The sequence below is a fragment of the Eleutherodactylus coqui genome, chromosome 9 (genome assembly GCF_035609145.1).
Source record: "Eleutherodactylus coqui strain aEleCoq1 chromosome 9, aEleCoq1.hap1, whole genome shotgun sequence".
NCBI lineage: Eukaryota > Metazoa > Chordata > Amphibia > Anura > Eleutherodactylidae > Eleutherodactylus > Eleutherodactylus coqui.
In genome coordinates, this window is record NC_089845.1 from 66,156,562 (window position 1) to 66,300,740 (window position 144,179).

Sequence of the window (144,179 nt, forward strand, 5' to 3'; positions counted from 1 at the left end):
TATATATGTGTGTGTGTGTGTGTCTGTCTGTGTATATATATATATATATATATATATGTGTGTGTGTGTGTCTGTCTGTGTATATATATATATATATGTGTGTGTGTGTCTGTCTGTGTATATATATATATATATGTGTGTGTGTGTGTGTCTGTCTGTGTATATATATATATATGTGTGTGTGTGTCTGTCTGTGTATATATATATATGTGTGTGTGTCTGTCTGTGTATATATATATATATGTGTGTGTGTGTGTCTGTGTATATATATATATATGTGTGTGTGTGTGTGTCTGTCTGTGTATATATATATATATATATGTGTGTGTGTGTGTGTGTCTGTCTGTGTATATATATATATATATGTCTGTGTGTGTGTCTGTCTGTGTATATATATATATATATATATATATATATATATCTGTGTGTGTGTCTGTCTGTGTATATATATATATATCTATCTGTCTGTATATATATATATATATATATATATATATGTCTGTCTGTCTGTCTGTGTGTATATATATATATATATATATCTCTGTCTGTCTGTCTATATATATGTCTGTCTGTGTGTGTGTGTCTGTCTGTGTGTGTGTCCCGGCGGCGGGAGGCTCGGGCAGCATCGGGGGCACGGCGGCAGGCTCGGGCAGCACGGCGGCGGGCTCGGGCAGCACGGCGGCGGGCTCGGGGGCAGGCGGTGACCTTCGGGGGCAGGCGGTGAGCTCCGGGGGCAGGCGGTGAGCTCCGGGGGCAGGCAGGCGGTGGGGTCCGGGGGCAGGCGGTGGGCTCCGGGGGCAGGCGGTGGGCTCCGGGGACAGGCGACTTACATGGGCGGCTTCTCGTCTCCGCTCGGCTGGGCTGCTGAACTTTCTGCACCTTTCTGCTCCAGCGCGCTCCCGAGAGGTTACAGCTCGTCTGCGCATGCGCAGAAGAGCTGTAGCGTCTAACACACTGAAGCGGCTCGCACTGAGCAGAAGACCGGACTGCGCAAGCGCGTCTAAAAAAGCAAGCTGCCAGCGAATTTAGACGGAACCATGGAGACGAGGACGCTAGCAACGGAGCAGGTAAGTGGAATAACTTCTGTATGGCTCATATTTAATGCACGATGTACATTACAAAGTGCATTAATATGGCCATACGGAACTGTATAACCCCACTTGGTTTCGCGAGACCACCCCTTTAAGCTTTCCTCTTGAACTGTTGTGTCAGCTTTTTACATTGTGATGATAAATGGTAATTAAGGAAAAATGAAAAAGAAAAGGTGCATTTTTTCATCTTGATGTACAACAAATACACCAGCTGTGAACAGTCAAGAAGACAAAGAATTTTTTTTTATACCCTGCAGGGCCGATATTTTGTTAACCCTCACTGATGACCAATGTTCCCTACATGTCACAAGGACAACTAAAGCAGCTTTACAATGTGAGGAGCTAGACCTGTTATATCACAGCTTCTTGGACTCTACGATTGTGGCGTGGCAGGGTGGGATATTGAAGTCATCTATAAACAAATCGGAAATTTTCTATTTTGAATGGGACATGAAAGTGTTAATTCACTGGAAACGACCCACTAGAAAATATAATAGTTTTACAATTAAAAAATAACTTTTATTTATCCTATTTAAAATAGACAAACATATATGACAACAAAAAATTTAATAATTCCTCCGGTATCAGTACTGTATTCGCAATAAATGACAGTTATTTTGATACTTGTTATTGCTTATGTGGAGGTATGAGCATATGATAGGGATCACCCTGAAAATGGTCTGTTACCTAGAGATCCAAAGGTCACAAAATAAACAGTTGGCCCAGATACGGCTTTGACTGTATAAAGGATTAGACCGTGGATCTTGTGTGATTATTCCACTCCGTTAGTGCAGTTTATTATAATTTATTAAAAATGATACACTTATAGTTATTCACAAAAAAAACGTGGATCTTTGGGAAAATATTGCATTTAACTCTCACTGAGTTATATAGTGGTTAGCTGACTTTCAATGAGCAATGTTATCTAGCTCATTCAGCTACCCCAGCTGGTTCATAGTGCTTGAATAATCTCACTGAGTTATATAGTGGTTAGCTGACTTTCAATGAGCAATGTTATCTAGCTCACTCAGCTACCCCAGCTGGTTCATAGCACTTGAATATTCTCATTGAGCTAGACAGTGGCTAGCTGATGATCAAGCTCATTCAGCTACCCCAGCTGATCCACAACGCCTGAACAATCTCATTGAGCTATATAGTGGCTAGCTGACTTCCTAATGAGCAATGTTATCCAGCTCATCCAGCTACCCCAGCTCTTCCATAGCGTTGGAATAACCTTATTGAACTATATGGTGGAAATATCTATACCTGCCTTCTTAGTGGCAAACACAACACGCATGACAGTACCGCAATGCACTACATGTCTCTATGATTGCGCCCTAAATTCATCAGACGTCATCATAGACTTAATTGTCCATTTGCATCTGAGTAAATATCCATCCTATCAGTAATATAGCCTCTAGTGTGGCAATCAAAGTGGGCTATAAAGCTGAACTGCTAGGAAAATCAATTGCTCTATATCGTAATTTGAGCACCCTCTTGCAATTTTGTAAACACCCAACTTTACTTTCCTGAGTGGATAATATCAAAACATGATACTCTGATCCTGATGAATCGGCTAAATAACTAGGAGCCGAGGAAACGCGTCTTCCCAAAGATCCACGTTTTTTTGTGAATAACTATGATGGTTTGAACAAATAGCAAGCGCATTAATCGCAATAATCATCAATTACTGCGCCCTAGAAATGCAATATTTTCCCAAAGATCCACGGTTTTTTGTGAATAACTATAAGTGTATCAGTTTCAATAAATTATAATAAACTGCACTAAAGGAGTGGAATAATCACACGAGATCCACGTCTAATCCTTTATACAGTCAAGGCCGTATCTGGGCCAACTGTTTATTTTGTGACCTTTGGATCTCTAGGTAACAGACCATTTTCAGGGTGATCCCTATCATATGCGCATACCTCCACATAAGCAATAACAAGTATCAAAATAACTGTCATTTATTGCGAATACAGTACTGATAACGGAGGTATTATTAATTTTTTTTGTCATATATGTTTGTCTATTTTAAATAGGATAAATAAAAGTTATTTTTTAATTGTAAAACAATTATATTTTCTAGTGGGTCCTTTCCAGTGAATTAATTTACATTAAACGAGAACCCTACTGTCTCAGTGAATAAATGGACATGAAAGTGTTCAATTAGTGGGCCCTATTTTAATTTAAAAAAAAAACTTTTTTCTTTTCCATTTGGCTATACATTGCCCTTTTGGATTTTGGGGGTAGCCAGTTTCCACCTAGCTCTCCCCCAAATTTATAAGTATCTATCATTTTCTTTGGAAGTCATATACCTATTAATTTATCACCACCCCATTGCGTGCTGTTTCCCATTTTTCTCTTATCCACAGTGTAGAACAGTTAGTTCAGCTGTTTCTGTAATCCCAGCCACAGGAAGTCGCGCTATACAGATGTGCATTCTCAGCTGCTGTAAGATTGGCTGGCACGAGAATACCCCGTTAATAAATATTTGGTACCACTGTGAATGATAATACAAGCTAAATATCACATTAGAAGGGCATGCTCGTTTCGTTGTTTAAGATAGTAATATTTTTACCTATTAATTAGGTTTTCAGTTAGTAATATTAGAATTTTTGCGATCTACAAGGCAGGTAGACTCGAACAGAGAACAACATTTTTGGGTTGTGATTCAAATACAATTATTAAATGAGCACCATCTCTGTTCTCTGTAATTTAGAATTAAATGGAAATCCGATTTCCCGTTTCTGGCCAACGACTCTCCGTATCAAATTTAAATTAAAAACAGCTTCTTGATGGTAAAGAGAATTATATTTACATTCTTTTTAAGCATCCGACATGCTGTTCAACCTGTTTTTCCTAGAAATGACTTCACATTGGGCATTTGTTTAGCGTTAATAGTGTCACAACAGGGAGGATAGATTTAAAGCATTTTATTTGTATGCCACAGCGTAAGCAGAATGGAAGCTTGTTATTAGAGTTTGGAAAACATTATTAGCTTTTTACTCCCTATTTTACTAGGCATATATGAAATCTAATACGGGCTGATTAATTGTCAGTGGGATTTGTCAAGATACATAATTGTAGAAGACAAAGTAATTTAAGAAAAAAGAGACAAGCAGCGTAACTTGTGTGGAAAATTGAAAAACCTAAAACTCTGAACAAAACATAAGTCCGACCTACAGCTGATGCACAAGGTCAATTGACTGAAATGGAATTATTCAGTTATACAAAATATTGCTTATCGTGCAAAAAATTCCTCACGGTAGGTTATTTTCAGAGTCTGACCATGATCTTGAAGAGGGCTAGAAAATATCCAAAAGTCTATAATAAATTTTATAGACAAACTCATGTTGACCCTGTAGATATTGCAACTGAATACATTTACTGAAAGCTTCTAGGACATCACTAAGCAGCTGTTTTATTTGACCAGTTCTATGCATTTCATTCTCTGCCTCTGAATCCCACTTACTATCATATAGATATAAGCAGACAAAGGGAAAAAAAAGTACTAATAGCGACCAGTCTTTGTCAGATATCATCATGTTGGCTTACACAGAACCGGCTGTATTCTAAATGGCTCATGGTCATGCAGCTACCGGGTTCCTAAAATAATGATTTTGGAGACTCATGTTAATCTCTAAGATAATAAATTTTTCATCCAAATCTTGGATGCCCGCACGTTTTCAGAATTAAATTTAAAAAAAGTTTTTATTAAATGTTAGTTCTCAGAGATGCCTCGAGACTAGAGATGAGCGAGCACACTCGCTAAGGACAATTACTCGATCGAGCATTGTCCTTAGCGAGTATCTTCCCGCTCGGGAGAAAAGGTTCGGCTGCCGGCGCGGGTGACAGGTGAATTGTGGCAGTCAGCAGGGGGGAGGGGGGGGGGGGGAAGAGGGATCTCCCCTCCGTTCCTCCCCACTCTCCCCCGCCGCTCCCCGCCCACAGCCCAATCTTTGCTCCCGAATGGGCAGGTACTCGCTAAGGGCAATGCTCGATCGAGCAATTGCCCTTAGCGAGTATACTCGCTCATCTCTACTCGAGACCCTTTTCAATGAGACAGGAAAGAGCTACAGTATTGTATATACCTCAATGAAGATTTAGTGTTTTTTTTTTACCTAGTTGGATCTACTTTGGTTTCTCTCCAGCAGCCCGCTTTCTACTACGATTAGTTATACGCTGCAACTGCAGTGCAACACTCCCATTGATTTCAATGGGGCCTCGGAGACCAGCGCTTGAACGCAGTGTTTGTAACACCGTGATTTTCAAGAGCTGTCTACTCTATGTTCGAGCATTTTAACGAAGCTCATCAGCCATCACAACGATAGGATGCGTTAAAAAAACGCTGTCAAATGCGTTTGAAAATGCTGCGGTTTCAGACGCGGTGTTTTGTGAACATGTGTTTGAGAGTGGCCTTTTTGTGGATTTTGCTACTACAGATTTCTTGCATCTGAACGGTCAGGCACATAGGCACCTGATAGTTTTCCCAATGACTATTGTCCCTGTGTTTTCACACAGGAGCGTTAGTCATTCAGTGAATGGAGGCAGAGGGTGCCAGAGATCTCTTCCGGCCGCCCTCCTTCCCTGGATTGGATTTGTTTTAGGTACTCTGACCCATCTGCAATAATCTGAAACATATCATGTGTTCCAACACGCTATTAGCATGGCCAGCATTAACTTGTTCAGCAATAAGTAGCACTTCTGTGGTCCTCACTCCCTACAGCAACAATGAGCTTTGGGTTCCCAATATCTTATTGCCAGTTCACCACTTGCCCTTCCTTGAACCACTTTTGGCAGGTACTAATCACTGCATACCAGGAATGCTCCACAGTATCAGCCATTTTTGAGATACCCTGATCCAGTCTAACAAACTTAGCTATTCTCTGTCGCCCAAGCATGTCCATTTTTCAATACAACAAATTCAAAAACTAATGTCGTCTGATATATGTCCTACACTTCGAAATGTACAATTTCAAATGAGATAATCAGTGACATTTACTTCACCCGTCAGTGGTTTTAACATTATGGCTGATTGGTGTCCTGTCTGGCATCATGCTCATCCCCATCCAACTACAGGGTATTAGGTGCAAGAGTAGACACAGACCACGTACAAAAGCAGACCCATTTTCTTCTAATAGACCAGGGGTGTCAAAACTAATTTTCACTGAGGACCACATCAGCATTCAGAGGGCCGATTATAATTGTAAGACTGTATAATCCCCCTATTTTGGCCCCAGTAGTAATAGTGAGCCCCCTACTGAACTTTGCTGCTACCGACTGGCTGAGTAGAGTGTCTGTTGGGCTGCTGCACAGCTGGCGAGCCATATAAAATGAGGCGGCGGGCCAGATTCGGCTTGTGGGCCTTGTGTTTGACATGTTAGTCCTAGACCATCCCTTTGCAGTGCAGAGCACCCTTCAACAAAAATTTTTGGCTTCTAGGTGCCAATCGCTTTATTCACATCTCCGCTGAGGATTCTGCTTTAATGCCTCTTCCATCCCTGGACAGAACAGAGCCGGGCGAACCTCATTGACAATGAGGTTTCCTGCTTTTGAACACAAGAAACAACGTTTCATGCAGCTTTTCCAGCTGGAATCTTCAGTCGCATCTGTGATGGAACTTCTGGCCGGAGGGTCCAACGCAGATGTGAAAACACACACACACACAGGGAGAATAACTACATAATGAATGAATTTAAAAAAAAAAAATCTCTGAAGCGGCCCTTTAAGGCTGGGATCACACAGGATGGAATTTCAGCGGAATTCTCGCAGAACGACCGCACTGAAATTCCGCCGGAAAAGCTCAGCTTCAAAACCTGCAGCATTTTGCCACGGGTTTTGTCGTTCCTCAGCGACTTTCTTTCCCTATAGAGAGGAGAGAGGGCGCTGTGGAAACAAGAAAAGAATTGACATGTCCGTTTCCACGTGGCTTGGCCGCAGCGTGTGGACAAAGTTTTTGCAAAACCTCGTCCACTATACTGACTAATGCCAGGATTAGGAGCCACGGCCGGAATTGCCGTACCGACATTCCGCACGGAAATTCTGCGGCAATTCCGTCCCGTGTGAACCCAGCCTAAAGGGTTCTAACAGAGAATATGTACAGCTAAATGGTTTGCATTTATCTATGGAGAGATGTACACAAATGCCATGCAAAGTTAGCCTGCGGTGCAGAATCCTGTTTTAATCTTAGGATCAGAAAATAGCACCCCGACAAAAGAACTAGAATTTCCATATCAAATTAAAGATGCATTGTACTTAAAACACATTACCGGGTATTGGTAAATAGAATCTGGTTGCGGAGAAGCAAAAATTCCCTTATCATTAAAAACCAGAAAAGACCTCAAAGCCATTTTTTGGGATAAAAACGTAAAGACCTCAACCATCCAACACCTATCACCACTAACATACCATCTCTTCCTCAGCTGGAGGAGATGCAGATTCAAGTTCGCACTGATGTCTAATCTTCCCCCTTTGCTACCCGTTATCCCCAATCAAGCGTTTGCATTAAGTTCTCAAGAAAACAGCCTCCTACGGTGGCGAACTAGAGGCCTAACTTCACTATTACATGCCACATGGCAAACTCCTTGCACTACAACATAAATACTCCATCCCAGGACATCTCTGGCTAGAACTGTTACAAATATATAGCTTCAGCCAAACCCTAATAAACAAATAAACAACATCCCCGCAGCAGGACCGACCAGCTTTGAGAGACTATCTATCTATATATAGTCCCCCATTCAGCCTGCTGGGATATCCTTCCTATATGCCAATATGAATCACCCGGCACTGGGTAATAAGGTCCCATTCATGCTACGCTGGGAATCAGATCTAAATATCTCCCTCTCCTTACCTTGATGGCATCACTGCTAAACTTTCATACCAATGGGCAGACATCAGGTAACACTCGCCAAAACATCATTAAAAATACTTCATAGAACACATTTGGGTCCCTAAATAATCCACTTCAAAGTACTTCACCAAATTGTTTCAGGAGGCTGTAACTCCCTGGGGATGCCAACTCCTCTCTGGTGGACATGGCCGGTGGTGAGGTCCCTCTGGAGGTGGGTGACCTTGCCTCACAATCAACAGCATACACTCTCACAGTTCATGTGTATGGCTGCTAGAATATACATTGTCTCTCAATGGCTCTCCCCCACTCTAATTAACCCAATTATAGTGAGGGTTTCAAGAATGATGCTATATGAAAAACGGTCGCCCATGATAGAAGATAAAATGGAGTTATTCCGAAAAACTTGGCAACCATTGTGTCTTTCCCTGGCTATACCTGGACTACCCAGAGTACTCAATATGGGATAGAAAACAAGCAGAAGAACTGTGTAAGACAGGACATATGTCAGATACTGAAGTCTTGACCCTAGTTCCCCCTACAGTCTTTAGTTTTAATAGTTCTACTCTTGATGATTTCACATTCTCCTCAAACGGAGAGAAAGAAGAACTAAAAGAGAGCAACAGAAATATCTAAGATTTCCTGTAAACGGGACCCTATATGGAAGTTAATTGATTAAAGGCCAGCTACATTATTGCACCCCTGCGATGGGAATTTTCTGGATGATCAGCATGTAATAATTTGCTTATCTTTTACTCAATAAAAATCAGTTGACATTAAAACCCAGAAAAGAATAAACAAAAAAATAACAAACCATTCTCTTTCTTTATTCTTCAGACCCGACCTTATGTAATAGACTGTGTACAAGGTAGCAGTTTATTAAAGTACAATGTATTCCAGTGCGCGATTAGGTTATTTTAATGTTCCGTTTTATCAAAAACATAAAAAGGACATTTGTGATTTAAAAAACAAAATCAATGTGTGCGTATTTGGCATAAGGTCTATTTTTGTGTTGTAGGCAGGAAGCCATGTATCGCTGGGTCAAGGAGTCTTCATATACCTTTCGAATAAAATAACTGTAGGATTCATCCGAGTTCCCTTCTTCTAAACAAACCAGTCACGATTCATTTGCATCTCATCCTGGGAATAGCATTTCCTGCCAAAGCAAGGATTTCAACACTCCGGAAAATGATATAAAAGATTGTTCATTTCAGCGGTATTTTCTTAAGCCATGTGGCGATTATCCTCCACAACAATAGTCCTGCGCGGAACAGTGTCCATTTCAATAATTATATACTGAAACGCAAACGCCTCGCCTTTTGAGTCCTGTAAAATAAGACGGAGACAAGTCTGTATGGACAAAAGGATGGCATGGGCTTTATGGGGCTGGACACAGTACAGATAGTACAACTTACCTCTCTTAGCTCCACATACACGGTACCTTGCAATCTTGGTTCTGAACCGGAAATGTAAAACTTCAACCGAATATACTCGGAGCCGTTTTTGAAGTACTTAGTGGAGCTAAATAGAAAGGAAAAGAAAAAAAATCTGAGACGGACCGTATATTTAACAATACAGAATATTAGCTTTTCACCATCAGCTTAGAAGGAGACGCTTTATTATCCACTTGGTGCTTTTCTCTTCAACTAAAAAAAAACGGACAGGGACGGAAACCAAGTGAACCGGAGAGCAGAAGTCTCCAGTTCACCTACTGAATCTATGGTTCTGCCCCAAATCCATTCCTATGTAGTCCTTGGCATGAAAGAGAAGTTGGGCAAGAACCTAGCTTTTTTTATTTTTTAATAAAGTGTGATATATGAAAGAAACCCATCAATTATGGCTGCCTGCAGACGGCCGGGTCAGTGCGGCTCTGGCTCTGTGATGTGCCGACACATGCGCAGAGCGGAGCCGGCCGGGCACTACTGAGATTTCTGTGCGGGCCTCTGCAAGACCCGCACAGAAATAGAACATGCCGCGATTTGCTTTCCACGCGTGTTTTCACGTGGACAAATCGCAGCTGTGTGCATAGGATTGCGTTTTGCAATGCAATCCTATGCAGGCGGGCACAGGCAGAAATTCTGCGGGAAATCCAGCAGCAGAATTTTCACCCGTGTGCAGGGGGCCTAAAGAAAAAAAATAAAGCTACTGTATTATATACAGTTTTTCTCAGAGTAAGGGCCTCTTCACACGAGTGTATGCGCATTTGTGAGTACCTGAACACTGTGTATTTGCAGAATGAACAAGGTTTTTTTCACCCAAACATCTGCATGTTTTTACTGTATGTTTTCCGTGTGCAAGGCATTTGCATGTGGTAAACAGACTAATCAAATCACCACCTGATACAGTCTAATGCACTCAAGCATGCTACAATGCCGCTCACATACACACACTGACACCACCAGCTGTTTAGGGAAGCTGGGACCCAGACTATGAATTATGAACACAATCTTCGGAGTTTATGGTTATTTTTAAAATGGACAAGGCTTAACTAATAAATTGCGGATTTATTCTAAAATAAAAAAGGACGAGCAGAGCAGAGATATAGATAATGGATATACAAAAGGGTTGTCACACGGGAGTATAAGGGTATACACAATAAAACAGTGTTTTAAAATAAAACAAGGAGAAAAGTAAAAGAAAGATACCAGATTTGGGATGTCTGGCCCAAGATTCTGATCGATGCAGTACTGAAGCAATGGGAACAGCCTTATGCCAAGGCGTATCTCTGAAGTCTGACAATAGGTCTGTGTATCCCCAAATTATGAAGTATCCCTCAGAACATACCTTCCCCGCCCCCTCTGTTGTCATTCAGGAGAGTTGGGGTGTATCCCTTGTGGGAAAATCATAATTCCCCATATCTTCGCAGAAGATCCTCCGATCGGGAATTTCTGCCTGGCATATTTCCGGCCATGATTTTTTCTACTCAGCAATACTAAGCACAACACATAAATTATGTCCAGGTACACGGATACACCATTTGGAATGTTCTGAGCTTCAGAACTGAATGTGTCTAGGTGCGTTTTGTTTAGCTGGCCCGCCTGATTCTGAAAATGTAGTTCATATCGGGCTGGGACCTCCACATGACCAAGAATCTGTATTAACAAATTCTCCTTTAATTTGACTGTCGGTGCCTAAATGTCTGGGGGAACTCAGCTCCTAAATGAATGAGCTTCCTGAGACTTCATTAACAGGTAAGCAATCAAACAATGTGGTGTCCTCATGCTAATTCTACAGACATTTGGAGCCAGGAGACTTGAGCAGAATGGAAGGATTTTTTGCATACAACTCCTTTAAAAGAAAATGTGCAATACCCTACATAATGCCACTGTTGCTAATACTTACGCAACATGCTGCCTTCTTCCACGTCTTGTGGCCTCTCCAAAGGCGCTGATAGGCTCACCAAAAGCTGCAATAACCTTTACATATGGATAAACAAACAATATTAAACTCATGAACAACTATAATTAACATGAACGTAATAAGACTTCAGAGTACATTTCTCCCACCGTACAGAGAATGGCTTCAACGGGAGTGGAGCCACAGAGGGGCACGAGTGCGTACAGTCTACTGCCAATTTCATTACTTTTGAAAATCACCAAGGAAACTACATTTTAGTTGCTAACTTTAAATACATAATGTTTTAATAAAAACCGACTTACTGTGCGCCGTGCCCTGCAGATCTTTCTTCCCACTGTTATTATAGCTAGGTTAGACTACACTATATTATCCCCTATGCACAAGAATAGAAGTTTAATGATTTACAAGAATCTACAGCAATCACTCCAACACGGCCGATAGTGAATCCAAGGGGCCTCAGGACAACATGCCAAGTTTAAAGGGGTTAAATGGGACATTTTAAAACAGAGCAGCCTAAAGGGTTAGCCGAAAAGAGGAAAGTAAGCAATACTTCCCTTAAAAATTCGCACCCCTCCGCCTCCGCTGCTGGTACTCCGGCCAGTTTACGTCAATGCCCTGCAGGGATGACACTGCAACTGCCTGCTGCAGCCAATCTATCTCGGCTTATTCTCTTACTTTAGGCTACTCTACTGCTCTCTGCTCCATCTTGTCCTGGACAACCCATTTGAGAATTAATTATGCCAAGTTCTGGGAGATCCCACAGGCGCTCTGACATTGCTTTTATCATAAGAATAGAATGTGTTTGGAGAATCACGTGAGACCACATAGTAGGGCTCATGTCCATGGGCGGATCGGATTCCGCATGAGGAAGCCCGCAGCGGAATCCGACCCAGTCTGCGGCCGAGGACACTGCGGATCTTCTACCTTCTCGTCCGGGTCTTAAGTTTCTTCACTGTGGATATTGTGAAAGCGCTGGCCAGCACGCTGCTGCACATGCATAGATTTATTTTTTTTTAAACCCCCACTTTCCAACGGAATCCGCAATTCAATTGCGGACAGGCCGTGGATCGGACAGCTTCCATTGACTTCAATGGAAGCCGTCCATGTGGGATCCGCACTAAAAAGGAGAGGTCCGCAAATCAAATCTGCATGCTTTATTTCATTTGTGGACGCCCAGGTTTCCCTATGGACAGCTTGATTTACGGGTGACACGTGTAGATACTGCAAATCAAACCCGCCCGTGGACATTGGGCCTTAAAGTAGTCACATTTTCATTTTTCAGCCAAGATCAGTTCTAGTAACATTCGGTCAGGGTTCTGCATCGCACTGCAAAATGTCTCACATGTGACACTATTACACATTGCTCCAATCTCTACAAGTGACATAATTAGCATAGCTCTTCTTACTACAGAGCTGGTCCCTGCTTCCCTGACACACAAAAATTTCATTTTCTTAGTTTTCAATGTTTTTGTCTCTTCTGTAAGGGACAAATCTATGAATTTCTTTAATGTATAGAAACCATGACTCAAACCATGTCTACGCCTTCTGTTTGCATTATGCTTGTATTCTTCCCCATTTGTAGATTCTACAAAGTACATAATACACCTAACTAGAATGAAAAAACAGTTTGCCACACAGTCATCTAATTTTTCATACAAGCTACAGAGGAGGGAAAACCTGTTAGACCAATATGACGGCCATTTTGAATGACGCCATCTTGGATTCAACTAATTTCTTTAATGGGAAGGTAGATGTACGATATATCAAACTGAATGAGAATTTCACCAGAAAAACAACTCTGTGCTTCTTTTTAAGATTACTTTTAACATTCTAATGCTAACAGTGATTTTCTTCACTACCGGTAACCTCTAGAACATGGAGGCTGCACAGAATAGTGGCCGTTTTTCTGCTTTTTTGAAATATTCTATAAGTTATATCCATAGAAACATTGATTGTGTTTTCTTAGTGCATCATGCCAACCAACCCAGAATCCCAGGAAGAATATTTGTCAACACACGAAGAGGAGCCCAAACCATTCACAGTAGGAAAGGATGAAGAACATGGAGGCAAGAAAAAAAGTGTAGATTGAAATTATAGGGGATTTCCACTATTTTATTACAGTTTTGGGTTTCCTGTGATTCTGACAGGTGACATCACCAGGCAGAACACCCGGTGATGTCCCTGTCTTGCCATCTATTGGCTGCAGCTATAATAAGGATAGCATCATACTCTATTGACAGGTATAAGAGTTGCAATAGTAGCCATTATAGCAGTAGCATACGAAAGTGATAAATATAAGTAGTAGTTATAACAAGAGGTTTCATCCAGAGTTAAAAGGACTGATTGCCTTTCTTCGGGATCAAGAATATTTTTTTTCCTTGGCTTGACTGAATGTGTTCACGGATTTCCCCCCCCCTTTTTCTGGATCAATAGCTTTATGAATAGGGACCTTAAATAATAACAGCATTACAGTAACTATAATATGTATTGCTAATAGTAATAGAAAACAATATGTGTATATTTATAGTAGTAATAACCATAATTGTAGGATTAGTAACACAGTATAAATATATTAATGGGATCACCCAAGGGGTAACACCCTACCGTCTCCAATTATTATGAAACTTTGCACATCTGTTCGTTACTAGAATGTATATAAAGAACTAAATTTCCAGACCCATCAGCTCCTCAGGTGGGTCAATATTCTAAAGCTCACCAAGAAAGATAATTTTTGATCATTTGTAGCTTGGAAACTGCTGGGTGTAGGAAGATATGAAGAGCATGACACCTTGCACAATATGTAGCTTTATAACATTATTGTTACGCAGAGATTGTGCAAAAGAGGATATAGGAATTTGACATAAAACAAAACAAATGCGCATTGTCTTAGAGGTATATCACAAGCTGACCTCTTGGGTAAAGCCCCTTTTATACAGCATGATTATCATACAAATTGCTCATTAGATCGAGCAGTTTGCACGATAATTGTATAGTGTGAACGCATGCAAAGAATGGTAGCGTTGGAAGGGACCAATCTCCTGCTCAGTACAGAATTCACTAAATCATCCCAGACAGATGTCTGTCCAGCCTTTGTTTGAACACTTCCATTGAAGGAGAACTCACCACCTCCCGTGGTAACCTGTTCCACTCATTGATCACTCTCACTGTCAGAAAGCTTTTTCTAATATCTAATCTGTGTCTCCTCCCTTTCAGTTTCATCCCATTGCTTCTAGGCTTTCCTTGTACAAATGAGAATAGGGCTGATCCCTCTGCACTGTGACAGCCCTTCAGATATTTGTAGACCACTATTAAGTCTCCTCTCAGCCTTCTCTTCTGCAAGCTAAATATTCCCAGATCCTTTAACCGTTCCTTATAGGACATGATTTGCAGACCGCTCACCATCTTGGTAACTCTTCTCTGAACTTGCTCCAGTTTGTCCATATCTTTTTTAAATTGGGCTGCCCAGAACTGGACACATCTTGCACATCTTCCTAGGTCTATGGTTCTCAGTGACCTTTGGAAAATTGACTCTATGAGCCTATGGGTCTGAAAATGTTGAATTTTATAGACATTCTAGCAACGAACAAATGTGCAAAATCCAGAGTTGGAAGGAGAGACAGTCGGGTTAGGCGTAGGCTGGCGAAGGATAGAAGGCTTGAAGCGAAGCAAGAGGGAGGAGGTAGAAGAGGAGAGCTAAGGAGTGGACTTCCTGTCAGAGCTGGGATCCTTTAAACTCAGTCCAAGTTGAGCTAAGCCTCCTTTGGAGAAAGCTGAGTATCAAGCTGTGGAATTACTTGGCGGAGAGTCTTTTACTTCCCTACTAGGTGAAACTTAGGTTAGGGTAGACCCCGCAGAAACTGGAGGAAGAGGGACCATTTTCAACTGCGAGTTATCTTGTCCCTGGTAGAGCAGAGGTCGGCAGAAGTTACAGGAGAGCCAAATCCAATCCCTCCATTTCTCCACAAAAAAAAACAAAAAAACGCTGAGATCATTTCCAATCCTGAAAGTAGATTCCCTGAGAGGGAGATCTTACACCTCGTACTGCGATTGTCTAGGGAGATGTAAAACTGGTTGCCAAGAATACGATGTTCACTGTATTGTCGGATTATTGGACTATTAATATTAAACTGTGTGCCTTCAGTTTACAATCATTTCTCTGTACTGGACTCTATTTCTGCACTACATCTTATTTCAAAAAGTCACTGATGTCACATGACATTTAGACGTCCCAACAGTGGAGCACCATTTTTACTGGCATCGTCCAGCCTGCTGCATGCGTCATGTATTTGTTTTTTTCCCCTCTGGCCAGAAAAGCCACTGTCGTGATCCCACAGGACAGAGCTCCCGCTCGGGCTCCTCGGGCCAAAACGGTGGAGCGCTGCAGGGACTGGGCGGTTGCACAATCAATAGCTTTGAACCAGGGTTTATTACAGACTGAATTTGCTTAGAGTGAAGAATAATTTATTTTTTTACTCCTGTGATGTAAATTGGCTGAATGTGCCCAGGGATTTTTGCCTTCTTCTGGATCAACAGCAATTTGATTTCATTTTCTGTGATTAATTTATAATGTTAATGCAGGGACTCGTAAGACAATGAGAACCCTTGACACTGGTCGTAAGCTTGCGCATTTTGGCCAAAATATCAACTAATACCTGATGTATTTGGCTGATCTCACAGCCCGCGTCGCGGTACAATGCTGCCATTGATTTTAATGGGGCTTTGCAGACTGGCGCTCCAATGCGGTGCTTCCAACACCGCGATTCTCAGGTGCCATCTGCTTTATATTTGCGTGTTCTAGCACTTTTTAAAGCACCTCATCACTCATACAGAACGCTTTAACAGGTCTTAAAAAACACAGCTTGAAATTAAAGTAAAATGCCAAGATTTTGAATGCAGTGCTTTGTGAACAGCCTTCGTATTATGCAGGGTGGGCCATGGAAAAGTAGCCCGCTTTTGACCTCAGGACCACACTCCCATGAATGAAATCTGTCTTAACCCCTAAGGACAGCTCTTTTTTTCCTCATTTTGGTTTTTCCCTTCCCACTTTCAAAAAAATCAACTCCTTGATTTATCCATCAAAGTGATGTCTGGGGGCTTCTTTTTGTGGGAAGAATTATATTTTTCAAATGGTACTATTTAAATGTACCATATAATGTACTGAAATACTTAAAAAAAAATTGAAAAATCACACAATTCCGCCAGCTGTACAGTGTACGTAAGGCATTACTTTGCTAGATTAGACTTATGGACACCGATACCAGATGTGTTTTTTTTTTTACTTTAGATTCTTCTATCATAAATATGGCAAAAGGGAGGTTTTTAAAGTTGTTTTTTTTTTTTAAATAAAACTTTAAACTGATTGTTACATGTTACATTTTTCTTTTTAGTCCCCATAGAATATGTAAACCTGTGATGGTTTGATGGCTCCTGCAGTATAAGGTAATACCATAGCATTACATTATAGCAAAATCTGACAAGCAATCAAGTCAAGCCACAAGCAAGGCTTAATAGGCAATTTGCAATGGCAGCCCTAGGGGCTTTCAGAAGGCCCCAGCTGCAATGGCAACCCACGATCTCATCTCGGGGGAGGGGGGTGTTATATGGGACCTCCGAAGATCGATTGGGGCATTTACAGGGTTAACAGCTCCGATCAGTGGCGTTGCTGATCAGAGCTGTTGTGGGCAGGTATCGGCTGTAAGAATCAGCCGGCACCCTCATTGTATGGAGCAAGATCGACCCTCGATCCCCATTCATACATGCCCCAAATTCACGGAACATAAATGTACGTCCTGTGTAGTTAAAGGGTTAAGGAAAAGCTGTCTTTATTGCTTATAGCAACCAACCACATCACAGCTTTAATATCACCTCAGTGGTACACGTTTCTCACACAGATACTGCACTCGTCCAAGTAAAACCAGCCTTATTATACTCAGTTGTTACAGCATTATATCTCTTCTTGGATCATTTCTTGTACAATAGCATTCATAAAAAGTTTTGACATGTGCGCCAAAACTGCAACTTTTGGACACAAAGCCCCACTGTTTCTTTTTTCACAAACATGAAAACTTGTAAAGTGTTTCTAAACAGTTTGTACATTGTTTGCAAACAGCTTACAAACATGTTGAAGAATCCACAGAAGAAACATTCTTGCCATTAGTTTCCAAAAACATTCCAAGTCTGGACTAAATCTTAAATCTAAAAATGTAGGAACTGAACAAGGTTTTTAGCTGCCAAAAGAAAGTCAACATTACTGCATGTAAAAATGACCTAAGACTGCGGCCTGAATGCCCTCAGCATTTACCCTACACGGTCCCTTTGGACTGATGGACAGGCTGATGCGTTTACAGGAAGTGGTGGGTGCTGCGTTCTGCCTACAGTTGCCACTAGAGGGAGAGCTGCCTACTCAATAGCACAGCTTGCAGTAATCTTCCACGCTCCCTCTACTGGCTGCGGCAGGGAGTCACAATGTTAGGTTTTACATACGATCTACATTGCGGGGCTCTAAGCTTAAGGCCTCATGCCCATGGCCAGGTCTGATTTCAACTGCGAAATCAGACCCGGTGCCCTGGCAGTGACCCCTAGAGACCCAAACTTACCTGTCCGGATCCGCCGCGAGGGTCTTGGACGGTGAGCATGCGCAGTGCAGAACATAACACTGCACCAATGACGCGGATCCCCAGTGACTCGCCTCGGGACGGACGGCTTCCATTGACTGCAATGGAAGCCGTCTGTGCGATTATCCACACCAAATATATTTAGTGCAGTCAGTTTTATCCCAGCTTGACCGCAACAGCTTCTCCACAGCGTGTGGACGAGATTTTTGCAAACCTCGCCCATTTTGCTGCTTTATCCCGGGATAAAAATTGCCGACGGAATTTCTGTGCATAAAGTCTGCACGGAAAGTTTGCGACAATTCCACCCCAATTGAACCCAGCCAAGATTTTTTAAAATCTGTAATAGCAATAAAAATAAGCTAATACATCACTTGGGTGCCGTTGATTCTCACATCTAAAAGGTTAGGAGCCGAATGATATATCTTCGTAGTCATCTGGAGCCCTGTTCTTAAAGGGATTGGAGGTACTTCTTATATTTGTAACCTTTTTGGGCTCTAGTAAGTGAAGTAGTTATTTCCTCTTATGCCTAGCTATATTAAAGGGATGGGGGTCTCATGAAGATAAAACCTTTGTAAATAAAACCTGTGGCATCTGATCAAACATCTTATAGGCTGTATATTTTACATGTGCAATTCAAGGACAGACCGCCCCCCCCCCCCCCCACACACACACACCTCCAGTATGGCAACTACCCCCTTTTTAATAGGACACATGTTAATGGATTGCCTTTATGAGACATCCCCTTTAATTAAGCCTTATGCTTACCTCAGGATGGCTTTGGCACTTCTCAAATGCCTTTCCATATATTTTATAGGGACTTGAAGAAGAAACTAGTTCTGTGTACAACATGTATATAAGTCCTCCTGCAGAGCAAAATAAGTCATATTAATGGGAACGTAAGAACAACTATTGCTGCAGAGAACAGAAAAAAGCGTGTCTTACCTGTAATCCCAATTCCAATAAGAGACACAACGAAATAGGCAGCGTCCGCTCCAGCTTGTTGCACTATAAGAAAGGACAGGTCGGCAGCCGTCAGGAGATAGATTGGCATTTCCCTTCTCTAGAATACTATAAGTAAAACTTTAGTTTCTCCCATGCAGGAGACTCCCAGGTGCCCAACCTACTCCCCATCCCCTTTCCGGCACTTGCTCCTGCTCCCAGGTGCCACCGCAGACAACACCCCGAGGCTGGGCTTGTGTGTTAGAGGGGTATTTCCATCTCAGGAATCCCATTTCAATGCGTTTGGAATAGCAGAACAATGGATTCACCCATAAGATGCTTATTTCCAAAATGCTCCGTTCTCCAGATATTGATTCCTCTGCCCTCTGGTTGTTTACTGCTCGTTGCCGGGGAAACAGACCACCTCTTCTATGGAAATCTGATGGCCGAGATCTCACAACAGCATGTGCACTAGCTTCCGGCCCGGCCACCAGCTACCGTTGTGCTCTGTTATTTCTTTCCATGGCATAGGTGGTCTGTTTCCATGGCAACGAGCAGTAAACAACCAGAGGGCAGAGGAATCAATATCTGGAGAATGGAGCATTTTGGAAATAAACATCTAATGGGTCAGTGCATTGTTTTGCAATTTCAAATCATATTGAAATAGAATTCCAGAGATGGGAATACTCCTTTCATGATATCTGCAGTGGTCGGGGTATTTGTGGTAGTATTGGTAGTGGCAGGGATAATAGTATTGGTAGTGGAGCAGCCTAGTAGCATTGGCGTGGCAGTAGTAAGGTTAGTAGCGCTGAGTTGTTGGTGGTAATGATAGTGTTGGTAGGTGTAATAGTTTTAGTGGCGATGGTGGTAACGCGGGTAGCTGAGGTCCAAGAATAAGTAGCGGTACCGGAGGTAGCATATGGTAGTCCTTATGTATACTAGCCCAGTGATGGCAAAAAGTATCTTTTGGCTGCCATTTGTAAATGGAGTCCTATGGATACATTTATTGGCTATACCAGGAGCCTCTCCTGGTGTGTAGGGCTCATATATGACATGCGGTGATACAGATCAGGCTGCTATATAATCCTCCCCGCTGTCAGAGGATTCTCTCTCTAGTAAGTTTGGTTTTGAATTCCCCCGGCTTCAGCAAGTGAGTGCGGTGATTGGATAGAGTGCCAGCCAATCACAGCCATTCAGTGATGTAATTCACTAAATGGCTGTGAATGATCGAGCGGTGGCTCTGATTGGCTGGCACTCTATCCAATCACAGCACTCACTTGCTGAAGCCGGGGAAATTCAAAGCCAAATTTACCAGAGAGAATCCTCTGACAGCGGGGAGGATTATACAGCAGCCTGATGTGTATCACCACTACATGCCATATATGAGCCTTACACACCAGGAGAGCGCCTGGGAGATCATCGCGGAGGAAACAAACGCCAGCTGCGAGGTCAGTATATGCCCACGAGAGCCGGGATCTGAGATTAGTTGGGAGAAGATTGGGAGCAGTTTTGTTGCACACGTGTTAACTGCAGTTTTCATGTGCAAAAAATGACAACATTGATCTTATATGCGGTAAATGTGGCATCATCACGGCATATTCGTGCGCTTCCAGTGACTGCAGTGGGCCATTTCGGTCCATTATTGGGACCAATATAGAACATGGTACCTTTTTAAAGTTTTTTTTACATGCGTGAAAAACGCAGGTCTGAATGCTGCAATGCAAACAATGGTATTCAGCCTTCCGTATTTTGCGCATAATATAATGCGTATTTATACCCGTGTGAACGAGCCCTTTGGGTGTAATGCTGCGGAATTGGGGGCGCAAAATCTACAGCATTTACAGTAGCAGCAAAGTGAATGCGGGAAGATTCTGCACAGAATTAAGAGGTGGTGCCGACTTTAAGGGGGCTTCCAGGACATTAAAAAAAAAGTGAAGCCGCCCTTAAAGGGGTTCTGTCACTAGAAAATAAAAAAAAATCTATATTTGCCTATTCCTCACCAGCAGACTCCTTAATGCATCTTCTCCTTGCCGATCTTCTCTTGTCTCCTGCAGTCCCTCCGGGTCACCTTACCTCCCCTCCAGCCCGACGATTCTTCTTCTTCCGGTGACTAAGCATCCATTGCTGGCCTTCTCCTTTCTGCAGGGCAATGTACGCTATGTCACTAGTGACGTAGCGTTCCCAGCCGAGCAGGGAGCGCCGAGCTACTGCAGAGACTGCGAATACACGCTGTGTGTCTGCAATAGTATATGAACCCTCACAGCGAGACACCGCTCATGTGCAGTCTGGGCAATAGTATATGAACCCTCACAGTGAGACACCGCTCATGTGCAGTCTCTACAATAGTATATGAACCCTCACAGCGAGACACTGCTCATGTGCAGTCTCTACAATAGTATATGAACCCTCACAGCGAGACACCCCTCATGTGCAGTCTGGGCAATAGTATATGAACCCTCACAGCGAGACACCGCTCATGTGCAGTCTGGGCAATAGTATATGAACCCTCACAGCGAGACACCGCTCATGTGCAGTCTCGGCAATAGTATATGAACCCTCACAGCGAGACACTGCTCATGTGCAGTCTCTACAATAGTATATGAACCCTCACAGCGAGACACTGCTCATGTGCAGTCTCTACAATAGTATATGAACCCTCACAGCGAGACACCGCTCATGTGCAGTCTGGGCAATAGTATATGAACCCTCACAGCGAGACACCGCTCATGTGCAGTCTGGGCAATAGTATATGAACCCTCACAGCGAGACACCGCTAATGTGCAGTCTGGGCAATAGTATATGAACCCTCACAGCGAGACACCGCTCATGTGCAGTCTGGGCAATAGTATATGAACCCTCACAGCGAGACACCGCTCATGTGCAGTCTGGGCAATAGTATATGAACCCTCACAGCGAGACACCGCTCATGTGCAGTCTGGGCAATAGTATATGAACCCTCACAGCGAGACACCGCTCATGTGCAGTCTGGGCAATAGTATATGAACCCTCACAGCGAGACACCGCTCATGTGCAGTCTCTACAATAGTATATGAACCCTCACAGCGAGACACTGCTCATGTGCAGTCTGGGCAATAGTATATGAACCCTCACAGCGAGACACCGCTCATGTGCAGTCTCTACAATAGTATATGAACCCTCACAGCGAGACACCGCTCATGTGCAGTCTGGGCAATAGTATATGAACCCTCACAGCGAGACACCGCTCATGTGCAGTCTATCTACAATAGTATATGAACCCTCACAGCGAGACACCGCTCATGTGCAGTCTATCTACAATAGTATATGAACCCTCACAGCGAGACACCGCTCATGTGCAGTCTATCTACAATAGTATATGAACCCTCACAGCGAGACACCGCTCATGTGCAGTCTATCTACAATAGTATATGAACCCTCACAGCGAGACACCGCTCATGTGCAGTCTATCTACAATAGTATATGAACCCTCACAGCGAGACACCGCTCATGTGCAGTCTATCTACAATAGTATATGAACCCTCACAGCGAGACACCGCTCATGTGCAGTCTATCTACAATAGTATATGAACCCTCACAGCGAGACACCGCTCATGTGCAGTCTATCTACAATAGTATATGAACCCTCACAGCGAGACACCGCTCATGTGCAGTCTATCTACAATAGTATATGAACCCTCACAGCGAGACACCGCTCATGTGCAGTCTATCTACAATAGTATATGAACCCTCACAGCGAGACACCGCTCATGTGCAGTCTATCTACAATAGTATATGAACCCTCACAGCGAGACACCGCTCATGTGCAGTCTATCTACAATAGTATATGAACCCTCACAGCGAGACACCGCTCATGTGCAGTCTATCTACAATAGTATATGAACCCTCACAGCGAGACACCGCTCATGTGCAGTCTATCTACAATAGTATATGAACCCTCACAGCGAGACACCGCTCATGTGCAGTCTATCTACAATAGTATATGAACCCTCACAGCGAGACACCGCTCATGTGCAGTCTATCTACAATAGTATATGAACCCTCACAGCGAGACACCGCTCATGTGCAGTCTATCTACAATAGTATATGAACCCTCACAGCGAGACACCGCTCATGTGCAGTCTCTCTACAATAGTATATGAACCCTCACAGCGAGACACCGCTCATGTGCAGTCTCTCTACAATAGTATATGAACCCTCACAGCGAGACACCGCTCATGTGCAGTCTCTACAATAGTATATGAACCCTCACAGCGAGACACCGCTCATGTGCAGTCTGGGCAATAGTATATGAACCCTCACAGCGAGACACCGCTCATGTGCAGTCTCTACAATAGTATATGAACCCTCACTGTGAGACACCGCTCATGTGCAGTCTCTACAATAGTATATGAACCCTCACAGCGAGACACCGCTCATGTGCAGTCTGGGCAATAGTATATGAACCCTCACAGCGAGACACCGCTCATGTGCAGTCTCTATAATAGTATATGAACCCTCACAGCGAGACACCGCTCATGTGCAGTCTGGGCAATAGTATATGAACCCTCACAGCGAGACACCGCTCATGTGCAGTCTCTACAATAGTATATGAACCCTCACAGCGAGACACCGCTCATGTGCAGTCTCTACAATAGTATATGAACCCTCACAGCGAGACAACGCTCATGTGCAGTCTCTACAATAGTATATGAACCCTCACAGCGAGACACCGCTCATGTGCAGTCTCTACAATAGTATATGAACCCTCACAGCGAGACACCGCTCATGTGCAGTCTCTACAATAGTATATGAACCCTCACAGCGAGACACCGCTCATGTGCAGTCTGGGCAATAGTATATGAACCCTCACAGCGAGACACCGCTCATGTGCAGTCTCTATAATAGTATATGAACCCTCACAGCGAGACACCGCTCATGTGCAGTCTGGGCAATAGTATATGAACCCTCACAGCGAGACACCGCTCATGTGCAGTCTCTACAATAGTATATGAACCCTCACAGCGAGACACCGCTCATGTGCAGTCTCTACAATAGTATATGAACCCTCACAGCGAGACAACGCTCATGTGCAGTCTCTACAATAGTATATGAACCCTCACAGCGAGACACCGCTCATGTGCAGTCTCTACAATAGTATATGAACCCTCACAGCGAGACACCGTTCATGTGCAGTCTGGGCAATAGTATATGAGCCCTCACAGCGAGACACCGCTCATGTGCAGTCTCTACAATAGTATATGAGCCCTCACAGCGAGACACCGCTCATGTGCAGTCTATCTACAATAGTATATGAACCCTCACAGCGAGACACCGCTCATGTGCAGTCTGGGCAATAGTATATGAACCCTCACAGCGAGACACCGCTCATGTGCAGTCTCTACAATAGTATATGAACCCTCACAGCGAGACACCGCTCATGTGCAGTCTCTACAATAGTATATGAACCCTCACAGCGAGACACCGCTCATGTGCAGTCTGGGCAATAGTATATGAACCCTCACAGCGAGACACCGCTCATGTGCAGTCTGGGCAATAGTATATGAACCCTCACAGCGAGACACCGCTCATGTGCAGTCTGGGCAATAGTATATGAACCCTCACAGCGAGACACCGCTCATGTGCAGTCTGGGCAATAGTATATGAACCCTCACAGCGAGACACCGCTCATGTGCAGTCTGGGCAATAGTATATGAACCCTCACAGCGAGACACCGCTCATGTGCAGTCTGGGCAATAGTATATGAACCCTCACAGCGAGACACCGCTCATGTGCAGTCTGGGCAATAGTATATGAACCCTCACAGCGAGACACCGCTCATGTGCAGTCTGGGCAATAGTATATGAACCCTCACAGCGAGACACCGCTCATGTGCAGTCTGGGCAATAGTATATGAACCCTCACAGCGAGACACCGCTCATGTGCAGTCTGGGCAATAGTATATGAACCCTCACAGCGAGACACCGCTCATGTGCAGTCTGGGCAATAGTATATGAACCCTCACAGCGAGACACCGCTCATGTGCAGTCTCTACAATAGTATATGAACCCTCACAGCGAGACACCGCTCATGTGCAGTCTCTACAATAGTATATGAACCCTCACAGCGAGACACTGCTCATGTGCAGTCTCTACAATAGTATATGAACCCTCACAGCGAGACACCGCTCATGTGCAGTCTCTACAATAGTATATGAACCCTCACAGCGAGACACCGCTCATGTGCAGTCTCTACAATAGTATATGAACCCTCACAGCGAGACACCGCTCATGTGCAGTCTATCTACAATAGTATATGAACCCTCAGAACGAGACACCGCTCATGTGCAGTCTATCTACAATAGTATATGAACCCTCACAGCGAGACACCGCTCATGTGCAGTCTCTACAATAGTATATGAACCCTCACAACGAGACACCGCTCATGTGCAGTCTCTACAATAGTATATGAACCCTCACAGCGAGACACCGCTCATGTGCAGTCTCTACAATAGTATATGAACCCTCACAACGAGACACTGCTCATGTGCAGTCTATCTACAATAGTATATGAACCCTCACAGCGAGACACCGCTCATGTGCAGTCTCTACAATAGTATATGAACCCTCACAGCGAGACACCGCTCATGTGCAGTCTGGGCAATAGTATATGAACCCTCACAGCGAGACACCGCTCATGTGCAGTCTCTACAATAGTATATGAACCCTCACAGCGAGACACCGCTCATGTGCAGTCTCTACAATAGTATATGAACCCTCACAGCGAGACACCGCTCATGTGCAGTCTGGGCAATAGTATATGAACCCTCACAGCGAGACACCGCTCATGTGCAGTCTGGGCAATAGTATATGAACCCTCACAGCGAGACACCGCTCATGTGCAGTCTGGGCAATAGTATATGAACCCTCACAGCGAGACACCGCTCATGTGCAGTGTGGGCAATAGTATATGAACCCTCACAGCGAGACACCGCTCATGTGCAGTCTGGGCAATAGTATATGAACCCTCACAGCGAGACACCGCTCATGTGCAGTCTGGGCAATAGTATATGAACCCTCACAGCGAGACATCGCTCATGTGCAGTCTGGGCAATAGTATATGAACCCTCACAGCGAGACACCGCTCATGTGCAGTCTGGGCAATAGTATATGAACCCTCACAGCGAGACACCGCTCATGTGCAGTCTGGGCAATAGTATATGAACCCTCACAGCGAGACACCGCTCATGTGCAGTCTGGGCAATAGTATATGAACCCTCACAGCGAGACACCGCTCATGTGCAGTCTGGGCAATAGTATATGAACCCTCACAGCGAGACACCGCTCATGTGCAGTCTGGGCAATAGTATATGAACCCTCACAGCGAGACACCGCTCATGTGCAGTCTGGGCAATAGTATATGAACCCTCACAGCGAGACACCGCTCATGTGCAGTCTGGGCAATAGTATATGAACCCTCACAGCGAGACACCGCTCATGTGCAGTCTCTACAATAGTATATGAACCCTCACAGCGAGACACCGCTCATGTGCAGTCTCTACAATAGTATATGAACCCTCACAGCGAGACACCGCTCATGTGCAGTCTCTACAATAGTATATGAACCCTTAGGGCTCATGTCCACGGGCAAAATATGATTTAAGATCCGCAGCGGATCTCCCGCATGCGGATCCGCATCCCATAGGGATGCATTGACCACCCGCGGGTAGATAAATACCCGCGGATCGTCAATAAAAGGGATTTTAAAAAAAATGGAGCATGGAAAAATCCGGACCATGCTCCATTTTCGTGCGGGTCTCCCGCGGGGACGGCTCCCGCGGGCTTCTATTGAAGCCTATGGAAGCCGTCCGGATCCGCGGGAGACCTAAAATAGGAATTTAAAGTATTTACCATCCGGCGCGGGCGGGGAAGATCAGCTGTTCCTCACGGCCGCATCTTCCTTGCTTCGGCTCGGCGGATGTGCCCGGCGCATGCGCGCGGCACGTCGGCGACGTGCCGGCGACGTGCCGCCGGCGTCAGGAATTCATCCGCCGGCCGAAAATGAAGATCCGGCCGTGAGGAACAGCTGATCTTCTCCGCCCGCGCCGGATGGTAAATACTTTTAAATTCTTATTTTCGGCGCTCATGTCCGCGGGGCAGGAGGGACCCGCTGCAGATTCTACATGTAGAATCTGCAGCGGATCTGATTTTCCCCGTGGACATGAGGCCTAACAGCGAGAAACCGCTCATATGCAGTCTCTACAATAGTATATGAACCCTCACAGCGAGACACCCCTCATGTGCAGTCTGGGCAATAGTATATGAACCCTCACAGCGAGACACCGCTCATGTGCAGTCTCTACAATAGTATATGAACCCTCACAGCGAGACACCGCTCATGTGCAGTCTGGGCAATAGTATATGAACCCTCACAGCGAGACACCGCTCATGTGCAGTCTCTACAATAGTATATGAACCCTCACAGCGAGACACCGCTCATGTGCAGTCTCTACAATAGTATATGAACCCTCACAGCGAGACACCGCTCATGTGCAGTCTGGGCAATAGTATATGAACCCTCACAGCGAGACACCGCTCATGTGCAGTCTGGGCAATAGTATATGAACCCTCACAGCGAGACACCGTTCATGTGCAGTCTATCTACAATAGTATATGAACCCTCACAGCGAGACACCGCTCATGTGCAGTCTGGGCAATAGTATATGAACCCTCACAGCGAGACACCGCTCATGTGCAGTCTCTACAATAGTATATGAACCCTCACAGCGAGACACCGCTCATGTGCAGTCTCTACAATAGTATATGAACCCTCACAGCGAGACACCGCTCATGTGCAGTCTCTACAATAGTATATGAACCCTCACAGCGAGACACCGCTCATGTGCAGTCTGGGCAATAGTATATGAACCCTCACAGCGAGACACCGCTCATGTGCAGTCTGGGCAATAGTATATGAACCCTCACAGCGAGACACCGCTCATGTGCAGTCTGGGCAATAGTATATGAACCCTCACAGCGAGACACCGCTCATGTGCAGTCTGGGCAATAGTATATGAACCCTCACAGTGAGACACCGCTCATGTGCAGTCTGGGCAATAGTATATGAACCCTCACAGCGAGACACCGCTCATGTGCAGTCTGGGCAATAGTATATGAACCCTCACAGCGAGACACCGCTCATGTGCAGTCTCTACAATAGTATATGAACCCTCACAGCGAGACACCGCTCATGTGCAGTCTGGGCAATAGTATATGAACCCTCACAGCGAGACACCGCTCATGTGCAGTCTCTACAATAGTATATGAACCCTCACAGCGAGACACCGCTCATGTGCAGTCTGTACAATAGTATATGAACCCTCACAGCGAGACACTGCTCATGTGCAGTCTCTACAATAGTATATGAACCCTCACAGCGAGACACCGCTCATGTGCAGTCTCTACAATAGTATATGAACCCTCACAGCGAGACACCGCTCATGTGCAGTCTCTACAATAGTATATGAACCCTCACAACGAGACACCGCTCATGTGCAGTCTCTACAATAGTATATGAACCCTCACAGCGAGACACCTCTCATGTGCAGTCTGGGCAATAGTATATGAACCCTCACAACGAGACACCGCTCATGTGCAGTCTATCTACAATAGTATATGAACCCTCACAGCGAGACACCGCTCATGTGCAGTCTGGGCAATAGTATATGAACCCTCACAGCGAGACACCGCTCATGTGCAGTCTGGGCAATAGTATATGAACCCTCACAGCGAGACACCGCTCATGTGCAGTCTGGGCAATAGTATATGAACCCTCACAGCGAGACACCGCTCATGTGCAGTCTCTACAATAGTATATGAACCCTCACAGCGAGACACCGCTCATGTGCAGTCTCTACAATAGTATATGAACCCTCACAGTGAGACACCGCTCATGTGCAGTCTGGGCAATAGTATATGAACCCTCACAGCGAGACACCGCTCATGTGCAGTCTGGGCAATAGTATATGAACCCTCACAGCGAGACACCGCTCATGTGCAGTCTGGGCAATAGTATATGAACCCTCACAGCGAGACACCGCTCATGTGCAGTCTGGGCAATAGTATATGAACCCTCACAGCGAGACACTGCTCATGTGCAGTCTGGGCAATAGTATATGAACCCTCACAGCGAGACACTGCTCATGTGCAGTCTGGGCAATAGTATATGAACCCTCACAGCGAGACACCGCTCATGTGCAGTCTCTACAATAGTATATGAACCCTCACAGCGAGACACCGCTCATGTGCAGTCTCTACAATAGTATATGAACCCTCACAGCGAGACACCGCTCATGTGCAGTCTGGGCAATAGTATATGAACCCTCACAGCGAGACACCGCTCATGTGCAGTCTGGGCAATAGTATATGAACCCTCACAGCGAGACACCGCTCATGTGCAGTCTGGGCAATAGTATATGAACCCTCACAGCGAGACACCGCTCATGTGCAGTCTGGGCAATAGTATATGAACCCTCACAGCGAGACACCGCTCATGTGCAGTCTGGGCAATAGTATATGAACCCTCACAGCGAGACACCGCTCATGTGCAGTCTGGGCAATAGTATATGAACCCTCACAGCGAGACACCGCTCATGTGCAGTCTGGGCAATAGTATATGAACCCTCACAGCGAGACACCGCTCATGTGCAGTCTGGGCAATAGTATATGAACCCTCACAGCGAGACACCGCTCATGTGCAGTCTGGGCAATAGTATATGAACCCTCACAGCGAGACACCGCTCATGTGCAGTCTGGGCAATAGTATATGAACCCTCACAGCGAGACACCGCTCATGTGCAGTCTCTACTATAGTATATGAACCCTCACAGCAAGACACCGCTCATGTGCAGTCTGGGCAATAGTATATGAACCCTCACAGCGAGACACCGCTCATGTGCAGTCTGGGCAATAGTATATGAACCCTCACAGCGAGACACCGCTCATGTGCAGTCTGGGCAATAGTATATGAACCCTCACAGCGAGACACCGCTAATGTGCAGTCTGGGCAATAGTATATGAACCCTCACAGCGAGACACCGCTCATGTGCAGTCTCTACAATAGTATATGAACCCTCACAGCGAGACACCGCTCATGTGCAGTCTCTACAATAGTATATGAACCCTCACAGCGAGACACCGCTCATGTGCAGTCTCTACAATAGTATATGAACCCTCACAGCGAGACACCGTTCATGTGCAGTCTCTACAATAGTATATGAACCCTCACAGCGAGACACCGCTCATGTGCAGTCTCTACAATAGTATATGAACCCTCACAGCGAGACACCGCTCATGTGCAGTCTATACAATAGTATATGAACCCTCACAGCGAGACACCGCTCATGTGCAGTCTCTACAATAGTATATGAACCCTCACAGCGAGACACCGCTCATGTGCAGTCTCGGCAATAGCTTGGCATTCCTTGCTAGGCAGTGAATGCCGTGACGTAACCTACACCGCTGGAAGAAGAATGCCAAGAATGGACACTACATAACAAGCAGAAGAGGATCCTGTCGGCCTGTGGTGAGGTGACCCCGGGGGACTGGAGAAGCTCAGCGAGGAGAAGATGCGGTAAGAAGACTGACGGGGGAGGAATAGGGAAGTATGGATTTATTTATTTGTAGATGTCAAAATCCCTTTCAAAGGGCTGCAGCCTGACGCTCACCATACGGACCCCGAGAAGCGGTGGCGGTCACGTGTCATACATGTAGCGTGTGATCGCTCAGCCACTCACAGGCTGCAGCGGCCATAGAAGAGTCATCGGGCACCAAGAGAAGCGAACATACAATTTTAACAAATTTTAGGCCCTTTTGACTTTTTTTTTTTTTTAAAGTCTCAGTAAACCCCTTTAAGGGTGCGTCATCACATAGCGGAGCTGCTGCAGAATATCGGGAGCATATGTGCAGCAAACACAGCCGTGCGGATTCAGACTCCAAATCAGCCTCGGCCCCCAAGGCCACGTCCGCGAGTAGAAGAAAATGGCGCAGATTTTCTACAGTGGAAAAACGGCACCAACCTCCCCCCCCCAAAATGTGGCAAAACCCGCATGGATTCCGAGACGGAGCCGATGCCAACGTCAGCCCTCCAGCTGGCAGGCGAGATCTGTGGTGGGTGCGCATCAACAACCAACTGGGCAAATTGTGGCACTTGGTCGCAGTTTGGGTACGGATTGCAGAATACCAGCACTACTTTCCGCTACGTGTGACGCCCCCTGAATCTGCAGCGGTCACCCCTGCAACCAGCGGTGGGCCTTGGGCAGCACATCCGTGTAACACGTGTGCACCAGAGCCAACACTGCGTGTGACAGCGTCCTCTAGGGGGCCCCAGAGAGATCTACACCTCCCTGTCACACTGCGCCCCCTGCAGTACAAGGCTGGCAGCACACAAGACCTTCCTACACCTGGCGCCCCCTTATATAACGCCCCCCACCTGCAGGTACCTTTCTGCGCCGCGGTCAGCGGAGGTTTCTGTTCAGACTTGGTTTGCAGAGACGAGCGCGGCTTTAGCTTCTGCGATAACCACCTGCCTGTGAAGAGAGGCTGAACCCAGCAGCGGCAGACAGAGGGCGCTCTCCCACCGCGGGGCTGTAGGAGCAGGCTGGGGGAGAGGTAGACGAGCGGCTGCCTGCTCCCCGCCGCCCTCCACACATACCGGCACAGGCTCATCACTACAGCAGGCAGCCTGAATGAACTTCACATGTCCTGGGCGCTGCAGGCCTCGCCGCTGCTCTGCGCACAGCCTTGTGGGAGTTGTAGTTCTGGATGCCTCGTATAGTGTGTGCGCGCTGAGAACAGGACTACAGTTCCCGGCATGCACCGCGGGAGCACTCATCTGCTCGTTCCTTCATATATCCCCAGCCGGTTGACTTCAGTACCCCAGTCCTTGCTGCAGCTGGCACGGCAACTTGTGTATGCTGTAGTCCCGGGGTAAATTGTACTTCCCGCACAGCGCAGGCAGGTGGCCTAATAAACCTCATGAAGTCTGCGGCGTCATAGGAAATAACAGGGCTTCCTTATACTGCATGCATTAGATAGGGGCTGTTGTACATAGACCGCAGCACTAGGGGGCAGTGGAGAGCCCGCGTACATACAGCCGCCATCTCCTCCAGGAGGGGCTGCGGGTCTCCAGGGTTACCAGCGCACACAGCACGCAACAGGTGAGGGAACATGGCAGCCGGCACAGGGGCTAGGACTACCGTCACAGGGCATGTTGTCAGGATATCCCATAGTAAGAGCACATGAGGACATCCTGACAACATGACCTGCTGGGGAGGAATTCAAATCCGCGACACGTCCATTGTGTCGCTGTGACCGCTGCCGTGTCTATGGAGAGAGATTTCCGCAGCGGAATAAAGCCACCTCAAATCCCGCACCAAATTTAAGCCATGGAATTCTTACGGAATTACCATGCTGTCCCGCTGTGGACACTCCGCAAGGTTTCTACCCAGCGTGAACCCAGCCTAAGCGTTACACGTGGCGGCGGTCAGACGTATGACCCTGACAACCATCCGGTGATGGTCGCTGCTCTCAGCGGATGAGGCGGAGCGCGCCGGAGATCACCTCCAGCCGCCTGTCCAAGACTGCAGTTTACGCTGAGCGAGAGGTTGCTTACGAATCGCTTAAGCGCCATTTACACGGGATGATTATCGCTCAAAGTGCTTTTGAACTAATGAAATTGAGCGCTAATCGCCCCGTGTGAACGCAAAAAGAAAGTTTACTATTCGTTATCTGTGACTTTCAGCATCGCTGGATCGCGGGCTTGTCGTGTAAACGCTCCCTGCGTCACATGGGAGGTGCAGCGCTGAGCGAGAGGCCCGCAGTCCAGCGCTTTTCTGCCTGTCTAAGGGCTCTGTAGGAGCGCTGATAACCTAGCGGTGACGTCGCCGCTCCTGCTGGCGTTGGGCGACTCCTGTCCCGTCTAAATACGTTTCAGCGAGTAGAAACGAAGCGAATAGCAAGCACTGAGTGATTCCTCGCTCTGCCCGCTCGCTGACCGTGTACGCGGGGCAGTTATCTCCGCTGGTCACAGGTACCTCGGTTGGATTTTGGTCGGAAACGACTTTTCCACTGTTGACATCGGTGTTAGACTCCTGCGATTTGGTGGTCCTGGCAGCATTTCTTTGTCACGTGACTTTTACGCCACTTGCTGCTGCGCGATGCGTGTCGCCTCGGAGTCCTTGTGTGTAAACCAGTGCCACCAATGAAAGGAGCAGACCAGCCAACCAGGGGGTTCGTTAGCTTCCCAACTGACACGGTGGGATGTGGTTGCTTGCTCTCCTGCTGTCTGCCTACTTGTGTGTTATGGCACAGTCATATGAATAAGGGCAGTAAGGCCGGCTTCACATCTGCGTTGGACTCGCCGGTCGGAGGTTTCGTCGCAGATCCAGCTCAAAATAAAGAAAAAGCGCTGCATATAATAGTTTTTGCGTTCAAAAACTGGTCAGCTGGGCGGAAGCAGACAAAGCGCATTATAGTCAACGGCGTCCGTTCAGTGCTGTTTAAGTTCCATTCGGCCGCGGGGGCTCCTCTTTCGTGGTCCCTGAACAAAGCAGAAAAGCGGAACCCCGAGCGCAGATGTGAAGGCAGCCCAATACTGCGGTACGGTTACCTCGAACCGCCTCCCACCGCAGATCTTCCTCTTCATCCGCAGCAGAAATCCAAGGCTGAGTTTTGGGTTTCTACGGTGGATTTGAGCTTTTAGTCACACAGATTTAGGCCAATTCAATAGGACAAATCCGCGTGCCTCCACCCGACGTCATGTCTGCGCAGCGGGACCGCATGGAAATTCCACAAGATTTCGGAAAGGCAGCTTCAAAACCCGTGCCGTTTGGTGTGGATTTGAAGCGCCTTGTCCGCCTGTATTCCGGGAATCTCTCCCCGTAGAGCCGGCAGCCGAAACGGCGATACAATTGACATGTCGCAGGTTTCAATTCCGTGCCGCATGTCATTTTCCGCATGGCTTGTCCGCACCGTGGGGACGAGATTTTTACAAACTCTTCCACTTTGCTGCTTAGGCTTTAGAATGCAGGCGGAATGTCCGTGGTAAAAGTCCATGTGAACCCAGCATAAGAAAGAGCAAAAAGTGATCAAAAAGTGATCTGAACTCCAAAATGGCACCGATAGAAACTGCAAGACGCATTAATGGAAAAGTGGCTGTCAGAAGTCGGTGGCAGAAAATAATTTTTTTATTTTTTAAAAATGTGGTCTCCCAATTGTGCTGCCCCTCAGACCACAGTCATCACCTCATTTTGGTTGCAGTGTGTACGCCATAAAAAGGCCGGCACACAAAGATGGTTAAATTGCGTTTTTTTTTTCATTTCACTCCACTTAGAAATGTTTAAAAGCTTTTCAGTACATTAAATAGTATTTTTGAAAAACACAACTTCACCCACAAAAAACCTCAGATGGCTACTTCGATGAAAAAATGAGACAGTTGTGATTTTTTTATTTTTTATTTTTTTTTGAAAGGAGGGAAGAAAAATCAAAAATGGGGGGAAAAAAATAAAAGGGCCGCGTTATTAGGGGTTTAAAAATAAGTGAAGGGAACGGTCTGCAAATACGGACATTTAAACAAACCCCAATTGTTTTTCTTTGTAGGCGAATGCTCAGACTTTCCCCATACAATGGCATCAGGACGTGGTTGGGTTCGTCAGCAACACGTGAAGCAACCTGGACCAGCAGCGCAGACACTGACCCTTCCATCGGCATCGCAAACGCCTACTTCCAAAGCACAACACAGATGGTAAGCACTAACCCTGCTCACCCCTTAATAACGGTTCTACGCTAGGAGCGATCCTTCACATAGTTTTATTGCATTGATTGCTCTTAGTGGTAATTGTCTGCGCCATTTCATACTTGAGCTTTATATCTGGCATTGCAGTCTATGTTGATCAAAGTGGTTGTCTCTAAGGCGTATGGACATCACAGAGGAACGTAATCCTAGATATTGTTCCATTTTCCATATTTGCATATTTCCAAGAGGAGCATGGATGGCTTATACAAGCCTTGTAACAATGACTGGGAATTGAACGCCAAGCCAGAATCCATGCACAGACAGCTGTTTCAGGGTGTTTCTGTCTTGGCATTCAATTCCTGGTCATTGTTACAAGGCTTGTATAAAGAGTCTAACATTGACTTGTAGGAATGCTGCCTTCCATTAGGTGGCGCTGCAGAGGTATTGTTCCATCTCCCTTATTTGCATATTACCTTCTAGGTGCTCTCCTTAAGGAGAAACAATACCCTTCTCACCACCCAAGCCAAAAACCTGCTGCACACTGATAGGGGGAAAAAACCCGAAACAGCTGTCTGTGTATGGTTATTCTTACAATTCCCAGTCATTGTTACAAGGCTTGTATGAAGAGCCTAACATTAAGTTGCAGGAATGCTGCCTTGCAATAGGTGGCGCTGCAGAGGTATTGTTCCATCTTCCCATTTAGAGCAATGTAATGTAATGTATGACAGGTCACAGCTTTTCCCACCTGAGTGACTCGGGTTTCAGGAGAGTGAAAGTTCTCACCCCATGCACTGGATAGATTAAAATTGCTAGACTTAGGGGGGATCTATATGCTGGGACCCTCATCGATCCTGACAACGGCGTTCCTATTGGTCTCAAAGGGAATGGCACGGAGGCCGCAGGCGCACTGCTGCTTCATTCATTGCAATGAGACCAGCAGAGATTGCCAAGTGGAGGGGTGAAAACTGGGAAAAGCTTTCAGTCTCCAGAATACAGCTTTTAATTTTAAGAGGCTATCAAGATGAGACAACTTCTTTTAAGGCCGGGCTCACAGGGGCAGACCTGATTCTGCCTGCGGGAGGCCTGCAGCGGATTCCGGCTGTGAGCCCGGCCAGCGGACCTGCTGTTTCTGTATTGCGAATGACCGCAGTGGCTCGCCAGGGTTTGTGCGTGATACGGTTTGGTATGTTTCGTTCATTTGCTGTACTTGCAGCCCAAACATCACTGGAGGTCGTCCCAAGGATTCTGCGGCTAAATAGAGCATGCTGGGATTTTTCTTAACACGACGCCTATCCGCAAATATACACAAAAAGGCGAAAATGCATGCATCACGGATCTCCTGCGTGGACGGCGATCGCAGAATCCGCAATCCAAATCTGCCTGTGTGAGCCGGCCTAAAGACCATTGATTGGGTGTGCTCGAGGTAGAAAGATTCGATTGTTTTGGCAATGTTGGTGCTATAGAAGCAATGGGAATGAATGATCTAGCCACAGGAATTAGGTCCCTCCTACACTGCTGACTTGTCACCATGTGGTTGTTGCTGCAGGACCTCCATTTCTTCTCAGCGCAGACTGGGTCCTTCTGGGTTTGCATTTCTGCCTCTGTCTTTTGAGCATGCAGCAGTATTTTACTGGCCAACATGATGGACTCCATAGTAGAGCCCAGCGGTCCACATTACAGATCAGCCGCCAGTGGAATCAGTCACGTCACGGTTTCCAGAAACTGATAGAACTGTGATCATGGTTTAAGCCATTTTTATAAGTATGCGTTTACACAGGTGAGTACGATCAGTCCGAGAAATTTGGACCATTTAATGTGAGTGCAAGAAAAACACATCGCTTCACCGTACTTGCGATTTCGCATGTTCCTCCAGTAGGAAAAAAAAAGAAAATCACATCACACTCACGTAAAACTTGCATTTACTGACGAGTGCTTTGTGTTTTTTTAATTGTTCCTATAAGGCAGAGTTTCCCAATATGTGCTCTGCAAGAGATTCACAGGGGCTCTGATGGATCGTGTAGGTCCCCGCTCTACTCACCACTGTAGCGGTGTCTGGATAGTCTGTACCGAGTAATTCAGTTTGCAAGACCTGTGGTCGGCATAGAAACTCGGATCACATGAGTTGTCTCCGGTCATGTGATCTGCATTGCTATACCGACCTCAGGTCCTGCAGGATGATTTTCTTAGTATAGGCTGTCGGGACACCACTTACAGGGGTGAGTAGAGATGGAACCAATTGGGGATTATAATAGGGATGATTGGGGCAACTGCCCCGGGCTCGAGACTTCAAGGGGGCCCACGACCGTTTCAATCAGCCCTATTGTAATTCGCACTGCTAAACCTCTACCTGCATCTGAAGAGCATAGCGGCAATGGGGGACTCTAATACTACTGGGTCCGCAATGGGGGACCCTAATACTACAGGGTCCGCAATGGGGGAGCCTAATACTACTGGGTCCGCAATGGGGGACCCTAATACTACTGGGTCCGCAATGGGGGACCCTAATACTACTGGGTCCGCAATGGGGGACCCTAATACTACTGGGTCCGCAATGGGGGACCCTAATACTACTGGGTCCGCAAGGGGGGGACCCTAATATTACTGGGTCCGCAAGGGGGGGACCCTAATATTACTGGGTCCGCAAGGGGGGGACCGTAATACTACTGGGTCTGCAATGGGGGACCCTAATACTACTGGGTCCGCAATGGAGGACACTATTACTACAGGGGTCAATATTTCTACTGGGGCCAATACAGGGGATGCTATTACTAGTGGAGCCACCAATATAAGGAATGCTATTACTACTGAGACCGATATAGGGGACGCTATTACTACTGGAGGCACCAATATAGGGGGTCACTATTACTACACGGGGTGGATTTGCTGCGGTATTTACAGTAGCTGTAGCAGCAAAGGGGTTGAGATTTTGAAAGTCTCATCCACACGATGTGGAAAGAATCTGCACAAAGCCCGTGTGGATATTAACATGTGGTGCAGAACCTAATTCTGCAGCATGTTAATTTTAAATCTAATGTATATCAATGGCCCATCCAGTGCGCCAGCGTTCCTCCCCATTTTTTTAAACGTCCCTGTCCCTTTTTATAACGGCGGAGGTAAAAAAAAAAATCATATGTTGTGATAAGCTACGCCCCTAACCCCTCTCCTGACCACACCCTCTGTCCTGCTGGGGCTCCACGAGAAACTTTTGCTTCAAAAAGCGCTCCATGGCTGAAAAAGTTTGGGAACCACTGCCCTAGGGAATAATGGGAAAATTTTTGAACAAAATCACCCAAAAATAGGACGCGCTGCTATTCTCCTATCTCACAGCATCGCCGCAAAATAAATATCACGCATGTAAATATATCCATTTAAATTAATGGGTTCTCTCCATGTGCGGTTTCTGTGCATCTCAGAAATCGTGCATGAAAATCGCCGGTGTGAGCGCACCCAATGGTTACATTATTAGCGACTAGTCATGGGAACTCATAGCTCAGTGATGATGATCATGATGGGGGGTGTTAGTTGTACATTTAAATGTGGGGAACTCTTATGGTTACTTCAGATTGGTCACATGATACTTTCTGTCCTTCCTGCGTTGAGTCTAACTGAATCCTGACTGTGCGCACCTGACATGCGACACCTGCAGAAGGAAAACGAATTAACCTCCAACTGTCACATTTCCTGGTGAACAGTGTCCCCATCTGCTACACAACAGACACTGTCTCGTTAGGACATCATGCTGCGGATTGGAAAATCTTCGGGGTCCACTAGGTGGGACCTCACCCTATCAATGAATGCAGGACGCCCGGAGCAGCGGCTGCATTATGGACTAGATTTACCTTTTTACGCTAAGAGAACATCAGGAAAGAAGTCCGGCATTCTCCTTGCAGGGTGTAGAATCTCATTTAAGTTGTTGTATCGGTAAAGTAACCTTTTGTCCTTAGAAATTCAATTAATGTAATTGTATAAGTGCCTGTGTTTATGAGCGCTTCAGGGTTTAGTACACACATGCCAAGACTGGAAGTGTCAGCATCCAATTTCAATAATGGGCCTGTTTTTTTCAGTGGTCAATGGGCCAATTCTGCAACTGTTTTATCCATGGGTAGCACCTAGTCTTCTCCTTTTTAGCAATTTCCATGTATCGCCGTAAGCCATATTATCCATTGAGAAACATTACACACATTTGTATTTCTTATATATAACCTACATTGAAGAATTATCAGAAGACTGAAATGAAAGAATAAAAAACATATAATTTCTTTGGCTTTTTATATGGCTAGTCCAGTGTAGGCAGACATCCCCTATATGACTTATTAGGTACACGGATACAAAAAAACGGAATTGGTAAGGAGGATTGCTATACATATGCCACACATTACTGATCGTGTTAAAGCGTATCTGCACTTTCAGATGACCTTTCAGAAAGAGCAGCCATATGTGTGCATGTGAGGAATAACACTCTTTCGTGCCATTGTATGACCTGAAGCCTACATTTTTCAGCAGTGGTCCTCTCTGCAGGCTATATCTCTGATTTTCAGTTTTTTCTTGGTGCATGTTTATATGAGTCATTCCCCCTCCTCTTCCTGCTGTACTATCTATGGACTCAAAAAAACAAAGTCGGAAAAAAGTAAAAATAAGCGAGAAATGTTTTTCTCATTATTGTGAAACATGAAGGAAGCTAGAAATCCCCCCCCCCCCCTTCCTGTTGTTGTAATTAAAAAAAAGTATTTGGTACTGCCACGTCTATAAAAGTCTGAGCTATCAAAACAACGCATTATGTATCCCACATGGTGAATGTCTGCAGAAAAAAATACACAATGCCAGAATTGGGCTTTTTTTGGTCACCTAGTCTCCAAGAAAAAAAGGAATTAAAAGCAATCAAAAGTCAAAAATTTACTCCAATATGGTATTGATTGAAACCACAGGATTGTCCCAGAAAGAGCAAAACCTCAACAACCCTGTGAATGGAAAGATTAAAAAAAAAGTTATGGTAACAGAAATGTTTTGGGTTTTTTTAAATATGTTTTTTCTTCTAAGTCGGAAGTGGTATGGTTTTTTGCCTTAGGCAGATCACCTAGTAAAACCGTCCATGCTCCTCTTGGAAATTTATGCAAATGCGAAGATGGAACAATGCCTCTACTGCGCCACCTATTAGAAGACGGCATTCCTGCAAGTCAGTGTCAGACCTTTTAACAAGCCCTGTAAGGCTAGGTTGACACAGGGCGGATTTGGCTGTGGCCGCTAATCCCGGGATTAGCCAGCCATGTGGACGAGATTTCCCAGAAATCTCGTCCACACAGGACGGCGAATCTGTTGCGGCAAAGCCGGTAGAAGCTGGTGTTGCGGCGTGGATTCACCGGCCGCAGCATGTCAATTTTTTTTTCTGCTGTGGTCGTGCTCTCCTATATGGGAGCGCCGGCCGCAGCAGGAAAGCAGAAATTTTGCGGGTTTTCGCTGCGGCCAAACCGCGATATTTCCACCGGGAACACGTCCCGTGTGACCCCAGCCTAGCAATGACTGAGAATATAAGCCAAAGCCAGAGTCTTCTCCAGGCTCCCGACATCTGAGCTGTGGTGCCAGGACATTGGCACACAACCGCTCTGGCCTCTGATTGGCTACAGCATTTAGGTGGTGGCTGTGCGAAATCAAAGACCCAATAGGACCACAGGGCTGCAGTGCTGCATCGCCAGGGCAGAGGACAGGTAAGTACCGCTGATTTCATTGTTTTAACAGCTCCAATTTCTTTTTTAATTGCCTTACACCTATTTATGTATGCAGTGAAAATCTGCGAGCTTAATGCCACAACCACTGCCTCTGTGGGAAGGATAGATGAGTGATAGCTTGTGTTAACCCTTAAGGCCTCATGTCCACGGGCAAAAGAAGAATTAAAAACCGCAGCGGATTTTAACTCTTCTCCTGCCCGCGGATCCGCATCCCATAGGGATGCATTGACCACCCGCTGGTAGATAAATACCTGCGGATGGTCAATAAAAGTGATTTTTAAAAAAAATGGAGCATGAAAAAATCTGGACCATGCTCCACTTTCGTGCGGGTCTCCCGCAGGCTTCTATTGAAGCCTATGGAAGCCGTCCGGATCCGCGGGAGACAAAAATCGGAATTTACTCACCCGCTCCGGTTCTTCCCTTCGCCGCGGCGCCATCTTCTCTCCGTCGCGGCCGGATCTTTGTTCTTCATGCCGGCGCATGCGCGGGGCACGTCACCGATGTGCCCTGCGCATCCGCCGGGCCGAAGAAAGAAGATCCGTCCGCGACGCAGAGAAGATGACGCCGCGGCGAAGGGAAGATCCGGAGCGGGCGAGAGGTGAGTTTATTCTTATTTATTCTTATTTTTAAGCGCTCATGTCCGCGGGGCAGGAGGGACCCGCTACGGATTCTCCTGATTTTCCCCGTGGACATGAGGCCTTAGACTTTGTCCCATAGTGTTAAACTTAGTTTCAAATTTATGGTCCTGAAAGGGTTAACCTCGCTATGGAATTATACAAAAGTTTAACACTTGGTAATGTGGCAACTGCAGATTCCCAATAATGAAATGTCATCTGTTCCTTGTGCTGCGATGAAGTCCTTCCTTGTGCCTACTCGAGGCTTTTTGTCGGGGAGCAGATGGCAGCTTGTCCCATCTGTTCGGCAGCAGCTCACCTATTGTTACTATGTCGCTGTACACCTTAAGGATTAAAGGACATTCTGCTGACCGTCTTAGGGGACATGTTCAGGGTGAGCTCAGACATGAGATTGCTGAACTATCGGGGATTTTTGATTTTGCAGTGATAGTTTCTAGTATAATTTATGTGGAGCGGTTTTCGTTTGAAGCGAGTAGAGCTGAACTGCAATACCAGACCCATCCCATGGGCGCACGTGATGCTGCAGCTGGAAGAAGTGCAGACACTTTTTTTTTTCCTCGTTCCCTTTTATCTTTAAGGGAATGTGTCATCAAGAAAGGAACTTTTGTGTAAATCAATTCTTTATGTTAAATATATTTGTGAAGATTTTTTTTCCAATGACCCCATCTATATTAAAAAAAAAAAAAATCCTAAAATCCTGCATTGTCCATGTTGACCACTAACGCCCTTTTTACGTGGGCTGACTGAGGCCCTGAAGTATGAGCATCCTAAACTAAGTTATGGTGCTTTTTGGAACAGGGCACCTGGAGTCTGGGGGTGTACGTCTATTTACCCGGCTCCCCGTTTCCTCACTGTCACTCCTTAGAGAACAGTGGGATCGTGCGCACTGACTGAAGCAAGGCGTAACACTCGCAAACCAAGCTACGACTTCCAGGGTGACAGCTAGGGGACGGGGAGCCATATAAGTATAAGGCTATGTTCACATCTGCGTTAGGGACCTTCTGTCACAGACCCGGCACAAAATGCAGGAAGAAAAAGTCCCGCATGAAGGACTTTTTTTATCCAGTAAAATGCCAGACAGCTGAACGAAGACCAAATGGACCCCATTGTATTATAAGACGGATCTGTTTGGCCAGGAGATTCTGCTTTCCTCCTACCATAATGGAGCAGGAAGACGGAATCCCCAAATGCAAATGTGAACATAACCTAAGAAATACACCACCAGTCTGCAGATCCCTGTCCTATAACCACCATAACTTTGTTTATGTGCTATTCACTTCTATAGCTTATTTTACGGTAGTCGTAATGTGGACCAAAAAAGGACATGCTGTGGTTTTTTTTTTCAAATAGCATAAAAAATATGCATTTGTGAATAAACCCTTTTGAAATCAATGGGTTCTATTCAGTCCGTATTACGTGCGTAAAAAATATGCACTTAATACGTTGTGTATTTACACCCATGTGATTGAGCCCTTACTATCAGTTTGCCAGGACCATATAGGTGCACCTTAGACCAGAATGCCAGGATATCCCCTCCAGAAGTGTCATCACAATCCCAATGAGCAAAAAAACTCACCTCCAATGCATTTTCCTATAAGCAAGGCCACAGTTTACCAGGTTGGTCGGATTTACAAATGGGACATCTAAGTCAAACCTCTCTAAACTACCTCTATCTAAGTAGATATTCTACATACATTACTCATGAAGAAGCTACTATACTTGCAGGGTTGTTAGGGATGTTAGGCCATACTGTCTTGCTAGCCACCTACAGCTCCATGGTATTTGTAGGTGCAGGATCTCAGGAGTGAATGGACATCTCTACCACATCCCACAAATGCACAGTTGGGCTCATGTTGGAAGAACAAGCTGGCCAGATAAGTCGTAGGAACTCTCCCAAATGTTACTCAAAAAAATTCTGAATAATTGGGCCTGATGGCATACTGCATTAACTTGCCAGAATATCCCATCGTTCTTGGGAATACATGAAGTCCATGAAGACCTGAGAATGGTTACCAAGCAGTGAAACATAGTGAGCGCTAGTCAATGATGTGTTTAGGCAGGCCAGTGGACCAACCCATGCTTCTACGGTACCACCAGCCTGCACAGTGTGGATAACTGGGGTCTGTGCCACATGGGAATCCTACCACTAGCCTGAAACAATTGGTACCAGGACTTATCGAACCACACTATATGTTGCCAGTCGTCTAAGATCCACTTAGCAACCTCACAAGCCCAGGTGAGGCGCTATGTCCGGTGTTGTGGTCATATCTAGTTCAAACTCTGATAATTTATGACGCCTTGATGAGCACACTGGCCAGTGTTCAACCTCACTTACAAGATAACTCCTCACAACCTATACAGGTGTGGGCGCTTCCAAGCCGTCAACTGAGGTAATACCACTTCATAATCCGTTTACATGCTGCTGTCCCATGACTTCTGGCATGTCGGTTTATAATAGGTTTATATTATAATGCGACTGGATGTCTTTCTTGAATAAAGTATAATATTACAAGTTATGACTTGACTTATGCTTTTCCATACAATGGAGGTTTCAAAATATTGCATATCATGCGATATATATTTTTATACAATGGGGGTCCATGACAAATATGCAGGCTTATAATTGCTTATGTCTTTGTTAGATGTTCTTCTCGTGGGCCAAACATGTATGCCGGAAGTATAGCCCAGATTCATTGTAGCTGCCAGCTTCGTAGTGTCAGGTAGTTCCATCACTACAATGAGGTATATCTGCAGATGCATGGGAACCATCAAACCAGTCTGTTTGGGATGGAAGGTACACTTAGAACACTATTACTCTGATGGAAGATCAGTGAAATGACAGTGCATAGATGTTTCTGCTTATATCTCTATTACTGCTAATTGCAGGGTTGTACTTGGACTTGTTATTGTCTCAATTGGCAAGTCCAGGTGCCGCCCGGCAAATAGCCGGGGTCTGTACGTGGGTACAGCATATCATCCATGCGTGCACCCTAATGTGATTTGGGGATTTCGTCAGGACCGTCCATTATTACCAGTCCATTTACCCAACTATCATTCGTTTATTCATTCAGCTTTCCTAGCTAATCTGAATGGTGCAAGTAGCTAACGGATTTCTTATTTACCAGTTTAGAAGCATCTTAAGGAATTGTACTGACATATAGCCAATCAAAAGGGGTAACATCACCAGAAGACTAAGAACCAGAAAAAAACCTGACAAGACTTTCCGTTTGTGGATTTTATTTGCAAATCAAACCTAATTAAGTTTTCCAATGCAATGAAAATGGCATCATGCATCTTGCCAGAAAGAAGGGTAATTAGACGGAGCAGTCCAATAAAGAGCTGATGTCTATAATGTTGCTTCATGGTTCCCAGGGAGGGGAAAGAGGCTTCACCTGGGGAGCCATGAATCAACATTATTGCACTTTAGCACTTTATTCAGCTGATCTCACTAATGAGCTCTCCTCCTGGCAAGATGCATGAGCAGTGTTCGCCGTGCTTCAAGACTTTCCTCAATGAGTCTACAAAGAAACTGATATCAGCACAAGAAATGAAAACCGTTTTGAATGGCAAAAGTTGAGTTTTATTTGATGTGAAGAACTGTTTGTGTTGCAAATGTGCCGAAGGATAGCTGAGGCACGTATTAAGCATCCTCTTACGTACAGCAAAATTACCGGGCCCATGTTTTGCACTTCCAAGGTGTTGAACATGAACTAATGATTTGTTTTATTCTCGCATCTTTGGATATACTATACACAGAATTAGATTATAGAGAAGTGAAACCTTTTTTTCACATGTCTAGCCACAGACTTCGAGATAAAAAAAAAAAGGAAAGTTATTCATTCGCTGAAGTACCCCTTAATGAATAACTAGAATACAAAACTTTTTACCTTTAGGGAAAATTACTCCTCTATAAGAATCTGTCTCTATAATACGTTAAAAATCAGAGGCCTGAAGTGGCCTGCGTAAGTCAATGACAGGCCGGGCAGCATGCACCCTGGATGCCCAGCGCTAGGGACGCCACTGCTTGGTTGGTTGTTAGTTTCATATACTGGGCTTTGTGTTTTTCTTTTCTATTTTCTAGAAAAATCCAAATGGAATAGTACAAGGATATGATTTCTATATCCAAGTCGTCATTTTTACCAGGAAGCAATGGACAACAAGTCCTAATAGATAACAAATGGTGCAGAACATACTCGTCCGAAGCCCAGCTATTTACACTCTTTTGCTGAAAGATGGTTCCATGAGATTCTCATTCGCATGATCACATTGCAGATCAACCTCTGTCTCCAATATGGTGGTCACCAAATTATCATAGCGTTCTGAGCTAAAGCTGTTTTTCATTGCAAAGGTTATAAAACCTCACACACAGCCCCACTTTCCACGTTCTACTGTGTCTTGTGTCAGTTGCAACCTAAAACAAATAGCTATTGGTCTTTAGACAGATAATACCATGAAAGTGGAAATACCTGTAATATACATTGGACTAGTATACTCGCATTAATCATTTGGCAGATGGAAGAACTGCTGAATGATAGGCCAGAGACTATTGACTGTTTGATTGGCTCTCTTGTACGTTACTTGGTTTCTTCTTTCATTTTACAGCGCTTTTTATGCAAGTCAGCCAAGACACTTACCCAGCAGACTCGTCCAGGTTCTTCCTGCTGCTCCCCAGAGCCCCGGCGAGGTTCCTGCAGTCTGCAGCTCAGCTAATCCATGCAGCTCTCAAAGAACCAATCACAACTATCACTTTGTGGAGGCGGGATTAATGACTCCTGTGGCCAGAAAGTGATCCTGTGTGGGCGGCCGGGGGCTTTGTCAGCATTTTTACTGATCAGAATATGCAGTAAAAACACTGATAAGAGCATAGGTCTGAGCGCTCGTGTAAGCAACCATAAGGGTTGGAAGTGCTGGCCTCTCACACACAGATTGGGTAGTCCCTCTATCGTCAAAATAAGGCATCCCCTGAAAATGAGCCCTGGTAATTAAAGTCTTTTTCAAGGATGAGTGTGAAGGCAGTAAACCGGGTCATATTTATATAGCTCTCACTGCTTGTAATTAGTGTATTATTTTATTAGGGCTCCCATTCACAAAGCAGTTCTCTACTGTCTCAGTTGACAAGACCACATCCCGGTTGGCAGTCAGTGAAGATTGGTGTGCGTTTCCAGTGGTCAACCACTGCCTGTACGGGTGCCCTTACAATGTGGTCACATCTGACCTGGTCATGTAGTAGACTCTCTGTACACTGATCGATATGAAACATTTGACAGAAGACCCTGTGCGCTCTGGAAGCTCCTGATTTGACCAAACAGACACATTTATAATTGCATACTAAGCACAAGTAGTGGACCTTTCTACTTTGTCTATTATGTAATATAGAGCTGCATGATCTTTCCTTAATGTGCATATGAGGCATGACCTGTCTTTATTTGAGATCAGTGCTGCCACTTGTTTTGTCACTTCCTGTTGATCAACATTGGAATAACTTCTTATGTCTGTAAATTCCTGACATTTTCGAGAAAACAATCCGCACACTTCCCAGCTTGGTTCTCACAAGACAGTTACTTAATTAGTATTATTCCGTCTTGTAACAGTGACCTTCAGTCACTATAGTGTTTTAAGCTTGAGCTTTGGTACTTGGTTGTAACATCTCGGAATAATCCCTTCCGTGAACACGAACGTAAGAAATGGTGATATTGTCGCCTCTCCCCGCTCCCGCTGTGTCCCGCACCGGTGCTCGGTCCCCTGCTCCAGTTTGTGTTTACAGCAGCAGTCCCGCCTGGTTTACGGGACATCGCAGGGGCTGCAGCCAATAACGGAGCTCAGTAATCGAGCTCCTATTACAACATATCATAAAACAATGTATCCATATCCATAAAACTTTATCAGGTCCTCCAAATACAAATTCTTTGAATGTGCTCCAGATAATTCAGATATTACTGCATCACCAATGCTAATTCGATAGAATTGATATAAAATAAAAGCTGATGTTTTCTCCATGAACATTAGCTTCAGAGTCTTTGACAGTTTAGTTTAGTTCACACTTTACTTTGTATTGTCCGTTAGCCCTCTGACTTATCAATGAGTGGTACCCCCGATTCACCCAACAGAGGCCAGACGTGCTCTTTTGGCTTCTGTCATACTGGCATGACTTTTGAGTATACCTTTTTGTCCATTTTGGGGAAGGCAATGGCAAACCACCCCGCAAAAACAGTCTGCCAAGAAAACATCACGATGTGACATCACCGTAGGAGTCAATGGTATCCAAGGAGGTGGCAGCATCAATGGTGTAGAAATTGTAGAAAAAGGTTTTATTGCTCCATAGAATGGCGACGTTTCGACTTAATCTAAGTCTTTTTCAAGCCACCGTGGGAGTAAGTCATGACTTTACCTACCTTACCTTTTGTCCATATGTAATAGAGCATCCTGGTGCTCTGTTCCAAACAAAAGTCATCCAGTAAAATAATGTATACTGCGCAGAAGACTTTTTTTTTTTTTTACTTGTAATGGGAGCCTATGGGAAAAAGATGACATTATATACAGTGGCAATTACTGAAAGTATGTATTGGACGTATATGTTGGGAAATTCTATCAACGTACTGTCTACCCCCAGTGGATACTGTAAAATGCTATGTGAAAGCACCCTTAATCTAATGCTTGGGTCAGAGCATCATTTCTGTGGTGTTTTTTTATTGCAGTGCTAAAATTTCAAATGCAGCTTCAGAAAAAAAAGGTCAATTAGTAAGAAGACCCATAAAGAAGAAACCAGTATTCACAAGAACCAGCCAAGCCAGATACATAGAGAGGTACAGTATGTGACATTTGCGATTATAATATGGGTTATTATCCACCGCTATTGGGTTACAGTATGCTAAAATAAACTTTAGAAAATATGTTAACAGATAACATTAAGGCAGGGTTCACGCAGGGCGTAATACCGCCAGAAATCCCGCGGTTTGGCCACAGCAAAAAACGCGAGATTTCCGCCGGGAGAACCGCCGCGGAAAAACCCACGGCGACTTTGAAGCGGCCCGGCCGCTCGCTCTTCCGCTACGGCCGGCGCTCCCATCGCAGCCGCGATTCCAGCCTGACTTACCGCAGCGGATTGGCCGTCCCGTGTAAACGAGATTTCTGAGAAATCTCATCCACATGGCTGGCTAATCCCGAGATTAGCGGCCGCAGGCGGATTTGCCGCGGCGAAATTCCGCGCGGAATTTCCGCGGCAAATCCGCCCTATGTGAACCCAGCCTAATATACATTTTGTATTATGTATTTTTTTATTACTATATATTTTAACGTACTCTTGTGGTTTTTTTTGTTTTTTTTTAACAATCAAGCACCTAGCAGCAGTTGTCGTTTTGCTTCAAAACCCGGCATGCAGTTACATCTCAGGCAGAGATGCAGATGATTAGAGTTGTGGCATGATTAGATAAATGGTCTTGTCACCTGAGGCCCTAAAAGTGGTTCTATCCTTGTCCTATAAAAAGGCTCTCATATTGGATCTCTCTTTCCACTTCTCTAGAGCTTGTTGACCACTAGACGCCTCTACGACGCAATCAAAGAGATTTCGCCAAGTTAACAGAGTTTCAGAAGGAGCGTATTATTGTAATACGAAAAGCTGGGTGGTCAGATCAACGAATTGCTCGACACATGAGCTGTTCTGACTAGACTGTTAGGAGGTGTTAGGACTTGGGGATGTGTGAGGGCACACAAGGTGACCAGGCTCAGGACTCCCTCTACAGACCACCAGTAGAAAGGATCGTCTGGTCATCTGACAAGCGCGACCAGCTCCAATTGTTTCTTTATCTTCCATCAAGAGACAGGTGACATCATCGTAACGTGCCTGTGGGAACCATTTCCAGGCACTTGGTTGAAGAAGATTTGGTCCAATTATATGTACTGCCTTTGATACCCACTCACTGTCGCCTCTATTTGCAATGGTATCATGAATGATGAAACTGGACTGCTGCAGGGTGTAACCATGTTGTCTTCAGCAATGAATCCAGGTTTAGTTTGGGTCCTTGGGACAGCCCTGTTTGTGCCTAGAGACCTAGGGGTGGGCGCCTCAATCCTGCCTTTGCTGTGGAGCAGGACACTGTGGGACCATCGCGTACGACAGTCGGTCACCCCTAGTAGTAGTTTGAGGGACAGTGACAGCTCAGCGATGTGTTCAGGACATCCTGCAGCCACATGTGTTCCTCTCATGGTGGCTTTCAAGAGACATTTCCCAGCAGGATAATGCTCGGCCGCACACACAAGCATGTCACAGGAATGCCTCCACAATGTTGCCACATTTCCGTGGCCTGCCTGGTCGTCAGATTTATCTCCAATAGAACATGTATGGGACCATCTGTGACACCAACTTCGGCAGTCTATAAATTTGCACGATCTAGTGTCTCAGTTATTGGAAAGTGTGCACTGACATGCCGCAGGATACTCTACAGAATTCGTATGCCTTTATGCCTGCCGTATCACATCTTGTATCCAAGCTAGAGGCGGTACAACAGGATATTAGAGCCTCCATGTCCACCCGTATCACATCTTGTATCCAAGCTAGAGGCGGTACAACAGGGTACCAGAGCCTCCATGTCCACCCGTATCACATCTTGTCTCCAAGCTAGAGGTTGTACAAGAGGGTACTAGAGCCTCCCTTCAAGTGTTCAATTTTTCGCATTAAAATTATCCTTTTGGGCTGACATTGTAATCTCTTATCAAGGTTACAATTGCACATAGAAAGTTTCATTCCATTCTGACAACTCCATCTAGGTGCTTGATTTTTTTTTGACAAGGAGTATTTTAGTGTCCTTATTGTGAATGAGATAAATTATCTACATATGTATCTTACATATGTAAGATACTGTGTACTTATATAAATGCTGTGGGTGACATCCTAAAACTCCACCCCCTTGCTCATGAAAACCATATTATATACATGCTTTTATCTTTGTGCTTGAGGAAGACCTCATTCCGAGGTCATAATGGATTTCAACCACAATAAAGTTTCCATTGGGTGGACAGTTTTTTGTTTTTTTTTCCCCCCATACCATTTGTAATATTGACACAATATGGCAGGGAGGTGGTTGGGAAGGAGGGGATGGGGGACCTGCCCAGGACCTGTGATCTACTTAATCCGCCACTGCTTGATAATACGGTTTGCCTGAAGAGCAGGCATCAGGCATGGTTATCACCATTATTTGCAAGGTAGCCCAAGAGTAAAAGCTATATTACATTTGAGATGAATTAAATTCCGTAAAGCATTTTGTATGAGTCATGAATGAACGCACCACTTGGAATCTGCTCCTCTCTGATATGCTTTTGAAGCCTAAGCGATGCTGTGGTTTAACAGAATGTGACTGTTGGAGTGTAAATTTATCAGGAGAGCCTTTCTTGCATGCAAATCTATTACTCATTATTTGATTATTTCACCTTTAAAGGAACAGATTGGATTCCATGGCTATTGTTGGCATTTCACAATTTCGGTTTTTTTTATTGATTGATTACAGACATTAACAGTCTATTGAATAGATAATAATACTACAATCTCCATTCCATAAAAGTTGGGATGCTGTGTAAAATATAAATAAACGTTAAGGAAAAAAAGATAATTTGGAAATCTCATCTAACCATATTTGATTCACAATATAACATAGCACACATATCAGGAGGTGAAAGGGAGAGATTTTTTCCATTTCATTTAAAAAAATTAACTCGTACAGAAATTGATGGTAACAGCACGTCTCACAAAAGTTGGGCCAGGGCCGTGTCGACCATTGTGTCGGATCCCCTGCTCTTTTTACAATAGTTTGTTAACACCTGGGAAGTGTGGCGTTTTGGGACAGGAATGTTGTCCCATTCTTGTCTGATGTAGGGTTCCAACTGCTCAGCAGTCCTGGGTCGTTTTTCCCTTTTTTCTTCATAATGTGTCACATGTTTTCTATTGGTGAAAGGTCTGGACTGCAGGCAGCCGATTCAGCACCCGGACTCCTCTTCTGTGAAGCCATGCTGTTGTGTTGGATGTACTATGTAGTTTAACATTGTCTTGCTGAAATATGTAAGGCCTTCCCTGAAAGAGACGTTGTCTGGATGGGAACATATGTTCTAAAACCTCTCTATACTGGGGGCGGAGCCTGACCGGCGATGTAGACAGCCGCAGCCAAGAACAGCTCCGATAAAAATCCTGCAAATATCCTGATATCGGGACCCAAGACCGGCGAAAAGAGAGCAGTGGCAGAGCAGAAGCATAGCGGAAGGCACCGGAGGCGAAGCGCACACCTGCAGGGAGGATGGTACGCGGCAAAGAGAAGGGAAAGGGAGAAGAAGCCGGCGGCCGGCAAAAGCAAGATGGCGCCGGCGGCAGAGAGATGAGAACACTCATACCGCGCCCCTCCATAAGCAGCTCGGACACAGCGCGCAAGCTGGCAAGGTATGCCAGGGAGGAGAGGGGAGGAAAGGAGGAAACAGGCAGCCCCAAGCAGCGGAGGAGAGACATAGAGGAGCAGGAGAGCCCACGAAACGACAGGCAAACGGAGGAAGGGGCCAGATGCACAGAAAGCATGACAGATGAGAGAGGGGTTAACACAAACACACTAACAGACCCCAATAAAGGCAGTAAAGACAAAGACATACAAGACAGTAGAAACACCGCACAAAACCCTGAAAATAGCAGGCAAGATACCACCAGCCAGCGAGGGGGCATGAACAACTCGGGCAAGCCTGCTAACAGTATACAAGAGAGCAGGAATACCACAAATGCAATCATAAGTGTGGCACGAGATGGTAAAAACAACGAAAGTGAATGCGGTGATCACGCACGAGACGAAACAAATAACGCAAACACAACTGACAGTGGCATAAGAAACGGCATAAAGGATGCAAGTACATCTAATAATTGTGCGCCAGATGCCAATAAAAATATAGATGATATCGCTATAAATGACCAAAGGCAGGAAGACGCAAGAAGCGATAAAGAACCTACGCTGAAAGACATCTTCAGCGAAATAACCAAATGCAACGTATCGCTGAGCAATCTTAATATGCAAATGGGCGCAATGCAAACTAATGTAAACCTGCTACGACATGATGTACAGAAAATATCAGAGCGGCTGACAGAAACCGAACAACGCATAAGTGATGTGGAAGACGCCATACAGCCAATACAACGAGATATGGAAAAAAGCCTGCAGGACATAAAGTATCTACAGAACAAAGTGGATGACCTAGAAAATAGGTCAAGAAGAAACAACGTGCGAATAGTGGGCCTCCCAGAAAAAGCGGAAGGAAGAAATCCAGCAGAATTCTTTGAAACATGGCTGCCTGAACTATTTGGGAGAAACACCCTCACTACAATGTTTGCAGTTGAAAGAGCACACCGTGTACCCACGCGACCCCTCCCTCCAGGGGCCCCTGCTAGACCGATGCTTGTTAAAATACTGCATTATAGAGACAGAGACACTATACTCCAAAAAGCCCGCGAGAAGGGAGAAATTCAATTTAACGGCACAAGAGTCTCCTTCTTTCCAGACTTTTCTACAGAAATACAAAAAAAACGCGCAACATTTATAGAAATAAAAAGACGGCTCCGAAACTTACAAGTACCATATGCAATGCTGTATCCTGCCAAACTGAGAGTGGCAGCGGCGGGTACAACACATTTCTTTGAAAATCCAAAAGAAGCCAGCAATTGGATAGACCATAATGAAGAGCAAATCCGGAGAGGAAGGTCACCGCGCAAATCGCCAGGAAGAGACAAAGACTAAAGAAATGCTTAATCAAAGGGAACCGAAAAAATCTTGAGAGGAGCACCTGGGGCGACAGGACACATCGTTTGGGAGAATGGAGGACTGGTACCCCGATCCGAGTGAATGTCAACGGATCAGTGAGTTATATGTTGGGGATGTTCGTTGTTTGGTCTCTCTCTCGTATGTTGGGGAAATGTTAAATAATTCACAGATAGAGGAAAAAATGTTATGCGGTAGAAATAGGATGCAAGAAGGGGTGAGGGGAAGGAATGTTAATATAACTGTATATATGTATGCAAGGAGTGGGGCAGGTGCGATATCGCTACGGAGATGTGGACCCTCCCAGTGCGGCTCACTCATAAAAACAAAAGGGGAAAACAACTCTCAGAAAATAGAATCCCTGAGGAAAGTAATGAACAAGGAAAATGAGTAGTAAGGTCAGTGGCGGACATAATAGGCAAAGCTACTACCACAGTCGGGAAAATATCCACATTATACTCGTATATACAAGACACGGTGAACGCACACAATCCGATATTAACAAAAGCAAAATGGGAGGCTGACATAGGACCCATCGAGGAGTCGCACTGGGAGGAAATCCTACAAATGACACCCAAACTATCTCTGAGCGAGGCGCACAGATTATCGCAAATATACTTAATACACAGAGTATATCGGACTCCGGCTTTTTTGCATAAGATAGGAGTGAGAACCTCTCCAGTATGTGTAAGGTGCAAAACTCACACGGCGGACCTAATCCACATGCTATGGAGATGCCCGAAATTACATAGATATTGGGCTAAAATACGAGACGTCATAAACTCAGCATTTGGCATATGTATAGATCTGACACCATACGTATGCATTCTGGGGTACACACATGATCTGGCACTAGATGACAACGAAAAGTTGGCGGTATCCAGACTATTATATTTAGCCAGAAAAACAATAACTCAACACTGGCTAGATGAAGAACCACCCACGCTAGGGGAGTTCAAAAACAAGGTTAACCAAATTTTACCGTGGGAGAAAAGCATATACACGAAACGTAAAATCAGCCAAAAATACTATGATATATGGCTGAGATGGATACATGCCCAGAGCCAGACCAGGAATGACGGAATAAATATATAGGAGATGGAGTGGCGAGCCGTGTGGGTCGGTACCAGTGGGCCGGGGATCCGGCTCGGGAAAAGAGGAGAAGTAAACTAAGACACAGCAAAGCAAACAGGTGTTATTTATAAAGTTTATTAAAATAAGATAGAGTTATTCACAAAATTGATATACTGTAAAATAAATGAGAAAGGATCAGTAGGGCAGGATAAGATATGGCGGAGGGGAGAGAGAGAGATCAGACAATGGGCAAGGGTATGTAGCTGCCCCTTGTAAGCAGCAAAACAACAACCGCCCCCTCACCAAGAGGATGAAGAGAAAAGAAAACAAAAGAAGACCGAGGAATTACCATTGATTAAAGAGACTGTTACTACCGCTCATGACAGAGGACTGTAAACGCACAGAAACCTGTCATTCAAAGGACTAAATGTTGAGAGAGAGGCCTTTAAGGGGGGTGGGGGAGGGAACAGGAGGGAAGGGGAGGGGGAGGGGGAGGGAGGGATAAGGGAAACAGTTATATATATAAAATGCTATAAAGATATGTAAAAGGAAGAAAGTTTAATAAAAAACATTTTCAATCAAAAAAAAAAAACCTCTCTATACTGCTCAGTATTAATAGTGCCTTTCAAGATGTGTGCGCTGCCCATGCCATAGGCACTAATGCAACCCCATACATCATTAAAGATGCAGGCTTTTGAACTGTGTGCGGATAACAAGCTAGATGGTCTTTCTCCTCCTGAGTCCACAGGACACGACATCTGTGGTTTTCAAAAAGAACTTTCACATTTTGATTCCTTTGACCACAGAACAATTTTCCATTTTTCCATTTGAAATGAGCTTTCGCCTATTTGTGGGTTGTATGGCAAACTGTGTTCACAAACAGTGATTTCTGGAAGTATTCCTGAGCCCATGCAGTGATTTGCATTACAGAATCATGCCTGTGTTTAATGCAGTGCAGCCTGAAGTCCCGTAGATCTCGAGCATACAATATTGTCCGCCGGCCTTGTGCACATAAATTTCTCTAGATTCTCAGAATTTTTCGATGATATTATGTACTGTAGATGGTGGGATATTAAAAGTCTTCACAATTTTACATTTAGGAACAATCTTCTGAAATTGTACCACAATTTTTAGACACATTTTTTCACAGATTGGTGAACCTCTGACTATCTTTGTTTCTGAGAGACTCTGCCTCTCTAACATGCTCTTTTCATACTAGGTCATAAGTAGAAAGTTGACCCTCCAGCTGTTTTTCATTAGTAGCATTTACTTTTCCAGCCTTTTGTTACTCCTGTCCCATTTTTTGTGAGCTGTGTTGCTGCCATCAAATTCAAAGTGAGTTGATTTTTAAAAATGAAATGGAAAAATGTCTCCCGTTCCCCTTCTGATGTGTTCTATTGTGAATAAAATATGGATATATTAGATTTACAAATCATTGCATTCTTTTTTCTTTACATTTATTTACATTTTACACAGCGCCCCAACTGTTTTGACATTGGAGTTGTATAAGAAACCCTAACAATTCAGAAGTGACCACTACAATTAACTCCAGTATCACATTCCTCTCTTCATGTAGCTCATTGGGGTCCAAGAATATGTAAGCTATAACAGTAATAGATGTCTGTTCTCCACTTGGCGCTGCCCTCTACTAGCCAGAGCAGAAAATGGCTACAAAAGTGACTCATACTGACGAACATATTGTATCCTTGTATAGCATAATTACCCCACTGACCTTAATGGGTGATATGGTATACTTTGATCCTGTTCACATTTAGTTTTTGTTTACGTTTTGGGTGTATATTGGGAAAGCTCTCAAAGTAAATACTAAACATGTCCATAAGGCTCCATAGTAAGGCCCCCTGTCTACGGCCAAGGCGAAATATCGCTGGTGATATTCCACCGTGGGAGGAGGGGGGAGAACTGACAGGTCTCCAGGATGAGCCTATCTAATAGATAGGTTCACCGTGGAGAATCGCTAAGCTTTACGGAGCGTGATCCACGGGCGAGTTATCGCCAGCGGATCATGGCCCGTGGACAGGCAGCCTAAGACAGAGGTCAAAAGAGTGGCCTCTATCTGGCTGTATATGTTAGAATACCGCCAACAATAAAGGTTTGAAATGGTGTAATAGACTATGCTATGTACATCTCCTGGAGTCCAGTAAGAAAAAGTGTTCATTACACATATATGGTGCTTTAACATGGTAGCCTGTGGGTGACGGAAGCCACTGTATGACCTCTATCACAATGTATATGTCCTGGACTTTACAATAGCTTTTCATGGCACATTTGTTAAACGGATGATGTCCTAGCCTCTGGGTGACGGATGTGTTAGACTGATCACCCAGTAATGGCATCTGTCTAAGGGCTCCTACCCACTAGCGGTTTTTTAACTCTGCGATATCACTGCGTTTTTTTTTTTTTTACTGCAAATGTCAATGGGACTTTCTAATGTCAAAATCGCATCGCACAAAAAACGCAAGTTTGCACTTCTGCGATTTTTGTGCGATGCAGTTTTAACATTAGAAAATCCCATTGACATTCGCAGTGAAAAAACCCGCAGTGTATACTATTATAGTCTATGTGTGACTGATGTCACTGTTAGGTCTCCATCAGAGCCTGCATATAACTTATACACCAAGCACTTTTCCTATTGTATTGCTGTTACTTCTGGAAAAAGTTATGTGTCCATCTTTAAAGTGAAAGGACCATTTTTAATGACCAGTACCTCAGATTCACGGACTGGGATGAGTATGATGAGTTCAGTTTTCATATGTGATGCTGATCCAGAAAATCTAATACTCCAGCCTTGGTTCTCTACTAGTAATGCCCAGTCATCAGAATCCTTTTTCATCAAGCACTATCATTTTCTGAAAGCGAGTATACTCGTTCATCTCTAATTATACTAAGAGCATTGCCCTTAGTGAGTGCCTGCCCGCACGAGGGACAAGGTTCGGGTGGCGGCGCGGGGGAGCAGTGAGTAGCGGCAGTCAGCAGGAGGGAGCGGGGGGGGGGGAGAGAGAGAGATCTCCCCTCCGTTCTTCCCCGCTCTCCCCCGCAGCTCCCTGCCCGCCGCCGACACCCGAACCTTTTGTCTCGAACGGGGAGGTACTCGCTAAGCGCAATGCTCGCTCATCACTAAGTATAATTAACATAGATAGAGATATATTCTGGCTTCTATCTATCTCATATCTATCTATCTCATATCTGATATCTATCTATCTATCTCATATCTATCTATCTCTCTATCTCATATCTATCTCATATCTATCTCATATCTATCTCATATCTATCTCATATCTATCTCATATCTATCTCATATCTATCTCATATCTATCTCATATCTATCTCATATCTATCTCATATCTCTCTATCTATCTCATATCTATATACATATACATACATATATATATATATATATATATATATATATATATATATATGATATCTATCTATCTAAATTTACTGTACATATAATGTATATTGGTGATGGGCTACAATTTCGTATGCGATCATATGGGTGAATACACAAGCATTATTTTTCCCAAATTCTGGATTGCGGAGGCTTTCTCCTCACCTTTATACAGTATGTATATATAACAGTTGATCAGTAATTTGTGTCTCTAATTTTGCAGTTTACCGTGTGAGATCCTTCTGAAAATATTATCCTATTTAGACCCAATATCTCTCATGTCGGTCAGTCGTGTCAGTAAGAGATTCTGTGAACTATCCAAGGACAAGTAAGTGTATGAATGTGCAGCTCTATAACATCTGTGTTACTACTAGATTAAGTAAATCCGCTGAACCGTTGACTAGGTGTAAATAATTCTTAAACTCTTAGAACCTGGACTCGTTTCTGGCGTGGAACTAAGGTGTAACATGAATTTTCACAAAACCAGAAGCAGAATTAGAGAGATACAGATTTTGTGTTAGCATTGGATTTTGAGCTTAAAGGGGTTGTCCCGCGGCAGCAAGTGGGTCTATACACTTCTGTATGGCCATATTAATGCACTTTGTAATGTACATTGTGCATTAATTATGAGCCATACAGAAGTTATAAAAAGTTTTTTACTTACCTGCTCCGTTGCTAGCGTCCTCGTCTCCATGGTGCCGACTAATTTTCGCCCTCCGATGGCCAAATTAGCCGCGCTTGCGCAGTCTGGGTCTTCTGCTTTCTTCTATGGAGCCTTTCGTGCAGGATGCCGGCTCCGTGTAGCTCCGCCCCGTCACGTGCCGATTCCAGCCAATCAGGAGGCTGGAATCGGCAATGGACCGCACAGAAGAGCTGCGGTCCACGGAGGAAGAGGATTCCGGCGGCCATCTTCACAGGTAAGTATAGAAGTCACCGGAGCGCGGGGATTAAGGTAAGCGCTCCGGTAAGCTTTCTGTACGTCCCTGCATCGGGGTTGTCTCGGGACAACCCCTTTAACCCTTTCCTATCCGCTGTCTGACGTCTAAAGACATTCTGATTGAAGGCTGTACAGTTTCCGATGTCGGAAGACGTCCAGCAGGGTATTCTTACTGTATATTACAGGCTGCTCTGTTGTCAGGGGCCTCTCCAGCATGTCCAATATCACAATACTGGCTCTAGCCAGCAGGTGGCGCCATTGTATAATGGCAGAAAAAGAAAACCCCTTAGGAAACCCTGAATCTAAAACTGGATTGCAAAGGGTTAATCTCAAATGGATCAGACATAGTGGCCAAGTCAAGATTTTTTTCAGCACAATTGTCATGAAACCACTCTAAGGGCTCCTGTCCACGGGTGATAGCACATTGCGTTATCCGCGGCGATAATCCGGCCGCTGGTAACGCAGTGAACCCTTTCCATAGCCTTGACGTCCACGAGCGGAGAATCATAGCGATTCTCTGCTCGCGGGAATCAAATCGCGGTATGGCCGCCCGCAACAGCTGCGATCAGCATTGCCACTGATCGAGCTGTTAACTTTTTAAATGCCCCAATTCATCTTCAGGGGTCCCATACTGCCCCCCCCGCAATGAAATTGCATGCTGCCGTGCGCTTGTCATTACAGCCAGGGGCCTTCCGAAAGCCCCTATGGCTTCTATGGCAGATAGAGAGCCTGTCAGATTGCGGTGTAATATAATACTATGGCATTACATTTTACTGCAGGAGCGATCAAACCATTGCAAGTTCTTGTCCCCCATGGGGACTAAAAGAAAATGTAAAAAATCGTTTTAAAAAGTTGTATTAATTATTTAAAAAAATGAAAGGTAGTAAAAGTTGGAAAAAAAACCCTTTTCATTATATTTATATAGGAATTTAAATAAAAAACAAAACAAAAAACACATTTGATATCACTGTGTCCATACTGACACTTGTATGTTGCTTCCTGGCACACCCACAGGTGTTACTTCTTATTTCTGCAGCCTGTCTACTATCCTCTGCAGGCCATTCTGTGTACTGTACTCCTACACAGGGTATCAGTGCATCGGGTAGTGAGATACAGTACTGTACATCTGATGTGCTTAGAGCCCTGACTGTGCATCAGGTCAAGCACGGAATGGGCACTGTGAATGGGAAAAGCTGTCTGCAGCTCTACGGTTCTACATATACAGTGCGCCACTGGGGGAAGAACAGCACTGAAAACAGATGTGGGGCATAGAAAGAATTATGCGTATAAGACTCAATAAAGTGTGTAAAGTAGCCTTTATTAACCCATTAAGGACCAAGCAGAGTAAATTTACGGCGTTTGGTCCTTGGCTTTAACCAGCCGATAGTAAAACATACGGTGCGGGATTAAAGCTTCTGCTTCTGCAATCAATCAGAAGCAGGTTGGGTTGTCAGCTGTTAGACACAGCTGATAACCAGGAGTAGAAAGAGAAGTAGTTTTTAACCACTTCTGCCTTCTTTCCTTCGGAAACAGCGCTCAGTGACTGCTATGTACTAAAAGGTGAAAGTGGAAGTGTTTCTTCCTCCTCGTGAGCCGGCGGTCACGTGATCACCGGGAATCCTTGGCATAGCAGAGCTACAAGGTCCTAGCAGACCCTGATCAGCTCTGCCAGTGACTATTGTCACTACAGGGGGATGTTTTCCCCTGTAACTGGGACTCCTATGGATGCCTCAGCTACAGTGGGAAAATGTCAAATAAAAAAAACTCCAAAAAAACATTTGAATATCCCCCAGAGGTCTTATATGACATCATGGGGGACAAAGATAGTAAAAAAAATTGCATAAATAAGTAAAACAAAATTACGGAATAAAAATATATACATAAAAAAGAAAATAACCCAAAGCAAACGCTAATGAAAACCATCGCCGTATGCGCCCTGTAACCCAAAACCATACATATTATATATTAAAACGTCCGAGACAAAATGAAGAACCCGTTCCTATACTTTATTTTAGTGTAAATATACTAATATAAAAAGAAATAACTATAAATGTTAGAAAAATAGTTTTTTTTAGTTTTTTATCCCCCAATAAAACTAAAAAGTGGAAAAAAAAGTAAATAAAAAAGATCTATAAAACTAGCCCTATATGTTACGGGGAAAAGAAACGCAGCAAAAATTATTTTGGTAGTTGATAGAAAAAAAAATAGGGTAGTTAAACCACCACATGGGTAAAATCCCTAAAAAGTGTCTGGTCTTAAAGTACAAAACAGGCTGGTTCTTAAGGGGTTAATAAAGTGTTCAATGATAACAGCAGTGTCTACAGCTTCACTATATAGTACAGCCGCAGGCACAGCTAGAGCGCCCTCTTCCTCTTGGCTGTTAAGTGAATACAGATTTCTCTAGCAACATCGTCTCCTAGCTGCATAGCGGAAGAGGGTTTTGAAGGAGAAAGGTACAGAATAGGCTAATTAAACTTACTGCGAACATGCCTAGAATCATTATTCTGTACCTTTAAAAACCTAACAAAAAAAATGTAAATGACAGTTTGGCCCGAGCTCACATAATTGTACACTTACTGCGACTTTAATTGTGCCACTCACACGAGCCGCGTAAATAATGCCTGCAAAAAAAATGTTGTGGCATGTTCTATCTTGGTGTATACACGCCAAGATAGTGTATGGGGTTTGGCGACACGCAGCAGATTTGCATGTCATTGCATACTTGCTGCATGCTCACATGCGAGTGATACGTGCAAGGCCCAAAGGCAAACCCGGTGGTGTGAGCCAGGCCTTACGCTTCAAATAAAAATAATGCGTACCTACCTGCTGCTGTGCTGCATTTTAACCAAACCCTTTTTTCCTTGTCAGTGTAATATGGTACAGAATTTATATTTCATCCTGGAAAGTTAATCAACGATGGAAATATGACTCTGAACATTTGCTGCAGAAGAAGTTAAGAGACACTGCTATTTCCGATCCAGAACTCGGCTATTGGAAGAAGATCTTTGTTAGGGAATTGATGATGACCAGAGAAAAGAACGTGACTCAGATTATGAAATCTGTAAAGCGTTACAGTTCAGGTGACGCATCAGTTAATATGCAAAAAGCAGTAAAGTAAGTAGCCACCATTCATAATAACTGTGCTAGTAGGTCAGAAATATCCCTCGTTTAGTCCTATTGAGAAGCCTTTTGATGGGGTCCACTGGCAGTTTGTCTGACAAACATTATACAGCTGGCAGTTTGTCTGACAAACATTATACAGATTTGGGGTAATTGTCTGGTTCTGTTCAGTGCTGAAAAAACTTTTTCTCAGATACACCGTCAGGAATGTGAGTACTGAGGAAGAGTTCATATACCTCGAAACGTTTTTACAAGCTGGGTTTTATCAATAAACGGAGATCTTTTTGGCAAATATTTATTACAGTTATTTATGTCTAAAGGTTGCGCCCTCTAAAAGAAAGTTTTTTTTTCCCATCCTTGTCTGCGATTTCATACGTTTGCCATGTGGGTATAACGTTTCGTAGGGTGGGCTGCACTGTCCAAAAAAGGCTTCTCCATCTTAACCCTGCAACCAAACTCGAGGTTCTCCATTTCATGCCTTTTTCCACTGGGGTTGCTCCACTTCTTTTTTTCCTATTTCTACATCATTTAGCCGTTAAAGCCTTGTATCGTTAACCATCAGCCAAGGTATATGTAGGTGACTTAAAGGGAACTCTCTGTCTGAGGACGTGGTGATGACAAAATCCATAGAGGAGTTTAGGAGGGGACTAGGCGTCTTTCTAGAGCGCTATGATATTACAGCATATAGACATTAGGTGACCGGCGGGTTGTTGATCCAGGTGTACAGACAGGTAGGAACTATTAGAGGTTGATCCAGGGATAATTCTGACTGCTATTATGGAGTCGGGAAGGAATATTTCCCCAAAAAGGTCTAATTGGCTTCTGCCTCTTGGGGTTTTTGCCTTCCTCTGGATCAACAAGGAGGTTGAAACAGGCTGAACTAGATGGACATTGTCTTCATTCAGCCTAACATACTATGTTACCAGGTTCATGCTGCACGAACCATGGACTGTAGCGTTTCAGAATAAGGCTACTTGCACATAAACTGTTCAAAAATTGGGACAGAAATAGCACCCATTCATTTGAAGGTGTGTATCCACCTGGACTTTATTTAGTTGGATAGAAAGTCAGAGTAAAAAAAAATTGCAACATGTCCTATTTTTGTTTGATTCTTGGACGAAAATAGTACATGTGCGGGGTCTCGTACGTCGGACAGCACACGGACGGGATGTCTTGTGTTCTGTCCGATGCAAGTTGCGCCCAAGAATATTGGGTACAATTTAAAATTGGTCCGTTTGCAAGTAGCCTAAGCATACTTTGGAGTTTGACTCAGAATAGTGCTCCAAGTCAAAGGGGCGGCACTATGCTGACCTCTCCCCACCCCTGTCGTCTTGAGTGTGATGGCTCTCTGCCTGCTTGTGTATGGGGAGAAAGTTGTCGCTCTAGATTAATAGTTCCCAAACTTCAGTCCTCACAACTCCTCAACGGGTCATGATTTGAGCATATACTGTACTATATGGAGAACACCTGCGACAATGTCTGAGCCCTGACCATAACTACATTAAATCCTGAAAACATGACTGGTTGGCGGGTTGTGAGGACTGGAGTTTGGAAAACACTACTCTAGATGATTGAGACAGGGAGAAGCCGTAGTGGATTACTGACTCAAATCTCAAAAGTATGTTTATTCTGAAATGCCTCAGTGCAAGAAGCGCAGTGTACATACCTGACCTACACTTCGTGCAACATGAACCTGCTGACGGGTTCCCTTTAATATAGCCATTACTGCAGAACACAAACGGAGCCCACCAGGGTTGTCCCTGAACACCTATGATTTTTACATGGGTAATGCAAACAATAGCATCTCTGATCCGGTAGAGTTATGCTTTTTCCGTGTCTGCAGGGTTTTGGAACAGTATACTACTATTAAGGTTAACCCTGCTAAATCATACCTGTTACTGATAAGGGTTCCAAATGCTATTAAATATTAAGATCTAGAACTATTGAATTCCTATGAGTAGAGAAACCTAGAACTTATTTTGGGATTAGCGAACCTCCTCTTACACATCTACTTTAATAGCTAAGAGTACTAAGGAGCAGGTTCTGAATTGGGTATTTCAGAGGTATCCTGGACAGACAGGTTAAAGTTAACCCATATGTTAGTTTTATGTAAGGTGTTATGTCATTTACAGACTATTCCTTTACCCAATATACTTAAATTATAATAAAAATGATAAAGGAATTTAAAAAGAATTAATTAGTTGCATGCCAACATTGTTTGCGGATTGGGAATTTCAGTTTTGTACAAGCACAACTGCCAAAGAATATTTATACAAGTCCCAAGAGTCGCCAGTCTTAGATAAGTATGGACAAACTAGGGGGCGCCAATATGAAGGTGAGAGCCTCCTATTCATTTTGTTGCATCCTGTAGCGTCCTTGTGAGAGTTTCTGAATTCCACCACAGATCAAACCTGTCGTAGGTTTCCGCTATAATTTACGCCAGTTTCTAGCGTAATTTATAGAGAATTTGGTGGGCCACAGCCAGCCACACCCCTTTAACCAACCCTTACCCACTTTTCACAAAAGCTGCGAAGGCGGTGTAAAAAGCTAAAAAGTTGCAAATTTTGCGCAAGTGGGACTTGTGCAAAGATTCGTGACTTTTTTACTCTGGACCTCTGCCTTACTTGCTTTTATCTATCCCCTCTACCCATGGGCGCTTCGATACTAGAAATGGAGTGCGATTTTTGGTCTGTTTTCCGTGCAGTGTTAACTAGATTTTCATGCTCTTGCTATGCGTTTTTTCATGCACTATTTGAATGCTTTTTACATCCCTTTTTCACTATTCTGCACTTCCTTGTTCTTTTTTTATGCGTTTCCAATAGTAACATGTGTTAAAAAGGGAACGCGCTCACATGGCTTGTGAATGTGATCTGTTTTTTTGTTTTTTTTTAATGCTCCAGTATGAAATAATGTCCAGCAGTTTTATAGCTTTTCCCCTTCCTAGTAAAACTATTGATTTTTACAGGGGTGCGTCTAGTAAGGTATTTACAGCACTATAACAGCATATCGGTGGTTTAATTAACCGAAACCCTGTGGACATGTCCGCTTTAAGTGCTATGGCACCTACATTCTGAGGATTGTGATGGCCACATTAGTCGGACCCACACTGATCAGGAAGTGGTGGCTTGTCCTAGAGATGCAGTGTGGCACCACATGTTGTGGTGGGGCGCCCCCTTTATGAAGCTAGTTACACTACACGAGGAGCAAGATTAATTTTTATACTAGGTTTTAAAAACTATACTAGGTGCTAAGGCTGCATAACTCCTGGGGTTTGTTCAGCCGTGACCTCTAGTTATAGTATGCATTTATTCACTGTATATTCCTCTATCCATTTTTTAATAGGAATTCTGGACTTACTTGGGCCCTTACGTTTTTGGATGTATATGGAAAGGAAACCGTGCTTGAACACACTGATGTGTCTTTCAGGGATAGTTCACTTACTTTAACTTGGAATAGTTATATATGGCCAGAGCTTCAATCCCTGAGGAAGATTCAGCTACATGGAATCACACCAGTGCTCACAGATAAATGTTATAAGACTATTAAAAATGGGTGCGTATGACATTAACGTTTAATAGAAATTGGCATTATTATTATATGGTCGGCTCTACCTCTTCTCAGAGATCCCTACCCCTCCACCAATCAGCTGATTGACATGGCTGTAGCACTGGGGACCTCTTAAGTATTGCATGTGGATGTGCTGGGAGTTGGACACCACCGATCTGATGTTGATTGCCAATCCTAATAATCGGTCGAGGATATTCTATTCCCCTCAAAACCCATTTAACTTTTGTCTTGGATATGATTGATAAGGAAAAAAAATATACTATAAAATAAGTGTAAAATACACAATCGGTCAATGAACATATTTGTATGGGTATGGACACACGCGGCAGACTTGGTCCAGAAATGTCTTTAACAATCAGATTTATGAAGCAGTCACAGAATTTTAAAAATTAAATCTGCCACATGTGAACATACTTGCTCAACTATTTGTGTAGATTTTGAAAGCGAAACGTTAAAGTACCATTTATCTTGATATATTAAATTATAGATTAACTATATTATTGACATCTTCGGGGTCTACTCATTAGCTATACCTTGTCAATAGCAATGAACAGTGGAGAGAAGAGATCAAAGAATCCAGGGTGTACTAGACAGGAGGACACAAGATCTGCAGTGAAATGCTCCTTTATTGGCCATGCTAGTCGTCACCTTCACCTGGCCGTTAATATTAAAGGTGCCGTTTCGGCCATAAAGAAGTATTTCTACTGCAGATCTTGTGTCCTTCTGTCTAGTACGCCTGGGATTCTCCAATCTCCTCTTTTCATTGTTCATCTCTTCTCATAGAGGCCTTGCTGGTCTGTCGTGGGGAAGGCAGCTGCTGATTACAGGCTTGCAGTGTGTTGTGCCATTGTACAAACACTCCAGGTACTAATATTTCTATTGACATCAAATTTCTTAGCTGGCTTATACTCCTCTACACTACAAAGCGCTTTTCTCTATTTAATTACTCCTCAGTAGCAATTATGGAGTCAAGTAATATCTCTGAAATGCTCCATAAAGGGAACCTCTTACGCCATCGCACACTCCAAATTAACGTTTCTGGCTGGCAATGGATGAAAAATCAATCACTTGTAATTTCCACTCCTTTTCTAATTATCTCATATACCCTCTGCAATTAGGTTCCAAAGAGATTAGTCATCTGGTCATTCTTCTAAGGAAGTAGAGTCATTATTATTTGGGAGCTGCCAAGCAAACCACACCTGTTTTTCATAGACAGGACCTCATGTGTAAAGCCCCATTTACACGCAACGATTATCGCTCAAAATGTGTTCAAACGATGGCATATGAGCGATAATCGTCGTGTGTAAATGCAACCATCGCTTATTCTTCAGCTGAACGATGATTTTAAGGTGAGCTTAAAATCCATCATTCAGCCACAGAGTAGATAACAGGGACCGCACACTGGGTTCTGCACGGTAGCAGCTGATTACATTATATTCATGCCGACAGCCCGTGTGAGAATAATGGAGCTGATTGCAGAGCTCAGACCACTTGCTCTGTTCTGCAAGCAGCTCCTGGAGGCCCAGTTACACGCATATGAGGCTGATAAAATGCTGATGGACATTAGTGTCCATTAGTACTTTATGCAAAATGATCGCTAGAACTTTCAAACTTGCAATCGTTTGAAAGATTGTCTATGCGTGTAAATGGGCCTAAATGGAGGATGTGAAAAGCTGGGTATGAAGAGATATGTGTCGTGGTGAGATTTTGGTGATGGGTTCCTTTAAATAGTTATAAAGAATGGCACAGTGCATGCACAACCAGCACTCCATACAAAGCTCCTCCTTACAGAGATTGTGCAGAAGGGTTGGGTTCTTGGCTTCCCTGGCCGTAGGTGGAAGTCAAACATGTATCTCTCATACAGTAAAGTTGCTTAATGTTTTCCACTGGGTTGTTCTTTAAATGCTACATCTTTGTGGATCCTGCACGTGTATATTTTAGTAACTGCACACATTGGTGTTTTTTAGATTTTGAAAATCATGGTCTTTTTGTGTGTTATTTCATCAAGGCTTCAAAGGCTCTCTCTCATTGCGGAATATGATTTGAAGAAAGGAAGAAATTTGGGAAAATACATTGGCCAGGACATGCATGTTAAACTTTTCCATCTTCATCCTTATTTGATTCTTGGACTGTGGAGGGTAAGCTTCCATTCTGATGGACATATATATTAGAACAATCCCGACCTCCTACAACAGATGCCAGAATAGTATATACTTCTCACTGTACATGAATGCAGGTGTTTCGGGCCAGCACAGGCTGACTTCGGCCTGTAAACCTTAAGTCAATGAGGGGACTGGAGCTGCCAACGGGGAACATGTGGGGAGTGGGAAGAGGGGAGAACGTGCTCTTTATTATGTTTTTCACAATGGGGATCTGTTTTCACATAAACGTTTTAACTCTGACCACCCCTTTTGATAAATCTGAGACACTTATAGCTCAGATGGGAATACCCATCTGTTTGCTGAGGACAGTGGTGCCTAAAATTACAAAAACAGTCAATGTATTGTTTCCATAACTCCCTTAGAAGGGAATGTAAGTTACAGAAACGCTGATTCTGTAACTTGGGAGCTACGGCATCTGTATGTTGTGAGGTGGGACTTGTTTCTCCAGCAGATCCCACTTGATTGTATAAAAATCTAAGAAATTTGAGGCCAAGTCAATACCCTTTCCATCAAACCATTCCTTTTATCAGGGCGTATTGATTGACCTATTAAATAGGGCCCTTTCAGTCAGAATGCAAGAACTCACAATAACTATTGAGATTCTGACACTGTCCGATGCTGGGATGCCACAAACCGGAAGTGCAGACCCCACTCCTTTGGGGAAGACAAGGGATTTACAAAGAGGTATGGAGTGGGTTTTTGTTGTTCTTAAGAAGACCCATTTAGTAAAACTAATTTTAAGTGATTGGCTATTGAGTTTTAAAATAAACATAATAGGTAAGTTTAGGTGATAGGTTCTATTTAAGTGCGATGGCAGTTGCAGAGATTCAGGGAACATAAACATATAATTGTTTGTGTTCTTACTTAGGCCGGCTGTGCAGCAAATACCTTCCATAGCAGGCCAATGAAAAGCACTTTTTCCTGCACATGAGCGTAATTCAAGCGCGATTTTCCACTCGTGGAGGTGAAATTACAGCATGCTTCATTTTTGCGCAGTTTCCATTGAAGTCAATGGAAGGTGTCCGACCCGCGCCCTTCTGCAATTGACATTGTGGATAGGTCGCAGATTCCGTGTGGGGAAAAGCAGGGGTCTTATAGAAAAAGAAAATAAGTACGCACGGATGCTGGCCGGGCACAGGGTCGGAATCGGACCCGTTCGTGTGCAACCAGCCTTAGAGAGCATTCATACAGTGTTTTTGTACAAGCTGTGGGATTTCATCTGGGGGTTCCGTCACAAGTGCTGAAATTAGTCATACGGACACTATTTTGGTGTGCATTTGACAGGGGTTTTGGTAATTTTCACTACATTTGGAGTATACAATAGCGTAGTCAACTCTCATTTTGTTTCCTCCAAATATAGCAGAAAGAAATGAAATCTGTTCAAATACACAGTAAAATGGTGTCTGTTTGGGGTTTTTGTCTCAATGCTGTTTTCAGCACCTGTGACAGAACCCCAGACGGAATCCTACAGTATGTGTAAAATAAACACCTGTGTGAATGATACCTAAAAAGGGTTGCAACTTGTATATGCTATAAGGCCGCTCTCACACATGAACGCGGCAAAGCACTGCGATTTCAAACGCTGTGCTTTGCTGCGGTTTTATTTTCGCTTTCGGACGCAGCTCCCTGCGGTGGACAGCGTGTTTCAGTGCACCCCATCATTGTTATGGGTGATAATGTGTACTAAACAGGCAAATATAGAGCAGACAGCGCCGCGATTGAACGCATGTCTGCGAGGACCCGTTGATTACAATGGGAGCGTTATACCACTATTAACGCGGCATAGAAAACGCCACATTAATCGCGGTAAAAAGTGCCTCTGTGAGGCCTAAGGGTTTAAAGTATTTCTATGCTGTGACTGGCAGTGTTCTTTGTACTGTTGATGATTTGGGATTATATATTATATTGTCTGTTATTTCCTATAATCACTCTTCTGTATTTTAGAACGGGCCTGAAATTGCATTTGTGATGGGCACAATACATTATCATCAATTGTTGGAGAAGAGTTTCTTGGGGTCTGCGGAGAGGTAATCTATATATTTTCTACCACATAGCTATTAAAGTATCTTCATAAGTTTAACTTTGTCCTACAGGATCTGATGACTGGATGTTGGTAATTCTGCATTAAAGAGATTGTGTCTAAAGGCCCTTTTATACACAACGATGATCACTCAAAATTCGCTCAAAAGCCATCTTTTGAGCGATAATTGTTGTGTGTAAATGTGCTTTTCCACAATAAAAAAGTTGTGTTTCCGTATTCCAAGACCCATAATATTTTAATTTTTCCGCCTTGTTTTTTGTGGAATTAATTGTAGTTTTAATTTGTATTATTTTTTAGTAAATGCATATTTTTGAAACATTTTTGCATGCAGATGAATGAAAAACCACAATTCTGAAATTTTTTATGGTGTGTTATAAGTATTATGTAAACTTCTTTGAAAAAAGTTTTTTTTGTCGGGATAAACGTGTTAATTTTTAAAGAAGCAAAAAATACAAAAACATTAAACTTTTTATTTAACATTTTTGTCACATTTTTTGTCCCTCAAAAACATATGGTCATTCGACTGCTTGCTAGAGACGGGTTGCACCTTACAAAAACAGGTAAGCATACATTTGGTGGGCGCCTTGCTTCACTCATTAGGAGAGGTTTAAACGAGAACAATATGGAAAGGGAAGTGAAAGGCCAGGTAAAAATATACAGCTAATTAATACATTTGAGAACTTTGCTATTCAAAGTGTAAAGAAAGAACAAAGACAAAAAATTTCAAAGGAAAGCAGACGAGCAAGAGACATCGATCACAAACTAAAATGTTTTTACACAAATGCACAGATCATGGGAAACAAACAAGGAGAATTGGAGCTCCTAACACTGAAAGAGAAATATGATGTCATAGGCATCACAGAAACTTGGTGGAATGATACACATAATTGGAACACAAGGCTTGAAGGGTACAACTTATTTATAAGAAACAGACCTAAAAAAAAGGTGAGCAGGTGTTGCGTTGTATGTTAGGAAAACATTAATCTCTATAGAGATTGAAGCTTCAAAGCATGGTAGTTATGTAGACACTGTTTAGGTAAGAATACAAGGAGAGAACAGAAAGGACACCATTGTAGGCATTTACTATAGGCCGCCTGGACAAGCAGAAGATATGGATGAGCTCTTTCTACATCAGATGGCCAAGCTCTCAAAAAAGCATGACATAGTGATCATGGGAGATTTTAACTATCCAGACATTTGTTGGGAATCTCTTTTAGGTAAAAGTAACGGATCCAACAAATTCTTATCTGCTCTTGCTGAAAACTTTATCTTCCAAAAGGTAGAAGAGAAAATAAGAAGATTTGCTGTCTTGGACCGAATTCTTACCATCAGGGAAGGAATGGTTGAGGAAGTAAGAGTAATTGGGACCTTAGGAGGTAGTAATCATGCTATCCATGAATTTTGAATAAAAAGGGGAGACAGATCTGAGAAAACTTAGATCTCAAGGTTGGATTTCAGAAAGGCAGATTTTAATGAACTCAGAAAGAGGGTTGGAAGAATCCAATGGCTGGTCGTTCTTAAGGACAGAAATGTCCAAGAAAGTTGGGCGGATTTCCAAATGAGATTCTCAAAGCACAATCATTAACAATCCCTAAAAGAAGGAAGGATGGAAACCATTTGAAGAGACCAGGATGGATGAACACAGAACTTTCACACATGTTAAAAAGGAAGAAAAACATGTTAATCAAATGGAAAGAAGAGGGAATATCTAAAGAAGAATATAATGCAGTCTGCAGAAACTGCAGGGCAAGTGTCAGAAAAGCTAAAGCTAATAATGAATTGAGGCTTATAACAGACCAAAAGCAATAAAAAAGGATTTTGTGGGTATGTCAAAAGCAAAAGAAAAGTCAAAGATACTATTGGATGCTTACAAGATAAAAATGGTTAATTGGTTAAAAATAATGTTGAGAAGGCCGAACTTTTAAATTCTTATTTTGTATCTGTTTTCTCTCAGAAAGTAGTTCTAACGTCAACTGATCTTCCCTATGCAGGCTATTTATAAGCAGAGAGATGGTGAGGGAACACTTATCTAACTTAAATGAATTCAAGTTTCAAGGTCCAGATGAATTACATCCAGGGATACTAAAGGAAGCAGCAGAGGTAATTGCTGAACCACTCACGATAATCTTTGAAAATTCCTGGAGAATAGGAGAAGTCCCAGAAAATTGGAAAAGGGCAAATGTTGACAATCAGGAGTTGGGACTGCTGTGTAACAATCTTGTGTGGAACCTGTGATGACACCATTAAAAATAATGTTGAGAAGGCCGAACTTTTAAATTCTTATTTTGTATCTGTTTTCTCTCAGAAAGTAGTTCTAACGTCAACTGATCTTCCCTATGCTATTGGGGGATAAACGAATGCAGGCTATTTATAAGCAGAGAGATGGTGAGGAAACACTTATCTAACTTAAATGAATTCAAGTTTCAAGGTCCAGATGAATTACATCCAGGGATACTAAAGGAAGCAGCAGAGGTAATTGCTGAACCACTCACGATAATCTTTGAAAATTCCTGGAGAATAGGAGAAGTCCCAGAAAATTGGAAAAGGGCAAATGTTGTCCCTATTTTCAAAAAAGGGAAGAAGGTGGATCCAGGAAACTACAGGCCTGTGAGCCTGACTTCTATGCCGCGAAAGATCTTTGAACAAATTATTAAACCGCATGTATGCAAGTACTTGGATAAAAATAGAGTAGTTAACCAGAGTCAGCATAGGTTTGTAGCAAACAAGTCATGCCAGACTAATCTAATTTCCTTCTACAACAGAATCACCGACTGGTTTGATCAGGGGAAATGCGGTGGATAAAGTATATCTTGACTTTAGTAAAGCATTTGATAAAGTATCTCATACCATACTTACTGAAAAAATGATCAAATATGGGATTGACAAGGCAACTATTAGGTGGATTTACAACTGGCTGAGGGATCATACTCAAAGAGTGGTCATAAATGGCTGCACATGCAAGTGGAAGAATGTATCAAGTGGGGTACCACAAGGCTCTGTCCTAGGCCCAGTGCTGTTCAACATTTTTTTTAAATGATCTGGAGGAGGGAATTGATGGGTGACTGATCAAATTTGCCGGGGACACAAAGCTAGGAGGGATAGCTAACGCTAGGAAGAGAGGGAGAGGATTCAATAAGATCTAGAAGAGCTTGACCAGTGGGCGGCACCTAACAGAATGGTATTTAACAAGGAGAAATGCAAAGTCCTACATCTGGGCCAGAAAAAAAAAATACATACAGAATGGAATGAATTGTGCTAAGCAGCACACGTTAAAAAGACTTGGGTATATTAATAGGTCATATTATTTAATTAGAGATACCTGACCTCTTACGATTGGAGCTTCCCTGTATGGGATGCAAGCTCACATGACCCTGGAGCATAAAATCATGTAAGCAACTTTTCTGTGAATTAACAATCAAGTGATCTGAGTGACTTCAACAACTGTCTGTCTTTGAGATTCTTTTGTGCCAAGGTGTTGAGAGTATACCGAGAATGTTGTGATTGAGCAAAAACATCCAGATCGTGTGGACATAAACCATTTGCTGAGAAAAGGAGTCAGATGAGAATGTCAAGAATTGTTCTGACAATCAGGCAGTGAACTGTCAAGCAAACCGTAGTCCGATACAATGCTGGTGGTCCAGCTAATGTGTCCAAATACACAACTCGTCATTCCTTAGCGCGGATGGATTGTATCAGCAGAAGACCATTTCAAATGCCATTAATGTATTAGAAAGAGACTCAAAAATTGGATTGTTGAGCAGTGGAAAAGCATTGCGTGGTTAAATGAATCCAGGTTTCTGTTGCACTGTGCTGATGGGAAGGTCAGAATTGGGTGCAAGCAGCAGGAATCCATGAACTCTTCCTGTCAGCTGTTCAGTGAATGCCAAATTTAATTTGCGGCAACTGCAAGAATTTATCCTGTCCACATGGGCCAATATTACTGCAGAATGATTTAATCACCTAGCGAAATGTATACCGTGACGAATTGCTGCAGTACTGAAGGCCAAAGGGGGTCCAATGCATTACTACATGGCCATTCTGTATATATGTGGAGGCCATTCTGTCAATGCAGCTGCTACTTCGTATATACTTTGTTTCTGAAGGATGTGTAGAACAGTAGTGGCTGACGTTTTTTGAGTGTTTGTGGGGTTGAGCCTTCTACATATGATTGCTTATAAATGTGAGGTCAACGATGCAGCTGCCAGATCCTCAGTGTGGTGGCTTTTTGGTGCAAAGTCACAAAAGTGGATTCATGGTTAGCCTCTTCTTGGGTGCTTCTGCGCACAATGCCTGTTCTTAACTTTGATCGCCTTTGTGCCGCTGTCAAGAGGATATCTAGGAACTGTGGCAGACACGGCCACAGGGAGGATACTGAAGCTAAGACACTTAGCAGCGGCTCTACTTGTGACCGCTGTCTCAGCTTCTTGAACCTCTTGGCTTATTCTTATAAGGTAGCACAGAGGAGTTGCAGATCTCACAGAAGGAACAGAAGCAGATATCCGATTGTAGATTTACAGTACTGTGCAAAGTTTTAGGACATTGTGAAAAAAATGCTGCAAAGTAAGATTTTTTTTCAAAAATAGAAGGCATCTGATTGGTTCTAAATTCATTCTGCAGCAGGACAATGGAGATCATAGTGGAGGAATGGGGGTACTTTAATTAAAGAAAAAAACATTCGGCGAAGCTGGTTTGGAAAAAATGGGGTTATCTGGCAGTTGAATATATTCAGGGATGTGACGAGTCCTTTATAAATCTGCCTAGTTATGCACATTAGGCAGTTTATTACTATATAACCAGTCAGGTTTACAGTTTACAATCAGGAGTTGGGACTGCTGTGTAACAATCTTGTGTGGAACCTGTGATGACACCATATTTAGGCTGCATTTGCATGACCACTAGCTAGTTGCATTGCACAGAACATTGCTCAGCACATGAATGTCTATGAGAGACATCATAGTAACAGTAACATAGTATGCAAGGCCATAAAAATACATATTTCTATTCAGTTCAACCTATAACCCCTAATATTTATCCAGAGGAAGTAAAGAAAACAAACAATGAGTTAGAAGCCAATTTTCCCCATTTACGGGGGGAAAAAATCCTTTCTGATTCCAATCTGATAATCGGAATAATCCCTGGATCAACAACCCTTCTTGCACATGAATCGCACGAAAATTGCACCTGCTTCAGTTTTCCTGTCTCTTACGATTGGTACTTGAGGAAAATCGCCCATGTAAATGAACACATTGAACACGACGGGTTAATGCAACACATGATTTCTGTGCATTTCACAAATGCACGGAACACGTACAATTTTCTCGGACTTGTAAATACGGCCTAATGCACACGGCCGGATTTCCGCCGCGTTTCACTGCAGCTATTAGGATCTATTGAACCTAATAGCTCAATGTACATGCTGCCGGATTCCACTGCGGCATTCCGCAGCATGAAATTACCCGCAGTATGTCCTATTTCCTGCGGGTATACACGCGGACGGCTTCCATTGTAGTCAATGGAAGCCGCCCCTCACGCTATACTTCCGCTGTAGCCCACCGCCGGCTGCGTCATATGACGCTGACGGCGGGTCATGTGACACCACTGGCGCGTCATATGACACTGCTGGTGTGTCCTGCGTTGTGCTGCGCATGCGCGCCGGATCGTCATGCGGGACTTCGGGCAGCGGATCAGGAGGTAAGTATGGGGTCTTTTGGGGAAGGGAAGTGGGGGGGCGCCTTGACGGACTCCACTGCGGTATTCCGCTTGTGGAGCCCGTCATGGCCGTGTGCATAAGGCCTTAGTCAGTGATGAACGTAACTTCTGATAAACTACTAAATGAAACTTTTATAAGCTTGACAGAGGACGACTCAAAGACAGATATTTAGTGATTTTTTTTTTAAAGGGGCTATGGTGTTTGCTTTCTTATCATCTTCCCATTTATTGTTTTGAGAATGCTTTTTCTGAAGGGATATAAAAGATTGTTTCAGTGTTTCTCAAATATTTAACAAAGAGCCTCTGCGTAAAATCCCAATACCCAATCTTAATTAGTGGCATATAATCTCCTTTATAACCCTGATTAGCACATTTTCTGTCTTTTTGGAAAAACAAATCTAGCAAATTACAAAAGAACCATAAAAAGAATAATCCTAGTAATATTGGCTGCTTCACTCAGTAATTAATAATTCAACCTAATAACAAATGTAGATGAAAGTTGCCCAAGACTGTGTAGAAACCGGCTTATGTACGATTGACATACGCCCATTGCACAATATAGTTGATGTATTTCATAGGCGGCATATTTTATTTATATTTTCTCAAAATTCATGTTATCTCTACATGCAGCCACATGAGAATAATGTAACAGCACTAGTAAAGGGTGTCCGGAAGCTTCTTTTTATTCTGTTAGTTTCCGTAACTCTATTTGTGTGTATAAATTCACACTTTGAATTAAAAGTTTACTCCAGTTCCAGTAAATAAAGGTTATTTATTGTATAATGAAAAGTTATACACTGATCCCTCAAGTTACAATATTAGAGGGGTATTCCTATCTTGGACTTTTATGGCATATCCAAAGGTACCACTAGTACCAGGATTTGTGCTATGAAAGGTCTTTCCCCCTTTATTTTGGCCACATACATAAATGAGCATGATCCCATAGCAGATGAACAGTTTCCTTAGTCCCAGCCACACTGACTGCCTCATATAACTATTGTAATTTGAAAATATTCTAAGTCGAGACCATAACTGTCTGGTAAACTAGTTTTTAATTCCAAAGCTCAAACTAAAAACCAAATGTCAGACTAAAATAAAAATATAATATAAAAATGTAGAATAAAGACAAGCAAATAACTAGCACAGATAAAGCAGAAAGACCAGCTGGAAGATGGTGAATTTCTTTCTTTATTGAGGACAGGAACTTTTTCAGGATCTTGTGTAGTACAAACTATGGAGGAAATTTAGCCACTGCTTTGAGCAGTTTTTTTTTTTTTTTTTAAGTTTCAAAAAGTCATAGATTTATTGCACATGGGTTTTTGCGTAAAATTGTTGACTTTTTGCTTTCTTATGCTTCTCTCTTCACATTTTTCAAAGTGGTGAGAAAAGGAGGTTTCGGTTTCGGTTTCTGTAGCGTGAGGTTTTTCGGTAAAGTGAATAACTCAAATGATGAATTCCCTTCTGTGTATCAGAAAAATAAAGTGGAGCCACCATCAGTGTCTAAAGGATCAGCTTGTAGGTAGACTAATGGAACCCAGAATGCAGTGGGTTTTGAACTTTGATGAGTGTGTGTCTGAATGCACACTTACCTGGCTGGGTTATGCTATGCCGTGCAGAACTCTGATAAGCATTTATACTACTAACAATAAAACAACTTCCTCCTGTTGCAAGGTTTACGATGGGATCCCTCAACTGATAGTCATGAATACAAGCAAACCGAAACCAGCTCTGCTTGAGACACTGCCCAGGAATCGGGGCAAATCATTTATCCATATGGTCATACTGACCAGTATTTTATGGAACTAGTAAAAGATTATATAAAAACATACAAGGCATTTTCAATTTGGAGTTGAAATCCTCATCAGACCAAATGGAAAAATTTGGGTACGAAGGCCAAGGAAATAAAAGGTTGGCACTGTGTTGTGCAGTAATCAAAGTGTACTTTTACAAGTTTAACATTTATAGGCTCATGACAGAGAGATGTTGCAGGGCTTAATTTGCCAAATGTAGCACAGCTGAGTTCTTGTTTTGGATCCTCAGGGACATCTATATGACAGTAGGTAAGGTCAAGGATAGGAAAGCATGGAGAACGATGATCCATGAAGTGACCGAAAGTCGACCTCGACTGAATGGATAATTATCATCATCGTCAAACCTACATTAGAATGAAATACAGTTTCAGAGCATTGATACATTTATTTCTGCTTCATCTGCAAAGATACACCACACATATTATAATATCAATAATATGGAGATTTCTTAAAGGGTTGTTCATGAATTCAACAAAATGTCTGTCATCCATGCAGCCTGCGGATACCCATATTGGGACAGGAGAATGCATATGTAGACTGCAGGGCTAATGGGGTTGGAGTCTAACACCACACTGTTTGGTCCTGTTAAGGTGAATGGTAAGCCTGACAGGATCGAACAATGAAGTGTTAGGCTGCCCCCAGCCCCATTCAGTCTACTGATGCATTGTCTGATCCTAGGACACGTTTTTGCAGGCTACACAAATGACAGCCATTTTATGACCTTTTGAGGGACCATACAAATGTAGCAAAGTTTTACCCAACGCTGATAACTTGCGGAAATAGCTTCTTATCTTTAATGGACACTATTTATACAACTCATGCTGATCTAACACCCTATGTGTGTATCATCAATCTTGTAATATACTTGCATTAAAATTTTCTTCGATTTTTACCTTTGAAAATCAAGTTTAAATTTCTGACCACTAGGGGTCTCCTTCCAGCATTTTTGCAATCCACTGCCTGTTGTTAGGCATTTGGCTTCTTTAGTAAGAGGGACATCGAGACACTGCTAATTACTACATGCAACAGAGGGGTGGCATTCAGATGCTGCCTTGCAGCTGTTTGGAGCAGGGCTATGCATGGCAGTATAGGAAGTGGGAGAGAGGAAGTCTTGGCAAGTACAGTACTGGCAAAATGACTGTCTAAGGACAGCTCCCACCTCTAAGTGGTTCGCAAACAGGGCAGCAGAAAAATAGGAAAATATGCCCAGAAAATGGAACTAATAGAGCTCAAACTGAGCGCAAACAGCAAAGCAGTGACCAATGAAGGCCTGGGCTGCTTTTGAACATTTTTTGAAAAGTCAGGTATGCTTTAACACAACAAAAGCCAATCAAAAGCTATGAAAAGTGCTTTAATTTAACATGTTAAACTGTGCTAGATCTGTCTGATTACAGATGAATAAAAAACACACACACCACCAACACAAACAGTTGCTATAGTTGCCCCGTTCACCCAGGGCTTTACTGTAGATAGGAAACTTATTTTAATACTTATTTCATTTAATATTTTAGTGTTAGTTTATAATTTTGAAGAATTAAAAAAAAAATCACTTATTCTATTTGTTTACCTAAAAAAGTGAAAAAAATATTTTTCAAAAAGAGGTACAGTGTTTAAAAAAAAAACAGCCTTTTTTATCATAAAAAGCACAAAAATTATTCTGATTGGCAGACAAAGTTAAGGTTGTTAAACCAACATATGCACAAAATCATCTTTTAGGACTGTAATACTCTGGTCATTAAAGGGAACCTGTCACCTTCCTAAAGTAGTTATGTTTCTGATAGGTGAGGTGACAGGGAGCCGGCTGCTGTATTTTTTTTATAGCCTCTCGCTTCTTGGTTCCCGCAGTGTAGTTTAAGGTATCATATGCCTATATTGTGTTTCTTTAACTGCCTTGTCTTACCATTGATCTATCTTACAGCCCTTACACGTTATCTCCACATGTTCCTATCCTGGATGATGTTGACCCTGAATATGGGCTTCATGGATACCAGCTTCATATTGACCTCTATAGTGGACCAAGAACATACCTATGTAAAACGTTCCGTGGTTTGTTTTGTCGAAAAGGTAAGTACTTTATTTGCAGTATTAAAGCCTAATTTCAGTTCAAAACCGCTCTTCTGTAATGTAATCCCAATAAGGTTGTATTTACATGGCCAAGAATAATGCGCGAAATCTGTGTGATTGTGAGACTCACAGAACTTGTGCTTTGTAATAACTGATTATTTTTAACATGTTACTGTACATGAACAGTTTTTTTTGCAACAACTTGTAGGCAAGTACTTGCATAAAAATGCAGTAATTAACCAGAACCAGCATGGGTTTGTAACAAACAAGTCATGCCAGATGAATCTAATTTCCTTCCATGACAGAATCACCGGCTGGGTTGATCAGGAAAATGTGGTGGATATAGTCTATCTTGACCTTAGTAAAGCATTTGACAAAGTATCTCATACCATACTTATTGAAAAAAATGACCAAATATGGGATTGACAGGGCAACTGTTAGGTGGATTCACAACTGGCAAAGTGATCGTACTCAAAGAGTGGTCATAAATGGCTGCACATCCAAGTAGAAGAATGTATCAAGTGGGGAACCACAAGTCTCTGTCCTAGGCCCAGTGTTGTTCAATATTTCTATAAATGATCTGGAGGAGGGAATTGATAGGAAACTGATCAAATTTACTGCCGACACAAAGCTAGGAGGGATAGCTAACAATAGGGAAGTAGAAAAAGAAAAATAAAATTCCTCCTGCGCTCTTATCAGGGTTTTTTTAATCCAGATGAGGAAACTGTCAGGTCTCCACGATGTTCAGCAGAATATATTTATTCAAATAGTACACATAAAAAACGTATACACTTACAACGCGTTTCGGCGCTCTTATAAACCGCCTTTTTCAAGCATGACGTGTATATAACAATGTCCTCCTTTTATAGTGTTACTTACCCTCCACAGGGATGGGGTCATCGGCTCACGGCGCGGGACGCCGGTCTTTCCCACGCTGACGTATAGATGGTGCGACGGGAAGCTTAATATGACGGGTTAAGGAGATCGCGTGGCTACGCAATCTACGTAGCTACGATTAAAAACTTACGTAATCTTCGTATCTCCGTCCCTGCGCATGAGCTTCGGATCCCGGCCTCGGGAAGGGCGCTGTAGCTCCGCTATTACAGCGTATCTAAAGTTTAATAATTGCAGTTCAATGTTTGTTTATACAATATAGATATATCCACTATACTACCAACGTAATAAAATCTTTATACAGTTTTTATATATAAAAAAACCTATAAAAACTTCTTCAATGTAGTTTTAAATGGGAATATACATATAAATTACAATTAATGCCTTTTTATATACTCTAAATCTATAAAATCCCTACTAAAAAATACTGAAAAATACATATAGCACACATAAAAATCACTTTATATCCCTTCTATTACATTTTTAAATAAATATATTTAAAAGGGTTTTAAATTAAACTAATATGTAGTTTTCCTAAAGGATATCATTTAAAGACATTTTCTACCTTTTAAAATCTCCAAAATTGTCCATATAGGTGATATTCCTTGTGTTGTTACCCAATAATGTATTCTACAGTTGATGTCCAAACGTGTTTCTGCTTATATATTGTTTTTCCTTATGTTTTTCCTTATATTTTCTCTAGTACTTCGTTTAGTCTAAAAGGTACTAATGTATTTATCCTGAAAATCCAGAACATTTCTCTGGTTCTAAGTCTGGAAAAGGAATGTGTGTGGATGTATTCTAATGGTGTAATTCGTATGTCTTTTGGGGTTTTTTTGGTGTTCAGATGCGAAGTGGCGTGAAACACTATGTTTTGTATAGCCTGTGGTGATATTGAACCTATGTTGGTTTAGTCTCGAGCTTAAAGTGTTTGTAGTGCGTCAGATATATTGTAACTCACACGGGCATTCTATTAAATATATAACAAAACGAGTGCAACAGTTTAGGAATTGATCTAATTTTATGTTCTTCTTGTTTCTTTTGCAAAAGATTTCTTTTCTTCCTTGTGTGATATTATAAGAAATCTTTTGCAAAAGAGAAATAAATAATATATGAATAAATATATTCTGCTGAACATCGTGGAGACCTGACAGTTTCCTCATCTGGATTAAAAGACCCCTGATAAGAGCGCAGGAGGAATTTTATTTTTCCTTTTCTACTACACTTTCCTCATTGTTGGTGTAATACCTTCTGGGGCTACTCCTTCCTGCTGCACCTCCTTGAACCAAGGATATTCAGGGATCCTGTATATTCATCTACATAGTCTACAAGCTAACTGGGATCATAGGTGCAAGTGGGCATTCCCCTACAACCCTGTAGGGGTCCCGCTCTGCACCAGGTGAGTAAAACCCTAAACCTGGTATCTTCGGATCTTTGTGTGGTGGCGCGGATCTGTATATATTCATCACACAAGGAAGTGAGAGTTGTCACGCCCGTGCGGCTCAAAAGCACCACACTTAGTATGGACGCAGGGTGATGTTCACGACTACTATAGTAGATAGACTTGTGCACCGAAGAGCAGTGCGCACCACAACTGAAATACGTAGCTCAGATGAAAAGCTGGTGTGACGCAAAAGTACTACACACCACACTGCAGCAGGGAAGTACTAAAAGTTGGAAAAAGCCACACACTACGCTATGCCGGACAGTAGCACCACTCCAGGGAGAGGGGGAGGGAAACCTGGCCATAACCTAGTAGGGAGGTAATGGTTACCTGCCTAAAGCAGAGTCATCGCCTCAATAAAGGCGGCACCACGTTCTTTTTTCTGGGCCCTGACTATCCCTATAGGAATCCCTGGAGAGATGAACACGACACGCAAAGCTATAACAGAAATGAGAAGCAACAATACAACTGAAAAAGAACCCGCAGCTTATCTGCAAGTAGGAAAAACTACCCAGCACAGCAGAGCTCCAAACTCCAACTTCTCCACTATGGAATGGAATAAGCAGCACTGCTCACCAGGAGGGGTGAGAATATATAGCCACTCTGCACCTGTAACAATGGCAGAGTGAATAGAAAACCAGACCTCCACCCTACTCTCAGATCCAGAAAAGCTTGAACAGTGGGTGGCGACTACCAGAATGGTATTTAACCCTTTCCAATCCACTGTCTGACGTCTGAAGACATTATGATTTAAGGCTGTACAGCTCCGATGTTGGAAGACGTTCGTCGGGGTTCTCTTACTGTATATTGCCAGCCTCTCTGCTGTTGGAGCCTATCCAACATGTCACCTCATCCAGTACTGACTTTAGCCAGCATGTACTGCCGCTGTATAACAGCAGAAAAAGAGTAAGCCCCCTAGGAAAACCAGAATACAAATTGGATTGGAAAGGGTTAACAAGGAGAAATGCAAAGTCCTACATCTGAGCAAGAAAAATGAAAAAAACACATACAGAATGGGAGGAATTGGGCTAAGCAGCAGCACATATGAAAAAGACTTGGGTATACTACTAGATTATAGACTGAATATGAGTCAACAATGTGATGCAGGAGCCAAAAAGGCAAACCCGATTCTGGGATGTATAAGGAGAAGCATAGAGTCTACATGATATGAGGTAATTATCCCCCTCTACTCTTCCTTAGTCAGACCTCATCTGGAATAGTGTGCGCAGTTCTGGGCACCCTACTTTCAAAAAGACATAGACAAACTGGAGCAAGTTCAGAGAAGAGTTACCAAGATGGTGAGTGGTCTGCAATTCATGTCCTTTGAGGAATGGTTAAAGGATCTGGGAATGTTTAGCTTGCAAAAAAGAAGGCCTAGAGGAGACCTTAATAGTTGTCTACAAACATCTGAAGGGCTGCCACAGTGCAGAGGGATCAGCCCTATTCTCATTTGCACAAGGAAAGACTAGAAGCAATGGGATGAAACTGAAAGGGAGGAGACACAAATTAGATATGCGATAAACTTTCTGATGGTGAGGGTGATCAATGAGTGTAACAGGTTACCATGGGAGGTGGTGAGTTCTCCTTCAATGGAGGTGTTCAAACAAAGGCTGGACAAATAGTTGTCTGGGATGATTTAGTGAATCCTGCACTGAGCAGGGGGTTGGACCCGATGACCCTGGAGGTCCCTTCCAACTCTACTATTCTATGATTTTCATGTCTACCAATCTGTTATGTGCAACATCATTTTCAAAAATAGTTTGGTGAAGATACAATCACTACACATAGAATTCGTAGGTGGTACTCCAACTTGTTGACATATGTGGGCTTGTTTTTTGGGGGGGACTCTGAGGTACAAATATTGTATTATATAACTTTCATTAAATATTTTTTGCAAGTTAGTTGCAAAACCCCTCAGAAATTCCCCTATTGTTTTGGGGTTTTATTTTTGCAGCATTCACCATTTAGTAAAAATAAGGTGGCAACTTTCTTATCTGGATCAGTATGATTACTGCAATATTTTTTACTACTTTTGCACAATAAAAACATTTCCAAAGAAAAACAATTGCATCTGGATCACCACATTCTAAGGTTGATTTTTATGGTAACGGAGCTCTAAAAAGATGGATGTACAAGTTAAAAGCCCATTAATGAAGTCCGTAAAAAGAGAGGGAATTGGCCGTCACACAGGGGTTAAAGAAAAAGGTTGCTTTTGTAAGCAAAAATCATCCGGCTGTCCACCAGTAAGCGTGGAAACAGTGGAGTTTGTCCGCATAAGCTTCACATGAAGTCCCCAAAAATCCACCATCAGAGCGAGCAGAGAAGTCGACGTCCTGCAGCCGATTGTGTGGTAGTTTCTGCACAAACGTTTGCAATGTTATCGCTACTGACTGCAATTGTTACCGGCTCTGAAATCGGATGACAAAGCGAGGCAACATTCTTTCTAGGAGAGAATGCAAACTCGAATTGGAAGTGATGGTTTCATGGAATCTTCAGTCTTTAGTGAGGGAGCTGCCTTCCACCTTTCGGGCATAGTTACCAAACGTAATGTCAGAATCTGGGGGAGGGAAGCCCACATGTCTACGTGGAGCTGATGTGTGACTCCCACATGAATGTGTATTGTGCTATATCGTATAGCAAAGCATAAGTCCCTTATTTTTTCATGAAGAAACAATCCCGAGAATTTCATACCTGGACATCTTACATATATGGCTTCTGCGCAGCTGGAACATGAAATCCCAAGTTTCATCTTCCAACAGAATGGGACCCCCCCATTTTTCACAATGAAGTCAGAAGTGAGCTCAATACATAACTACCAAACAGATGGATTGGTTGTGCAGGTGGTGGTGACACTGAACTTCTTCCTTGGCCTCGACGTACCACGGAGCTTTCACCTTGTAATTTTTTCTCTGGGGTGTGTTAAGCGTGTATGGCAGGATCTTGACTACGGACTCGATGTGCCGAGTGACAAAGGGGGCCACACTGATCACCTTTGATGTGGGAAACATTTTTGATGCAATAAAACATTTTGAGTTTCTGTTTCCATTGATATCAAAGTGATATTCAACATGAGTTATGAGTGCTTCAAATCGGGAAGATCATTTGTAATAACCCTGTATAAAGATAAATAATCCAGGTGTAATATTGATCTTAGTAACATTTGTGTTGTTTTGAGGCAGTTGGACATTAAATTATCATTGTTTCAGTTTACGGCATGCCACTTCTGATCCACTTAGCTGCTCCTCACTGACTCCCTAATAACTCAGCTCTTTGCCAGCATTCAACAAACTGCAGTTTCTACCCTGTGCTAAGATGCCAGAGAGAAGTAACTGACAGTGTAATCGGTGATGGTCATAAATAGGGTAGTGCCTATAAGAGAATCCTAAAGATAGGCTATTTGTATTTGATCAGTTGAGGTCCATCAGATGGTGTATTCTTGCTATTGGGCACACCTGCCACTTGAAGCAACTTCTTCTCACCAATAATGAACTTAGATGGTCTTCCTGATAGGAAATAATAAACAAAAACAAGTGCTATATCAGCAATACCTAGACAGAGGAACATTTTTTAAAGGTGTTGTGCTAAATGGATATTTCCTCACTCTCCCTGCAAGTGTAGGCGGGCAGCTCAGAATCGGCATGTTAAGAGGCGAGTGCATCTAGGAGGAAGGTACCCTCTATGTCAGTGTGTGTCAGTAGATGGACTTGCACTACTGTTGGCCTAGCTATCTGTAGCATTTATTGTCTTACTTCCGGACTCTGAGTCTTTGATGTGATGCAGTGTGTCAGGAGCTGCCTGGTTCTCCTGGAGCTGCCATGATCATTCTCTCTAGCAGTCTGTGTCTTGTCTCCTACTGTATGTTCAGTGAGCAGAGCTTCTCCCTCATTTCTTCCAGGTGTGTGCTGTCAGTTCTGTCCTTTCATCCTCCTCCTTCCCTCACTGTGTCTTCTGTTCACATCAGCGTCGCAGGGTCCATCCGGAGCCTCGATCGCATTGTAGCATGCACATCGTTGTAGCATCAATCTTAACGTAGAACCAAGACATATTTGGATGCCGTTTTGAGGACAGATGAGGCATAGGCTGGATTTACACAGGCGAGTGCAATATCAACACGAAAAATTCTCTCCTCTCACCCCAATATGTTACAAAAAATTATACTCCCCTTCTCCGCTCCACTTGCCGTCCCTTCCGATCCCAATGATCACCCTGCACTCGGTCACATGCTGCTGCAATCCCTGACCTCAGCATTAGTACATCTGAGGCACGTGATTGGTCATGTGCCATCAAGCATGTGACCGCCTATTGGGACTGGGGCCAGGGGAGAATTAGGGCCTGTGCATACTGGAACTTTCATGTATGTTTCACATATGTGAGTAACTTACATGGAAAAAATGTGTAAGAAAGTAGGAATCTTAAAATCTTTTAACTCCTTAAGGACATGGCCTATTTTGGACTTAAGGACACAACGATTTTTTTGGTATTTTCATTTCCACTTTTCAAGAGCCATAATTTAAGCGCTTGTTTCTTACGTTGCAAAGTATAGTTTTTATTGGCACCATTTTTTTGGTGCATATAATGTATTGTAAAACTTTTATTTATTTTTTTGGGAGCAGGGAGATAAAACACATCAATTCTGCCATTTATTTTTTGTAGTGGCAATCAAACACCATAAATGACACAATACATTTTTTTCTGCGGGTTGGTAAGATTACAACAATACCAAAAACATAATTTTTTTAGACAAACAAAATTAGATAGGCGCCTTGTGAATAAAAACATATAGTAGCCAAAATGAAAAGGTGAATGAAAGGTATGAGAGAAACCTTGTGCCGTGAGAGAAACCATCGGCACCCAAATCTGTGATAGCCTTCAATATGAGCCTCTGACTTCTAATCCAGCTTCCTGGAGAGACGTCCTGGGGAATACAGCCTACTAGGGCTGGAAAGGATCAATTTGCAAAGAAAAAAGATCCCCGCGCTCCCGGGTCCAGAGACAGACAGCCGCACATCCGTATCACATGGGTAAAAGACTTTAAGGCAAATGAGGATTGCCGAAACGTGTTGTATTAAAGTCTTTTACCCTATGTGATACGGATGTGCGGCTGTCTGTCTCTGGATTCAGGAGCGTGGGGATCTTTTTTCTTTGCAAGTGGATAATTTTTTTAGGTTTTTCCACTTTTGCAGAATAAAACCATTTTTTTTTTTTAATTATAATTTTTGCATAACTTTTTTATTTTTTCATGGCCGGAGCTTTGTGAGAGCTTGTTTTTTCGCTCACGAGCTATAGTTTTTATTTGTACCATTTTCTGGTACATATGGCTTTTTAAATCTTTTTTACTGCGCTTTTTTGGAAGTAAAATGAATAAAATAGGCATTTTGCGTTCGTTTTTTCAAGGGTTTTGCTAAGTTGGATAATTGGTGTGCTCACATTATAGTACAGGTCGTTACGGATGTGCTGATGTCACATATGTGGCGGTTTTCTACATTTTTTTAAATTTTTTTTCATACAAATAGGGGGAAATGAGCAAGAAATGTTTTCGTTGTTTTTTATACTACTTCTTTAGTTTTTTTTTTTTTACACAATTTATGACCCTATAGGGGATTTATACTATAACACCTATAATGGCTATGGTAAGGCATTGCAGGACCTATGTCCTACAATTCCTTTTCGCTGGTTATAGCGATGATAGGCACTGGAAAAGCAGGACGCCTATATCTGGCGCCCTATTGCCATTAAAACCCTTCAGCCTGTCCGATTACATCACAGCACGCTCCCTCTGTGAACCCTTTACATGCTGCGATCTACATAGATTGTAGTAAAAAAAAAAAAGAAACATTTAAGGGTAGACTAAGAAAAAAATATCACCTTTTAGAAAGCAGCATTCCAAAAGATGAATTTTTTTTCTGGGCATGAAGGCGCAAAACATTCCTGCAAGGGTTAAATGTATTTGTTTGATTTTATACCACAGATGAACAAAATAAGGGCTGTTTAGGAGCTGGAAACGTTTTGATTAACTCTAGTGTGGGCACAACATCAACTTACATCATATTAACAAGAAGAACCCAAAGCCGAGTAGATACGGATGTCTTTGTTACTGCATTAAACCGATACTCCCAAAAAGCAGTGAAATTCATCCAAATGCATTGTAAATATAAAGCCAAATTTAAAAAACAACCTTTGGGCCCACTTTGGTTGTGCAACAGAACAGATGTCTTCTCCAAGAACAAAAAGGAGAAAATTGGAGCAGAAGCACTGCTGACACCTCATTAGAACTACAAGTAAATTAGTGGGAAGGCAGTCCAAAACTGACTTGAATAATACTGCGACCATTAAATATATGAATTTGGTGGCCTTTCTTACGTGCAGTTATATGGCACAAGACCTGATTGTTGATTACACTTCTCCACTTCTCACCAGTGAATCACAACTTGCTCAGAATTCTATGAATTCTGTAAAAACTCTTAATTCCCCAGTTCTGGGTTTGTAATTTAGTTTGAATAGTTGGAATGGCAAAACAGATTTTGATAGCATGCTATAACATAATTCACCAACAGATGGTGCTGCTGTTAATGTCAGTTCCATTCTAGTGTCCATAGGTGGAAGTCTTTAAGAGCTTTTGAAAGCAAAATATATATTATTTTTAAATCTTCTATATAAAATAATGAGGATTAAAACGCCCACAATGAATGAAATTTTACGTGAGCCCTTTTTGTAGGAACACATCTTCTTAATCTGTACGGTCAGGAAGACGCGCTTTGACCGCTATCGAAATAACATGTTAGTGAAAAACTCATCTTGATTTCACCAATGCGATGATTCATTCCAGATGAAGCTTTCTCAAGCAGGTTCATTTGGATTGAAATGGTGAAATAAAGAGCCGTTCTTCACTGGAGGCTAATTATGCTTCCACTCTCTTCGTTTGTTAGGATATCCTGGGAGCCACAAACTGGTGCTTTTGGAGTCATGCACCTAAAATAACATTATATGCTAGTTGTTTTTTTTTAGTTTTCGTGGCAGTTTTTAAGGAACTGACTTTAGGCATATGTTTCTACAGCTGCTTCTTTATAAGATCACAGTATCATAGATATAGCTAACATTATGGTCTTTAATGTTACAGTTGCATAGGGCAAACAGTAGAAGAAATGCTGTGGTCAATTCAGGACAAAGGTTAGATAAAGCATAAGGTTAAAAATGCAGCATAATTTCCAATACCAGCATTTTTTCAGCATGGTGTGATCAGATTTGTTTTCCATCATTCAATACAGTGTAATGTGGTTTCTGCAGGAAATTACTGCAGAGATCAAACAACAAAAAAGCAGCAGATAAGAAAATCCCCATAAACAGGAACTCTTGGCAGAGCCGACCTCTTTTGTGAATATGTAAACAGAACTGTGATGCTTCCCTTGTGGAGATTGGAAATTACATTATAGATCAGGAATTACATGCGGACAATTATAGTCATTAGGAGGACTAACTATAAATGTCGATTCCATTCTGACGCAAGCTAATGAGGTGTGTGTGTGTGTATGTATGTGTGTGTGTATATATATATATATATGTATATATATATATATATATATATATATATATGTGTGTGTGTGTATATAATATGAGTCCTTGTGTAGTTCTCAAATTAATAGGGTACACATCCTGTCTTCCCTATCAATAATAATCAGCATCTTGATATGTCACCAACATATTCAACAGCACTTAAAGAGCCGTTTACACAGGAAAAGTATTGCTCAAAATTCATTCACATGAAACATTACAAATGACGCTTTGCACAAATATTTCCGTGTGAATGAGGCCTATGTATTACATGCATATTTTTTACGTGTGTAGTATGCAGTTTTGAAGCCCCATTGATTTGCATTGGGTTATCCAGACATGCATTTTGCATGCACGTATTTATGCTTGTGAAAAACAGAACCATAGCATGTCCTATTCTGGTCCGTGGTACAGACCAAAGTAGCCCATTTCAATCAATGGGATTGCGTAACTACGTACTGAATACACATGGCACATACATATTCACTGTGTATTTATGCGTAAAATCAATGGGGCCTTCTTGCGGTTTTTCCCTATCGTCTCCATGACAGCACACCTAAGATCACTTCCTCTTGATACGACAGGAGCAGACAGTGTGGTTTAAAGCTTTCTCCCTTTCCCACCCTTCTCAGTATTTTTCCTGTCCTGTTAGAAGGCAGATATCCAGAGAGGTGCAGAGATAATTCAGGAGTTCCTGACATGAAGATACAGCATACTTACCCAGATTGGAGGCAGCAGGTGCTGTTCTCCCTTCTAAAGGATCATCTCCCGGATCGTTGCAGGGCGTTTATTCCAGGCTAGATTCCTCCTCACCACGGCCAAGGTGGTTACAGATGAGGGCTGCATGGTGATTTCTCCTCCTCCTCGTGGGTCCTGCTGTAGGAGTGGGCGCGGCCCTCTCACGCGCTCCTATACTCTGCTGATGCTGGGGTGGGGCCTGTGAACCCATGTGACTGGTATAATGACTCAATAGCCTTGGGGTGGGCATCGCTATGGCAGAAAATTCAAAAAAGATATCCGAGAGAAGACCAGAAGAGGGCAGATGTAGATCCTAGTTTCACTACAGGATCTTGCTCCATTTAACTGTAGTGCTAACAGGTATGAGCTCTCCAGTGTTGGACCCTTCTGAACCTGCTGCTAGCTTTGGTATTGTAAGAAGCCCGTTAGGTGCCTCATGCAAACAAGCGTATTTGTGTATATACATTTATATCCTTCCTCTGCTGTTTATTTACCAAGTGTACAAAAATGTGGCACGGTCTACAAAGCCCAAAATGAAAAAAATGCACAGCTTGTGCGAAAAAGTTACCACTAACGTATCCTAAGCCATTGTGCAAGTTATGCATAGCCCAGATTATTAAGGAGGAACCTGCAGGCTTAATGGAGAATATTGGGCTATTAGTCAGAGATGATATTCGCTCAACCCTAGTGTCCCAAGACGCACTGTCATCTATGTCCTCTATTCTGAGACGGGTGAAGAGGTCAAGTAGATTGTTTTTTTTATTCCAACTCCGAAAAAAGTATAACATTTTTGGATGTCGAAGAAGATGTAAATTTAAATGCGTCCACAAACAATAATGAGAAATATTTAAAAATTCCTCTTTTAATGCCGAGGACATAAGGGAGCTAATAAAGGCAGTCTGGGCTACCCTTAACCCTTTCCAATCCAGTGTCTGACATCTAAAGACATTAGAACTTAAGGCTGTACAACTACAATGTTGGAAGACATCTGTCGGAGTTCTCTTACTGTATACTGCCAGCCTCTCTGCTGTCAAAGCCTATTCAACGTGTCACCTCATGCAGTACTGGCTTTAGCAAGCATATAGCGCCATTGTATAAAAGCAGAAAAAGAGTAAGCCCCCTAAGAAAATCAGAATACAATTTGGATTGGAAAGCGTTAATGTGTAAGAGCCAAGGAAACCAAGAACCATACAGGATGATGTTTTTGGAGGGCTGAGTGAAAGACACAGACATACATTCCCGGTCCATGGCAACATCCAGTAATTAAGAAGGAATGGAGTAGACCTGAAGCGGGTTCCTTTGTCCCTAGGGGTATTTAAAGGCACTTCCCCTTCTCAGAGGAAGATTGTGTTGACTAGCAGCCATGCCCAAGGTAGACGTCCGCCCCAGTGGTAAAAGTCGCTAAGTGGACATCTTTACCCTTCGAAGATACCACACAGCTAAATGACCCAATGGACCAGAAAGCAGAGAGGCTCCTGAAGGAAACGTTGGAGACTGCCTAAAGCCTACTTAAACCTGGTGTGGTAGCCACTTGAGTAGCCAGAACACTCAACGTCTGAATGTGCTCCTACCATTGTCTGTCCATTATAAACCACTAAGGAGGGTGGTTCCTGTCCCATCAGAAGGAAGCTATCTGAGGTGTGCTGTTGTGGAGACTTCCTGAAAAAAACGATTACCTGTAAGTCTAATCTACCTTTTTTGTGTGTGCTTAAAAAGTACAGTGAATACGCGTGCAGTGTGCAGTACACACGCACAGTTTGAGTCTGTGAAAATGCTGTGTATGTCAGGCACCAGAACTAAATACACTGGTGTGAATGAGCCCTTAAAGGGATATTCTGGTCACCACATAGATTTTCAGAAATTCCACATATGAAAGTGGTTGGATCATGTTTATGCACAACTAGTTACACTTCTAAATTTTCATTAACTTTGAATCCTGTCCTCTTCATTTGCTGTTTTCTTCCACTAAGGTTTTGAAACCTAAGCATTGCATCCATGCGCATATATAGCCGGAAGCTATATTGCCCTTAATTTCCCGCTCTGTCCCTTATTCCTGTGTGCATTCCTGCTAAACACAGTCATCCAATTGGTCAGCATACGTTCCTGAGAGCTGGGGAAAAAAGCTGTTCCTGGTCATGCCAACAGAGCAAAGCCAACTTGTAATGCTAGAATGCCTACAGGTCGTATCCATGAAAATAAACACTGCTGGAAGGCTAGGACAACATAAAGGCTTTTCAAGACACAAAATCAAAAACAACATCATTACAAATTTGCATAACATTAGCTAATTATAGATTTCACTGTAACTTTGTATAAATGAAATACTCTGTTAAATGGGAAAAACATGAAAAAGTAAAGGGAATACAATTGAGGATATACATAAAATTAAGTTCCATGAACCAAGTTAGCGATAGTTAAAAATAGGAAACATCCTTATTTTTTTAAGGGCAGCCCTTTATCCCCTTACCGCAGGATAGATAAGTGTCTGGTTGGTGGGATGCTAGCAGACCGACACCTTACAATTATAAGAACAGGGGTCTCTTGTGTCCCCGTAACAATTACTAGGTTGATTAAGTTCATTTTACACCGTAGAGGAATCCATATTACATCACAATCAAAAATAGACTGTTGTAATTCGGAGAGAGTAATCTCTTTCAAACATTTTTTTTGTAACATTGCAACCAGTGTTGAATAAAGGGTAAGTAAACAGCTGCAGCTTTACTAGGGGCTATAGACAAGCCTAGCACAGATTGCTATGCAGCTGCATAATTACATTTTAAAAGGTCTTACTTCAGCATCACCGTTTCTCTGCTGCAATCACCTTAGATAGGCTTCCCCATTGTGTTGCTAAGTATTTGATCTGCAAAGAAGGGCTTAATCACTGCTACAAATACTGCATGTTGGAATTTGGTGTGAATATAAATCAAGAAACGTGATATTGATATATTAGTATGTACATGTTACATATAATTATACTGTGTGTGTGTACATGTACATATATTTATATAACACTCATTGTCAAAAAAGAATCAAGAACCTTGAAGGAGTAAAGAAATTGTCAGAATAAAATGAGACTTTCTATATGGGATTGTAATGTTGATATAAGTGATTGTAATATAAGAACAAAAACAGAATTTATTGTGGAAAACTGACCCCTTGAAGGGAGGCTCTAATACCTTGTTGGGTCGCCTCTAGTTTGGATGTAAGATGTGGTATGGGTGGGAATGGAGGTATACAGGTGTCATATGGTATTCTGCGGCATATCGGTCCACATTTGCTGTAATTGAGTCTCTAGATCATGAAAACTCATAGGCTGTCCAAGTTGGCATCCCAGATGGCCACATACATGTTCTATTGACGATAAAACTTGCCACGGGAGTGTGGCAATGTTGTGGAGGCATTCCTGTGACATGCTTGTGTGTGGCCGAGCATTATCCTGCCTAAAAATGCCTATTGGAAGCCCTGTCGTGAGATGAACACATGTGGCTGCAGGACGTCCTGAACATATCGCTGAGCTGTCATTGTCTCTCATACTACTACTAGGTGTGACCAACTGTCATATGCAATGGCCCCACCAAACATCACATCGGCAGTAGAGGCAGGATTGAGGCGCTTACCCTAGGTCTCCAGACACGAAGACAGCCGTCTTCAGTGCCCAAACTAAACCTGAATACGTTGCTGAAGACAACCTGATTCCAATCCCTAGCAGTCTAGTTTTTTGTTCATAAGACCACTGTAAACAGGCGATGGTGGGTGTACGTCAAAGGCAGTACACATAATGAGCCAACTGTCTCTGGATGGCGGGCAATGAAACAGCTGGAGCTGCTTGATGATCGTCTCTTTGTGATCTGTCATGGGTGTTCTGTGCTGGGTCTCCTTCTTTGTGCCCTCACGTATCCACTAGTCCCAACACCTCCTAGCATTCTAGTTAGAATGGCCCAGCTAGTGAGAAATTCCTCGATACGACCATCTAGCTTCTCGCATTCCAATAATGCACTCCCTCTCAAACTCTGTTACCTGGGCAGAGACTCTTTGATTGCGTTGTACAGGTTTTTAGTAGTCAACAAGCTGTACACAAGTGAAAAAAGAGGTCCCTACATACAAAGAGCCTCTGAGAGCATTTTTATAGGCCATGGGTGGAGCCACTTTTAAGGCCCTTAGGGGACAAAACCATTCATCTAATCATGCCCCAACTCTAATCATTTGCATATCTATGAGAGATGTAACTGCATGCAGACTTTTGCAGCAAAACAACAACTCTTTTTCTAGGTGCTTGATTTCTTCTGACAATGATTGTAAATACTGTATGTATATATACAGAGGGAGACAGTGAAGATATAAAAAGATTAAATTTATATATTGCTTCAACCATTTTTATGCAGTGGAACCCATAAGGCCACTCTCACACACGGCATTGGCAAAACGCAGCGATTTTTACCGCCAGTTTAGAATGCAGGTTCCTGCACAAAACTGCCATCTCTCTATAGGAAGAGGAAGATATGTGGACAGTCAGACCACGGAAGGCACAGACAGAGCGAACTGGAAGAAGATAATTGCTCTTCCCACTCATCATCAGCTCAAGTGCCAATTAGTGATGGAGAAGTCAGCAGGCCTCTCTCTGTTTTGCTGATCCAACCAGCACACAGACCGAGGACCATTGAGGAATTGTGGCTCAGCCCTGCCAACTTGTCAGATCTACTCTGGACCATATAAGGGGAGAACATTTTACAGCACTATTTGCACTGTTTCATCATCCCTCCAGCCTGCTGCATAATATATTAGAGTGATTTTTTAAAATTTAGTTGGGACCATAAAGGAGCTTTACTTTATATATGTATTGGATATAATATGTATAAAATGTAAAGCTCCTTTGCGGTCCCAAATAATTAAAAGATAACTCTAATCTATTATGCAGCAGGCTGGAGGGCTTGACTCTCTGCCATGCTTCGCCTTGCCAGAATAGTGTTACCTTCATCATTAGGAATACAGTACTTCAAATAAAAATCCAATAGGAAGACCTCAGCTGAATTATTCCATCACCCTCCAAAATCTTTTTACCCCTTGGCACCATCTGATGTGTATACATAAGGCAATAATGCTATGTATTTCCCATTTAAACTTTCAGCTGCCAGAGTCAACAATGACCACTGATATCTAAGTGGTTAGACAGAGGGAGGAGGCTCCCTCTGTCACCCAAATGGAACCCCTGAGACGTAAATACTAGAGTTGAGCAAACATGCTCATCCGAGCTTGATGCTTGTTCGAGTATTAGAATACTCGATGGTGCTCGTTACTCGAGCGAGTACCACACTGTGTTCGACCCCTCCCCGCATTACCACTTCCTGCTGTGACGTACCAGTGTGCGCATGTCCACAGTAGTATGTGGCTGGCTGAAGAGGAAAGAGAGCGAGGGGAGAGAGAGAGAAAAAAAAATAAACAACAACTCTGCACCCAGCGGGTCCAATACAAAATTGCTCAAGTCTCCCATTGACTTCAATGGGGTTCGTTACTCGAATACAGCTCTCGAAAATTACGAAAAGCTCAACTCGAATAACGACCACCCGAGCATTTTGGTACTCGCTCATCTCTAGTAATTACTGGATACCAATGGGTTTCTATGTTAGCCAGAAAGATAAAAAAATCTCCTTCCGCGCTCTTTCTAATGATCTTTTAGTCCGGACAAGGAAATTGTCATGTCTCCATAATGTTTAGCAAAGTAAATTTATTGTAATGATAATTCACAAAAAGTATAATAAAATTGCAGCGCATTTCGGCGTTCTAATAAACGCCTTTTTCAAGCTTTATGATGCTTGAAAAAGGCGTTTATTAGAACGCCGAAAAGCGTTGCAATTTTTTAAACGTTTTTCGTGAATTATCATTAGAATAAATTTACTTTGCTAAACATTATGGAGACATGACAGTTTCCTTGTCCGGACTAAAAGATCCTTAGAAAGCGCGCGGAAGGAGATTTTTTATCTATTTGCAATTTTCCCCATTGCTGGTTTGACATCTTTTGGGGTTATCCTTCCCACTGCACCTCCTTGGCGTAAAGGATAATTGGGGATCTTCATATTCTAAAAGGTAACCAGGACCATCGGTGCAAGCGGGTGCACCCCTATAATTTTAGGGGCCCTGCTCTGCACCAGGTGAGTAAATCCTATACTTGGTTTATTCGGAACATTGTGTGGTGGCACGGATCTGTATCTAGTATGTTTGCCAGAAGATTAATGAAGGCTACCAAGTATACCATCTTTGTACCCCTGGTAGTCTCTGCCAGAAGCAAAAGGAAGATTTGGCTATGAGGTTTAAGTAAGTTGGAAAATCCAATCTCTATATAAACCTTGAATTTCATCCACATGTATTTATAGATTCCTCAAATTATGGCTTAAAGGGATATGCAGCCTGAAGCATTTATCACTTATCAACTGGATAGGTGATAAATGTAAGATCATTTGGAGTTGACCCCTGGGGCAGTAATCACAGACTGTGGCTAGGAGTTTAAATGGAGTAAAGCTTGAGCATGTACCTTGCCATTTCATTCAGTCTATGGTGCTGTTGATAAGAACCAAGCAGACACTGTGCAGTTAAGATGTATGTAGACGTCCACAGTGTATACCGACTGCGTTACATATACAGTGCGTGTCGGATGTTTTTTGGCAGCCAACAGCTGTGATTGGAAAATAACACCGACCATGGCTGTTATCCCTTTAAATGCCACTGTCAATTTCAATTCAGATGTCCCGAAAGGGCCCCACAGCGATAAACAAAAAGACTTTTTAATTAATACAATAATGTTTTTAATTATTACAAAAAATAAAAAGTATTAAAAGTACTTGCACTTTTTTGTTACCGTGTTTTCCAAGAAAAAGTTCCATAAAAATCTCTACTCCACTGTCAAATTTTGATTCAAATGACCCAAATGGACCCACGGTGATAAAAGAGTTAATTATTTTTAAAAATATTAAAAGTAAAATAAAAATTGCGCCGGTAAATGTCCAGTTTATCAAAATATCGCATTCTTAATCTTGCACAGTAAACGTTATAAAAAATGCCAAAATTGCGCTTTCTTTGGTTAATAAAAGTTAAAAAAAAGAAAAAAAATGGAAAAAAAAAGAGGGCCACGTCATTAAGGGGTTAAGCAACACTACATAAACTATATAACTTTGGTATTACTGTAACTGCAATGACCTACAGAATACAGATAATCATCTTTACTGCACTGTGATTGCCGTAAAAACACCTCCCGCCCAAATTTTGCAATTATGTTTTTTCCTGTTTTTGCCCCACCTATAAATTTTTTAAAGTCTTCCAATACATTCAATGGTAACTTTGAAAAATACAACTCCTCCTGCAAAAAGCAAAACCTCATGTAGAGATTACCTGAAAAATAAAGTTTAGATTTTTAGAAAGTAGGAATTTGTGAACTACAGAATGTAACCTGGAGCATCAATGACGCTTGGTCATGAAAGGGGTAAGCACTCTTTGTCTTACTGTGGTTGTTAAGTCATTGTTTATCTACTGCTGCCGTATTCTTCAGAGTGGTTAAAATTGGCCTCATAGCCTCCATACTGCCAACCACTATTTCACCTGATTACAATCCAATATGAAGTTGGCAGCTTCAGAACAGATATGAATATCACAGCTATCAGCTAGCATGAACAGATCACATTTGCTGCTGATAGATTCCTATAATAGCATGAGCAGCCAGCTCAGTACTTCAGCTCTTTATGATTACCTGAGGTCTTTGTTACATGCCAGAAGATGCTCTGCCCACCTGAGAAATGAATTTAAAGAACTCCAAGCTGTGATTTTTCCTGCTGCCTCTCCTATTTGTGATCAATACATTTTTACAATGGTTCTTTTAATGCAGGGAACAGTAAGAGAGAGAGATTTGTCTCATCATGAAATGTATCTGTCCTTGCTGAGAACTGTTTTTACTTGTTGAAGTTCTAGTGCACCTGTCTCGTCGGAGTAGTACATGATATGATTAGTTTGTAGTGCTAATATAGAGAGAAGTTTGGTTAAAAGCAGCACAATTAATAGCAATTGTGCCAATGAATGTTTTCAAATTTGTGACCTGTGAAATTAATCCATAATACGGTGTGCGTAAAGTTATATGAACCCATACTGTACCACCTAATAACTCCAGCTTTTTTTACGGAGGCACACAAAGTATTTTTTCTAACACCTCTTATACATATCTTTGAGTAGAAGACACTGAAGTGCTCTGCTCTTTCACCCTAAGGCTAAATTCACACATAGTGGAAATAATGCAGATTTTCTTTGTTAATTTGTGTATGGAAGATCCACAGCCAATTACAGTACCAGTAATGTGGATGAGATTCAAAGTTCAGGGGTCCAGAACAGCCCCTCCACAGGCAATTTACAAGGTGCTGTTCAGTTGCCATAGTAGCCTCGGGCCCTCTGAAGGCCCTCAGTGCTGTCATGGCTGATTGACTACCAAGTCATGTCTGTGGCCCATTTAAATGCCACTAACAATTTAGATTCAAATGTCTCAAGCAGCTCCACAGAAACAAAAAAGATTTTATAATTCTTTCATAATTTTTTTTTGTGATAATTAAAATATTAAAAGGAAAGATCAAAAGCCCCTTTCCCAGTTGTCACATCAAAAAAATGTAAAATTCGTATAACTGCATCAGTAGAGGTTCAGTTTATTAAGATATCATATTATTAATCTTGCACGGTGAACACCGTCAGAAAGAAATATATGGAATGCCAGAATTGCACTCTTTTTTTGGTCACCCTGTTTCGAAGAAAAAGTTCATACAGATTGCTAAAAAAAAAGTTGTATTCATTCCACTGCCAATTTTGAGTCATATGTCCCAAATGGCCCCACAGTGATTTTAAAAGACTTTTTAATTATTACAATTAATTATGATTTTAGTTATTACAAAATTTTTTTTTTTTTAAAAACCGTTTAACCTTTTAAATTCTAGTTAGTGCTGATGGCGGCATTTAAATCCCCTCATCAAAGTTCAGAGGTCCCAAATAGCCTCTTATTAGGGCAATTTACATTTCTGAAGGCCCCCAGAGTTCCCGAGACCGATTGCCTACCAAGTCATGCCTGTGGCGTGGCTTGGTAGAATGCCTGTCAGATTTCAGCATAATGAAATACTATGGTTTTACATTATACTGCATGAATAACTAAACAGCCACAAGAGAAAAAAAAAAAGACTTTAATTATTAAAAGAAATAAGAGGAAGTAAAAAAAAAAATTTCCAAATTTAGAATGAAAAAAAATCAAAACAAAAAGAAACATATTTGGTGTCACTGTGTCTGTACAATTCTAATCTATAAAAGTAGTGCATTAGTTGTCCCGCAGGGTGAACGTCGTCAGAAAAAGATATGCCAGAATTGTGCTTTTTTAATAGAAAACAATCAAAACGTTTTAGAAGCTCGACAATGGTGCCAATAGAAACTACAGTAGGACAGCAAACTTATGTATATAAATTTGGTATTGTCATAATTGTACTAACCCACAGCATAAAGTTATCATGTTATTTTTGCTACAGTATGTACACTGTAAAAATAAGACCTCCCAAGGATGGCAGAATTGCCTTCTTTTCCATTGCACTTGAATTAAAAATCGTTTCAATACATTATATGGTACGTTAAATGGTACCATTAGAAAATATAACTTGTCCAGCAGAAAACAAGCTCTCTATAACTACATCGATAAACAAAGGTTATCATTTTTGAAAGTAGGGAGGAAAAAATGAAAATGGGGAAAAAAAGGGGACAATCCCATAAGGGGTTAACCAAACATCCCAAAACTAGAACTATCAGGATGAAGTGGGTTCCATTTGTCTTTGCTGGACTTAATGCCTTAGATAGATGAAGCCATAAATCATGTTGAAATATACACTCTATCTACCACTTCCCCACCTGGTCTGTCAAAATATAGATACAGTATGTTCATTTGATTGAACTATAGGTGACTCTAGGAGATTGCACCACTTCTACCTAGTAGGATCTTACAGTTGGTGTTTGTGCTTAGTAACCCACTTTGTAATGACCTGTAAAAAGGGGTGAAGGAAAATAGTTGTTACCTTTCTAATGCATTTAACTCATTTTCTCCCAAATCACTTTGAATGTCTGTAACACATTAGCAGTAACTCTTATTTTTGCATGCTAGGAAGAAACCTGTTGACCTGTTCAGTTACATGTGAATGGGTTCAAGAATGGACAATAAATAGATTAATATTTAGACATAATTATTTCAAGTTGATTTTATGTATATGAGCTAGATATTTATGTGATGCATTCTTGTCTCCAACAAAACAGACTTTCTGGGTCCTCCAAAAGCAAGAGATGCTCCTTGTAGCTTGGCTCTGTTCTCTGTGCCATAGAGTTGAATTAACAGACAGAGGAAACATAGGGACCTGGCACTGCTGACAGAAGCTTATGAGAAGCCGGGATAGAAGGATTCATTTATTTTGTCCATGTGTTTCAATGTTGTACCAAAACCTTCATCAGCCCGTTTAACATGATGAATGGTGGTGTTGGTACAACACTGAAATGTGTTGCCAATTTAAAGGAATTCTCCTATCCCGGCCTCTCATACTCTTCAGTCAGCATTGCCAGGTCCTTGTGTTTCTTCGGCCTGTAAATGCACTATGGACCCCTTCTGCTCAGTCCAGGGAAGCAACAGTACCTAAACACAGCTATCCAACTACCCTCTCTAACTTTGACTTGGGAAGTGCCCCCAAGTTCCTCTAAACTATGCAGTGCTTTTTAAGAAAATTTCTTTATAGCATTGAGTTTGAATGGAATAGCAGGGTGCATGCCCTATTGTTGCTCTCCTGAAACGTTTTCCAGATGCTGTGGAAAATGGGGCTTGACGACCCAATTCTAACATGGCAGTCTGACCTCTGCCAACCTAGCAGTTATCACCTATCCAATGATTGAATTGATAAATCCTTCTGACTGGAATTCCAAATTTAACTCAGAATTTCCCAGATCGCCCAAAGAGTATTTAAAATGAGTTTTCTAAACCAGATAACTATGTAGAAAGAACCGAAAAAAAACGACGTAGAAAGAAATAATTTTGCATAACAGTATATGCAGATGTTATAAAAGTATGATTATGAAATAAAGGCTGGATGAATTAACATGTTAGTGAAATGAATATGACTCCATGTTCTATTCTAAGCATAGCCATTTTGTGAACAAGAGCCATCTTCTGTCTCTTTTCGCTGTATTCATTTGTCCTCTTTCTTGAGGATTTATGGATATTAAATAGTTATTCAATAAGCCTTGAGTGAATGACTAAGGCCATGACTCCAGAAGATAGCTATGTGGCATTTAGACTGACATGTTCCTAGCTTTTCACATATGTTCCTAAACATTCTCCCTAAACAACTTATTGTTGAGATTTACTGTACTCCTGTGTTTCAAGAAGTTAATCCGGTATGATTATTTCTGCGCTTGTGTGCATGCGTTTGGCATTTTAGATGTTAAATTTCTTATCTTGCATATTCATATTGTGTTGATGTTTCATCAACCAATGGTAATAAATGGATTATAATAGATTTCAATTATTGTAATCGAAGCTTGTGCCCCTATAAAAACTGCTGCCTGTCAATCAATAAATTAATCACGCTAAGTATTGTTGTGGTGAGCGTTATTCTCCCGAGCTTGGCTTAAACTCTTGTAAAGCAAATAGTTTTGTTTGCGCTAACAATATATATATAATATACATTTAATTCCACATGGGGCAATGTAATGTGTTTATTGCCAAATCAGTTCAAGCAAGAACATGGAGTTAATCATACTATTGATCCATTCTTACAGAGGAGTGTAGTTGAGTACAGCCACTTAGATAAATCCATTGCCAAGGCATGCCACTGCTGCTCTCCCGCTTGCCTGCTCCTGCATTGCTCAGTTTCAGTCGGCATAAAAATTGGCTAATTCACTTGTTGCATTTAAACACTTCTTGTTCAGTGTTTCACATAGGAATGTGAAACCCTGAATGAGAAGTGAACGAGAAGCGAAAAAAATTCTCAACGATGAACAGGCTACACAAAAGCATACAAGCTGGTGATGACATTACCAACTCATTCACTCATGCAAATGATTCTTGTTCAGAATGCTTCAGTGTAAAAGGAGCATTAGTGGTGGCTGCCGGCAGCCATGATTTTGTCAAGTTACACTGCATTATGTGCAGAGAAAAGAAGGGGTTTAGTGCTTTGCATCCGATAAACAGTCCCCTATAAAGTTATATTTACAAATTAATCAGCACAGAAATTTATACTAAAAGCAAAAAAGGCATTTTAAAGGTTGACACACACTGCAAATCAAAATCTTCAGATTAATTTCCTACGCAAATGGTATCACCTGTCGGATGAAATTGGGCATTAATGCATTTTTCTATTTAGACTTTCAAGAAAAATACTTTTGTTCACTGTGCAGATTTACCCTTGCAGTCATTTTATAATATTCAATGTGTGACTTTATTGCTGAGGCTTACTGCCAACAAAGCTTGGACTGAATATCAAGCAAAAGATTGTATTTCTTTTTCATAGATTGCTGGTGTCTGCTTTTTGGTTAACCTTGACAGCTGCCCTACAAATCCTCCAACTCTCTCATCCTTGAGATGTACGCATTTCAAACTCTTAGCTATGAAGAATATTTGGAATATATAATGTAAACTTCCACGGGAGTCTTGCAAATAACTTGTTTTTTCCCCCCTTTGTTTAGTAATCTTGTATTTTTCATCAGACACTTTGTTGCATGCATATGTTATACAATATTTTATTTCTTTTGGGCCATTTGGAGAATCAAAAACACAACACAGCTCTTGCTTTACTGATAAATGTTAGGGTCATGAAAAATGATATGGTAAAGGTTTGAGAAAGCATACTTGTTAGCTTCTGGTGTCAGTGAGAATAGCAAAGTCAAGTTTGCTTTTCTTTCCAACATAGTTGGTAGAATCTGATGGAACCCTGATCAAACAGAGGCTGTATGAGTAATGGAATCCTATAGTTTCGTCCAGATTTCTGTTTAGGTGCCAGCTCAGTGAGAACTGCAAATTCGATATAAAACCTGCAGAGGGGAAATCTAGTGATAAATGCAGGATACAAGTGATATTATGTCCAGAAATGGTTTTATTCATCATGTACACACGGCAGCTTATTCTGAAAAAGTCGGGTGAAAGTGGGGATATGCCTTAAATATTTCTAAGTTAAATAAAGGTATTTTTAAAAAATATGTTTCACTCACCTTTCAAGTAATGATTAGAGTTGAGCGAACATACTCTGAGAGAGATGAACCTAGGAAGAAAAAAAAAAGCTCGTCACCCGGCGTCCCACATACAAAAATGCTCGAGTCTCCCATTGTAGTCAATGGGGTTCGTTACTCGAGTAGAGCTCTCGAATTTTACGAAAAGCTCGACTCGAATAACGCGGACCCGAGCATTTGGGTGCTCGCTCATCTCTAGTAATGATCATTATGACCTGTTCAGAGGATTGAGACAAAAGATGTAAAAGATTGCTGTCTTGACTACACTTTTGCTTGAAAAACTAAACTATGTCTTTTATTGTTTTTAGTTGTGTTAATCTGAATAGTAATGAACAATAATTTAGAATAAACATATATAATTTTTGGAATTGTGAAGACCACCCTTTTCCATATGTTCTTTTTAGACATAATTGGTGTAATAGAATGAGCGAGTGTTTTTTCAGTTGTTGTTTTTTTCTTGTTTTTGCTATAAACCATTTATATTTGTGCAAATTAGTGTTGCTTTTATTAGGTCAAACAAAGTTAAGTAGTATATAGAACAAAACGAGATCTTGTTTAAACTACATTGTACAGGGAATATTGTGTTGAACCTGATATTAATTAAGTGATAATAGCAGATGTTCAGGGCATTGCTGCAGCTATAGTAATTTTGGCTGGGGGCCATGAAGTAAATCAAAAGGACATAATTAAATATTTCCGCATTGTGGATATTTCTTTACAGGTATAGCTGCCACTGGAGATATTAAGTAAGAGAGCTTCTTTGTGTCTAAAGAGCATCTTGCTACAAGGTTGTTCAAATATATTATTGGTAGTTGTCCTCTGCATGGAGCTATACGATAGTGATAAACTTGTAACATATTGCTTTCTTTATTTTTCTGATCATTAGTTGGAGGTAAAAAGCTGTCCCAATAGGCCCCAATAGATAGATGAAAACTTGCTAATCATGTTTTATTAAAGAAGGCTATTGATCCAGCTATATGAATGCTCTTTTTCACTGGCCTTCCATAATTCTATGCACTCCACTATTGCTAAATCTAGGAAATATTTATAATGCTGTTAATCCTGTTCTTTCTGGTTCATGGATATAATGCAGCAACCACAGTACTGCCTAAACTACTGCTACGTTTCTGTTTGCACAGCATAGGAGAAGACGGAAAGTGGATACAACTCTGCTTAAAAGTTATTTCAATAAATAAAACCTAATCACTGAGGTTATTCAATTTTCTGATATGATTTGTGTTTCACTTAGGTTCAGTTTCCGTTAAGAGTTCCCCCAGCTGTATTATTGTCATGTATTAGGAACTATTGCTTATTTCCATAGGCTGAAGTTCTGCACTGGTCATGTGATTGTCACAGGCACATGGTATAAGGGAAAGCTCTGATAACTATTCTTTAAAGAATCGTGCAATTATCACATGATCATATTTTATGCAGAAAATGCACAGCATATTACAGTAGAATCATAGAATGGCAGAGTTGGAAGGGACCTCCAGGGTCATCGGGTCCAACCCCCTGCTCAGTGCAGGACTCACTAAATAATTCCAGACAGATGTCTGTCCAGCCTCTGTTTGAAGGCTTCCATTGAAGGTGAACTCGCCACCTCCCGTGGCAACCTGTTCCACTCATTGATCAACCTCACTGTCATCAATATCTTATCTGTGTCTCCTCCCTTTCAGTTTCATCCCATTGCTTCTGGTCTTTCCTTGTGGAAATGAGAATAGGACCGATCCTTCTGCACTGTGACAGCCCTTCAAATATTTGTAGACAACTGTTTAGTCTCCTTTTAGCCCTCTTTTTTGCAAGATCATTAAATCGGGGTGCCCAGAGCTGGACACTGTATTCCAGATGAGGTCTGACTAAGGAAGCGTAGAGGGGGATAATTACCTCACATGATCTAGACTCTATGCTTCTCTTAATACATCCCAGAATTATGTTTGCCTTTTTGGCTGCTGCATCATACTGTTGACTCATGTTCAGTCTGTGATCTATTAGTATACCCGTCTTTTTCACATGTGCTGTTGTTTAAACTAATTCCTCCCATTCTGTATGTACTTTTTTCATTTTTATTGCCCAGATGTAGAAACTTGCATTTCTCCTTGTTAAATACCATTCTGTTAGGCGCTGCTCACTGTTCAAGCTTTTCTCGATCTATTTGAATCTCCCTCTCTCTCTTCTCTAGTGTTATCCTGTTTCCCAAAAATAAGACAGTGTCTTATATTAATTTTTGTTCAAAAAGGTTTCACTTTTTTACATGTATAGCTGCCTGGACACTATTTAAATTGACTTTTTTAATTAACTGTTAGCAGGGCTTAATTTTGGAGTAGGGCTTATATTTCCAGCATCCTCAAAAAGCCTGAAAAATGATTTTGCATCCTCAAAAATTCTCGAAAATCATGCTATGTCTTATTTTCAGGGTATGCTTTATTTGTAGCTATCTCTCCTAGCTTTGTGTCATTAGCAAATTTGATCAGTTTGCCCTCAATTTCCTCTTCCAGATCATTTATAAAAATGTTGAACAACACTGGGCCCAGGACAGAGCCTTGTGGTACCCCACTTGACACATTTTTCCAATTGGATATGCAGCCATTTATGACCACCCTTTGAGTATGATCACTCAGCCAGTTGTGAATCCACGTAACAGTTGCCTTGTCAATCCGATATTTGATCATTTTTTCAATAAGTGTGGTTTAAGATACTTTGGCAAGTGCTTTACTCATGTCAAAATATACTATATCTACCAGATTTTCATGATCAACCCAGTCGGTGATTCTCTCATAGAAGGAAATTAGATTTGTCTGGCATGATTTGTTTGTTACAAACCCATGCTGGCTCTAGTTAATTACTCTATTCTCATCCAAGTCCTTGAATACATGCTGTTTAATAATTTGTTCATAGACCTTCCCCAGTATAAAAGTCAGGCTGACAGGCCTGTAGTTTCCTGGATTCACTTTCTTCCTTTTTATGAAGCTAGGGACTACATTTGTCCTTTTCAAATCTTCTAGGACTTCTATTCTCCAGGAATTTTCAAAGATTATGGTAAGTGGTTCTTTTTTTCCCCCAATAGCACAGGGTTGATATTACTTCTACTTTTTGACAGAAAACAGATACAAAATAAGAATTTAAAAGTTCGGCTTTCTCAATGTCCTTTTTAACCAATTCATCATTTTCATCCTGTAAACATCCTATAGCATCTTCGGCTTTTCTTTTGCTTTTGACATACCCCCAAAATCCTTTTTTTATTGCTTTTGACCTCTGTTGCAAGTCTTCATTTATTATTAGCTTTTCTGACAATTGCCATGCAGTTTGTGGGGCCCATTACTTTTGCCTGAGAGAGATTCCCAACAAATTTCTGGATAGTTAAAATCTCCTATAATTACTGTCATGTGTTTTTTGAGAGCTTGGCCATCTGATGTAGAAAGAGTTCATCCATATCTTCTGCTTGTCCAGGCGGCCTATAGTAAATGCCTACAATGGTGACCTTTCTATTGTTATCTCCTTGTATTCTTACCCAAACAGTTTTCTACAGAATTACCATTCTCTATACCAGCAGTTCCCAGACTGTGCTCTGCAGAGCCCTTGGGGCTCCACGAGCGACAGTCAGGGGCTTCGACTGAGCCATGGTGTTGAACCTATGGCACGCGGGCCGATGGCTGCTCACCACGGTAGTGATTACTGAGTAGGGTGTTGCGGCTCCCTGTCCAGTAATCGCACAGAGACACTGATCCCGGTGCACATTCTGAGGTCAGTGTGCAACTGGGATCCTCCTCTCCTGACCTCGCCTCCTTAGTTCTGCAGGAGAGAACAAGGGAGGAAATGTTCCGGGCACACACCTTGCTGTCAGTGTGCACCTGGGATCAAGGCCAAAAAAGAGGAGGAGCAGCGCTGACTACAAGAAGGAGGTAAGTATATTAGTTGGGGGGCTATTATTAATGGGACTACTGAGCAGTTAATATTATTGTGGCTACCTACTGTGGGGTTAATATTACTGGGTCTGGCTATTGTGGGGTTAATATTACTGGGGCTAGCTACTGTGGGGCTAATATTACTAAGGCTGCCTACTGTGGAGTTAATATTATTGGGGCTACTGTGGGGTTAATATTACTTGGGCTACCTACTGTGGGGTTAATATTACTCGGGCTACCTACTGTGGGGTCAATATTACTGGGGCTATTGTGGGGTTAATATTACTGGAGCTACCTACTGTGGGGTTAATATTACTGAGGGGGTTAATATTATTACTGGGGCTATTGTTTGGTTAATATTATTACTGGGGCCCACTGTGAAGTTGCTATTACTACTGGGGCCAATATTGGGGATGCTATTACTACTGGAGCTCCTGTTGAGGCCACTGTGGGGGTCACCATTACTACTGATGCCAATATAGGGGATGATATTACTACTGGGGCTGCAATAGGGGTCGCTATTACTACACGGGCCAATATAGGGGACGCTACTACTACTGGGGCCAACAATATAGGGGTCACTATTACTACACTGGGTGGATTTGCTGCAGAATTCACATTACTTGCAAATCTCATCCACACATTGGAAAAAATCTCCACAACATTTGTGTGGATATTGACGTGGTGCGGGATTTAATTCCGCAGCATCTTAATTTTAAATATAATGTATATCAATAGGCCATCCAGTGCTCCAGCATCCCTCCCTGTTTTTTTTTGTTTGTTTCACCTGATTCATGACTGTTTATACTTTTAGATATTTTATATGGTACATGTCTTGATTTGTTTTCTAATTATGTGCATGTATGTGTAATATATATCCGTCCAAATATATTAATACTTTATTTACATAGGCTATTTATATTTTATTTTAGCTTAATAGAGGACCCTCAGAACAGTGCATTTATTTTGCTTTTGATAAAATGAAAAAAATGTTTTGTACTGTGTTAGCCAGTAGAGCAAAAGTGATTGTAGATATAATAGCTTTTAATGGCTAACAAAAGTACATAATGCTACAGCAAGCTTTCAGGTCTTCTATCGATCCTTCATCAGGCTAGAATGGAACTGGTTTGGATGGGGCACATATATAATATACAAATGCAGAGAAGACACCTCTTTTGATTGAAATACAAATCTTTACATGCAGAAATTTGAGACTGTTTTGCACTCAAAACTTAAAACAACAGACGAACTGAGCTGAGACATAAATACTTAATCAGTCCACTGAGCTCAGGAATGTGACAGTTTTATGATATGTATTATTTCTCCTTCAACCTACACATGAAAGGAGATGCAGCACCACCATAAAAATTCAGAACTTGACTTGTAATAATGTTGCTATCCAATAGGTGGTGATGCATCTCCTTCCATGTGTAGCATCATTTTAGGTAAATAAAGTAAAGAGCAGTTTTGCTAGTTATCACACTAGCTATCACATAAGCAACAGCAGTTTGAAAAGTTAGTAACCATTTAAATTCCTGTTTTACAGACTATATAAAGAATGGCTATTTACGAATCACTGCCATAGGACTGTTAAAAAATAGAATGCATGCCCCTCTAGCTGGAACAGTGTCTTTTTTGTGGAAGACTCTCACATTCAGTGGAAGCATACAGGTAAGGGGCTTCTGTCTACTAAGGAATGAATTAAGGTAAATTAGATATCAACAGTAATATTATGAAATGCTCTATAGATTCCTTTTCCATCTAGTGTTCTGATTTGCTGCTTAGTATGGTTAATTTTGATGTTGGCTAAGCTTAAAAAGTTATTCATTAAATTGCCATTTTCTATATGATGTTCCCGTGATATATCCTAATTCACTTCAGTGATACGGACAAGAATAGGACATGTGATGAGTTTTTTAATGCAGTCCGTATCTGCGTGAAAAAACTCAGGCCTAATGCACACGGCCAGATTTGCATTGCAGAATCCAGAGCGGGTATCCGCTTTTGGATTCCGCAGCAAATACCGGCTATAGTATACAATGTAAAAGTGGGTATTCATGCCCACGAGTGGAAATTGATTGCGATTTTTTTTTTCCACTCGCGGGCTAAAAAAAATCGCAGCATGTTCTATTTTAAACTGGATTCCGTGCGAACGGCTTCCAATGAAATCAATGGAAGCCATCCATCCCGTCGTCCTTCTGCAATCGTGATTGCGGAAAGGTTGTGGGATCCGCATCATTGCCTAGCGATGGCGCGGTCACATCTGTACTGCGCATGTGCGTCGGCCGGCACATCCGCAACACAGACGAAAACCATCTGGACAGGTACGCAGGGGTCACAGGCCGGGCAGAAGGTCAGATTCCTTTGCAGGATCCCACTTGCGGAATCTAACCCAGTCGTGTGCATTTGGCCTTAATAGCATGTGCTGCCTCATTAAATATTATGGGACCGTATGCTATCCGTGTCTCATCCTTTTTTTTTTCCTGTCTGACAGACACATAAAAAAATACTAGTGTGTCAGAGGCCTTACTGAGAGCAATTACATTTTATTAGATGACTTGGCATGCTGCAGATCATAGTACCTTCATTTCCTTTTTCATATTGTTCTCTTCCCATTATTCTGTTCCAAGTTAGTCTTAATTTCATATGTCCAAAAGAATCTTCCAAAACTGGATTGCTTTTTTTAGGTGTTTTCTAGCAAAGCTTTATCTGGCTCTTTGTTCTTGAAGTTTTCATATGGAGATAAATTCAAAAATGTAAAGAGAGTTTATCTCTTGGTAGTGAACTTTGACAATGATAAGCCTGCCTCCGTGAGAATCTTTTTGACTTGGATAGCATGGTAAAAGGGCTTCTGTTTACTAACAAATAGAGATGAGCGAGCATACTCGTCCGAGCTTGATGCTCGTTCGAGTATTAGGGTGCTCGAGATACTCGAGACGAGCACCACGCGGTGCTTGTCTCAATTAAACGAGCACTGACCATTGAATTCAATGGAGCCGGCAATACAGCCGGCTCCATTGAAAGCAATGGGCTGCCGGCTAGCGCGGGATGAATTTTCGGGAAGGGCTTAAAAATATAAGCCCTTACCTGAAAATCATTCTAAAATGTGTAAAAAGTAAAAAAAAATATATACTCACCTTGTCCCGGCAGAACGATGTTAGCCCATTGAATTCAATGGAGCCGGCAGTACAGCCGGCTCCATTGAAAGCAATGGGCTGCCGGCGATCGGACAATGAATTTTCGGGAAGGGCTTAAATATATAAGCCCTTCCCTGCAATTCATCCAGAAATGTGTAAAAAAAAAAAAATATATATATACTCACCTGGTCCCGGCAGACGGAGTTCAGCTGCGGCCAGCTGGCAGTTCTCCTGAACTGCTCTCTGTAGTATTCAGCAGCCGGGGATTTAAAATCCCCGCCTGCTGAATGAGCTCCCTCTGATTGGTCACAGCCTGACCAATCAGAGGCAGATCTCACTCACACTCATTCATGAATTCATGAATGGGTGAGTGAGTGCTGCCTCTGATTGGCTCAGCGCAGCTCTCAGCTGAATGACAGCAGTTCAGCACCACAGTGCAGGGGACAGCAGGAGAAGACACGGCTGTGCCCCGGCAGCTGAAGGGAGGTGAGTATCTATTTTTTTTGTTTTTTAAATCACTTTTAATTCATTTCCAGGGAATGGCTTATATGTAAAGCCCTTCCCTGAAAAATAATTCAGGTGTGCCAGCGGACCATTGTCTTCAATGGAGTCGCCGGCAGCAGCAGCGGCTCCATTGAAGAGAATGCCTGCATTTTTATTCTTTTTTACACTAAAATCTTTCTTTTTCAGGTAAGGGCTTATATTTTTAAGCCCTTCCCGAAAATTCATCCCGCGCTCGCCAGCAGCCCATTGCTTTCATTGGAGCCGGCTGTATTGCCGGCTCCATTAAATTCAATGGGCTAACATCGTTCTTCTCTGCCACAGCTGTGGCAGAGGAGAACGATCGTTATGCTGACAGTGGGGGGGGGGGGGAGGGGTGTCTCACTCTTGCCACTATTGTGGCTTAATAGTGAGACCTCGGAGCCCGAAATGCAGCCCTGCATGTTTCTCCTCGCCTGCCCTATCCATTTCTGTGTTTTTTACATGACTTTGGTGATTTGCTAAGATTTTCACAAATGAAAACCTTAGCGGAGCACCAGTCATATACAAAAATGCTCGAGTCGCCCATTGACTTCAATGGGGTTCGTTACTCGAAACGAACTCTCGAGCATCACTGAAAGTTCGACTCGAGTAACGAGCACTCGAGCATTTTGGTGCTCGCTCATCTCTACTAACAAGTTAATTCTGCACTGATCAACATTGTCTTCCATGCTCTTTTAGGCCTTGTGGTGTTGCTGAGCCGCTTTCCTTATTATTTTAAGAATGTACCAAATTGGTTATTTGGCCACTACCAAAGTTACTGCTCTCTCTGCGATACACATGGTTTTTCACACTAATGACGGCCTCCTTCACTTGCATTGACACCTGTTTAGGAGTTCCCATGAACAGTTAGCAGATGGAAATTTAATACTTGGAGTCAACTGCAGACCTTTTATCTCCTTAATTTGTCATAGAACAATAAGGTAACAGCTACATGGACCATGAAACGGTTTATTAGTCAATTGTCTAGTTACCTTTGAGACTGTGAAAATGGAGGGATTATGCAAAAAGTGTTTGTAATTCCTAAATTGCTCACGCAGTATTTTTGTTAAACCCTTTGAATTAAAGCTGAAAGTCTACACTTGAATCACATATTTATGGATTTGTTGCAAATCTCTTACGGTGATGTACAGAGGTTAAATTATGGAAATTGTATCACTGTCCAAATACTTCTGGACCCAACTGTGTATAATGTCCCTGCGCTCAATCAACTATTAGCTGTCTGCAAATGGTTATTCTAATGATAGACAATTCTTTCATTTCATAGAATTGCTTCTTGATGGATGTAACCGTTTTAGATGAATCAGAAAAACCGTATTGGTGTCTTAGTGCCCCAGTTCAGCTATGTGAAGGCAAATCCTCGGAAACACTTTATGACCTTATGGGGCAGAGCTTTGACTTGAACTACAGAGATGACATAGGAAGGGTTCATGCTGAACTTATTTGGATGAAAGAAACGGAAGAACATTATGTAATAAATCTGGTTTTGTACTTAAATACAGAGAAAGTCAACAGTTATTTTGGAACAAATTATACAGTAAGTAACAGACATACCATATCTATACATAAAACATAATTATCCTTTTACTGTGGTTCTACAAAGAATGGCAGCTTGTTGAAGGCATACACTCTAGAAATGTTGCTGATAATTATAACCAGCAGGTCCTAGCCCTGGGGTTTCTTGCAAAGGTGGTGGCGTATTCTTGCAAAGTTGGTGGTGTATTCTTGCAAAGGTGGTGGCGTATTCTTGCAAAGGTGGTGGCGTATTCTTATAAAGGTGGTGGCGTATTCTTGCAAAGGTGGTGGCGTATTCTTATAAAGGTGGTGGCGTATTCTTGCAAAGGTGGTGGCGTATTCTTGCAAAGGTGGTGGCATATTCTTGCAAAGGTGGTGGCGTATTCTTATAAAGGTGGTGGCGTATTCTTGCAAAGGTGGTGGCGTATTCTTGCAAAGGTGGTGGCGTATTCTTGCAAAGGTGGTGGCATATTCTTGCAAAGGTGGTGGCGTATTCTTGCAAAGGTGGTGGCGTATTCTTGCAAAGGTGGTGGCGTATTCTTACAAAGGTGGTGCCGTATTCTTGCAAAGGTGGTGGCGTATTCTTGCAAAGGTGGTGGCGTATTCTTGCAAAGGTGGTGGCGTATTCTTGCAAAGGTGGTGGCGTATTCTTGCATCTTCTCTTTTGACATACCTTATATGCCATTTCCAGAAACCATTGAGTGAGAATAAACAATATACTCCTTTCAGTGGAGAGGAACAGCCCTTGTGTCACCACCATGCCACAGAAACTGGGCTCCAGGACATGATTTTATTACCAGGTGCTGGCTGAATAGCAAACCCTCCAATATTTCCGACATATTGACGTCCTAAAATTCAGTGATAGAAAAAAAAGAAGCAGATCTGCCTCATTGCTTCTACTAACTCCTCTTTTAAATGTATTGTTATGTCCTCATTCATTGACAGGTTTGCTTTCAGCTCTCCAGCTGAAATTATCAGAAAACAGATTTTGTGGGAATCTATGACCTGCAAAATATATTTTCTCTAAGGAAATAACAACCACGTAGCAAGAGGTAATGGGTTCAGGTGGCTAGCTTCCAAAGTGCAGTCAGAAAAAGTGATTGCATGCACAAGAATATATCCCCTCCTCAGAATTGTATTTTTAGAGGCGATGACTACAACCTAGAGGTGTACAAAGTAAAGTAAGAAAACTATTAAAATGTACTGTATAACAACATGTGAAAAGAACAGGCCCTAAAAGTTAAAATGTAACATATTTAAAGGCTATGGACACCTTTTGTTTAAAAAACTCTTTTTTGTATAAATCCATGTATTTTTGTATATAAAACATTTCTGTAATTGGTTTTCATTAAAAATGTTTAGCCTCTTCTTTGAAGTTCCAACATACTGCAGGCTGGAGGACTTATATTCTTGTAAAATCTGTCAATCAGGAGACTAACAATTTTTTTCCCCAGTTTTGAATGACCTGAAATGACGTGTTTCAAATCTCCTCCTGCCCTTCCCCTCCATCATTCTATTCAGAGCTGGATAACAATCTATCATTCTGCCTAAGTCCGCATTTCCAACAAATAAGTCAAATGTGAAGGTGCATGTAAACTGCTGCAGCAAATACATTAACAGGAACACGTTCCTCCACGCTCAAACACGTTTTACTATATTTCAATAAGTCACCTGGGACAGTTGAGTGAATGAAGTACAGGACAAAGCGAGGACAGCTACTTTATACTGGAAGTATATAACCAATGGGTCCATTGGTCTAAAAGAGGTGTCTTTTAGAGTAGGGTACCCATCCAGTAAGGTTTTCTTGGACATGGCAGATGGACTCACATGCTTTGATCAAAATATGTGCTAAGAACCTTGCACTTTTATGTGGTTTATAAAGGCACTTCTGCAATTTTATTCAAATAATTAATATGTATGAGTGCTGAGGCATGTTTTTCTATTACTGTTTACTTTACAAGAATCTTAGTCCTCCAGCTTCCAGTGTGTTGGGACATACTGCAAGTACAACAAAGAAACTGTTGAAAATTCTGCATGATAACAAATTACAAAAATGGTTTATCTGCTAAATTACCTGGATCTATTAAAAAAATTCCAAATGTAGGTGTCCATAGCCTTCAATGGTCGACATTGAATAAATTGGTGGGTAATAAAGCCCTACCTGGATGATCCTTTGGCATTCAGGATAATGTTCTGTGGATACACTGTATGAGTCAAGCAAGCAAGTACCTCTTGTAAAAGCAAAAGTCCAATTATGTCATATGTGCATCAATTGCAGTGTATACATAAAGTTATAGCCTTGTTGCCAATCTTTGAGTATTCTGAACCTGTTTAGTAAATAGAATTAAAGAGGTTGTCCAGCGGTTTTAGATTTTTTTTTTAAGTAGGGAAAGCACAATCAAATGCAGTGAAGCGCATCACATGCCATCTGTACCTTTCTGCTCGAGAATCATCACTGATTTCTGACCATCCTAAACAGTACAATAATTAACATAATTATAATTAATGGTTTAGTGTCATCCACTAATGCACCTTAGACCTCCAGAAATGTTAGCTATTACCCCATTACTACCATGTAAAATGTACTGTATCAAACCAAAATGACTGCACTGCTTTTCTGATTACGTAATGCACATTGTGCATTGGTAGGGCAAAACAGCGTGTACGGTCTTAGACTACCAATGCACAATGTGCATAAGATAGACAAGCAGTGCAGCAATCTTGGTTTGTTCTAAATTGAACAGTTGCCCAACAGGTCGTCCCAGCAATAATTGTTTCTGTGCTTTTACAATCAACTCTTAGCGAATGGGGGTGGAGTGTGCCGGGGATTGTACCAACCCATCTCCATTCACACTAAACAAGCTTGTTCATAGATGAATGATTTCCTGTTTATACAGGCCGATCGTCATTCCAGTTTTTATGCATGCAAAAAGTGAATAACGAGCATTAAGTGAACAAATTATTGTCAGTATCGGCCCGTGTAAAAGGGGCCTTAAAGGTAAACACCCATATATAGATAAAACAGGATCCACCATTCACAATAGATGATAAGCTGTGACTATCTACTTCCCCCTCCCTGCAAAATAGCCTCTGCACAGGTCACAGAACATGCCTAGAATAGACTCCCATACAGGTCAATGGATCATCTCCTGTCCATTGTGTGAATGGCCCATTAGATTGCTGTAAAGCATATCCTCTAAATGCTGTAAATGCCATTAAATGTAGCTCAGGCAAGATGGCAGTCCCCCGTAGTCATATATAGACAACAGAATAAAAAATTCTATAATCTGAATTTAAAAATGATTAGAAAAATGTAATGTTTCTCTATCCAGTTTTTATTCATTAACAAAAGGTAATGTAGTCCCTTTAAATGAGTTGTAAAATATGTTCTAAAATAATAAATAATCCAATACCTACTTAGCAGTCTTTGCTCCATTCCTCCGTTTGTTTACATTGACTGCAGGTGTGACATGCTTGTATATCTACATGACCACTGCAGCCAATAGAGTGCCAGGTACACACCCTGAAACGGAGCACTGACTATCGGATCTTTGTGATCTGTATACTGGATGTCATTAAACAGGTGATATAGCACAATCCGTGAAGAAAAAATCCCTGCGGATTTTTTCTTCATGGATTGTGCTATATACCCTAATTACACAGCCCAGGCCGGGCTGTATCCCGATGACGACTCTCCAGGAAACTGGATCAAGAACCCAGGGTGGTTAAAAGGCTATCGTGGATATCGGGTGCCAGTGGATTCTCTATCCTGAGAAATCCACTGAGCACCAGGTGAGTACATACCCACCACTTATATCTACCTGATAACGAGGCGCTGACACATATATATCTAATTAAACAGGTGATGCAACAGTCACGTGCTGCACTGCCATCAAGAATATCCAGGCGTATCATGGGGACTCTAAGGGAATTACAGATTTACTATAGGGAGCACGGGGGGGAATAGAGTATTAAAAACATCAGTCGAATAACCTATTTAAGTGCAAAAAAAACCCTTTGAAGGTGTTAAGACTAAAGGCAATTATCAAAAAGTATAAAGTACTGCAAGTCAGTTGCAGCAAAATCTGTTCTGGGTTCAGTATTTTACAGTATTGTACCTACCACACAACGTAAGACAACATACAATAAGTAGATATCAAGAAAATGTATTTCATCGTACTTACATTTGTCAGTCATATTTCTCTATTTTAGGATTACTCTTGTTGATTAGGCCGTTCCTTGAAGTATTCTGAAGATGAAGACTAGGAACTCTGGTGATTGCTGCAGTTGACGTAAACTATTGCCTTTCAGTACTTAGAGTTATATTTTTTGTTTTTGAAGCTGAGTTATGTCTTCATTGTTGTAAAATGAAGAGCATTTATTTTTATGTAACTTATTTCAAGGTTAATTTTAGTTTTTCTATTTTTTTTGTTTCTGTGCTTTGTCCTTTTTAAAGTTTGAACATAATATCTTTCTTTCTATTTTTGTGTACATTGTTCAGTGATTAAAGCAAGAAGAGAATCACTGGCGTAATAGTAATTCTTTAAATATGATTATTACTGACTCACAATATTTGTTAGTTGCATAAGGCATATCCACTTCCTCGCCAGATGTCAGTACTTGGTGCTGTAACTATTTAATTTAAAGAGGTTTTCTGGGACATGAAAAAAGTTATAAGGGCTTAAAATAAAGAAAAACTGAATACTTCCCTATCTTGGTGGCTCCCCGTACTGCATCCCCTGTGCCCAGCCCACTGAATCCAGAAAAAGTGGACCATCCATCGTGCACATGATCGCTCACCAATCACAGGCTTTAGCAGCCCTGAAAGAATCACCACTGAAGCCTGTGACTGGGTGAGCAGTCATGTGCACAATGAACGGCTTGTGACCGCCTGCCACTTCTTCTGGGTTCCATTGCAGCAGGCAATGGGACTGTAGTACTAGACGGCAAACCGTTTGGGTAGGTGAGTGTTACATTTTTCTTCATTTTAAGCCCTTATAACCTTTTTTTATGTCCTGGAAAACACCTTGAACCCCTCACACAATGTGAATGTGATACTCACACATTAAGATTAGGGCTGCATGGCAAAACAATTCTTGCATCTGTGGCAAGCTGAGGTTACTCGCCTCTTGGATCGGTCCAGAATGGGCACCACACGTGTACAAACGCTCCATAGACAGAAACTTCTTTTTAATCTAGCACCTTCCAGCATTTATTTCATGTCACAGCACAGCAGACTTATGGTGCATACAATGTCCAGGGTTCACAACCCACAGGGTCCCCATCACTAGCACCCGGGACAGCTAGAGGGTATCCTCCTCTTTCAGATGGGTGATGGGCAAAAAAAGGGGCCACACCGAACCAAGTTCCTGATGGCTGCTCCTACAGTCCATCTCTCTCTGGCTAGCAGCCAGCTTTTTTCCCCTGAGGGCTCTTGCACACTGGCAAGAGAAGAATCACTATGAGAACCCCTCTAACCCCACCCCTCATCCCCACTCTCGGGAAAGCCCTCTAGCCCTGCCCCCTATCTCTCCAAATATTGGGAGATATGTAGGAGATCTCCTGTAGCTCCGCGCCCCCTCTCCTCGCTACGGGGGATTCCAAGGCTGTTTCATGATGTTCTCCATTGATTTCAATGGGTAATATTGCAGGGTTTTTTATCGCAACTTGGCCTGAATGAACACATCGCAAATAAGAATAAAATCATTGAAAATCATTGGTTTCAAAATCATGCGTTTTCATTCACTCTCACATTGCAAGAAAATCTATAGCCAGTGTGCAAGAGCCCTGAGTGTGGTAGGAACTAATCCTTTTATCTCACTTCCTGCCACACTCACAGGTGTTCTTCTTCTCTCAGAGATACGAATGGCTGTCTAACACCCTCTGCAGACCATTCTGTACACTGCACTCCTACACATCATAAAGATCATGGTTAAAAAATAAAACAATATGTATTAGAAGGTGTGGCAGTGCACTGTAATCAACATATTTGTAAGGCGAGCACCAGCATTTCCAAAGATCCAAACTAGTCATGGTTAATAAAAGTTCTAGCTTGAAACAAAGTAAGCAAAAGGAAAAGAGAACCAGGGCTCAGTGGCACATAGTACATCATCTCCTGATTGTGCTATTATAATCTTGCAAACTTATTTGAATGAAGGGGTAGTGAACTATTCAACTACTCCCTTCCATGTCCACTCTTCAAAAAGCAAATCTAAAGCCTTAGTATCTCCACACCAACCAGGATCCAGTCATCACAGGTATAAACGTTCAGTCTTTATTAGGCCACAGGTATATTATGCAACGCACTTCCAAAGGTGACACATTCCCCCTTTCTTAAGAATAACTCAAAACAACAAATCATACATTTATATAGGAAATAGTATTTACAAGAATTTCCAATCATATTTTCACCTCTATCTCCACCACTTCAAACTGTGCTCCATACCAAGACCTGGAAGTGGCTCGATAGTTGTGTAACGCTAGTCGTGGAGCATAATCATTGAATACAAATTATTGCCCAGATTTAATTTCAGTTTTAATATTTGTGCGCAAGATACTGATTTTAGCATAATGGGAAATCCAAATTATCTCTAAGAATATGATTGTATACACTAAATCTCCACGCTTTGGGGAGAGATGCATTCCACTTACTGAAGATATCTCAAAATTCCTAATCCATTTGTGTTTTAATGATTGAAGTATGTACTAAGAAGGGATCTTTTAATTCGCCATACTCTAAGGACTATATGCATTCCAATTACAAGAAGAATGTCATTGGTCCACTGGATTCCAGATCAATTAGAGCAATCTATGTTCCACTTGCCGGAAGTATCTAATGGGCCTAATGCCGATAATAAGAATGGTCCGATATTGTATGAATGCAAAGTGTTTCATTAACTGGAAGATTCTGCAGTCCACTTACCGTGTGAAGTTATTTATATACATTGTATATATTGCTAAATTACTGTTAAATATAAATTATTCTAAAATAGCAATTACGGGTAGCAGTAGCAATATTACAATAATAAAAAGCATATTGAAATGAAGGTAATTCGTCATATTATGTATTGGTACTATTTATAGGGTAGGACATGTATATAATAGAAGTCTAATAAAATTACTGTAAGAACAGAACTAAAAGTAATAGCAATAATAAAATACACTGATGGCGAATTTGGTGCAGAGAACAAATTGCGGTTTAATATTGAAAAAATCAGTTCTGTATGGTGTAGTGCATAAGAAAGAGAAGGGGAAAGAAGGAATAGTCAATAGTGTCCCTAGAGAATTATAATAGTGCAAAAAACGCATGAATTCGTGGTACTATGTTCTCAAAGATGGAATTAAATAACATGTAAAGCCATTAGAAGCATGAATACCGTAAAAATACATTCATGTCAGTGACTGAAATAATGTCTCTCCCGAGTCTTACAAACTGATGTAGTTGTGACCGGATATTGTTTAATCGCGAAGGCGAAATATTATGTAATATGCACAATTTTTTCATCCTCCACGGAAAGCCTATGAAGGTGTAAGGGCTCATGTCCACGGGCAAAAGAAGAATTAAAATCCGCAGCAGATTTTAACTCTTCTCCTGCCCGCGGATCCGCACCCCATAGGGATGCATTGACCACCCGCGGGGTAGATAAATACCCGCGGATGGTCAATAAAAGTGATTTTAAAAAAAATGGAGCATGAAAAAATCTGGACCATTCTCCATTTTCGTGCGGGTCTCCCGCGGGGACGGCTCCCGCGGGCTTCTATTGAAGCCTATGGAAGCCGTCCGGATCCGCGGGAGACCTAAAATAGGAATTTAAAAGAATTTACTCATCCGGAGCGGGCGGGGAAGGTCTTCTCTTCCTCACGGCCGGATCTTTCTTGCTTCGGCTCGGTGGATGTGCCCGGTGCATGCGCGCGGCACGTCGGCTACGTGCCGGCGACGTGCCACCGGCGTGACAAGTTCATCCGCCGGCCGAAAAAGAAGATCCGGCTGTGAGGAAGAGAAGACTTTCCCCGCCCGCTCCGGATGAGTAAATTCTTTTAAATTCCTATTTTTAGCGCTCATGTCCGCGGGGCAGGTGGGACCCGCTGCAGATTCTACATGGAGAATCCGGAGCGGGCCTGATTTTCCCCGTGGACATGAGGCCTAAGGGGTTAAACTAATTTGTATATATGCACCAGAGTGTCTGATTGGTCTCAGCCAGTAAAGTTAATGAGATGTTTATTGACAGTTCCATGTTTGAGAATGCTTTTAATTTTTCAAAATGTTTCCACTTCTACGCAGAAATGGCATGCTGTCTTTGCAGGAGATAACTTAAGTATGGCTAATTCTGTGATGCTATGGATATGCGTGGCCATATAAGGCTGAACTGTGTGTATCACCCTGCAAAGACCTTTGAGAAAATGTCTCATGTCCCTGCTAGGACCTATGACAGCAAAAGTGCTTTATTTAAAAAAAAACAATCTTATTTTATTGAAGTGCTTTAATCCACCAGGACCTGAAGTCTGTGCTGACTTGCTGAGTATAAAAAGAAGGGTTTCCAACGTACCCCAGGTATAACTCAGCAACTAGAGAGAAGAGTGAAAGAGCTATGCTGCCTGTGCTGACCACCAGTTCCCGCGTACCAGTGACATACCTGCCTCCTGGAAATGGATATACTTCCCACAGTGTGCATGGTCAGGTGCAGGAATACCATGAATAGCAGTAGAAACAAAACTCTGGCACTTCCGTGGATTTCAACGTAAAAACAGCATTTGATTTAAAGAGCATGCATTAAAACCATCTTCGAAAATTATGCCTACACATTTCCAACAAAGTTCTCATAGCATATTTTTCTATAGAATGACCATTCGTTAAAAAAACAAAGAGAACAAAAATCATAGCCAATAACAGAGTAATATTCATTATTCCACACCTTTTTAAACAACATAAAAAAAAATCACAGAGCGCGGCCATATACTCACTGATATACTGATACAGGAGGGCAGGTATATACACCACTTATCCCTCAACATGTAGACAGCCAGACTGCTAAATGGAGGAGCAAGTAACACATGTGCACTGATGAGCAACCACACACAAACCCTCCTTATATTGAGGGGGCGGCTGCTTAGTGCTTATTCCTGCACAAAAGAGTAAATACAGGGTGTCAGGGCACATGGTACGTGTAGTGCACCATGCTAGCTTACAACCTATTAATGACGCCATATTTGAATCCAACAGTTTTCCCTGCACCCACAGGTGAACCACACAGGCACCCTAAGCCCCCCCCCCCCCCCTTCCCCAGCGTTCAAACCTGCACTGCATGTTACTGATAATTACTGGTCAATATTTTGGCCAAATACGTGAACACACAACCCAGCGTCATGGGTCCGCGTTTATTGTGAGTCCTTACAATAACAGAAGTTAAAATCACAGAAAGGGAAATATAAAACAGACAAAGAAAATGTCTGTGATTTTAACTGTTAGTGTAGGGACTTACAATAAACGGGGACTCTTGATGTGGGTTGTAAGCGCACTGATTTTACATTTTTTTCTCAAAAAAGCTGACTCTACTATTCAGCAAAGTGTTTCTATCTCTCATTGTAGCCTTCAACTTTGCTTGTTTTCTTAACCCTTTACGGTCCTCTTAACGTTCACTTACTATTTCCTTTTCTTTATTCCATTCAATTTCTTCTTTTTCTTATAAATTCCCCTAAAGGTAATGCTCTTTTTACATGCATCAGATGATACGACTTCACCTTAAAGAGTATAATCCCAGTGATGGGCTAGTGATAATTGGAAGAACCCACTACACCCAAAACTGCACCCGCCTCAAAATACAAATCCCCAAAATCCATCTCTTCTGTTGCACCTCTGCTAAAGAACTGAGATTTAAATCATTATGATTTAGGTATTCAATGAAATCTGGTATGGCCGTCCCCCAAATCATAAGGAAATCATGAAACAGCTTTCATTCTATTGCACTATGTTCTCCATCCTGTCTTTGTGCTCTTGAATACAGAATAGAGGAGATTTCTGCATTTTTAAAAAGACTTGTGGTGAGTGCTGCTTTCCATTATCTTTGCTTGAACTGTGACTATACCTCCCTCTGCTTACTGAGCATCATAGGTTATCCACCTCAGCCGCTGATCCTGAAGAAAGAGGTTCAGAGAGCTGCGCAGAATGCACTTTGCATTGTTAATGTGAATGTGTAAAGTGACTGGTCAACAGATAGGATCTCCAAATAAGGTGACATCCACTTAATTACTGGAAATAATGACAAAATGTGATTGGAATCCCTAACATAACCGTAGATTTTTCTTCAGTAGTGGCTAGAGCAGTCTATCCACCCAAGCACTAAAGTTCTCTATTAATGCATCTATTCCAGCTACTATTGGTCTCATAGGTGGAGGAAATTTAAGCATGTGTATTGATGGCAAAGAATGGAATATTGGAACCACAAGGAATCCAGGCACCATCAAATTAGCTTGACTATTACTCAAAACTCCCGTGTATCTACCTTCTTTTTTCACAGACCCACTCAATATTTGTTTGTATTCCTGAGTGGGATTACATATAAATTTACCATGAGTAGATATATCATTTAACAATGATTCATTTTGAAGTGCCACCACTGCTCCACTTTTACCAGCTTGCCTAACAATAATATTATATTAGTGTTTAAAGAATGGCCATACTGTAGAAAAAATATCTCATAAATAAGGACATTGTTCGTCATAAGAGTAATTTTGGAAGATGGTTTTTAACCCTTTGCAATCCAATTTTGGATTCAGGGTTTCCTAAGGGGTTTTCTTTTTCTGCCATTATACAATGGCTCCATCAGCTGGCTAGAGCCAGTACTGCGGTATGGGACATGCTAGAGAGGCCCCTTGACAACAGAGCAGCCAGTAATATACAGTAAGAATACCCTGCCGGACGTCTTCCAACATCGGGCTGTACAGCCTTCAATCAGAATGTCTTCAGACGTCAGACAGTGGATTGGAAAGCGTTAATTCATGATATTTAAATAAAACACTGTTTTTATGTTGGAATCCAAGGAAGTTATGGAGTTTTGTTTCTACTGATTAAAAAAAACTTGGTTGTGAAACTCTACATACTCTGTGACCCTATGATATTGAGATTTCTTTTTAAGATCTAACTTTGAAGAATAATTTCCACATACCATCGGCAAATGACCTTAATTCAGAAGAGTGCTCTGATACTTAATATTTGCTGCGTCTCCACCAATTCAATTCTTTGGTCACATCACTCAATAGCATGTCTACCTGTGCAGGGGATGTATTCTGAAATACACAGATATGTTATCAGCCATGAGCAGTGTGTGCTGACAATATGGTTACAGTAAACTAGACGTGTGGGTGTGTGTATATATATATATATATATATATATATATATATAAATGTAATAAACCTGAAAACAGTAGAAGAACATATGAGAACAATGTAATCACTAGATCTAAAGACTTCCTTTATTTTATTACAACAAGAAGACTGTTTTCTCGTAATCCTGTGTTTTAACTTCTAAATACCGATAGAGATTAGTGTGCCATTGTAAAATCCCTTTCGTTAGGGCTTGACACCTTCTTAGAATTTTATCTGGTATTTTGGCATCAAACCTGTCCCAAATTTGAGCTTATCTATCTGCCCAGACCTGCTGCTTAAAATCTGACTTGTGAAATTTTCATTTGACCTCACATCATACTTAAATCCAGCTACAAATCATTACCAGCCACTTCTGACAAAAAAAAGCGGTTTTCCAATCATATACATGACAGAACTTTTGCAGTAGCACTTACAAGTTCATCCCATATCAGAAGATATGGAAATGTTCAGTCAAAACAGGAATACATGTTGTTATTTACATCATATGCAGAAAATATTTTAGTTTCTTGCATTTTATCCCAAAACGTAGTTATTTTGCTCAACCAAGTATCCTAATACATCACAGCACTAAAGTTCAGACAAGAGTTGTCAGTACAAAATTAACTGTATTACATGTCTCATAAATATACATACAGTTGATGTAACATTTCTATCATAGTATGACCTTTCTCCAGCTCTACTAAACCTATCAAATAATTTCTGTTAAGATGAGGAAATTAAAATCACCTTAAAGGGGTTCTGTCACTAAAAAAGAAAAATGCTATACTTATCTATTCCTCCCCCATCAGTCTACTTACCAGATCTTCACCTCCCCTATGTTCTCCTGTCTCCTGCAGTCCAGGGGCTCACTTCAGCTCCAGCTGCCTGATTCTTCTCCTTCCTGTGAGGTTACGTACATTAGGTTGGCAGTCTGCCAATGTACGTCATGTCACAGCTCACAGGCCAGCAGGAGGACTGCCTATCTTCTTCAGAGATTGCTCATGCGAGCTATCTCTGAAATAGATTACAATTCCTTCCTAGGCAGTGAAGCTACAGCACAGGGATGTGACCTTCACTGACCCAGCAGGAAGGAGTTTGTGATAAGCAGCCTTCATAACAAGCTGGGCCCAGCCTGCAGTGAGCTGACCTGGGGCACTGGAGAAGCTCAACCAGGAGAAGATGTGATAAGGAGACAGACAGGGAAGGAATAGGTAAGTTTAGATAATTTTTCTTTTAATGACAAAACCCCTTAAAAAAATAACTTTTTGTAAAGGATGTAATGAACATAGAAGAAAAAAAATAAAATACCATAGTTTCTTCATGGTCGGAACAGTGGATGTAGACCCACCGTGTCACAATCCAATTTGGCTTGTGGCTCTTCCTGAGGGTAGTACCTTTGTCCCCCGGTATTCACCCTTTAGCCCCACGAATCAGGATCTATCTCCCCAGATTCTATCAAATAAACCCATTATTAAAGCAAGAGGATATTTATTCTTCATGGTAATTGCATTCAACCCACAGTAATCAGTGTAGAAGGGTATAGACCCATCTTTTTGCAGAAAAAGAACCCCACTCCAGCTGGTAATGAAAATTAACTCCAGGTCTTTTTTAATGTAGGGCAACATAGAAAGGACAACAGATAAATTCAATCTCTTGGGGAAAATGTACCAAGAAGGAGGTTGATGAGGCAATCATATGTTCTGTGTGTTGGCGGACCAGCATTCGATTAACCAATCAGAGCATTAGCTTCCTGGAGGCGGGGTATTCAAGCCCTGTTTCCAGGAAGAACTGCTCTGTCGGCTTGAAGAAGGACGCGGCAGCCTGCAGCAGTGACAAAGGCCAGTGCGAGGACCGCAAATGCCGGCAGTAGGTGAGTATTATTAGACAGCCCCCGAAAATAAGACACTGTGCCTCCTTTGAGGTAAAACGTAATATAAGACAGTGTCTTAATTTGGGGGAAACACAGTATAATAAATTTCAACTTGTCTTTCAAAACAGAGTTTTATAGGGGATCTATAAAAATACTAAACTTTAGAAAGACCACGTTCGATCAGCTTAGTGATGCCCTCAACCTTATTGACTGGGATAAGGTTCTCAAAAATAAGAATACAAACAATAAATGGGAAATGCGTAAAACATCCTAATTGCTTACTCTGAAAGTTTCATAGCTCACAGGAATAAAAGACTTAGTAATAGGAGAAAACCAATATGGTTCAATAAAGATGTAAAGGGGACAATGGACAGCAAAAAGAAAGCGTTTTAACTGCTCAATAAGAAGGCAGCACAGAAGCACTAAAAACCTATAAGGAAAAAAATAAATGTAAAATTCAGAAAAAAGCAGCAAAGATGGAGACCTGTTTTCAAAGAGAGTAAAATTCTGTGAATACCTCAAGGACAATAGCTGTATAACTGCATGTCAGCATGGATTTGTGAGAGATCACTCCTGTAAAACCAACCTGATCAGCTTCTATGAGGAGGTAAGTTGTAGACTGGACCGGGAGTCACTGGATCTTGTATATCTGGACGTTTCCAAAGCCTTTAATACTGTGCTGCAAAAAAGTTTTTTTAATAGAAAATGACAATTCTTGGTCTGGGCGAGTATGCGTGTATTTGGGTAAGTAACTGGCTCAGCGATAGGAAGCATAGGATGGTTATAAATGATACATACTCTGGTTGGGTCACCATTATTAGTGGGGTACCACAGGGGTCGGTTTTGGGCTCTATTCTTTTTAATATATTAATGACCTGGTAGAAGGGTTGTGCAGTAAAATATCAATATTTGGAGAGGACACAAAACTATGTAAAGATATTAACACAAGAGAGGACAGGATAGGTTTGCAAGAGGATCTGAATAAGTTGGGGGCAGAAAAGTGGCAAATGGGGTTTAACACTGATAAATGCAAGGTTATGCACATGGGCACAGAAATACATGTCACCATTATACGCTAAATAAAAAAAACACTGGGTAACACTGACATGGAAAAGGACTTGGGGATTTAAAGGGGTTGTCCCGCGGCAGCAAGTGGGTCTATACACTTCTGTATGGCCATATTAATGCACTTTGTAATGTACATTGTGCATTAATTATGAGCCATACAGAAGTTATCAAAAGTTTTTTACTTACCTGCTCCGTTGCTGGTGTCCTCGTCTCCATGGTGCCGACTAATTTTCGGCCTCCGATGGCCAAATTAGCCGCGCTTGCGCAGTCCGGGTCTTCTGCTGTCTTCAATGGGGCCGCTCGTGCAGAATGCCGGCTCCGTGTAGCTCCGCCCCGTCACGTGCCGATTCCAGCCAATCAGGAGGCTGGAATCGGCAATGGACCGCACAGAAGAGCTGCCGTCCACGGAGGGAGCAGACCCCGGCGGCCATCTTCAGCAGGTGAGTATGAAGACGCCGGACCGCCGGGATTCAGGTAAGCACTCTCCGGTTTGTTTTTTTAACCCCTGCATCGGGGTTGTCTCGCGCCGAACGGGGGGGGGGGGGGTTAAAAAAAACAAACAAAACGTTTCGGCGCGGGACAACCCCTTTAAGTTAACTAAGCTTAATTGGAGCAACCAGTGTCAGACAGCTGCTACCAAGGCAAATAGGATCATGGGGTACAACAAAAGAGGTCTAGGGACACATGACGAGGACATCGTTCTTCCTCCTTACAAGTCACATGTCAGACTACACGTGGAATATTGTGTACAGTTTTGGGCACCGATACTCAAGACAGACATATCAGAGCTTGAGCAGTAATAAATGTAATAGGTGGATTACAATACCCAGAGAGGTTATCAAAATTGGGATTATTTAGTCTAGAAAAAAAGACGTCTGAGGGGCGACCTAATAACTATGTATGGATATATCAGGTGACAATACGGAAATCTCTCCCAACATATTTTTATGCCAGGACTGTGACAGTAACAAGGGGAAATCCTCTACGTCTAGAGGAAAGAAAGTTTCTACACTAACACAGAAGGAGGCTCTTTGCTGTAAGAGCAGTGAGATTATGGAACTCTCTGCCTGAGGATGTGGTGATGGCAAAAGACGCCTTTATTGAGCTTTACAATATTATTTTATAATCATTAATAACTTCAAAAGGGTTGTTGATCCGGGAAATATTCTGATTGCCAAATTGGAATCAGGATGGAATTTTTTTCCTTAACCCTTTCTAATCCAATTTGTAGCCTGGTTTTCCCAGGGGGATTACTCTTTTTCTGCTGTTATACAATGGCGCTATATGCTGGCTAAAGCCAGTACTGCATGAGGTGACACGTTGGATAGGCTCCGACAGCAGAGAGGCTGGCAATATACAGTAAGAGAACCCCAACGGACGTCTTCCAACATCAAAGCTGTGCAGCCTTAAATCACAATGCCTTCAGAGGTCAGACAGTGGATTGGAAAGGGTTAAATGGTGAAAATTGGTTTCTACTTCATTGGGGTTTTTTGTTGCCTTCCCCTGGATCAACACAGGGTGTGATAGGCTGAACTGGATGGACATGTATCTTTTTTCGGCCTTACATACTATGTTACTATAAATGCTCACTTCTCTATTGCTGTGCTTCTCCCCTGCTGCAGCTCCTTCGCCTGTCTTCTGTTTACTTCAGCCGCAGTGATAATGTGGCTGTTTACCTATGTGACTACTGCAGTCAATAGGAGTGCTGACAGGGAGGTCATCAGTGACATCCTGTAAACTTGTCAGGGGCTTCTACATTAGAAGACCCAGTGACATCATCTGTCAGATGCTGTGGCACTTTAACCCCTTGAGTGGCACGCCCGGAAATTTTCCGGGGACGAGCTCCACTGCCCATAGTGATATACCCCGGAAGATTTCCGGGCTATGTATCACTATGGGAGCTGCAGAGCACAATGCCACAAGCTGTGACAGTGTGCTCTGCCTGCACAGACCCACACAGAGCAGTGCAAGGGCTTTGAAAAACCAGCAGAAGATATTGCCGACATGTCGGCAACCTCCTGCTTTGTTTACAGGTTGCCATAGAGACCATCGGCTTGTCAGAAGCAAGCCGATGGTCTCTGTGGCAGGGAGAGCTGGTTGTTAGCTGTCAGAGGACAGCTAGGTACTAGCTCTTACAGCAGAGATCAGAGAAAACCTCCGATCTCTGCTGTGTTAACCCTTTACATGCTGCAGTCTATGTGACTGCAGCATGTAAAGGGTTGTCACTGCAGCATGTAAAGGGCTGTCACCATCGGACCCCCGGAATGTGATCAGGGGTCCTGATGGGTCCCTGTGGAAGTCCCCTAAAGGGACAAAAAAAAAAAAAATTAAAAAAAAAAAAAAAAAGTAAAAAAATTATTAAAAAAATAAAAAAAACACTTGTCTCCCTTTACTTTGTAAAAAATCAAAAATACAATCACACATGTGGTATCCATGCGTCGTAATGACCCAGAGAAGGAAGTTAATGCATTATTTAACCCCTTAATGACATGGCCCCTTTTTTCTTTTTTCCCCATTTCTTTTTTTCCTCCCCCCTGTTTAAAAAATCACAACTTGTCCCGCAAAAAACAAGCCCTCATATGGCCATGTCAATGGAAAAATGAAAAAGTTATGGCTCTTGAGACGCAACTGCAAAACTGGTTGAAATTCAATGATTAGACCATTTTAAAAAACCTGCCCTGGTGGGCACGGCAGGGTGGTAGGAAACCTGCCACTCAAGGGGTTAAAAGAGTTTTAGGAAGGGGGGACTCAAAACTATATAAAAGAATTGTCGAACTACACCTTTAAATTGTGTGTTTGTCAAATTTTTGTAGCAATTATATAAAGCAAGCATATTTGGGCAGCTTTTGACTGATTGAAAAGGACTGCACAACACTCGACTCACTACAGTGCTAAACGTGCCATGCCCATTGATTAGTTTTGCCGTTTCAAAATAATGAAACATCTAGAGTTTAGTTGTGCTGGTAATTGTAGTGCAGCTAGAGATGAGCGAACGTACTCGGTAAGGGCGATTTCGCAATCGAGCACCGCGATTTTCGAGTACTTCACTACTCGGGTGAAAAGTACTCGGGTGCGCTGTGGGGCGGGGGGTTGCAGAGGGGAGTGGGGGGGGGGGAGTAGCAGGGAACAGGGGGGAGCCCTCTCCTTCTTTATCCAAAAGAAAAGGGTCAAACAGGTTCTTTAACAGAAAGCTGTAAATCGGATGAAGTAAAACATTCCTGTGCAGGCAGCAGACTCCAACAGACCCTGCGCTAACTCTAGCTGAGAATAAGAGCCTATTTCACAGATGCAGACACAGGAGCGCCATTGAATCTGGAACAAGACTGCAGGATAATAAATTGAATTAGATGGCCTTTTTCTAATTTTTGACTTCACTGTGTTATAACGATGGAAGTTATAAATAGTCTAGTACAGGTAACATCTAGCTTTCTGGGGTAATTGTATGACAATTATAAGAAATCTTGGTGTTACTTAGGCTTATTTTGGATACATTGAAGGAACTCTAAACATAGAAAAGTCGTGGAAAACAATAAAAATATACCTGCACTTCCTTTCTTAATCTCTGTGGTACACGGACTTATAAGCTATTGTTTCCCTGTTACCAGCCCAAAGGCTGAAGCATATTAAATATATATATATTGTTCTGTTACACATAAGTATAAACGTAATTATTAGAGATGAGCGAGCACCAAAATGCTCGGGTGCTCGGTACTCGAGTCAAACTTTTTGTAATGCTTGAGATCTCGTTTCAAGTAACGAACCCCATTGAAGTCAATGGGGAACTCGAGCATTTTTGTATGGGACCAATGCTCCGCATAGGGGATGATTTGTGAAACACCTGAAAACATCAGATAGTCATGGTAACACCACAGAAACGGAGAGGGAATGGCAGGGGCAGCATACATGGCTGCATCTGAGGCTTCCAGGTCCCACTATTAAGCCAAAATGGGGGCAAGAGCCTGGCGGTCATCCCCCTAACTATTTACTTGGGATAGACCCTCATTACCAAGGCACACGCAATGGCACATCTTAGCTAAGCACCACACTAGCTGCAACCAAGGACAATCACCGCCTGCGGGTGCCACCACTGCCTCTTCTCCTGGGTTACATGCTGGCATTGCTGTCCAATCCCCCGCACGAGCCTGCGTCCACCGCGCACACAAAATCTTTCCTGTGCAGCGTTCAGCTGCCCTTATGCTACACGCTCGCTTCATAGCTACACCACCCTCATGTCGATTTATAAGTGCGTCTGCGATGAGGAGGGACCGGAGACACACACTGCAGAGGGTTGGCAGGGCCAGGCAGTAACCCTCCTTGAAAGTGTGGGCGATAGCCCACAATGCTGTTGAGAATTGATGATAAATTGACATACGATCCTCATTCCAATCCCGTGCCACCTCTGTCACAAAATTGTCAGGAGCCGCAAACGTGGGCATAAAGGGGACTCAGGTGCCAGCACTTTTACACATCTCCACAATGCAGCAACACATACTAACACCAAAGATTGGTTTGAAGCTGGAGGTGTTGCAAAAGTAGCCACCACAGGTGTACAGTGACCCTGTGAAAGTCTCTAAAATCCGTTTCGCTTCCTGTGAACGCTCAAATCCTGTATCTCGGATAACTGTCATAATTTGTAGCATGAGAGATAATACATGTCGCCCAGCGCTGATCCCCAGACCCCAAGCAGGAGGAAGAAGTGGCATAATAAGCCCCAGAAACCATGGCCGAGGTCGGACCTGCAATACTCTGTGTGGGAAACACGTCAGCGGGCCCAGGGTCAGGCTTGGTCTCAGCCTCCAGCTTGTGTGACCCAAGGTGCCGTGAGTTACATAGCTATGGGAAATCCGTGTCCCCACCCTCTTCATTCAGTGTAGTTGTCAGATAGCAGAACACCGCAATGGGGGAAGCCTTCTGCGCCCAACCCAAGCCATTCAGTGTATTTGTGCCAGATAGCTAAAACACCGCAATGGGAAATCTTTGTGCACCCACAGTATAGGCAGGCCCCTGGAACCCAGGAACAGTATTAAGCAGGAAGAAAAAAAGAGTGCCCAAACATGGCAGAGTTTCACCCCACCCAGGACCTCGGCCCACACTTCTGCCCCAGTCAGTCAGTGTATTTGTGCCAGATAGGTAAAACACCGCAATGGGAAGTCTTTGTGCACCCACAGCATAGGCGGGCCCATGAAACTCAAAGACAGTATTACACATGAAGAAATCAGAGTGCCCACACATGGCACAGTTTCACCCTGCCCAGGACCTCGGCCCACACTTCTGCCCAAGTCATTCAGTATTTTTGTGCCAGACTGCTGAACACCACTATGGGAAACCTTTGTGCACCCACAGTATAGGCAGACCCCTGAAACATTTCTGTAGGAAGAGTATAGGTGAACCCCTGAAACTTTTCTGTTGCAAGAGTATAGGCGAACCCCTCAAACCTTTTAGTAGCAAGTGTATAGGCGAACCCCTCAAACCTTTCAGTAGCAAGTGTATAGGCAGACCCCTCCAACCTTTTAGTAGCAAGTGTATAGGCGAACCCCTCAAACCTTTTAGTAGCAAGTGTATAGGCGGACCCCAGAAACTTTTCTGTTGCAAGAGTGTAGGCAAACCCTTGAAACATTTCTGTAGCAAAACTATGGGCGAACCCCTGAAACTTTTCTGTTACAAGAGTATAGGCGGACCCCTCAAACCTTTCAGTAGCAAGAGTATGGGCCGGACCCCGGAAACATTTCTGTAGCAAGAGTATAGGTGAACACCTGAAAAAATTGGTTTGCCAAGAGGATAGGCGAAGGCAGGAAAAATTTGTTGGCTAAGAGTATAGGCGAAGGCCTAAAAAATTGGTGTACCAAGAGTACAAGTGTACCCCTGAAAAATTGCTTAACCCCGAGGGCAGGTGAAAGCCATAAACATTTTGTATACATACAACTCGTTCTAGCTTTTTTTGTAACAAAGCCTGGAGGCAGCCCTCCCAAAACATTGGTTTTAACAGAGCCTTTTGGGCCGCAGAAAAATTAGCAGTACAGCGTGATGACATCCTGTTTTAGTAGGAGAAGTAAGATACAAAAGGGATAGACCAAACTACTTCTCCCCTTTTTTTGTGGTTAGAGAGAGGGTGCATATTTCTCCAGTTGCAGATAAAAGAATCTTTAGGTTCCGCTGCTTTCCACCGATGGAGAAGAGAAGTCAGGGGAAATCCAGCCTTTGTTTATCTTTATGAGTGTAAGCATGTCAACGCTGGCAGTTGACAGGTGGGTACACTTATCCGTGATGATCCCCCAAGCTGCACTATACACCCCCTCTGACAAAATGCTAGCGGCAGGGCAGGCCAGCACCTCCAGGGCGTACAGCACAAGTTTGTGCCATGTGTCCAGTTTTGACACCGAATAGTTGTATGGAGCAGAGGCGTCACGGAGGATGGTGGTACGATCAGCTATGTACTCCCTCACCATCTTTTTACATTGCTCCCTCTGACTCAGCCTTGACTGGGAAGTGGTGACACAGTCTTGCTGGGCAGCCATAAAACTGGCAAAGGCCTTGGAGAGTGTTCCCCTGCCTGTGCTGGACATGCTGCCTGATCCGCACACCTCCCCTGCTACTTGGCCCTCTGAGCTGCGTCTTCTGCCATTAGCGCTGTCAGATGGGAACTTTAGCATCACTTTTTCCACCAGGGCCCTGTGGTATTGCATCACTCTCGTACCCCTTTCCTCTTCGGGAATGAGAGTGAAAAGGTTCTCCTTATACAGTGGGTCTGGAAGGGTGTACACCCAGTAATCCGTGTTGGCCAGAATGCGTCTAACGCGAGAGTCACGGGAAAGGCAGCCTAACATAAAGTCAGCCAAGTGTGCCAGGGTCCCAGTACGCAACACATCGCTGTCCTCACTAGGAAGATGACTTTCAGGATCCTCCTCCTCTTCAGCCCATACAAGCTGAACAGATGAGAGGCAAGCAGCATGGGTACCCCCTGCAGTGTGGCCAGCAGTCTCTTCCCCCTCTTCCTCCTCCTTCCCCTCCCCCTCCTCCTCCAAAACGCACTGAGATATAGACATCAGGGTGGTCTGGCTATTAAGCGACATACTGTCATCCCTCGTCACCTGTTCTAACCGCAAAGCGTCGGCCTTTATGCCTAGCAGCGAACGTCTCAGCAGGCAAAGCAGTGGGATGGTAACGCTAATGATGGCCGCATTGCCGCTCACCATTTGGGTAGACTCCATAAAGCTTCAGAGGACCTGGCAGATGTCTGCCATCCATGCTGACTACCACTCCGCCACCCATGTTCCAGCTGGTATTCCACTATTGCTTTACGCTGCTCGTACAGCCTGGCCAACAGGTGCAGCATAGAATTCCAGCGTGTGGGCATGTCGCACAGCAGTCAGTGCTCTGGCAGCAGAAACCGACGTTGCAGGATCCTCAGGGTGACAGCATCCATGGTGAACTTGCAGAAATGTGCGCAGACGTAGCGCACCTTGCAGAGCAGGTCAGACAAGTGGGGGTAGTTTTTCAGAAACCGCTGAACCGCCAGATTGAAGACGTGGGCCAGGCATGGCTCGTGTGTGAGTCTGCGAAGCTGCAGAGCTGCCACCAGGTTACATCCGTTGTCACACACATGACCATGCCCGGTTGGAGGCTCAGCGGTGAAAGTCAGAGGTCGGTCTTTGTCAGACCCTGTAACAGCTCAGGGGCCGTGTGCCTCTTGTCACCTAAGCTGATTAGCTTCAGCACGCTGTGCTGCCACGCCACGCACTACTGGCTGCTGGCGACGAGCTCACACTTCTTAATTGAGAGGTAGAGGTGACGGAGGGGGGGTGTTTGGAAGAGGTGGCATAAAATGCAGCAGATACCAGCACCAAAGTAGGACCCGCTATTCTGGGTGTGGGTAGGACGTGAGCAGTCCGTCGTTAAGTGGACCTTCCCAGTAACCACGTTGGTGAGGGCACGGTTTATGTTGCGGGAGATGTGCTGGTGTAGGGCGAAGACGGCACACTGGGAAAAATAGTGGCGACTGGGGACCGAGTAGTGCGGGACCACCGCCGCCATCACATTTTTGAAAGCCTCCATTTCCACAAGCCTGTATGACAGCATCTCCAGGCTCATTAATTTGGCAATGTGCACGTTTAAAGCTTGTGCATCCGGGTGGGTGGCGGCGTATTTCCACTTTCACTCCAACGCTTGTGTTAGCGACAGCTGAATGCTGCACTGAGCGACATTCCTGGATGGAGTGGAGGACCGTGGAGGTGAGGGTGTGGGTGCAGGCCGGGAGGCGCTCATGCCTGTGTCCTGGGAGGGGGATTGGAACTGTGTGGCAGGTTGTGCACAGGGGAAGAGGCAGTGGTGTGACCCGGAGGTGGTGAATGGCCTTTGTCCCACCTTGTGGGGTGCTTGGCCATCATAAGCCTGCGCATGCTGGTGGTGGTGAGGCTGGTAGAGGTGGCTCCCCGGCTGATCTTGATGCGACACAGGTTGCACACCACAGTTCGACGGTCGTCCGTGCTCTCACTAAAAAACATTGTTTGAACACCTAGCCCTCTGTACGGAGGCTTGCCGCGAGGGGGTGCTTTGGGAAACAGTTGGGGGATTCTTCGCTCTGGCCCTGCCTCTACCCCTGGCCACTCCACTGCCTCTTCCAACCTGTCCTGCTGCTGCACTTGCCTCCCCCTCTAAAGCCCTGTCCTCAGTAGGCTTAGCAATCCAGTGGGGTCAGTCACCTCATCATACAGCAGTTCTTCCTCCGAATCCTCTGTGCGCTCCTCCCTCAGACTTACTGCCCTTACTACTACCTCACTGACAGACAACTGTGTCTCATCATCCTCATCCACAAAAAGCTCTTGAGACCGTTGATGGAAGTCCCCAGCCTCATCACCCAGACTCCGGGAACTTTCCAAAGGTTGGGCATCGGTCACAACAAACTCTTCAGGTGAGAAAGGAACCATTTTTTCCAACTCAGGGCAGGGACCGGAGAACAGTTCCTGGGAGTCTGCCTGCTCAGAATATGTCATTTTCATGGAGTGAGGAGGCTGGGAGGAAGGAGGAGCAGCCACAGGATTCAGAGTTGCAGTCCCTGGCCGGGAGTAGTGGGTTGTGTAGAAGACTGGGTGGTCGATACATTGCTGGACGCATTTTCTGCCATCCACTAGAGGACCTGCTTGCATTGCTCTGTTTGTAATAAAGGTCTACCATGTGGACCCTCAAAATTGTGATATGAAGCTGGAGAGCCCAGAAAAGTGGCCCTCTCCTAATCCCACAGCAGCTGGCTGTAATTCACCCTGCCCAGGAACTCGGCCTGCGCCTACACCCTCACTTGGATGTCCGTGTCCGCGAAGGCGTCCACGTCCGCTACCCTTACCCTTACTCCTCATCATGGCGGATTAAGGATAGAGCAGGGCCCAAATAAATTACCCCACTGTACAGCACTGACAACTATGGCTAATTCACTGCACAAAGAGACTTGTAGATAGCGGAGGCTCTATGCTGTGACTTCAAATAATTAAACCGCTTCTTGCACTGATACCTAGGGGTAATTTACCGCTTACAGAGACTTGTAGATAAGAGAGGCTGTATGAAGTGGGAGAAGACTTTAAAGCCAGTGGATAGTGCTGGTAACTGCGGCTATCTCAACCCCCCCCCCCCCAAGGAAAGGGTATTGTGAGACACTCTGCACAGTGGTAGAGCTGAAATACTTTGCAGTGGCCTAGAAAATATTAGAGTACTGTTTCATGGTGAGACTTCTGTTTAATGCACTGCAGACTGAGAACGATATAACTGAAATGCTTTGCAGTGGCCTAGGAAATATTAGAGTACTGTTTCGCGGTGAGACCTCTGTCTAATGCACTGCAGACTGAGAACTGTATAACTGAAAGGCTCTGCACAGGGCTAGATGCTTTTAAAAAAGGGTGCACTACTGCCCAGGGGCAGAAAGCTATACAGCCAGTGAACAGTGCTAATAACTGCGGCAACTTCACCGCACCCAAGGAAAGGGTATTGTGCGACGTTCTGCCCATGGGCAGAAAACTATACAGCCAGTGGACGGTGCTAATAACTGCGGCAACTTCACTACACCCAAGGAAAGGCTATTGTGCGACGGTCTGCATAGGGACAGAAAGAAATACAACTAGTGGATTGTGCTGATAACTGCGGCAACTTCACCTAACACATAGAATGGTATCTGTGAAATGCTGTTCTGCAGTGGGTCAGGAAATATTTGCATACTATTTAGCGATGAGAGTGAGAATGCTATAGCTGTAATGCTCTGCAGAGGGATAGATGTTTTAAAAAAAACTGGTGCACTACTGCTCCCAGCCAGCCACAACAGTAATGCACACGATGAGGAGTAGTCCTAAGAAGGATCGTTGGGGTTCTTGAAGACAGGATCCTACTCTAAAACTTTTCCTACACTAACACTATCCCTGTGTAAGCATCAGCACTTTCCTTAGCCACTGCCAGCATGCGTCTGAGGCGAGCCATCGATGGGACCAGTTTAAGTACTCGGCGGTCACCTCATCAGCCCAGTCACTCACTGCTGTTGGTGGGCAGAGGGCTGGCTCGTCACAGCAGGAAGTGGTAATGCCGCATGTTTATTGGCTAGAAAATGGCGCTAAACATGCGAGAAGGGAAATGCAATTGACTCGAGCACTGCGTGGTGTTTGTCTTGAGTAGCGAGCATCTCGAGTACCCTAATACTCGAACAAGTAGCAAGCTCGGAAGAGCATGCTCGCTCATCTCTAGTAATTATAGGTATCTAACAAATGAAATATAGCTACTGTATACTAATTTCCCCTTTTCTTTAAGTTCCCTAACTATAAACATGTGCATGCAATCTCCTTTCTCAAGAATGTAAACTTTTGCTGTGTGACGTAAGTGGTCATCAAGGAAACGGGGCGCTGTTGTACCTGGAGCTTGCCCAGGTGCTGATTCTGTACCTCTCCCCTCTATACGTATAGAAAGCTGAAGAGTGGAGTGTAAACTGGATGTTGGGATGCAGCAATGATCCCCCTGCTGCCACCCTTAGCTCTGCCTACCACTACTTTCTGTACATGTAACTAGTATAAGAGATAAGATGAACCAATAAGTATTAGCTTCTAATAAGACTGCCTACCTAGTATTTAAGAATCTGTTGTGATGTCACAAGTCAGTCTGGATTTAAGAACCATTATATCTCCTAGACTCATTAATGTTGACATTGAATAAATCTTCATTTCCTATGTCCTGGGTATCGTATTGGATGCCGGCTCCTATTTCACTCCTTTCCCTTGATCCTATTTTATCTAATGCAGTTCAAACTGAAAAATATATATTTAAAAAATCTGTCTCCCTAAAAGATCAGCCATGTTGCTCTTCCTCCTCACTGGCTGCAGCAGGTGCTTCCCCCTCTAGCTTGTTTCCATTAGAATTTAAAGCCACACCTCTTTGGCTAAGTCCCTCTCCCTCAGCCATTCCCCAGCAGAAACTGAAACATATAAGCAGGAAATGTGTTTCAGAGACATAGAGAAAATCCTGTAAACTTAATGGGAAAGTTTAAGGCCTCATGGGCGGATCGGATTCCGCATGCAGGAGCCCGCAGCCGAGGACACTATGTACCTAACTGGGTCTTCTATGTTCTTCCCTACGGATGTGTGCAGAAGCGCCGGCACACATGCTTTTCCGTGGAATCTGCGGCACGTCCGCAATTCAATTGAAGACATCCGTGCGAGAACCACAGTGAATTGGAGCATGCTGCGATTTGTTTTCCGGACCAGAAGGAGCGCAAAACAAATCCACATGCTTAAAATTCATTTGCGGACGCCATGCTTCCCTATAGGGGGCTTGATTTGCGGATCTTCCACGCGAGTGAACCACGCAAATTCTGTAAATCAGATCCGCCCGTGGACATTGGGCCTGACTCTTGTTTACTTTCATCGTTCATTTCTAACTTTAGCATTCCTTTGAGACTGAGACAATTCCAACCCTCTGTTCATAGACCATATAATGGAACGGTATTATGCCTTCAATGCAGTCATTTTCGAAGTGTCCAATAATTGAATGACTGTCATTATATCTTAATTACCATGCTTTTAAACACATTATGAACAGTAATATACTGGGGTCTGCTTTGTGAACTAACAGTAACTTTTTGCTCTTCTAATTCTTAATAGACTTCTCCACCATCATTACATTGCATTAATCATCTCAATTAAATGCTTTTTCTGAATTGCGATGCATCTGAGCTTGAAGCTTTTATGTAATGAAAAAGGGAACAGTCATTTCACTTGGTAAGTTAGACTATAAAAAGTTTATATGTATGAGGAAAATCAATAAACTGGGGCCGCTATAACCATACTGACTAATGGCATCAGATCCTAAGTTGTGTCATCTAGACCTGCACGGAAATATGCGCCTAAACCTTCAGGCCAGGGTCTCTGTGGCCTTTATGGGCAAATAACAAGGTTTAACTATTTAGAAAATATTACAGCGGAAGATTGACCTAAGAGTACACTTCTCTACATGTACGGTCGTATAGTGTTTGGAACAAAACATACTGCACAAATGTGGAAGAAAATAGAGCATGCTGCAGTTTTTGCGCAATGCTATTGAGCATACAAAGTACGTGCTTGTGCAGAAACATATTGAAATCACTGGGTTTTATCTTCTGTGTATTGTATGTGCAAAATTGTCAGACGCACATGTGCTAATGCAGGGGTCCCCAACTCCAGTCCTCAGGGACCACCAACAGGTCATGTTTTCAGGATATCCTATAGTAAGAACACCTGTGGCAATGTCTGAGGCACCGACAATAATTACATCACCGGTGCGATACTGAGGAAATCCAGAGAACATGACCTGTTGGGAGTCCCTGAGGATCGGAGTTGGGGAACACTGCGCTAGTGTGACACCGACTTAATTGTGCTCATGGGTAAAACAACCTGCTATTTAAATCAGTCGCAAAAGGCAAATACAGAGTCTATAGCATATAGTAAGGATGTAGCTAAGGGGTAGTGTGTGACAGGAATGTAGAGTATTTCAATTTCAGTTGGTATAAGGGGAACCCTACCCACAAAGAGCAAGCTCTTATCCACATCCTTACCATTCCCATACTGTATGCTATAGACATGTGCATACATATTACCTCTATAAGCCATAGGTACTGCATATCCATCTTATGTTTAGTTATCTTCATGTATATTTGATACACATTTTCGATTTATGTCTATATTGTCATTATGTGCCTAACAAACAAAATACACCCCAAATATCACCTCCTAAGCCCCCTTTTACATGGTCATATATCGGCCACATTTATGTGTTGGTAATATGGGCAAGTGTTCTAACTCCATCATGGGTAACCTACCCCAACTCAGAGTATCATAGCAATCTATGATGCTATGAGTTTGGGTCAGGATACCTGCCATCGGTTCAAGACACTTAACCATATTAAGGACGCATGCAGTGGAATACGCTTTTTTGAAACTGGCCTTATACATCATCCTCCATATAATGTCTGCTCATATCTCATCTATCTATCTCATATTTGTCTGATATCTATCGGCTGGTGTTTTCTGTAGTTTATTGCTGCTGCCAGGTTTTTGTTTTTCTTCTGCATATCTCCTTTAACTTTGGGGTCTTCGTGATTCATTGGTATGATATTTGGGGCATTTTGAGGGTGTGGTATGGAGGTGCGGTCTCTACAAATGGGCAGGGAAAATGCTGAAAAAACAATTTGGATGTTCCTTAAATTTTTGTTCATTTGTCCAGAACTAAGGATGAGCGAGTATACTCGTTAAGGCACTACTCGCTCGAATAATGTGCCTTAGCCGAGTATCTCCCCACTCGTCCCGAAAGATTCGGGTGCCGGCGTGGGGAGCTGCGGGGGAGAGCAGGGAGGAACGGAGGGGAATCTCTCTCTCCCTCTCTCCCGCCCGCTCTCCCCTGCTCCCCGCCGCAACTCACCTGTCAGCTGCGGCGGGCCCCGAATCTTTAGGGACGAGCAGGGAGATACTCGGCTAAGGCACATTACTCGAGCGATTAGTGCCTTAGCGAGTATACTCGCTCATCCCTATCCAGAACAAATTACTCAGGAAGTTGGCAACCTTGTGCACCACACTGTTAAAGGGAACCTGTCATATCCCTACAGCACCATAAACTAAGTTATGGGGCTGTTAGGGGATGTGACAGGGAGTTGTGGGATGTATTTTTTATTCTGTGATCTAGCGGTGTCCCCCTCCAAAAATTGCGTGGCACTGGAAAATCTGACTCTTTTCAGAGTGCTATGTGCATGCCTCTCCCATAGACTTGTATAGGAGAGGGCACACACAGGACTCTGAAAAGAGTCCAATTTTCCAGTGTGATGATTCTCAGTAAGAGCAACCAAGTAATCGTGTAGATATGTCACCTTTAAATGGCTAACAGGATATCATATCTACAAGATTACTTGGTTTCTCTTACTGAGAACAATCACACTTTGCTCTACTGGCTAACACGGTACCAAACTTTTTTTTTCCAGATTTTCCAGTGGTACGCGATCTTTGGAGGGTGACGGTGCCGGATTGCTGGAGCGGGTAAGTATCAAAAATATATCACCCGGCTTCCAGTCATGTATCCTAACGGCACCATAACATAGTTTATTGTGCTGTGGGGACATGACAGGTTCCCTTTGAAAGTGTTTTGCTAAGATGCATAAATGTTTTGAGAATGCAGCGTTTGGCCAATCACCAATATCGGGCAAAGCTTGTGGAACAGTATGGCCTTTTTAAGGAAAAGTGTTGAACTAAAAGGTAAGTAGCATTGAGGGACTTATGAAAATGTAATACACCATTAAAGGAGTTTTGCCAAAATGCATAGCCTCATTGAGAATACGGGGTTCAGGCAACCAGCTGATTAGCTCTAGTCCCACTCTCCTTATCCCCAACTGACAGCTGAATTCGCAAGGGGAAGACACAACCAGCCTGGTATTTTCCTGCAGAGAAAATGTAATATCTTCTGTGAATGGCCACTCTGTAATAACAGAATGGTTGAAGGTCTGGCAGGTGAGAGCTGCTCTCTAAGACTTCTGTAATAGGGCATATGAACACGGGATGCCATATTGACACGTGCGTCTTTTGGTCAGTATTCTACATCGGTATTTGTAAGCCAAAACCAGGAGAGGAACCTACAGAAAATAAAAGTATAATAGAAAGAATTGTGCCTCTTCCATATTTTGGACCCACCACTGGTTTTGGAGTACAAGTACAGATGAAAAATACTGCCATATCAAAGTGGCCTAAATGTCAAGCAAACATTTTTCACCTGTTTTGGACCTAAGGGCTGAAACGATTTTTGAGGGATTTTTATCTCCGCTTTTCAAAAGCCATACTTTTTTTATTTGTCTGTCGACATAACATTACGATGGCTTGATTTTTGCAAGACGAGCTGTAGTTTTTATTGTTACCAATTTTGGGCTACACATAATGCATTATATACCTTTTATTTGACGTGTTTTGTAGGGCAGGGAGAAAAAACACATTACTGCCATGGTTTTTATTTTTTTACAGCTTTAATTATACAGTAAAAATTACATGATAAATGTTATCTGTGGCCGGTACAATTATGAAGGCAAAATTCTATATTTTTCTAATGTTTTTACACTTTTGCACAATAAACCCCCCTTTTTTGGGAAAAAAAAAATATAGAGAGAGATATTTGTTTGCATCTCTACATTCCAAGTTCCATAATTGATATTTGCATGACGATCTGTAGTTTTTATTGGTACCATTTTGTGGCTTTTTCAATCATTTTTATTGCATTTTTTGGGAGGCCAAATAAATACAAACAGTATTTTGGTTCTGTTTTTTTGTTGATGTTTTTTTACGGCTTTTGCCCTGCAGGATAACATGTGTGTTCAATTTACTGTAAGGGTCATTATGGATGCATTGATACTAGAGATGAGCGAACGTACTCGTCCGAGCTTGATACTCGTTCGAGTATTAGGGTGTTCGAGATGCTCGTTACTCGAGACGAGTACCACGCGATGTTCGAGTTACTTTCACTTTCATCTCTGAGACGTTAGCGCGCTTTTCTGGCCAATAGAAAGACAGGGAAGGTATTACAACTTCCCCCTGCGACGTTCAAGCCCTATACCACCCCCCTGCAGTGAGTGGCTGGCGAGATCAGGTGTCACCCGAGTATATAAATCGGCCCCTCCCACGGCTCGCCACAGATGCATTCTGACATAGTTCAGGGAAAGTGCTGTCTTGCTGGAGTTGCTATAGGGAGAGTGTTAGGAGTTATTTTAGGCTTCAAGAACCCCAACGGTCCTTCTTAGGGCCACATCTAACCGTGTGCAGTAGTGTGGAGGCTGCTTTTTGCAGTGTTGCACTTTTTTTTTTTTTGTATATCGGCCGTGCAGAGCATTGCGTCCTGCAGTAATTTTACATTGTCCAGGGCCAGTAGTGGTGAGGCAGGGACAGAAGACATATTTAGTGTATATAGGCAGTGGGCCTTTCCAAAAACATTTGGGAAAAAAAATCTATTTGGGCTGCCTGTGACCGTCCTCAGTGTACTGGGTCTCTGCTGGGGGTAGTTGTCCTAATTCATACGCAGCCATCTAAGTGTTACAGCAGGCTTGCGCAAAATTCTTTCCTGGCTCTGTGTTGCCTGTTACATCACCGCTGTATTCCTGTCCACAGTGAAACAGTCTGCAGTAATTTTACATTGTCCAGGGCCAGCAGTGGTGAGGCAGGGACAGAAGACATATTTAGTGTATATAGGCAGTGGGCCTTTCCAAAAACATTTGGGAAAAAAAATCTATTTGGGCTGCCTGTGATCGTCCTCAGTGTACTGGGTCTCTGCTGGGGGTAGTTGTCCTAATTCATACGCAGCCAGCTAAGTGTTACAGCAGGCTTGCGCAAAATTCTTTCCTGGCTCTGCTGTGCGTTCCGTAAGCGAAGTCAGCCTCCAACCACAGGCCAATAAGCGGCACATTTAATTACAGCGTTCTGTTTCTGCCCTACTGGTAATACACCATGCTGAGGGGTAGGGGTAGGCCTAGAGGACGTGGACGCGGCCGAGGACGCGGAGGCCCAAGTCAGGGTGTGGGCACAGGCCGAGCTCCTGATCCAGGTGTATCGCAGCCGACTGCTGTGGGATTAGGAGAGAGGCACGTTTCTGGCGTCCCCACATTCATCTCACAAATAATGGGTCCACGCGGTAGACCTTTATTAGAAAATAAGCAGTGTGAGCAGGTCCTGTCGTGGATGGCAGAAAGTGCATCCAGCAATCTATCGACCACCCAGACTTCTGCGCCGTCCACTGCTGCAACTCTGAATCCTCTGGCTGCTGCTCCTCCTTCCTCCCAGCCTCCTCACTCCATTACAATGACACATTCTGAGGAGCAGGCAGACTCCCAGGTACTGTTCTCGGGCCCCTGCCCAGAATGGGCAGTAATGGTTCCGAATCCTCTCCCACTGGAGGAGTTTGTCGTGACCGATGCCCAACCTTTGGAAAGTTCCCGGGGTCCGGGGGATGAGGCTGGGGACTTCCGGCAACTGTCTCAAGAGCTTTCAGTGGGTGAGGAGGACGATGACGATGAGACACAGTTGTCTATCAGTGAGGTAATAGTAAGGGCAGTAAGTTCGAGGGAGGAGCGCACAGAGGATTCGGAGGAAGAGCAGCAGGACGATGAGGTGACTGACCCCACCTGGTTTGCTACGCCTACTGAGGACAGGTCTTCAGAGGGGGAGGCAAGGGCAGCAGCAGGGCAGGTTGGAAGAGGCAGTGCAGTGGCAAGGGGTAGAGGCAGGGCCAGACCGAATAATCCACCAACTGTTTCCCAAAGCGCCCCCTCGCGCCATGCCACCCTGCAGAGGCCGAGGTGCTCAAAGGTCTGGCAGTTTTTCACTGAGAGTGTAGACGACCAACGAACATTGGTGTGCAACCTGTGTCGCGCCAAGATCAGCCGGGGAGCCACCACCACCAGCCTCACCACCACCAGCATGCGCAGACATATGATGGCCAAGCACCCCACAAGGTGGGACGAAGGCCGTTCACCGCCTCCGGTTTGCACCGCTGCCTCTCCCCCTGTGCCCCAACCTGCCACTGAGATCCAACCCCCCTCTCAGGACGCAGGCACTACCGTCTCCTGGCCTGCACCCACACCCTCAACTCCGCTGACCTCGGCCCCATTCACCAACGTCTCTCATCGCACCGTCCAGCCGTCGCTAGTGCAAGTGTTGGAGTGCAAGCGCAAGTACGCCGCCACGCACCCGCACGCTCAAGCGTTAAACGTGCACATAGCCAAATAGATCAGCCTGGA

At 42.8% G+C, this 144,179-nt stretch overlaps 2 protein-coding genes across 2 annotated transcripts; one reads left to right on the forward strand and one right to left on the reverse strand.

The window, feature by feature from the left end:
* Window positions 1-8,750: 8,750 nt before the first annotated feature.
* TIMM21 (translocase of inner mitochondrial membrane 21) lies at window positions 8,751-31,873 on the reverse strand. Its single transcript, XM_066579495.1, has 6 exons — window positions 31,330-31,873; window positions 18,858-18,920; window positions 18,681-18,778; window positions 11,287-11,360; window positions 9,360-9,465; window positions 8,751-9,270 (listed from the first exon to the last, which is right to left on the reverse strand). The coding sequence occupies exons 1-6, from the start codon at window positions 31,553-31,555 to the stop codon at window positions 9,169-9,171; spliced, it is 669 nt and encodes a 222-aa protein (XP_066435592.1). The 5' UTR covers window positions 31,556-31,873; the 3' UTR covers window positions 8,751-9,168.
* A 102-nt stretch (window positions 31,874-31,975) lies between these two features.
* On the forward strand, window positions 31,976-116,121 carry FBXO15 (F-box protein 15). Its single transcript, XM_066578958.1, has 12 exons — window positions 31,976-32,046; window positions 34,487-34,631; window positions 47,676-47,783; window positions 57,461-57,565; window positions 61,043-61,288; window positions 64,637-64,846; window positions 66,870-66,999; window positions 68,968-69,050; window positions 78,503-78,648; window positions 107,981-108,105; window positions 111,379-111,648; window positions 115,839-116,121. The coding sequence occupies exons 2-12, from the start codon at window positions 34,513-34,515 to the stop codon at window positions 115,851-115,853; spliced, it is 1,557 nt and encodes a 518-aa protein (XP_066435055.1). The 5' UTR covers window positions 31,976-32,046; window positions 34,487-34,512; the 3' UTR covers window positions 115,854-116,121.
* Window positions 116,122-144,179: the final 28,058 nt, after the last annotated feature.

Excerpts from the sequence above, each read along its gene's own strand:
- TIMM21 (XM_066579495.1), bottom strand. The coding sequence starts at position 31,555 with ATGAGCCTGTGCCGGTATGTGTGGAGGGCGGCGGGGAGCAGGCAGCCG. Across the intron at positions 11,361-18,680 it reads AGTGCCAAAGCCATCCTGAG|GTTATTGCAGCTTTTGGTGA; the intron begins GTAAGCATAAGG and ends CCATATGTAAAG. Across the intron at positions 9,271-9,359 it reads TGTATGTGGAGCTAAGAGAG|GACTCAAAAGGCGAGGCGTT; the intron begins GTAAGTTGTACT and ends CTTATTTTACAG.
- FBXO15 (XM_066578958.1), top strand. The coding sequence starts at position 34,513 with ATGGCATCAGGACGTGGTTGGGTTCGTCAGCAACACGTGAAGCAACCT. Across the intron at positions 47,784-57,460 it reads CAAGCCAGATACATAGAGAG|TTTACCGTGTGAGATCCTTC; the intron begins GTACAGTATGTG and ends CTAATTTTGCAG. Across the intron at positions 64,847-66,869 it reads TATAAGACTATTAAAAATGG|GCTTCAAAGGCTCTCTCTCA; the intron begins GTGCGTATGACA and ends TATTTCATCAAG.